Genomic DNA, 144,179 nt, shown 5'->3' with positions numbered 1-144,179 from the left:
AGAAAGAAAGAAAGAAAGAAAGAAAGAAAGAAGGAAGGAAGGAAAGAAAGAAAGAGGGAGGGAGGGAGGAAGAAAGGAGGAAAGAAAGAAAGAGAAAGAAAGAAAGAAAGGCTCAGATTAAAGAATATTATATTTGGTTATATACCAGCAAATCTCTTTACTATCAGATTAAATACTAAGATGGGTTCCTAAGGGAGACTGGGGAATCTCTAGTCATTCAATAACTATTGCTATCCCTGGGGAATCGTCCTAAAGAGAACAGAAGATTTCCTATGTTGGAGAATTCAGTTCTTTGCCTCCTTAAAGAAAGATAACTGAACAAACTTTCAGCGTTCTCCCTGGGTCTAGAATACTTCCAAAAACATGATTAAGGGAAGCTCAGCATTTTAGAAATAAACCATTCAGAGTTGTATATTGATTTGACTCCCATCTATAAACTTGCTTTCTAAACAAACAAAATAAAAAACAAAAGAACACAAAACAAGAGGTACCTGTATTTTATATAGGCCTTTCTTCTAATTTCAAGTTTGATTCTCAGAGGCTTATTGACCTCTGAGGCTAGCTGTGATGTGAAGAAATGGTTTCTGTTTTATACCAGCACTCCTCTCATTCACCACTCATGACAGCCATCTTTTTCTATCATTAAGCTCAGAATGAAGATTAAAGATAGAAATAATTCTTTCTAATTAGTGTATCAACCAAATCAAAATAGCCTGTCTTATAGTTGCTCAGACATGCCTTTGTGTACCAATGTTCTATCCCAGAATCTAAATTCCTTTTTCTCTCCTGCTTCTACCACATTGAATCTTGATTATGATCCTGAAGTATTCTGAATTCTAGAAATGTGAACCCTGTGATTGCATTCCTCGACCCAGAAGCCACAAAGAGAAAACTTTTGAGGAATGCCAAAGGAAATACATTCAGCAAAATGAGAGATGACTTACCTAGCAAAGCAAGACTGACATTTACTCTAACAGCAAAATCCCCATGTTCCAGATATGAGTTTCCCAATATAAATATAATGTGAACAACTTGTATTATTTTTAAAATTGCTGATAGCTACACTAAAAAAAGTAAAATATAATTTTAAAATATATTTTATTTAACCCAACATACACAATATTATTATTTCAACTTACAATCAATGCAAAACATTAATGAACTATATTACACTCCTCAAAATCTGTTTTGTATTTTGTACTGACAGAATATCTCAATTTGGACTAACTGCATTGCAAGAGTTCAACAGCCACATGGAGCTACTGGCTACTCCTATATACTGGACAGAGAAGTTCTAAGTCATATATCTAACTTTGGCTGCAAAGGAAAGAAAGGTTGAACCATCTCTGTGGTGTTTGCTAGCACTTCTCTAATTCTTTCCCTTCTTACCACATAGGAAAGAATACTTTGAGAGAGCATTAGACAGGGCATTGTCAAGTCTTTGCTTAAATGGCATTTTCTCAGTCCCACTTGATCATTCTGTATAGAATTACAACTTCTCCCCATCCTACATTCCTGATTATACCATAGCATTACAACCTCCTAATATACTGTATTATTCATTTATCATGTTAATTGTCTGTCTTTCACCCATATAGAATGTCAGAGAAAAAGAAGGCAGAAACATGTGTCTGTTGACATCACTAAGGTAACCTAAGTAACCGGAACAGTGCCTCACATATAGTAGGTCTTTTAAGAATAGCTGATGAGTTGTTGGAGGAATGAGTAGAACTCTAATGCTTGGAATGTTACAAATGAGAACACTGGAGCCTAGAGAAATAAACTACTTGTCAAGATCCAAGAGACTGGTCAGTGGCAGAGCCAGTCCCAAGACCCAAGTTTTTGAACCACTTGCCTAAACCTTGAGGTTTAGAAAAAAAAAGCAAAGCAAAAAAAAAAAAAATCGGTTATTAGATATGAAATACAAACTATGGTATTGACAGTGTAAGAAATTTTTGTTGGATTATGAGTTTCTAGATAACAGAGACTGTCTTATTCAGTTTTGAACTTTCTTTCCCACCCCCATAATTACAAAGAAAGTTTTATACTCTGTAGGTGTTAAATTAATAAAAGAATGGTCTGATACATGGCTTGCAATATAATGTGTGGTTTTTCTTTTACTGGGAAGACAGTGGAAAGGAGTTACTGTATTCACAAGATTATTAGCTTTTGATCATGGCTTGAAGAGGAAGTTAACATCTTCTGCTACTATTAGCAACTAGCCTCTGATACTCAAACACTAAAATCCAAGAAAAGAGAAGAATATTCTAGAGGTAGATTTTCACAACTGCCTAGTTTCTAATTCTCCTCAAAGTTCTGTTAGGGCCATCAGTATTGCTAGTTTGAATCAACTTTGATATATATGTTTCTGAGAAATTGAATCAACTTGATATTTATGTTTCTGAGAATCTGACTTTTCAAACTGATATCAATGTGGTGATGACAAAATGCAGCTGACTAAATGAGTAACAAAAACTGCTCATTGTATACACAATATAATAAAATTCATCTATTGCCATAATGTGATTATATTCATGAGATTTTTATGTAATAAAATGTAACCTCTATTTTAATAATGTTCACAATATCCTTAATCCTTTGATACCCCTGGGAGAATGGAAAGAGACAAGTGTTAGTTTCCTTCATTAGAAAAGGAAATGAAGATGGAGGAAGACATCTGTTGGTTATTCAGCAAGCTTGCAGCTTGCAGCCAGATCACAAATACATATCTCTGCATTTTAGGGACACCTAAGAAAGACTTCGGATAAGAGTCTAGTAATCTTTGATATCTGTTTAAACTAAGAGGTCATGTCTCGATCTAAAAGCAACACTAACCAGAACTCTGAGAAATCCTATTTGCATAGGAAATCTACAATCGAAAGTTTACAGAAACATACTATTGGCATCCTAGTAGCTTGCTCAGCTTGAACATATGCTATCTGATCCTTTTTTAGACTCATAAAAAAAAAACCAGTGCTGGAACTTTGGGTGCAGCTTAAAGTACAAACCTAGGACAACTAGGAGCAATGCCCCTAATGATTTAATATAAATTTGGAGAATTTCAGTAACTTTGAAAAACATCGTGAGCAACCCACAATCATTTTTTTTAAATGTTAAGTTTTAAGTTTTCTTTAAGGGATGAAAAGCTATTAAAATTAATTTTTCAGAATAATTTGGCTGGGTATGTCAAAATGTCTTCATTTGCCATGGCTAGGGTCCAGTATAAGGGAGACAGTCTTCAGAGGCTAATGTCCTGAGCTGGTAGTGTTTTATTATCAGGCAGACACCACAAATGTATTTTGGATTTCCATCTATGGATTTTATCCTGTATTAATCTGATTCTGAAGCCAGCAGTTGGGGTTAAGGAAAGAAAAGACTATCCTGAGGATCAGAAGAATAGGTTTAAATCTGCTCAATCACTTGCAGTACAACCTCAGGAAAATCATTAAACTTCTCTGAGCCTTGGCTTTTTCATCAAAAAAAAAAAAAGAGGGGGTGGGACGCCTGGGTGGCTCAGTGGGTTTAGCCTCTGCCTTCGGCTCGGGTCATGATCTCAGGGTCTTGGGATTGAGCCCCGCATCGGGCTCTCTGCTTGGCAGGGAACCTGCTTCCCCCTCTCTCTCTGCCTGCCTCTCTGCCTACTTGTGATCTCTCTCTCTGTCAAATAAATAAATAAAATCTTAAAAAAAAAAAGGGGGGGGAGAAAATTCTAGATGAAGAGAACCTTATGAACAGAGATGTAAGGGTAAGTGACAGAAGATCCTGGGCTTGACTAGGGCAGAGACAACATATAGGAAAAAAGGGGGGGAGTAGTATGGATAAAGTTAGATAAGTAGAGCCCGAATAAAGATGTGGACTTAATTCAGTGGGCCATTGGCAGTCAGAATAACATGAGAAGAGGGTGTGTAAAAGATTGGCCAAGGGTGGTAACAGAATGTATCAGAGAGAAAAATGCTTGGAATTGGGATGCCTCCCCAGAAGTGAGGTGCATTAATTTGTATGTGAGATGAGGAGATCTGAAATAGCATTATGGTGGAGGCAATAAAGAGAAGAAAATCAGTAGGACTTGGTGAGTCTTCTTCATGTTTATATATGAAAGGAAGAGAAGGATGAGTCAAAGATGACTGCAAGTTTTAAACCGGGGTGGTGGCAAAGACAATGATGTAATGCACAGAGAAAGAAGATGAGAGAGGAGAAAAGAAAGGGTTTCCAATATATTGAATTAGAAAGTGGTGATGGCAAGTCATCCATGGGGAAATATTGATTGAGCTTTTGGAATGTGAACCTGGTGGTGCGGACATATCCAAATTAAGTGTGATGGTGAAAGTTGAAGCCATTGAAACAGATGAGCTCCCCTGGTAAATAGAGAAAAGAGAAGCATAACTCAGGATTTAGGATGGAAACTTGGAGAATTAAATGTGAAAAAATATGTAAAATACTTAGCACAGTTGATGGCATATAGTAAGAGATCAATAAATGGCAGCTTTTACTATACTTCAGAACCCACATATTTGAAAGATAGGGCAAGCAAGGCACTTTTAAAGGAGAGAAGCTTGCATGGTGAGCCATACTAGCCTGGATTTATGATTGAAAGTAGTCTTCATGGTAAGGGAGCCAGGGCTCACTGCAAGTGTACTCCAAGGCTCCCAAGAATCATCTTCCACAAAACTCTTTACCAACTATAAAAGAGAATTGAATATTAATAGCTTTGTTAGTGGGTTGAATTCTGGTGAAGTATATTACTTGATGATTCAGACATTAGCTGGAAGTGATATAAAATACGACCTTCAGATCTATTCTTTTTTTTTTAAGCAAGAGTTTCTAAGAGTCTCCCACTACTCTTCTCCTAGTCAGTTAAGTATAGATCAAACTATTCTTGTTTGGGTTGAATCCATGGGCACTTAGCATCACCTGAAATGGACTTCCACTTTGTAGTATCTCTCAAACTTCATAGTCACTTGACTTCTGCTCTGTACACCTGGACAGCTCTCTAATCAAGCAGCTCTAACCTGAGGCCTCTTGAATACCATAGCACACATGGAAGATATTCCTAGAAAATCATCGATTTGTTGACTCTGATCCATGCACAATGTCACTTATATTCAAAAAAGGAGGTTCTAAAAAAGAGTAAGTCAATGAACAGATAGGGGAGTGGTCAAAAAATGAAAAGTGAGGGCTAAAGAGATATGGGCTGTTAATAAAATGCCACAAAGCATTTAACTCTTCACCAATCTTCATAAACTCTCTCTACTTTATAGCATAGAAGACAATTAGATGAGTAGGCTACTCAATCCTAATTTCTGAATTCAAGAAGAAATTAATGTTTCCCAAAAAAGAAGTTTTTCTACTTTTCTTATATCAATCCAGCATGAGCACAAATGTATCTCTGTTAAGGCTGGAGGAATAAAGGGAGGGAGAATATGATTACTGCCAGAGCAAGCTCAACAGACAGGAACAGAAAAGAATTTTACTGGCAGAAATTAGAAATTGTTCTTTCTCACTCCACCAACACATAAGTAATAAACGCAGAACTACCTTCTGCTGCCTTTATAAGCTGTGTTACAAAAATGATGCCTCAAGGGATACAAGTAGAATCTGCCATGTGATAGAACTGCACCACCCCTCCTAGCACACCTGAAACTATTCTAAAAATATTTAATTTTTGTTCATAATATTTTTTATGGACCCAATAGTCTAAGTTAGTTCACAAATGAGGATAAAACTTTTTGGCCATGGGCCTTTGCAACCTCTCTAGAACAGATTGAAATGTGTATGATGCAATCTTTAGAATAAAAACTGTCACACACACACACAAGTTAAGTGAGTATTTCATGCATGAGACATGTAATGTTTCAGAGGGTCCCAGACATGTGTAATGAGATGTTAAACTGAGACTCTGTCTGCCTTTGGCTAAAGCCACTAGGGTAATAAATGCCAACTATTTCTATATTCCAAAGTGAAGTGCTAGATCCCCTAAGTGGGACTTGCTGTTTTGTCACCATTAGTTGATCACCCATTTTCTGCCCAGAAAAATAAGTTTGAAGATGCTGAGACGGTTTTGGGGAGACTGAGAAAAGGATTTCTTCTAGAGTTAGTTGTAGAATTGTGGTAGCCTGCAACTGGTTAGACTAGTGCCCAGGAGGGTTTTCTATGAGGGACAAGACAACTTTCAGCAGAAGGAAGTTCAGAAATACCAGTGGGTATAGAAATTCTGGGAAGGTGCAGGGAGGGATTGTCAGCAGCCAGGAGAATGGGCTACAGCTCACTATCTACTAGGAGGGATCTCTGAAGAGGCAACAAAACACTAGTAGAGAGTGTGCTTGCATCTCTGCCCCAGCCAGAAGAAATTAAGACCACTATAGTGGTGCTAGTAAGACTTTTGCTGTTCCACATCTCTCCTGCTTCCCCACACTTCAGTAGTAAAGGAACCAGAGCAAGCCTAGTGAGTGGGGCAGAAGAAAAGGAAACAATCCACACCCACCTTCATAGCAAGCTTCCAGTTGAAGCAGATCCAAGTTAGGGGAAAGAAGTTGTAACTGAATGAAGTTTAGAATTTTTACTGTTACACTGGTCCTAGACATACTAATTACTAAATGAAGACAGTTTTAAAAATTCAAAAAACCAGAGGAAACAAGACTTTATTATCTAATTGTGAGTGTAAAAACTATGAGATCTGCCTAAGATTGCATTTGGGAACAGAGGAAGGTGTAACTGCACAGAGTATAGGCAGTGAAGGAAAAGTACAAAGTTGTTTTTTTATTTCACCCGAATTTTTTCTATATGTCCACAGCTCCTACTGAAAGGACAGGCCCTAGAGAGTCATGTTTTGCCCCTTGTGACTCCATTTCACTCCCAACTCCTGGCCATGGTTAATTACACCAGGGAAGGATATATATCTGATCAAACTGGGCCAAGAAATAGCTCATCCAGAAACCTGTGACATGCCTTTGAGCAAAAAGACAAGTCATGACAAATAGTTTCCTTGCATGGGAATATAAGAAAAAGAATAGTATGAATATACTTAATCATGCAAGTTGAAGCTAAAATAGCATTCATTCTTTCAACATATATTTAATAAGGGCACTAAATACTATGTTATGATAAAGAATAAGAAACATAAAGTCCTTGTTCTGAAGGACCTAATATTCTAGTGGAGAAGCAGAAAAAAAGCAGTTTAAAAAATTAGACAATTACAGATTATTTTGCCACAAAGAAAGTAAATAGGATATTTGAATAAGGAATAACAAGGGGAGAGAGATCTAGAGTAGGTCCCTAGATAAGGTAGTCTGAGAAGGCCTTGCTGGGTGTGTTATCTGAACCAAGACCTGAAAAATAATATAGATCCAGATTTGTGAAGAGTCAGGGAAAGTGTTCCAAACAGAGAAAAGCAAATACAAAGACCCTGAGGAAAAAAATTTCTTAACATGTTCCCAGGACAGACAAATGGCCAAGGCAACTAGATCAGAGTGAGCAAGAGGGAAAGAAGAGCTTAGGGCAGAAGATCAGGCTCAGACTATGCTGAGGTTGGGAGGCCATGATGAGTCAATGTGACCTGATGAGACAGAGTTGAGAACAATATTGGACTCATATGGGAAACAAAAGCAAAAGAAAAAAAATTTAGTTTTCTTACTGCCTGTAACCTATTGACAAGTCTTTGAGATAAGCAGAGTGACTCCTCTGAGAACTCAACTACCTGGATGTTAATACTTTGCTAAGAGCAAAAGGCAATCTTATCTTAACATTATCCCTATCCCCCAGGGTCCTGTAAGTCTACTTTAATATGTAAAAATTCCTTTGAAAACTTCCTTTATCTCTACCCCTAAGATGTATGTTGGCAATTAACCCCCAAGCATATACATACCCACCATTATACATCTGAAAGGTTCTCGTGACTAAGGTTTTATTAGACAATAATAAATGACCACTTCCTAATATCTAGCCCCCTGCAGGTTGGAAACCTTGCTTCCAAAATTCCTTAGAGACTTATGCTATCCCTAACACCCTTCCAACTTGAAAGTGGGTCACTCCTCATGACCCCAGTGCAGCTCTTCCAACCCACAGGTCCTATTCCTCTACTTTAATAAAACCACCTGTTTGTACTGAAGACATCTCAAGAATTCTTTCTTGGCCATCAGCTCAAACCCCAACCATGTTCCTACACCAAGGACTATGTGAAATGTACTTTTAAAAAACAACAGACACTTAACAGTAACTTTGAGCTACCTAGTAAAAATTATAGCTAATGATTATTGAGTTCTTTCATGCCTGACAATGTATTACATTAGAAATCCAAAAACTTCCTAAAAATAACTAGATAGTAAGTATTTGAAACTTTCCAGGCCATAAAGACTTGACCACACTACTCAACTCTGCTGTTTTAGTGCAAAAGCAGCCATAGATAATATGTAAATGAATTAGCATAACTATGTATCAATAAAACTTATTTATGGACACTGAAATTTGATTTTTCATACAATTTTTATGTGTCAGGAAATATCCTTTTGATTTTAAAAGTATTTAAAAATGTAAAAATCAGGGCACATGGGTGGCTCAGATGGTTAAGTGACTGCCTTTCACTCAGAACATGATCCCGGAGTCCCAGGATCAAGTTCCGCATCTGGCTCCCAGCTCCACAGGGAGTCTGCTTCTCGTTCTGCCCTTCTCCCCTCTCATGCTCTCTCTCACTCTCTCTCTATCAAATGGATAAATAAAATCTATTAAAAAAAATTTTTTTTAATGTAAAGATCAGGACGCCTGGGTGGCTCAGTTGGTTAAGCAGCTGCCTTCGGCTCAGGTCATGATCCTAGCATCCTGGGATCGAGTCCCGTGTTGGGCTTCTTGCTCGGCAGGGAGCCTGCTTTCCCTCTGCCTCTGCTGCCACTCTGCCTGCCTGTGCTCTCTCTCTCTCTCTCTCTCTCTCTGACAAATAAATAAATAAAATCTTTTTTTAAAAATGTAAAAATCATTCTTCACTTATGTACTCTGAAAAAAATTGTGAGCAGGATTGGCCTACAAGCCATAGGTTGCTGACCACTGTTCTACATGCTTTGCTTATGATTAACTCATATAATACTTTCAACAACCCTATGAGATAGGTTAATAGACTCACTTGATAGAAGAGGAAACTGAAGCAAATATTCTCAAAGAACTTAGAAATCTGGTTTCAGATTATATATTGTTAATTTTGCAAATAAATAATAAATTTAATATATTCACAAGAAGCACTTCTGGAATGGTGGAACAAAAATCCATTCCTCCATAAAATCAAAGAGAACACTAGCAAAAAAAAAAAAATAGTCAAAATCAAGTTTTTTAGAACTTTGGAAATTAACTGAAGACTTGCAACAATCTGAGAGGCATCTATTCAAGAAAAAGGGTCAAATCTTGTTAAGAATAGTGAGTTTTGTGGTGTTCTAACTTGCCTTATTCCTATCTCCTTCTTCGCAGTTTCTCAATAGTCTTGAAAATTAACAACCTTGCAAATACATTAGCTGTTAAAATCAGCAGCCTAACGGCCACTGGTAGGAGACAGAATTGGCTTTAGACACCCCCAAATCAAAATTATCATTATTTGACTTGTTCCACAGCTCCCTGGGAATTTCAACTCACAGTCTTTTATTTGATCTATCTTAAACTAATTCGGTGTATACAGCCATTCCCCAGGAACATTTGTCAAAAACAATTAGTGATAATTGCTTAATGTCACAACTGTTTGAAAGGGAGATAACTGTTGGGACCAAAAAAAAAAAAAAAAACCTTTAAAAAAAAAGCTGGAGAATGAAATACCCATAAGGTACTGTGAAAAAGTTCCAACATATTCCTAGAAATCTAGATAGCTACATACATGTGTAAGTCTGTATACATGCCCATGAAACATGTGAGAAGGCCCCAATCTCTTGACTCTGGCTCACATTGAGACTCTACATGAGCAGGAAGTGAAGGATAAGGCAGAACTGTAAATTGCCAGAAAGTTGAAGTTGTGCCCCAGTATGCATACAGAGCCTATCAGCAAAGGCTAGGAGACATATTGGTTCAAAGCATTTAAGAAAATCATCGTGCAGTCATTAGCTGACCACTAAGATATCAAAGGAGAGACTTCAGTGATTGATACATGACAAAGAACACAGAATTTACAGAATTAGTTCACAAACAGCAACAATAGCAATAAGGGCAAAAACATCAAAGCTTAAAAAAGGGGGGGGCAATCTAGTGGCCAGAGTTGCCCATTAGATTATTTAAAACACCTAGTTATCAACAAAAAAGTAAGATACATGCAAAGGGACAAGAAAAAACAAAGAGACAAGAGGCCCAGATATTGGACTTTCTAAACAAAGACTGAGTACCAACCATTACAAATATGTTCAAATGGGGGCACCTGGGTGGCTCAGTGGGTTAAAGCCTCTGCCTTCGGCTCAGGTCATGATCTTGGGGTCCTGGGATCAAGCCCCGCATCGGGCTCTCTGCTCACCGGGGAGCCTGCTTCCTCCCTTCTCTCTCTCTGCCTGCCTCTCTGCCTACTTGTGATCTGTCTGTCAAATAAATAAATAAAATCTTAAAAAAAAAATGTTCAAATATCTAAAGGAAATTTTGTCTAAAAAACTAAAGGAAAATATGAGAACACTGTCTTACCAAATAGAAAATATCAAGAGATAGAAATTATAATTTTTAAAAACAAAGATTATAGAGTTTAAAAGTACAATAACTAAAATGGATAATGTACTACTGTGGCTCAACAGCACATTTGACATAGCAGAAGAAATAAATCAATAAACTTGAAGGTAGGTCAATTAATATCATCCAGTTTACAGAACAGGAAGAAAACAGTATGAAATAAATGAACAGAGTATCAGAAACCTGTGGGATATCATCAGACATATCAACATATGCATAACTGGAGTCCCAGGATGAGGAAGATAGACAAAGGGCAGAAAGAATATTTGAAGAAATAATGGCTGAAATTTCCCAAATTTGGTGAAAAACATTGATGAACTCAATCTAAGAAACTAAAACAAAACAAAACAAAAACAAAAACAAAAACCCATGTAGGAGAAACACAAAGAATTCCACATTAAAACACAGTATAATCAAACTGCTGGAAACCTAAGACAAAGAATCTTGAAATCTGTAAGGCAAGCAACTCCTTATGTACATGAAGGCCACAATAAGACTAACAACTGATTTCTTATCAGAAACCATGGAGGACAGAAAACAGTGAGATGACGTCTTCAAAGTGCTAAAAGAAAACCAGTCAAAAGAATTCCATATCCAGTTTTCTTAAAAACAGAAATTAAGACATTCCCAGATAAACAAACTCTCAGAGAATGTATCACTAACAGATCTGCCTTATAAGAAATACTAAAGGGAGAGCTTTGAGTTAAAATAAAAGAAAGCTAGACAATAACTCAAATCCACATGGAAAAATAAAGAGAACCAGTAAGGTTAATTATTTAAATAAGTATGAAAAATGTGTTTTTAAACTTTAACTCTTTTCTTCTCCTATCTGACTTGAAAGACAACTGTATAAAGCAATAATTACAAAACTGCATCAACAAGCTTATAATGAATAAAGATAGAAGTTGTATGACAATAAGAGAAAAAAAGACAGAAGAGGGAAAAGAGCTACATAGGAGCAAATTTTTTTTTTATATTATTAAAATTAAATTAGTTTTAATCTGAGCTAGATTGTTATAAATTAAAATTTTAACAATAATGCCCAGGGTAACCATTAAGAAAATTAAAAATACAGTAAAATAAATGAGAAAAGAATTTAAGTTATATACCTAAAAACATTTAACACAAAAAGGCAATAATGGAGGAATGGAGAAATAAAAACTACATGAGACATAGAAAACAAATAATAAAATTGCTGACATAAATCCTGCGTTATTAACAATACGTTCCAATCAAAAGGCAGAGATTGGCAGATTGGATTTAAAAACAAAAAAATACAGGGGCACCTGGGTGGCTCAGTGGGTTAAAGACTCTGCCTTCGGCTCAGGTCGTGATCCCAGGGTCCTGGGATCGAGCCCCGCATTGGGCTCTCTGCTCAGTGGGGAGCCTGCTTCCTCCTCTCTCTGCCTGACTCTCTACCTACTTGTGATCCCTCTCTGTCAAATAAATAAAATCTTTAAAAAAAAATACAATCCAACTATATACTGTCCAAAAGAGACACTTCAGATTCAAAGACAAAAATTTATTTAAAATATAAGGTGTAAAGTAATATACCATGAAAACTATAACCAAAAGAGAGTTGAAGTGGTTATAACATTTTCAGACTATTTTGATTTTAAGATAAAATTTTATGCTAGATACAGAGAAAAGTATTTTAATTTTTTATTTTAATTCCAGTGTAGCTAACATACAGTGTTATATTAGCCTCAGGTGTACAATATACAATTCAACCATTTTGTATATTATTCAGTGCTCATCAGGGTAGGTGTACTCTTAATCCTCTTTACCTATTTCTCCCATCTCCCCATCCACCTCCCCCTCTGCTAACCATCTGTTTGTTCTCTATAGTTAAGAGCCAGTTTTATGGTTTGTCTCTTCTTTTGCTTTGGTTTTTTTTTGTTTGTTTGTTTGTTTCAAATAAAAATATTTTGTATGATAGAAGGTCAATCCATTGGGAAGATATAATAATTTAAAAAATAAATGCATCTAAGAATAAAGCCCCAAAATACATGAAACAAAAAACAGAATTGAAAGGGAAAATAGACAATTCAACAATAATAGTTGGAGACTTCAATAACCCATTTCCAATACTGGATAGAGACCTAGGCTGAAGTTCAACAAGGAAATAAAGACTTGAACAACATCATAAGCCAACTAGACCTAACAGACATTTAAATAATACACCACCCAACAACAGTAGAATACACATTTATTGCAAGGGCATATAAAGCATTCTCTAGGATAGACCATATATTTTGTCATAAAAAAGCCTCAATATAGTTTTTAAAAATTACTAATACACAAATTAAATTATGCTCTCTAGTTATAGCAAAATGAAATTAGAAATCAATAACAAAAAAATCAAAATTCATAAATGTGCAGATTTTTTTCAAAATTTTATTTAAATTCTAGTTAGTTAACATATAGTATAATGTGGTTTCAGGAGTAGAATTTAGTGATTCATCACTTACATGTAGCACCCAGTGCTCATCATAACAAATACCCTCCTTACTGTCCAGAGATAGATCTCACACAAACACACACACACACACACACACACACACACACACACATATATATATATATATATACACACACACACACACATACCACATCTTCTTTATCCATTCATCAGTTAATGGACATTTGGCTCTTTCTATAAATTGGCTATTGTTGACAATGTTACTATAAACATCTAGGTGCATGTACCCCTCTGAATCTGTATTTTTGTATCCTTTGGGTAAATACCTAGTAGTCCAATTGCTGGATCATAGGTAGTTCTTCTTTTTTTTTTTTCTTTCTTTTTAAGTGTTCCAAGATTCATTGTTTGTGCACCATACCCAGTGCCCCATGCAATACATGCCTTCCTTAATACCCATCACCAGGCTCACCTATCCCCCAACCCCCTCCCTTCCCAAACCCTCAGTTTGTTTCTCAGAGTCCACAGTTTCTCATGGTTTGTCTCCCTCTCCAATTTCCCCAATTCACTTTTTCTTTCCTTCTCCTAATGTCCTCCATGTTATTCCTTATGCTCCATAAGTAAGTGAAACCATATGATAATTGACTTTCTCTGCTTGACTTATTTCACTCAGCATAATCTCCTCCAGTCCTGTCCATGTTGATACAAAAGTTGGGTATTCATCCTTTCTGATGGCTATGTAATAGTCCATTGTATATATGGACCTTATCTTCTTTATCTGTTCATCTATTGAAGGGCATCTTGGCTCTTTCCAGTTTGGCAATTGTGGCCATTGCTGCTATGAACATTGGGGTACAGATGGCCCTTCTTTTCACTACATCTGTATCATTGGGGTAAATACCCAGTAGTGCAATTGCATGATCATAGAGTATCTTTAATTTTAATTTTTTGAGGAATCTCCACACTGTTTTCCAAACTGGCTGCACCAACTTGCATTCCCACTAATAGTGTAAGAGGGTTCACCTTTCTCCACAACCTCTCTAACACTTGTTGTTTCTTGTCCTGTTAATTTTTGCCATTCTAACTGATGTAAGATGGTATCTCAATGTGGTTTGGATTTGAATCTCCCTGATGACTAGTGATGATGAACATTTTTTCGTGTCTGTTAGCCATTTGTATGTCTTCTTTGGAGAAGTGTCTGTTCATGTCTTCTGCCCATTTTTTGACATGATTATCTGGTTTTGGGGTGTTGAGTTTGAGGAGTTCTTTATGGATCTTGGACATCATCCCTTTGTCTGCAGTGTCATTTGCAAATATCTTCTCCCATTCTGTGGGATGCCTCTCTGTTTTGTTGACTATTTCCTTTGCTGAGCAGAAGCTTTTGATCTTGATGAAGTCCCACAAGTTCATGTTCACTTTTGTTTCCTTTGCCTTTGGAGACATGTCTTGAAAGAAGTTGCTGTGAACGTTGTCAAAGAGGTTACTGCCTATGTTGTCCTTTAGGATTTTGATAGATTCCTGCCTCACATTGAGGTCTTTCATCCATTTCAAGTTATCTTTGTGTATGGTGTAAGAGAATGGTCGAGTTTCATTCCACATGGTCCTCTCAATTGATGCAGAAAAAGCATTTGACAAAATACAGCATCTCTTCCTGATTAAAACTCTTCAAAGTATAGGGATAGAGGGAACATTCCTGAACTTCATAAAATCTATCTATGAAATACCCACAGCAAATATCATCCTCAATGGGAAAAAGCTCACAGCCTTCCCGTTGAGATCTGGAACACGACAAGGATGCCCACTCTCACCACTCTTGTTCAACATAGTATTAGAAGTCCTAGCAATAGCAATCAGACAACAAAAAGAAGTAAAAGTTATTTAAATTGGCAAAGAAGAAGTCAAACTCTCTCTCTTCACAGATGACATGATACTTTTTATGGAAAACCCAAAAGATTCCACCCCCAAACTATTAGAACTCATAGAGCAATTTAGTAATGTGGCAGGATACAAAATCAATGCACAGAAATCAGTTGCTTTCTTATACATTAACAATGAAAATATAGAAAGGGAAATTAGAGAATCAATTCTATTTACTATAGCAACAAGAACCATAAGATACCTGGGGAATAAACCTAACCAAAGAGGTTAGGTTCCTGTACTCAAGGAACTACAGAACACTCATGAAAGAAATTGAAGAAGACACAAAAAGATGGAAAAGCATTCCATGCTCATGGATAAGAAGAATAAACATTGTTAAAATGTTTGTCTATACTGCCCAGAGCAATCTATACTTTCGATGCCATCCCAATTAAAATTCCACCGGTATTTTTCAAAGTGCTGGAACAAACAATCCTAAATTTTGAATGAACCAGAAAAGACCCTGAATTGCTAAGGAAATGTTGAAAAAGAAAAACAAAGCTGGGGCATCATGTTGCCTGATTTCAAGCTTTATTAAAAAGCTTTGATTACCAAGACAGCATGGTACTGGCACAAAAACAGACACATAGATCAATGGAATAGAGTAGAGAGTCCAGTTATGGACCCACAACTCTATGGTCAAATAATCTTCAACAAAGCAGGAAAAAATATCCACTGGAAAAAAGGCAATCTTTATTTTTATTTTATTTTACTTTACTTTATTTATTTGAGAAAGGGAAAGAGCACATGCACAAATGGGGGGAGGGGCAAAGTGAGAGGGAAAAGCAGATTCCCCACTGAATAGGGAGCCCAGTGTGAGGCTGGATCCTGGAACTCCAGGATCATGTCCTGAGCCAAAGGCAGCTACTTAACTGACTGAGCCACCCAGGTACCCCCTTAACTTTTTTTTAAGATTTCCTTATTTGAGAGAAAGGGATAAAGAGCATAGGGAGAGGGGTAGAGGGAGAGAATCTAAAGCTGACTTCCCACTGAGCACAGAGCCAATGTGGGGTTCGATATCATTACACATGAGATCATGACCTGAGCCAAAATTGAGTCAGATGCTTAACTGACTGAGCCACACAGGTGCCCATATTTTTAACTTTTTGAGGAACATCCATACTGTTTACCAGAGTGGCTGCTCCAGTTTTCATTCTCACCAACAGTGTAAGAGGGTTCCCCTTTCTCCACATCCTTGCCAATATCTGTTGTTTCTTGTATTCTTAATTTTAGCCATTCTGACAGGTGTGAGGTGGTATCTCATCATGGTTTTGATTTGCATTTCCCTAATGATGTGTGGTGTTAAGCATCTTTTCATGTGTCTGATAGCCATCTATATGTCTTTGAGAAAATGTCTATTTATGTCTTCTGCACAGTTTTTAACTGGGTTATTTGTTTTTTGGGTATTGCGTTTGAAAAGTTCTTTGCAGGTTTTGGATACTAAAAACCCTTTAACAGATATGCCATTTGCAAATATCTTCTCCCATTCCATAGGCTGACTTTTAGTTTTGTTGATTATTTCCCTTGCTATACAGAAGCTTTTTATCTTGATGAAGTCCCATAGTTCATTCTTGCTTTTGTTTCCCTTGCCTCTGGAGACATGTCTAATAAGAAGTTGCTATAGCCAAGCTCAAAGAGGTTGCTGCTTGTGTTCTCCCCTAGGATTTTGATGGTTTCCTGTCTCACATTTATGTCTTTCATCCCTTTTAAATTTATTTTTGTGTATGGTGTAAAAAATGGTCCGGTTTCATTCTTCTGCATGTTTTTGCCCAGTTTTCCCAACACAATTTGTTGAAGAGACTATATTTTTCCACCAAGTATTCTTTCCTCCTTTGTCAAAGATTAGTTGACCATATAGTTGTGGGTTAATTTTTAGGTTTTCTATTCTGTTCAATTGATAAAGGTGCAGAAATTAAATAACATGCTCATAAATACCTTGTAAATCAAAGGATAAATCACAAAGTATATTATTGGTACTTTGAGATAAACAAAATGGAAACTATATATACTAAAACTTATGGGATGCAGCTAAAGTAGTATTTAAGGCAAAATATATAGCTGTAAGTGTGTAGGTTAAAAAAGATAGGAGTGACATCACCCAGATAGTAACATAGGAGGTTCTTGAATTTTCTTCCTCCCATGGATGCACCAAATAGACAGTTATATAAGGATCAATTCTAAGAAAAATTGAGAAGCTAGATGAACAACTCCTACACATTAGGTGACTGAGAAAATACACACATCAAAATAGGTAGGAAATGCTGAGACACAATTTTGTCATAAATTGGTGTAATACCTTATAATCATGAGGGAATGTCTAAATACCTCATAATCATGAGGGAACGTCTAACTCTCAGTATCTCCCTGAGGAGTGAAGGGTTTGGACCACACATATTCCCTAACTTTTAAGTCACCCTCCCAAAGGGATGGGGCCCAAATCACCTATCTCTGGGACCCAATGAGGTTTGCATTCATAAGTTTAACAGGACAATAGCAAACAAAGAAGGAGTTATCAAAAAGGTGCATGAACTATCCTCAGGCTCAGCACAGAAGGAACAGACAAAAACACCCATTTCCCAGTTTTCCCCTGGGAGAGATTTGACTGCATAATTAACTGCTGCTACCTGAGAGTCTAGCCTCTAATAAGCCCACGTCGGGATGCTGACTGGAATCTTCTCTAGAGCCTGAAAGAGCCAGTTGGCATTCCCTCACCTTCTCCCTCTGGCTCATCCCAACAGCAAAAACCAGCATTAGCTGGAAAGGAGCTAGTCCACACATCTAGCATCCCAACTTTTATGGCTGCCAAGTGAAGGACAGACCTCCCCCCCCCACAAATTACCCCCACACACACAAATAATAGAGTTTGCATTTAGAGTCCCACAGGATAGATAATAGCAAATAAAGAAGAAGCTTTTAAACAGGCATATGAGCTCTCCCTGTGGCTTAATACTCAGGCTCAGCATAGAGAGAATAGGCAAAAATACCATCTCTGTTTCTCCTTAGAAAAGGTTTACTGCATACTTAATGAGCTGTTGCCCGAGGGTCTGGCTTCCAATCAGCTTGGATTGTCCTGGGAGCCCAAAAGAGCTGGTGATTATCCTACATTCTACCTCTGGCTCACTCCAACAATGGAACAAGTCTCCAGCTTCTCCCTGGAAGAAGTTTGTCCACATACTTAACATTCCAACTTTTGCATATCCCCACCATCCCCCAAAGGGATGGGCCGTCAAACCACCTAGCTCTTTCTGATAGCCAATGGAGTGTAGTATTCACAAGACCCATGGGACCAAATTAAACAAACAAACAAACAAAAGTACTTTTCAAATGGATGTACAGGCACTATGCCTTCACACACCCCCAGGCTCAGCACAGAGAGAACAGGCAAAAATGCCTATCTCCCAGTTTATCCCTGGAAGGCTTCTGACTTCATATTTTACCAGATGCTGTCTGAAATTCTGACTTCTAATCAGCCTGCATGTGGAAGCTAATTGGAATCCTTCCAGAAGCCTAAGTAGACATGTTTCCCATTGCCTCCCCTGTCTCACTCCAACTAACTGCCACCCAAAGGACTGACTTCCAAATCACCTAGCTGTAGGAGCTAACAGGGTTTTAATCACACAAAACAAAGAGGTGTTTCTACTTGGGCTCATAGACACTCCCAGCAACTATTCCCTCTGATTTAATACAGAATAAATATCAAAAACAAAAACCTGCTCCTGATTTCTCCCTGATAGGGGCTATATTACATATCAAATATCCTGATTTTTCAAGCCACTGCATGAATGAAGGTCAAGCTTCCAATTAGCCTGCATCATGTAGCTGGGTTGGGGGTGCAGGGGAGAAAGGAATAAGTAGTCTTCTGGGAATCAGAACAGGCATGCATGTGGGCATTTCCCATGCCATCAGACCACCAACAGGCCTCAGTGCAACCTCATCTACTGGGAACAAAAGAACAAAAATAGCAATGGACAAAGGCTTGATAGGCAATCAGGAATTTGGGCTGGGCTGATTGATGAGGTTCATCTCTTACATTAGAGCAATCTATCAAGGCTAAGAAAGGTGGCTTTTTTATTTAATGGGCAAAAAACAACACAGAGTTTCAAGTAAAATGAAGAAATAGAGGAAAATGTCCAAATAAAAGAATAAGATAAATCTCTAAAAACCAACCTTAATGAAATGGAGATAAGTGATTTACATGATCAAGAGCTAAAAATATTGATGAAGATGTTTACTGAGGTCAGGAAAAGAAATGAGAATTTCAGCAAACAGAATATATTTAAAGTACCAAACAGAAATCATAGAACTGAAGAATATAATAATTGAACTGAAAACTTAAGTAGAGGGGTTCAACAAAAGACCAGATCAAGTAGAAGAAAGAATTAGTGAATTTGAAGACAGGACAGTGGAGTTTATTCAATCAGAAGACCAAAAGAAAAAATAATGAAAAAGAGTAAAGATAGCTTAAGGGACTTATGGGACATCAAGGAGACCAATATATACATTTTAGGTGTCCCAGAGGGCATAATATTATAGATAGAAAACCCTAAAGACTCCACCAAAAAACTACTAGCACTGATAAATGAATTCAGTAAATGAATACAAAATTAAAACATACAGAAATCAATTATCTTTCTATACAGTAATAATGAAGTAACAACAAGAGAAATTAAAAACACAATCCCATTTACAATTGCAGCAAAAATAATGAAATACCTAGGAATAAACTTAACCAAAGAAGTGAAAGACTTGTACTCCAAAAACTATAAAACACTGATGAAATTGAAAATTATACAAACAAATGGGAAGATATTCTGTGTTCATGGATTGGAAGAATAAATATTGTTAAATATCCATTCTACACAAAGTGATCTCCAGATTTAATACAATCTTACCAAAATAGCAATGATGTTTTTCACAGTACTAGTACAAATAATCCTAAAATTTGTATGGAACCACAGAAGACCCCCAAATAGGTAAAGCAATCTTGAAAAAGAACAGCAAAACTAGAAATATCACAATCCGCAATTTCAAGATATACTACAAAGAGGTAGTAATCAAAATAGTATAGTACTGGCACAAAAATAGACACAAAGATCAATGGAACGGAATAAAGAGAGTCCAGAAATAAACCCATGCTTATGTGGTCATATAATCTATGACAAAGGAGGCAAGATCCCACAATGGGAAAAAGATTAGTCTCTTCAACAAGTGGTGTTGGGAAAACTGGACAGCTACATACAAAAGAATGAAACCACTTTCTTTCACAACACACAAAAATAAACTCAAAATGGATTAAAGACTTAAATGTGAGAGCTGAAACCAGAAAATCCCTGGAAGAAAACAAAGACAGTAATTTCTTTGACATCATCTATAGAAACATTTTTTCTAGATATGTCTTCTCTGACAAGGAAAACAAAATCAAATTAAACTATTAGTAGACTATCCCCAAATAAAAATCTTTTGCATAGTAAAGAAAGCCATCAAAAAGACATAAAGGCAACCTACTGAATGGGACAAGATATTTGGAATGATATATCCAATAAAGGGTTAATATCCAAAATATGTAAAGAATGTGTACAATTCAACACCAAAAAAACCCAACCAAATAATCCAATTAAAAAATGAACAGAAGACCTGAAACATATTTTTCCAAAATAGACATACAGATGGCCAACAGACATATGAAAAGGATGTTCAACATCACCAATCATCAGGGAAATGCAAATAAAAACCACAATGAGGTATCACTTTACACTTAACCAGAATGGCTAAAATTAAAACACAGATACACACACACACACACACACACACACACAAGAAACTAGTGTTGGCAAGGATGCAGAGAAAAGTGAACCCTTGTGTGCTGGGTTGGTGGGAATGCAACCTGGTGAAGCCATTCTAGGAAACAGTATGGAGTTTCCCAAAAAACTAAAAATAGAATTACCATACAATCCAGTAATTCCAATACTGGGTATTTACTCAAAGAAAATGAAAACACTAATTCAAAAAGATACATACACCCCTATGTTTATGGCAGTGTTATTAACAAAAACCAAGTTATGGAAGAAAACCAAGTGTCCATCAATAGGTGAATAGATAAAAAAAGATATGGTATATATATACACAATGGAATATTACACAGCTATAAAAAATAAAATATTATCATTTACAACAACATGAATGGACCTAGAGGGTATAATGCTAAGTGAAATAAGTCAGTCACAGAAAGAAAAATACCAAATGATTTCATTAATATGTGAAACTCAAGAAACAAAACAAAAAAGTAAAAAGACATAAGCAAAAAACCAGACTCTTACATACAGATAACAAATGGGTGGTTGCTAGGAGGGAGGTGGTGGAGGGGTGGGGAGAGTAAAATAGGTGAGGGGAATTAAGAGTATATTTATTGGGATAAGCACTGAAGAATGCATAGAATTGTTTAATCGTTATATTGTATTCCTGAAACTAACATTGTATGTTAATTATACTTGAATCTGAATCTAAAAAAAAAATAAAAAGACCAAATAAACAAATAAACTGATGGATGTGTTAATTAACTTGATTGTAGGAATTTTTTCACAATGTATACATATATCTGACCATCATGTTGTTTACATTAAATATAATACAATTCTACTTTCCAATTATACATCAATAAACCTGGGGGGAAAAGTTTTAAAAATCATAAATCAGTAATCTAATCTTCTACCTGATGAAATGAGAAAAAGTCTACCTAAATCAAACAGAAAGAAGAATATAATAAATATAATAGAAGAAATAAATGAAATAGAATATAGAAAAATATCAAGAAAATAAAAATTGATTCTTAAAAAAATTCACCAATTAATATATCCATTAGACTGACCAAGAAAAGAAAAAGAATATCCAAATTACTAAAGTCAAGAATAAAAGAGGGCATTATTAATGACCTCACAGAAATAAAAAGGTTACACAGAAATACTATGAACAACTGTATGCCAGGAAAATACATAATGTAGATGAAAATGGACAAATTCCTAGAAGGACACAAACTACCAAAATGACTTGAGAAGAAATATAAAATCTGACTACACCACTAACAAGAGTTGAATTATTTATTGACAAACTTTCTCCCCAAAAAGCCCAGCTTTTCAATATTTCACAAATTCTTCCAAAAAGGAAAAGGGGAGAAACAATTCCTAACTGATTCTATGAGGATATTAGTATCCTAATACAAAAATGAGACAAATAAATTCCAAGGGGGGGGAAAAAACTACAGACTATTATCACTTCTCGGTACAGACACAAAATTCCACAGCAGAACACCAGAAAATAGAATTATACAACCCAACCAACTGAGATTCATGCCAGGAATGCATTGGTAGTTTGACATAAAAAATAAATGAATGTGATACATCATATTAATAAACTAAAGGACAAGACCACATGTGGTAGTAGAGCATAATGGTAGTAGCATGAGTGCTGGGACCAAATATCCAGTTTTCTCTAGTAACTAGCCATTTGCTATGTGACCCAGGGCAAGTCAAAAAATAATTATGCCTTTTCCTTTGATTATTTTGAGGATTAATTTAGTAGAGTGTAAATGACTTAGAAGAGTGCTTAGGAGCTAGGAGCTAACAGGGTTTTAGTATTCATGAGTCTTCTGCTCACAACTAGTACATAGTGCTAGTAAGTTCTGGTCAAATATTTTCTGTTGTAATTATATGGCTAATTTAAATTTTTTTTTTTTTTTACTAAACTTCCTAAGGATCATAAAATTTTTGACTTATTTAACTCCAAATTGTATTTGTGGCTGTGCCACAAGTCTCGATTGACATGTTCAATTTTCTATCTTTAAATGCTATAGAAATAGTTCTCAAGGAACTAGAAAAAGATGGGCAAAGCTCAGAGGTAGTAGAAGTAAGGAAATAACAAAGATTAGAGCAGAAATAAATGAAATAGGTGCACCTAGGTGGCACAGTCAGCTAAGCTTTGAATACTGGTTTTGGTTGGTTTTGTAATCTCAGAGGGAGAGTGCTTGGAATTCTCTCTCTGTCCTTCTGCCCCTCCTGCTTGTGCTCCCTCACTCTCTAAAATAAATAATTAGATCTTGAAAAATAAATAAATGAAATAAAGACTAAAAAGACAAAGAAAAGATCAATGAAGCCAAGAACTGATTCTTTGAAACAAATAAACAAAATTGACAAACCTTTAGCTGGGCTCATCAAAAGGAAAAAAGGGAAAGGACCTAAATAAATAAAGTCAGAAATGTTACAACAGATAACAAAGGATCATAAGAAACTATATAAGTAATTTTATGCCAATAATTTGGACAACTTAGAAGAAGTTGATAAATTCCTAGAAACATACAGCCTACCAAGACTTTCATCTTTCTCATGATGAAAGAGAAAATATGAACAGACTGATTACTAGTAAGGAGATCAAATCAGTGATGATAATAAAAATTAACAAACAAAATTCTAGGACCAGATGACTTCACTGGTGAATTATACTGAACATTCAAAGAAGAATTAATACCAATCCTTCTCAAATTCTTCCCTCCCCCCCAAAAAAAGAGGAGGAGGAAAAGTTTCCAAACTCATTTTACAACACCAGCATTAACCCTGATTGATACCAAAACAGACAAGGATTTCACAAGAAAAGAAAATTACAGGCCAATAGCCATGAAGAACATAGATCTAAAAATCCTCAACAAAATAGTAGCAAAGCAAATCGAATTCAACAATATATTAAAAAGATCACACACCATTATAAAGTGGGACTTATTCCAGTGATGCAAGGATGGTTCAACATCCACAAAATCAGTTAATGTGATATATCATATTAACAAAATGAAACAAAAAATCATATGATCATCTTAATAGATATACAAAAGCATTTAACAAAACTCAACATACATTCATGATAAAAACTCTTAATAGAGTGGGTGTAGAGGGAGTATACCTCAACATAATAAAGGCTAGTATATAACAAGCCCACAGCTAACATTATACTTAATGGTGAAAAGCTGAAAGCCTTCACTCTAAGATCAGGAATAAGATAAGGATGCCACACTTGCTAATTTCATTCAAAATAATATTTGAAATCTACCCAGAGCAATTAGGCAAGATAAATAATACATACATACATGCATACATACTATTCAGAAGGGAGAAGTAAAATCATTACTATTTGCAGATAACATGATATTATATATAGAAAACTATAAAGATGGAATCAGAAGAAAACTGTTGGAACTAATAAAGGAATTCAGTAAAGTTGTAGGATACAAATTCATACATAAAAATCTGTTGTATTTATACATCCTAATAAAGGGCTATCAGAAAGAGAAATTAAGAAAACAATCTCATTTATAATTACATCAAAAAGAGTAAAAAAACACCTAGGAATAAATTTAACCAAAGACATGAAAGACCTATATATTCAAAACTACAAGACATTAGTGAAAGAAGTTGAAGAAGACACAAATAAATGGAAAACTATTCTACACTCATGAATTAAAAGAATTAATAATTTTAAAATGTCTATATTACAAAAAGCAATATAGAGATTCAGTGCAATCTCCATAAAAATTCTAATGTTAGGGGCACATGGGTGACTCATTTAGTTTAGCAACCAACTCTTGGTTTCAGCTCAGGTCATGATCTCAGGGTTGTGAGGTAGAGCCCTGCCCTGAGCTCCACAGTGGAAGTCTTCTCAAAATTCTTTCTCCCTCCTTCCCCCTCCCCCTTTGCTCCTCCCCCTGCTTGTACTCTCTCTCTCTCAAATAAATAAATAAATAAAATCTCTTTAAAAAAAAAAAAGATTTCTAATTTTAAAAAATTCTAATGATATTTTCCAAAAAACTAGAACAAATGATTCTATAATTTGTATGGATCATAAGAGACTCCAATTGCCAAAGCAATCCTGAGAAAAAAGAACAAAGTTGGAGGCATCATGCTTTCTGATTTCAAACTATATTTTAAAGCTACAGTACTTAAGCAGTGTGGTATTGGCATAAAAACAGACATATAAATCAATGGAACAGAATAGAGAGCCCAGAAATAAAACAACACATATCTGGTCAATTAATCTTCAACAAAAAAGACAAGAACCATATAATGGAGAAACATTATTAAGTGTTGCTGAGAAAATTAGCCATATGCAAAAGAATGAAGCTGGGCAACTATCTTACACCATGCACAAAAATTAACTCAAAATGGATTAAAGACTTGAACAAAAGACCTGAAAGCATAAAACTCCTAGAAGAAAACAGAGGCAGTAAGCACTTTGACAAGCATCTTAGCAATGATTTTTTTAATCTGACATCAAAAGTAAAAGCAAAACAAACAAGAGGGGCTACCTCAAACTAAAAAGCATCTCCACAGCAAAGGAAACCATTAACAGAATGAAAAAAATAGGAGAAAATATTTGGAAATGATATACATAATAAGAGGCTAATATCCAAAATATATAAAGGATTCCTACAACTCAATAGCAAAACAGTAACAACAAAATCCAATTAAAAATGGAAAGAATGTCTGAATAGACATTTTTCCAAAGAGGACATACAGATGGCCAACAGGTACATAAAAAGATGCTCTACATCATTAATCATCAGGGAAATGCAAATCAAAACCACAACGAGATACTATCTCATACCTGTTGGAATGGCTATTATCAAAAAGACTAGAAAAAACAAGTATTAGTGAGGATGTGGACAAAAGAGAACACTTGTGTGCTGTTGGTGAGAATGCAGAAGCAGGGGGTAGAGATAGGAGAAATGGGTGAATTGTTTTGTTTTTTTAGTTTAAATAATTTTTTTAAAAGGAATGTTATTGAGAATTAACAAATGCTTTCAGAAATTAAAATAAACTCATCAATATGAAAAAATTACTATAATCAAAATCTTGATATCCCCCTGCTTAAACCTACTCTTCCTCAAATATTTTCCTTCTTAGAAAATGACACCATAGAGTTTCTGAGGCCAAAAAGAATTTTAAGTTCTCTTTGATTTCTTTTTATTCTCCCTCATATTCAATGTTCAATGCACAAATTTTTCAAAAATCATCCCAATCCATCCACTTTCTGCCTCCTCAGCAGTAGCATGCTAGTCCAAGCTGTTCTCATCTTTGTTATTACTGTGCTAGCCTCCTGACTGGCTTCTCTGCTTTCACTCCAGCTCCCATACATGCTAGACTCCATATGACAGCCAGAATCACACTTTTAAGTTGTAAACCAGATCATGACTGTTTTTACCATGCCTTACCTCCATAATCTGGCCCCTGGATACTTTCCTGACTTCTAATATTAACTTTTCCTACTTTCAGCACTAAAGCCAAAGCTGATTTCTGTGTTAATCTTTTAACATGACATCATATTCTTGTTTTAGGGTCTTTGCATGTGCTGTTTCCTCTGCAGGAACACCTTTCCCTCATGGCTCCCTCTGTCAATTCACTCAAATCTGTACTCAAATGTTACTATCTCAGAGAGGATTTCTCTGACCAGTCTATCTAAAATAGGACCCTTCTACTCAATCTTGTTTATATTTCTTCATAACATTTACTGCTACTTGACATTGCACATTTATCACTTGTTTATTGTCTGTTTCTTCCCATTCAAGTTTAAACTCCATGATTTTGTTGTTTTGTTCATTGCTGCATTCTTGGTGCTGAGAGAATTAACCAGCACGTGGTAAGTAATCAACAAATACTTGGCAAATGAAGGAAGAAACAGCCAATCAGGAGATCGAAAGGAAAGTAGCAAAGACAATATTATTTAGAGAAGCCATATGTTTCTCAGAGAATTGGAGAAAGCAGCCAGTCTCCAGGACAGCTTTGGCTCCCGCCAGATTTCCAGACTCAATTATAGTCCAAGTATATCCTCAGGATAGCCACCCCTCTTCCTCATTTGTCTCTGTTCCTTACAATCAAAAGAACTTAACCTGAAATTATTGCTAGGATTGGGGTATCAAATATTAGGCATGAAGAAGTGTTACTCTGGATTACTGGCTCTGGATTACTACCAGGGTAAGGAACAGGGGCATCTCCCCACCTTAGTATGAGAAAGTGGAAGTGTGAAATCTGGGGAGGTAAATTTGTGAAATTTGGAAAGATAAGCCATGGGCCGGGCTATCTTGGGCCCCTGAAAGACAAATTTTTCAGGAACTTTGTGGTCACTGCCTTAGAGCATTTCTGGGGACTGAAAGTAAAGCATAGTAGTTTATTACTTTTCACTTTCTTAAGTAAAGTACAGCAGAAAAGGAGTAATCTTTGTTTCCAGGTTGCCTAGCTAGTTGCATATGGAGAAAAACGGGAGCAGTGTGTAATATTTTTGCCTCTGTCCTATATCTTACAAATCAACATGGTAGGGATCACCCACACCAATGCAAAGAAGAGACAAATTATTTTGCCCCATATGGGAGTATCAGGCAGAACAGGTCTGCACTGCAGGGTGTTCCCTTATAGGTAACTCCTGCAATATTGTGAGAATTCAGGCAGTATGACTGGTGTCCAAAGGACAAACTCCTCTCCAGATAATCGAGAGTATAAGCTGATACTTATGGGGACCTCTTGGTCCTTGTCATGTATTCTGTCATCCGTATAAAGATGGCCTTAGAGTGCAAGCTTGTGAGGAGGGAGCAGGCATTGCTGTAGATTGACAGCCTAGAGTGAAAGTAGGCAATGGATGAACTGTATATATACCCACAGGGTTTTTCCTAGAGGTACTGCTCTCTTCAAGCACCCTGATGTTGTAAATTTAACGTGGTTATAAAGCATAACCTTTGCCCTGTTGCTTTAACAATTGTTGCTGAGCGAACCAGGCAGGCTTCAGATCCCAGGATTGTTTAATATGTTAGTAAATGTTTCCCAGTTGCCTCTCTTTGTTATCTCAATTCATAAGAAGAAATGAAAGTTTACAAGCTATAGTACAAACTTCAATAAATTCAAATAGACACCTGCGTTCTCTTCTGCCACATTTAACAACTGTGAATTGTCAGCTATTTAAATATTAAAATGATCATTTTTTAAATAGTCTTTTTTAAAAATTACAATGAAACTCATCTTAGTCTTTGTTTCAGATATTTTTTTCTTATTCAAAATTTGAAACTCTGGATCTATTCATTAGGATTAGGTATGCCAGTCGGTAACAGTGACTTAAACAAGGTAGAACTTTATTTCTCTATCTGGTAAAAGTAAGGTGACCCGGGCTACTATGAGAATTAACAATCCTCAGGTATTAATTTTCTTTCCAGCTCACTGTTTTGACATTCTTCTGACAAAGTCTTTGTCTTCAAGGTCCAAGAGACTAGCTAGAGTTCAGTCATCACCTTATTTTTTTCAGATGGAATGATGGAGAAAGGGATGAAGATAAATGGGAGAAAACACTCAACAGATGCCTTTTAAGATGGTTTCTTAGAAGATGCTGCACAATATTTCTTTTTATTTCACATTAGCTAGGACTTAATCACTTAGCCATCTCAGCTACAAGGAGACCTGGAAATATCTGTACTCTGACCGGCTATATACATTGATAAATATTGGGAGTTATATTATTAACAAGAGAAAAGAATAAATATTGAGGTTAATAACCAACAGTCTATGCCACTCTTCAGGCTAGAGCTCCGGAAATTCTGTTTTCAGAGCACGTTAGCCACAGTTGTTGCTAAGGATGAGAAGATTAATCCATGTAATTATTAAGATATGCCTAGCTAGAGGTAGAATATAAGTGGAGGTGAACATTTAGGTTAGAAAGCAGGGATAGAATGTTTTGAGTTTAAAATATAAAAAAGAAATTACTAATAAAAAGTACAAATGGGAGTTGAAAAGGAGGGCTATGGTCTTAATGAATATTTCAACTGCTCTTCATGTTATAGAAGGGGGAGGTTAGCAGGGTTGAGAGAGGGTCATGTTAAAATGATGACTAAAAGCAGGGGTTGACAAACTGTGGTCCATGGACCAATTCCAGCTCACTGTTTTTGTAAATAAAGTTATTAGAACATAGCCACACTTGTCACTTACATCTTTTTTTATTATTTTTGTATTTTTTTGTTTAAGTATAATTAACACAGTGTTATATTAGTTTCAGATATACAGTATAATGATTCAACAATTCTATACATTATTAAGTTCATCACTTAATCACTTAATCATCCTTACCTATTTTACCCATCCCTCCATCAACCTTCCTCCTGCAACCACCAGTTTGTTATCTGTATTTAAGAGTCCGGTTTTCTGTCTCTTTTTTCCGTTGTTCATTTGTTTTGTTTCTTAAATTCCACATGAGTGAAATCATATAGTATTCATCTTTTTCTGACATATTTCACTTAGCATTATATCCTCTAGATCCATCCATATTGTTGTAAATGGTAAGATTTCACCTTTTTACAGCTTAATATTCCTGTGTGTGTGTATGTGTGTGTGTATTACATCTTTATCCATTCATCTATAAGTGGACACTTGGGTTGCTTCTATAGGTTGGTTATTGTAAATAATGCTTCAATAAACATAGGTGTGCATATATCTTTCTGAATTAATGTTTTTATTTTCTTTGCATAAATAAGCAGTAGAGGAATTACTGGATAATATGATAATTCTATTTTTAATTTTTTGAGGAAACCCCATACTGTTATCCCTAGTGACTGTACCAATTTATGTTCTATCAATGGTGCATGCAGGTTCCTTTTTCTCCACATCCTTGCCAACACTTGTTATTTCTTGTCTTTTTTATTCTAGCCATTCTGACAAGTGTAAGGTGATATCTCATTGTGGTTTTGACTTGCATTTCCCTGATGAGTAATGAGCATTTGAGTAATGAGTAATTGAGCACCTTTTATGTGTCTGTTGCTCATTTGTATGTCTATTACAAAATATAGAAAGAACTCTATTTGTAGAGTTCTACAAATAGAGTTCTTTCTATACTTTGTATATATATCTTATCAGATGTCATTTGCAAATATCTTCTGCCATTTAGTATGTTGCCTTTTTGTTTTCTTGATGGTTTCCTTGACTATACAAAAGCTTTTTTATTTTGGTATCTAGGCCAAATAGTTTATTCTTGTTTTTGTTTCCCTTGCCTGAGAATATATATCTAGAAAAAGGTATCTATGGTTGATGTCAAAGAAATTATTACCTATGTTTTCTTCCAGGAGGGTTAAGGTTTCAGGTCTCATACTGAGGTCTTTTAAGTCATTGTAAGGGGATTGTTTTTAAATTTCTCTTTCTGCTACTTCATTATTAGTGTATAGAAAGGTAACTGATTTCTGTATATTAATTTTATATCTACCAATTCTGGTAGCTTTTTTGGTAGAGTCTTTGGGGTTTTCTATGTACACTATCATATCTATAACTACAGAAAATTTTATTTCTTTCTTACCAATTTAGATGCCTTTTATTTCCTTTTCTTGTATGGTTGCTACAGTTAGTACTTCCAGTGCTATGTTAATAAAAGTGGTGAGAAAGTACATCTTTGTCTCGTTCCTGATCTTAAGGGAAAAGCACTCAATTTTTCACAATTGAGTATGATGTTGGCTGTGTGTTTTTCATATATAGCTTTCATTATGTTAAGGTGAGTTTCCTCTAAGCCCACTTTGTTGAGAGTTTTTATCATGAATTAATGGACCAATATAATGGTCAAATGTTTTTTCTGTATCTATTGAGATGATCATATGGTTTTTATCCTTTCTCTTGTTAATGTGATGTATCACTTGATTGATTTGCAAAGATTAACCACACTTTTATTCCTAGAGTAAATCCCACTTGGTTCTGGTAAATAACTTTTTAATGTATCATTTGATTTGCTTTGCTAATATTTTGCTAAGGATTTTTGCATCTGTGTTCATCAGAGATATTGGCCTGTAGTTTCTTAGTTTGGAGGGATTATGGGTTGTTTTTGGTAGTGTCTTTATTTGGTTTTGGTATCAGGGTAATGCTGGCCTCAAAGAATGAATTTGGAAGCTTTTCTCCCTCTTTTATTTTCTGGAATAGTTTGAGAAAAATAGGTTTTAACTCTTAAAATGTTCGGTAGAATTCACCTGTGAAGCCATCTGGTCCAGGACTTTTGTTTGTTGGGAGGTTTGGGTTTTTTTGGGTTTTATTTTTTATTGTTACTGATTGAATTTCATTGCTAGTAATCAGTCTTTTCAAATTTTCTATTTCTTTATGATTCAATTTTGGAAGATTTTATGTTCCTAGGAATTTATCTATTTCTTCTAGGTTGTTCAGTCTGTTGGTATATAATTTTTCATAATATTCTCTTATATTGCGTCATATTTCTGTCATGCTAGTTGTTATTTCTCCTTGCCTATGGCTGCTATATAAAGGCTGAGTTGGGTAGCTGCAGCAGAGACCATGTGGTCTGCAAAGCTGAAATGAAAGTATTTGCTATCAGGACCCTTACAGAAAAAGTTTGTTGACCACTGGTTAAAATACCTGAATGAGGCAGCTCAATCTTTGACCTTAATACTTGGTGTGTTTTTAAAGCAGTTTCAGTGGATTATAAATAAGATCTGAGCTATGATCACAAGGAGGCAATAGTTGTATATTATTGAAGAATGGGCAATATTTCTTTTCTTAAATAATGTGTTGTCATTTGCTCTGGAGAAGTTCCTATTTTGTATTGTAGCTTGTGTTCTCTCTGGACTGCACATTCTCTTGTTTCCATTAGATTCTTTGAATGGTTATTGGAACAACTGAATATGGACCAAGGCTCTTATATAATAATATCTATATATTATATAGATATATAATAATAATATCCCCAAGGAGTCATCACACATATTGTTGCTGCTGTTGCTTTAATATAAAATGGAGATATTTAATTTTCTTAAGTTAATAAATTTACCTAATAAGCAAAATATTAAATAAATAAATTTACCCAAATAAGCAAAAAATCAATGTGCAGAGCAAAATTAAAGAAAAGGAAATCATCTTTCAAATTCCAGATTAAATGTCACCTCCTCCATGAGGGTTTCATGATCTACTAGATGGAACTAATCTTAGCCTCCTCCATCTTCACTAGTATGCAGCTTGTACTTCTATTGAATCTGTCACATTATGCTTTGTTTTGATATTGTCAATCTATCTCCTTCTCTAGATGTGAATTCCTTAGTAGTTTAACTTTCATATTCTTAGCTTGAATGCCCAATGCCTCGTACAATGCCTGGCACCTAATAGGTGCTCAATAAATGTTGGTTGAGTTAAAATGTGAAAAGAGCCAATGATTAGCCTCTACCACATCTCTTCTCTTTCTTCCACATTGTAGAAGTTGTCAGATTTGCCTCCAGCCCATATTGTTTGGACCATTATATTCTTTTTCCCTTCTCATTTTATTGGCTCATTCATGGATCTACATAAACTATATATTGTGCGAAAATGTGTTTTTCACACAGAAATTTTGAAAATATGGCTTTTCTTCTAGCCCTAGAACTTTTCACTCTTTGATACTTTTCTTCTCTGGACAATATATTACCTCACCTCTTTCCATGTCCCGAAATTATATTCACCTTCGTGCACTCTGCCAAGCAGTGAAAACAGAAGAAAGAGAAGGGGCTTTATTTTCCTATATTCCCCACCTCCGTTCCTCTTGCTCTATCAATCCAAAATACTTGGACCTGTCTTGGCAAAAACTGACTGTGGTAAGAAGTACAGCATCTTCCCTGCCCTGAATTTTAAACTTCATAATAGAGAAAGCTTCTCTACTTACCTCCACTTCATCAAAACACTGCTTTTGCTACAAAGACATATGATTCCTAAGTTTTAAAAACAAACTTATGAAAAACTAATCATGATGAAAATGGGAATCCACAAGAATAGCTACTGCCATGATGCCTTCTGTAGGCCATGGAATGGCTCTGTCTTTATTAGCAAAGAGCCCATGACAAAGGCCAAAGAGTGGGTTCCTTTCTGGCTCTAGTCTACTGTCTGTGGGCCCTTTTGCCTTTTACTGGTGCTGCTGCCAGGGCTGTCTCTTAGTGTTACAGCTTCCTAGGCACCCACCAGATGCAGCTGCCAGGCTGAAAGGAAAGAAGAATTGATTTCTTTTTCCAACTTGAGAATGTCCTCACTGCTCTGACCTTGAACAGACTATTTCACTTTCTTGCCAGTCCTCAGTACATAGCCAGAGTTTTGCCATCAGCACTGTTTTGATGCATTTCCCCAGGATTTTTTTTCTTTGCTTCTTCTTTGTGGCCTCTCATCTTGGCTGGCCCTGTGCCCTGACCCTCTCCAAACCCAGCAGGTCCTTCTCACCAGCCAGGATAATAATGGGCACTAAGAGAGCTGCAGTACTGGCTCTTGGAAGGCTGACAGGCACCAGGGAGGACCAGTGGCTGGGAGAGAACCAGGGTTACCTGGTCCATCTCTCCTATTCTGAGAATTTCCTTGACCCTTGTAAACAAAGAGAAACTGGTCCTAATATCAAGGTGTTATGACCTTTGACAGGACCTATTTTTGCCTCCTTTCTTCATTTATGTATAAGATTAAAATAAGACCAGGAAAGCACAAATATTCACATAGATACAATCGATGTCAGAGTAGTAGCAAGAGCTCCTTGGAAAAAAGCGGGGATTGTTTGGGGCTAGAACTATTAAAGATTTGAGGATGTACTGCAGAAGCACTCAAATCGTGTCAGACTTTCCTGCAGTAAGGTCCAAACTGGATTAGGTAACTTTGTAGTCAAGTAATTATGCTTTTCTTTCCAGTGAGGGTATCTTATTTTCAGAAGTCAGGCTTATCTAGGAAATACTGATTCTTTCATAGTACTGCTATTCTAGAACATTTTATGCATCCCCACAGTCCATTCCTCTGCCCCTGGACCACATTCCATCAAAAGGTGGCAGGGTGACTCTCTGAAGCAAACTTTAGCCTTACTGCTAGGAAACAAAATGGAGATTCTTAGTTTCCTCTCCAAGCTGGAAGTCAGAAATAAAGAGACACACGATCTGGTACCAGTTCTATCTCAGCTACTTGGGCAAGATGCTTTACCTCTCTCAGTCTCAGTTTCTTTTCCCAACAAAGTAAAAAGACTAAATCTTTCTCTAAGTTGCCTTTTAGACTCTGCTGCAATAATTCATTCTTAGCTGCATCAAGTGTATCACAGCTCTGAGGGCAAGAGGAAGATGACTCTCAGATGCACTGATTTCTCTCCACAACACAAACAGAACCTTTACAGAGGACATTCCCAGGTAACCTTAGACATGGGGGGAAGGGAGATATGATTAAAGAAAGTTATACTCCAGAGTCATTGGACATTGATTCCTCTTAAGAATCTGTAGCGTTAACTCACTTTCCTCTACTGGTGTCTACAGAGGCAGCAAGAATCATCATCATCATCATCATCATCTTCTTTTTTTTTTTAAGATTCATCTTCCTTAAACATCATCCCTGCCCTCCACTGTTCCTCCAATTTAGTACACATGGAATGAGCACGTTATGTGCTGGGCACTATGAGAAATGCAAAAATTAATTAGGTAAGATGGCTTTTCAAATCAAGCTCATGATATACAGTAGGAACAAGGACCCAGCAAGGCAAAAACCTAAGGGTCCTGGTTGAAGAGTCATTCTGATACTCTTTTTCACATTGTCAGGAAGGGAATTAAGTAGAGGTACAGAAGGTCTTTGACATCACACACACACCTGGATTCAAATTTGAACAAATTAATCTCTGTCATTCAGTTTTCTCAATCTTCAAAATGACACAATAATAAAACCTCTCTCAAAGGATTAGTGAGATAATCCATGTAAAAGTTCTTACTGTCTCGCCACAAATGATTTTTGAAGGCTTTTATGTACTTTGGAAGATAACTAAGGATATAATTTTGAGTGGACAAGTGGCCTTCTCCCTCATGAATTTTCAGTGTGAGGCAAACACTCATTAGATACTATACAAATATATATGTTTAAATAGTGATAAGTGGTATGTATCATTTGAGTCCTCCAGGGAGCAGATGAGAAGACAGAATTAGAAGCATAAGAGATTTATTGGGGTTAATGCCTGAGAACCATTAAGAGCAGAAGAAGCAGAACTGGGCAGGAAGAGCTTCAGACTGCAATGCAGATCTGTCAAAGGCTTGGCTAGTTTGAGAGGGACTTAGAAGCACAATTGCCTATTTGAGGAATCCTACATTGCACAGAAATGACCAGGACCACCCACTAGGACCACCCACTGTGTCCAGTGGTTAGATTCGGGCTGCCCAGGAAGAATGTGGCCTTGGCTAGAAACCTGAGGCACGGCCAGAAGGCACTAAAAGAAGGCAGTCAGTCAACTGCACACTTTGCAGCTGAATAGCAAATTCTTGAAGGGAGATCCACTTGGTATACCTCCATGGATGCCCGTGCTATGAAGGAAAGCTATAAGAAAGGTTAATGTAGAACCTAACTTGGGCTTCCTTGACAGTGTTATTCAAATGGAGACATTTAGGACAGGCAATATTAGCCAGACCAAGAAGGGCAGGCAGCAGTTGTCTAGGGTAAAAAAGAAACCCTGTGAACCATGAAGCCAGGAGAAGAGACCAAAATAAGGGCACCTGGGTGGCTCAGTTGGTTAACCAGCCAACACTTGATTTTTGCTCAGATAATGATCTCAGGGTCCTGGAATTGAGCCCTGTAGTGAGTTCCCCATTGAGTCCCACATTAAGCTCCTCACTCAGCAGGGAGTCTGGTTTGAAGATTCTCTCCCTCCCTCCCCCAACTCATGTGTGTACACATGTTCTCTCTCCCAAATAAATAAATCTTTTTTTTTTCTTTTTTTAAAGTGACCAAAGAGAATAAGACTTGAAGCTTAAGAGGTTTGAGGAAGATCTGGCAGGACCTAGAAGGTCAAGTTAAGGATTTGGTCTTTATCATAAGAGCAAAGAAAAGCTGGTGAAGGATTTTAAGAAGGGTAAGGGAGGAGCCAATAACATGATCAGATTTGCATTTTTAAAAATTACTGTGCCTGCTATGTTGAGGAAAGAATTAGCAGAACAAGAGGAAATAGAGGGAGACCATTTAAGAGGTTCTTGCACAATGCCTTGTATATAGTAAGCCCTCAAAAAATAAGACTGATCATCATTGTTAATAATTATAAGTCTCAATGGCACAGCATTACTTTTGCTCCCTGCATTAAATCTAGACATTTTTACATTTTCTTTAAGTTCTCTACCAATTACCTTTGGCCTAGTCTTCATTCATCACAAATTGTACAATTTAATAACCTCACGTTTTATTGCTTTGTTTTAAACATTCTGCTTCGGAGGGAGGAGTCAAGATGGCGGAGAAGTAACAGGCTGAGACGACATCGGGTAGCAGGAGATCAGCTAGATAGCTTATCTAACCATTGTGAACACCTACAAATCCAACGGGAAATCGAAGAGAAGAAGAGCAACAATTCTAGAAACAGAAAATCGATCACTTTCTGAAAGGTAGGACCTGTGGAGAAGTGAATCCAAAGCGACGGGAAGATAGACCCCGGGGGGAGGGGCTGGCTCCCGGCAAGCGGCGGAGCAACGGAGCACAAAATCGGGACTTTTAAAAGTCTGCTCCACTGGGAGACATTGCTCCAGGGGCTAAACCGGGGGGAAACCCAGGTGGGGTCAGCATAACCCCAGGTCCTGCGGGGTCACAGAAGGACCAGGGGTGTCTGAGGGCCGTGGAGCTTGCAGGTATTGGAGCGGGGAAGCCGGCTACAGCGACAGAGCCAAGGACTGAGCTCTCAGCCCGGGGTTACCTTGTGCCAGTTGCAGGCTGGGTGGGCTCGGAGCGCGGCTGGAGGCCACAGAGACGGAAGTGACCGGGCGCTTTTCTACAGGTTCCAGCAATTGACTGCTTTCCTCAAGGCGCGACCGCAGGCCAGGGAGGCAGGGCGGTTGGGCGCTTTTCTCTGAGGGTGCACTGAGGAGCGGAACCCCAAGCTCTCGGCTCCTCTGGGCCGAGAGATTGGGAGGCCGCCATCCTCATTCCCGTCCTTCGGAACTCTACGGAAAGCGCTCAGGGAACAAAAGCTCCTGAAAGCAAACCTGAGCAGATTACTTAGCCCGGCCCCTGGCAAGGGCGGTGCAATTCCGCCTGCGGCAAAGACACTTGAGAATCACTACAAGAGGCCCCTCCCCCAGCAGATCAACAAGAAACCCATCCAAAACCAACTTCAGTCACCAAGAACAGCGGAATTCCACAGCAGGAGAAAGCAAATCTTATCTGGACAAAATGACAAGGCGGAAGAACTCACCTCAAAAAAAAGAACAAGAGGCCGTACCGAAGGCTGGAGACCTAATCAATACGGACATAGGTAACATGACAGATCTAGAGTTCAGAATGACAATTCTCAAGGTTCTAGCCGGGCTCAAAAAAGGCATAGAAGATATTAGAGAAACCCTCTCCGGAGAGATAAAAGCCCTTTCTGGAGAAATGAAAGAACTAAAATCTAACCAAGTTGAAATCAAAAAAGCTATTAATGAGGTACAATCAAAAATGGAAACTCTCACTGCTAGGATAAATGAGGCAGAAGAAAGAATTAGTGACATAGAAGCCCAAATGACAGAGAAAAAGAAGCTGAGCAAAAGAGAGACAAACAAATACTGGACCACAAGGAGAGTATGCGAGAGATAAGCGACACCATAAGATGACACAACATTAGAATAATTGGGATTCCAGAAGAAGAAGAAAGAGAGAGGGGAGCAGAAGTTATGTTGCAGACAATTATTGGAGAGAATTTCCCTAATATGGCAAAGGGAACAAACATCAAAATCCAGGAGATGCTAAGAACGCCCCTCAAAATCAATAAAAATAGGTCCACACCTCGTCACCTGATAGTAAAATTTACAAGTCTTAGTGACAAAGAGAAAATCCTGAAAGCAGCCCAGGAAAAGAAGTCTGTAACATACAAGGGTAAAAACATTAGATTGGCAGCAGACCTATCCACAGAGACCGGGAAGGCCAGAAAGAACTGGCATGATATATTCAGAGCACTAAACGAGAAAAACATGCAGCCAAGAATACTATATCCGGCTAGGCTATCATTGAAAATAGAAGGAGAGATAAAGAGCTTCCAGGACAAACAAAAGCTGAAAGAATTTGCAAACACCAAACCAGCTCTACAGGAAATATTGAAAGGGGTCCTCTAAGCAAAGAGAGACCCTAAAAGTAGTAGACCAGAAAGCAACAGAGACAATATACAGTACAAGTCACCTTATAGGCAATACAATGGCAATAAATTCATACCTCTCAATAGTTACCCTGAATGTTAATGGGCTAAATGCCCCAATCAAAAGACACAGGGTATCAGAATGGATAAAAAAACAAAACCCATCAATATGCTGCCTACAAGAAACTCATTTTAGACCCGAAGACACCTCCAGATTTAAAGTGAGGGGTTGGAAAACAATGTACCATGCTAATGGACATCAGAAAAAAGCTGGGGTGGCAATCCTTCTATCAGATCAATTAGATTTTAAGCCAAAGACTATAACAAGAGATGAGGAAGGACACTATATCATACTCAAAGGGTCTGTCCAACAAGAAGACCTAACAATCTTAAATATCTATGCCCCGAACATGGGAGCAGCCAACTATAGAAACCAATTAATAACAAAATCAAAGAAATACATCGACAGTAATACAATAATAGCAGGGGACTTTAACACTCCCCTCACTGAAATGGACAGATCATCTAAGCAAAAGATCAACAAGGAAATAAAGGCCTTAAATGACACACTGGACCAGATGGACATCACAGATATATTCAGAACATTCCATCCCAAAGCAACAGAATATACATTCTTCTCTAGTGCACATGGAACATTCTCCAGAATAGACCACATCCTGGGTCATAAATCAGGTCTCAATCGGTACCAAAAGATTGAGATCATTCCCTGCATATTTTCAGACCACAATGCTCTGAAGCTAGAACTCAATCACAAGAGGAAATTTGGAAAGAATGCAAATACATGGAGACTAAACAGCATCCTTCTAAAAATGAATGGGTCAACCAGGAAATTAAAGAAGAATTGAAAAAAATAATGGAAACAAATGATAATGAAAACACAATGGTTCAAAATCTGTGGGACACAACAAAGGCAGTCCTGAGAGGAAAATATATAGCGGTGCAAGCCTTTCTCAAGAAACAAGAAAGGTCTCAATTACACAACCTAACCCGACACCTAAAGGAGCTGGAGAAAGAACAACGAAGAAAGCCTAAACCCAGCAGGAGAAGAGAAATCATAAAGATCAGAGCAGAAATCAATGAAATAGAAACTAAAAAAACAATAGAACAAATCAACAAAACTAGGAGCTGGTTCTTTGAAAGAATTAATAAGATTGACAAACCCCTCGCCAGACTTATCAAAAAGAAAAGAGAAAGGAAGCACATAAATAAAATCATGAATGAAAGAGGAGAGATCACAACCAACACCAAAGAAATAAACATTCTGCTTCATTATAATGACCTTACTCTTGCCTTAAACAACTTATACATTTTTACTCCAAATCAGAGTTTAAGCCCATCTGAATGCGCTTCCCCATTCTCTGCCAAAAATTATTATTTTTTTCTCTTCCCAATTCTGATGAAGTCTTCCCAGTGCACTCTGCCTCGCTTGATATTCCTCCCATTGCACCATCCTTCTGGCACTAACAGAGCTCTCTGTGAAGCTATAGTACATGTATTACAATGCGTTCATTTCATACTATTTTCACTTCTTTTGAACTCCTAGGAACCAAAGACTTCAGGAGATTTTATGTACTTAGAATAAGAAAATGTAGAATATCTTATCTTTCCAGATGTTTATCATTTAAAAATTTTTTTAAAAAAAGGAAAGAATAGTTACAAACGGTTGATACAGATTGTTTGCGATAGAGAATAGGAGCAAATGGGAAATAAAAAACTGCCAGAAAAGGAAAAATAAATGTGACATGCCAGGAAGAAGTAGCTAATAATAATAGAAACAAATTGTATTTAGCACTTACCTTGTACCAGTCACTATTCTAAGAACTTATATATATCATCTCATTTAATTTCCCACAACTATTTGAAGCATGATTCTTGTTCCTATTTATAAGGTCAAATGATGAAGATCACCCAGTATCCTGAGCTCTGAAGAGAAAGAACATTTTCTTCAGCAAATTGTTATTGAGATTTAGTTGTACCATGTGGTGTGGAGGCGAGAGGGTCACTGCAAAAGCTGATGGAATCCAAATGACTTCAGAGATGAAGTTGAAGAGGGAAAGAAGGGTTGTAGGAAGCACAAGGAGAAGATGCAGATAAGAAGGAAGTAGGATTTGGAAAGGAGAAGAGTTCACAAGACATTTTATTTTTTTTTATTAAAGATTTTATTTATTTATTTGACAGACAGAGATCACAAGTAGGCAGAGAGGCAGGCAGAGAGAGACGGAGGAAGCAGGCTCCCCGCTGAGCAGAGAGCCCGATGTGGGGCTTGATCCCAGGACCCTGAGATCATGACCTGAGCCGAAGGCAGAGGCTTTAATCCACTGAGCCACCCAGGTGCCCCATCACAAGACATTTTAAAGATGTTTTGCCTATCTCTTCTTCAACTCCTTAGGAAACTTTAGGGAAGATCTACATTGACCTTTAGAATTTTCTGCCTCAGGTTTTCTTGAGTCTCTATGAATGTGCTGAGTCTGGCCTTGTTGAGAGCCTGATAGCCCAGCTCCTTCAGATATTGGGAGGTAAGGTCTCAAAGAATTTTGAGAAGGTGCGAATTAAAGAAATTAACTTGAGAGAGAGAGGCACCTCTTTCCCTGGATCTGTAGGGTTAGATGAGGAACTAAGGATGGGGAGCATTTTCTCTATGTCAGTAAAGGAAGATTTTGAAAGAGCAGTTTCATGGAATGACGTTAATGCCATGTGCTAAAAATGAAGGTGGAATCTTGGAGCAGAAACCTTAGAACCTCCAAGTTTATCAAAGCAGTCTGAAGGCTTAGGGAGACCAAAGAATAGAGGCGACACTGAGGCCACAGTGAAGGTGAAGAGCCTAAACTACCACTGAATGTGGGCTAATTCTGCACCGTTCTGCTTCCTCTTGCTTAACGTTCTGCTCATTGACTTTCCCCCCAACCCAGGAAACAGACTTCACCTCTTATCTTCAAGTTGCTGGCAAGAAGAATGAGCAAAGCTTTGCTCAAAGAAGAGCTACCGTAACTAAATAATCATAATTAGTGTGATAGTGCAGGGAGAGAAACTCCATTTCTTTTGTAGAATTCAGGACCTTATTTGCATTTGAAAAAATCTCATTAGAGCAATATATTATATTATAAGGTATTTTGCAGGAAGATATTTTGGAACAGCCACAGCAGTCTCTTGCATGTGCGCACATGCACACACACACACAGATGCACACTCTTCATTTTCCAATTAAAAGTACATACATACTTTCTCAATTAAAAAGCATTCAGAAAGTAAGATAAACTGATCACTGGATGTTCCTAAAGTTAAAGAGGGAAAGACTTGTGAGGGTTTAAAGAGAAATAGACTGGGAGTTAGAGGAAAAGACATTAGTGAATGCTATATGGCAAGGTTAAGAAACTTATAGAAATTAATGCTATTTAAAAATCATCCTGGCAACCACTTTGACAAACAGTGTGGAGGTTCCTCAAAAAACTGAAAATAGAGCTACCCTACGACCCAGCGATTGCACTACTGGGAATATATCCTAAAGACACAAACGTGGTGCTCCGAAGGGGCACGTGCACCCGAATGTTTATAGCAGCAATGTCCACAATAGCCAAACTGTGGAAAGAGCCTAGATGTCCATCAACAGATGAATGGACAAAGAAGATGTGGTATATATACACAATGGAATACTATGCAGCCATCAAAAGACATGAAATCTTGCCATTTGCGACGACGTGGATGGAACTAGAGGGTATCATGCTTAGCAAAATAAGTCAATCGGAGAAAGACAACTATCATATGATCCCTTTGATATGAGGAAGTGGAGATGCAAGGCGGGGGGGGGGTTGGGGGGAGGTAGGAAAAGAAAAAATGAAAAGATGGGATTGGGAGAGAGACAAACCATAAAAGACTCAATCTCAAGAAACAGACTGAGGGTTGCTGGGGGGAAGGGGGACGGGAGAGGGTGGTGGGGAAATGGACATTGGGGAGGGTATGTGCTATGATGAATGCTGTGAAATGTGTAAACCTGGCGATTCAGAGACCTGTACCCCTGGGGATAAAAATACATTATATGTTTATTTAAAAAAAAAAACTATTAAAAAAATCATCCTGTTAAACATATTTCTAAGGGAATTAGTCCATTTCATTGAGTAGGTGGTTGTAAAAGTAATTTCTTGTTTCAGACATTTTAATTGGGTGACCATTGTTCATGGGGATCCTCTCCTGGTGCTAGAGTTGCAATCAGCGTGTTCAATTCTTCAACAGGGTATGGTAAATCCCCCAATCCAAAGGGGTTCCATATAGCTACCATGCACCAAAAATCACCCCAAAGAGTTTTTACTCTAGGCTAAACCTCTTTCTATGTTAGGCTATTTACTTTGTTTTCATTCTCCCTTACCGTTACCTTGAAATATACTTCATAGTTTTCTCTTTGTTCAACAATCACAGAAAATCAAACTAGGATTGCCAAGAACAGTAATGGTCATCTTGTCCTATTCTCTCATTTTATAGGTAAGAAAATGAGAACAAAATAGGTTACTTTCCCTGGGATCATGCAGCTGGTTGAAGGGAGGGGTGGTGAAAGCCCTAGAACCAGGGTCCCCTCCCACAGGCCTCCTGCTATGCTAGCTGCTCCTCGGTAGCTTTCCTGGGGCAGTTCTCTCATCTAATTATCCCTCCTGGGGGCCTTTGCCAGCTCATTACGGCTCCCCTATGACACGGAACTCACCATGACTCATACACACAATATGTTTATGCAAGGGCAATCTCAAATGCCCTGATTTGTTTCCTAAACACATTTTGTGGCCTTTCGGCCTACTTTGCACATCGGGCATATGTCTCATTTTAAGTAGGCTGGGCCAAATGGCTTCCTTCTACTGCGAGTCTTAAAATAGGAAAAAGGAACTTAACAGAAAATCCTCTGTCTTTTAAAAGAAAATTTAAAATAAAACAAATGTACAACAGAACACTAGAAAAGTCATGATACTATTACTTTACTGTCCACTGTAAAGATCACTATGATGTACTTCCTCCAGGCTGTCCTCCTAAACATCACAGTACAATATCCTTGCACCTAATCTTCAACTTGATTTAGCTCACCCAAGTATTGAAAAAAACAGAATATAAACTATCTTTCTCTTCCTCAGTATAGTGAAAGGACATCCAGAGAACACCCATACATCTAGAGCCTTCACCCAACACATAATTGGGAGTTAAAATAATTTTTTTCTCTCATTTTATGGTTGGGGGGTTGTGGCAGAGAATGCTACTTCTTACTTAATATCCATATTTACCTTTTACCTTACACCAATTTTATTTAAGGCAACTAACTATCAAGCTTAAAAACTGTATTTCTACAGACTATCTTTCAATTAGGATAGGTCATATGAAACAGATTTGATGAAAATATGTCAGCAGAAATCACAGGGTATAATAATGCAGAGAATCCTCCTTAAAGGGGACATTGATAAATGCGTGTGTGCTCTCCCTTCTTCATCCTACCTGCATTGTAGATACGATGGCTGGAGCTGCAGAAATCGACTGTGAACACGAGGCAATCTTGAAGATGGAAGCTACAGGCTAAGGATGTTGGCATCTGAAAGAATAAGACTGGGACATCAATGACATTGTGGTGTTACTATACCAGCTCTGGACTACCAACTTCCCAACTTTATGTTATTTAAGAGAAAGTATATGTCCATCTGGCTTAAGTCACACTTTCATCAGATTTCTTTTTTCTTTCTTACCTTCTTTCTTTTTTTAACTTAAAGCTAAACATTACTAGCTGATACAGTGGGCAGGTGGAGGGGGGCGGTCAGCAGACAACCCTGGAATGTTCCGGGGAGAGTTTCCCTTTAAATGCCTTTTTTGGATGCCTTATTGGTTCTTCAAAGTCTGGATCTTTCGGTTACTTGGGATCTCCCAGTTCTCCCTTTGCATCCTTACCACCCACACTGGTGCCTTGGCAAGGCCAGACCCTCACACCTTGGACTCTTTGGACTTGACTCTCTGGACTTGCATGGGTGGATTCTTTCCCTCTTAACTTCACTATTTTAAGTTGCATTCCCAGAAAGGGTCTGGCTTTACCTGGAAAGCTGCTGTTCCCTCTAAACCCCACCTCCCCCTCACTCCTACCTTCTTCTCAATTTAGTTTGTGCACCTGCTACTGGTCATTCTGACCAGCTTTCCACTAAATGCTTAACAGAAGATTTACATGTAGCATTTCTTTGTAGGACATCCTATAAGGTCTTCTTAAATTTTATCTAGAATTTCCAGATTTTTCTTTTCCCTTCCTTACAGTCTCTATCAAACCGACTAATACCCAAATAATTCCAGCAAGGGGTAGTCATGGCTGATTAGACCCATCTGAAAATCTATCCATTGGTGGTTAATGAAGAAGCTTCTGGCTCTATGAAATTTCCCTCCGAAGGTTAGCCATAGAAATAAGGAGGTCCTTATTTCATTATTTTACCCCTTAATCTTTTTCATTGAGTTATGATTCTGATACCCCAGGATCTCAATCCTTGGGGTCCAGGTTTACTTAATGGATAGTGAGAACTTTCTTTAAAACCTGTGTCTATAAATAAACAATGTAAAGCAGAAAAGTAAACAGTAACATAGTTGCCTAGATTTTAGTGGTAAGTAAAATTCTTCCCTGGGCCATCACTCAGTAACATTAGCTTGTGATTATAAATTAGTCTGGTCAAGAATTTTCTCCTTGGATTTTCCACCCATAACCCAAGCCCTCAGGGAAGTGATCTTTCTGGTCCAGGTTTCCTACTAATAAAGCACTCACAGGAGTGCTTTATTAACTAATGTGATTTAAATTGGCTCATGTGTGTTCCCATTTCTATAAGAGCATGACTTGAGATAAGGAAATGAAGAAGAGACCTTGTTGGCTGCCCCTGGGGGGAATGAGTCAGAGAAGACTGAGTTGGAGGAGATGGAGAGCTAGAGCAGTGGCTCTCAGCACAGCTGTTTCAGGCTTGGCTCTCAAAAACTTATCATTGCATCATTGATCTCAATGAATTGAGAACTGGTGTAAAAGACATCACAAAGGTAGCACAAGGGCAGTTGTAGAACTTAGGGCCCTCTATGGCTTCCTTCTCTGTCTGTAACAGGGACTGCTCGGAAGATCTAATCCAGAAATTAAATAATTTCTTCCCTGGGGAATGTCATTTACCTCCCTGTATTATGCAGAGCAATTCTACACACACACACACACACACACACACACACACACACACACACAAACTTTTAACCCTACTACCCATCATGACTTGACAAGCAGAGAGCATTCTAGCTACCAGGACCCTCTCTCAGAATTATAAATAGTGGAACATTATTTTCTCTTACACACAGATTAAAAACATGATGAAAATAGCTCCAAATCAATTCAGGTGGTAGAATTATCAGTGGTTTCTTTTTTCTTTCATCTTTCTACTTTCAGTTTTCTCATACTTTCTTTGATTATATTAGATATTAATGAGCCCTAACATTTCCTGAGTACTGACTCTCCTGAGCCAGGCACTCTGCTAAGCACATTATATATTTTACTTTATTTATTCTTCTTTACAAATCTATGGGTTTACATGTAAAGAAACTAAAGAAATTAAGTAACTTATCAATGGGGAGCCTACACCTGAATTCAGGTTTATCTGATATTAAAGTCAAGTCTCTTAGCTCCTACACTATTACTTTTATAATGGAAAAAGTACATATTAAAAAAAGATTTTATTTAATTATTCATTTGAGAGAGAGGAAGAGTAAGAGAACACAAGCAGGGAGAGCTGCAGAGGGAGAAGGAGAAGCAGGTTCCTGGATGAGCAGGCAGCCCAATGTGGGGATCCAGCCCAGGACACTGGGTTCATGACCTGAGCCAAAAGCAGATGCTTAACCAATTGAGACAACCAGGCACCCCAAAAGTACACATTTTTAGAATGGTTACAAGATGTTGAAACTAGAAACTTAGTCATGGATTTATCTTCAGGTTTGATAGTGCGTATAGTATGGTGGTTAAGAGCATGGATTCTGGAGCCAGAACTCGTGAACTCCGGCTTCCCATCTTGCTAGCTCTGTGACCCTGAGCAAGTGACATAACTTCTCCATGCCATATTTTCTCCATATATTAAATGGTGGTAAAATAACACCTACCACAGTGTTATTGTGAAAGTTAAATGAATCATATTTGTAAAATGCTTAAATAGTTCCTGGCACATAGTAAGTGTTATGGAAATCATTTGTTATTGTTGTTGTTATTCTTGTTGTTGTTTATTATTATTGGTATTTTATTCCAAAAGATTTTGAAGCCAGGCTTGTATTCTTCTGAAAAGAAATTTGAGCTATAATTCTCCTAAGCTCCTAGATCAAGGCTTTTAAGAATGAGACTGCCTGCCTTTCCCTATGGGATAACTATAAGGTAAGGAATAATGGAGGATGGTGATCAATCTCTTTTGGGGCTGAACGGAAGCACTTTGCAGGAAGAAGACTCCTGGTATCACTTTAACTGCATTTTAACTGGTATCATTTAACTGAAACTTCCTGTTCATCTTTTTTTTTCCTTTGCGTAATACATTTAACTAGTATTGGAATTATCATATTACGGAAGGTTTATTCATCATTTTTAAAAGCAGGAAAGAAAGTTTCTAGGATTTACCAAATAAAACTCAAAGAAATTAAGGCCTAATTTGTGGAATAGTAAAAATATTTCTGCAACAAGAACAATAATTGCCTAATATAGGTTCAAAAATTAAAGTGAGTCTTTCCATTTTAAAGTAAATGTATGAGTACAAAAGCTTGAGTTTCACTAGGGGAGAATGGTTAAGGGGCTCATGCTTTCCAAAGGGGAGGTCCCTACTCAGAATGTCACAGGCCTTGAATCCTCAGGCCTGGTCCTCCAGCTGATGTCAGGAGCTTCTGTATTGAGGCCCAAGAAAAAATATGAAATATCAGGTGAAATCAGGGAAATGAATCCAACTGGGGGAAAGACAGAGGCAATGGTGGTTCCTTTGGTATAGGGAATATAAATTAAACAAATAATGCTTCCTCACCACTCACCTGGCCTCCATGCAGTAAGGTCTCCTCCCAGGTACCCTTAGCCAGAGTACTTCTAGAATCTGGGAGGTCCCTCTCTTTGGGACAATGTCTCAACTGTTGAAAAGCTCCTATGCTAAACTGACACTGTCTCTTTAAGTTTTAATCCTTGGTCTAGCTCTTCATCTTGACAGAGAAGAACAAATTTATCTTGCCTGTCACAGAAAAGCCTTTGAAATATTTGCAGACAATGATATGGTGTTTTGTAGGTTTTGGTTTTGTTGTTTTTTTTTTTTTAATTTGTTTTTTGTTGTCTTTTTGGTTAACTTTTTTTTCTGTCCACACTAACAGTGACCATTTCTATGAACTATCTCTGATTTCCTGACTCTCCTTATCCTATTTGCCTTACTCTGGATGGTCAATATCCCCCAAGAATTGTGGTCCCTACCACAGAAGCCAGTACTTGAGTGTGGTCTGACCACAGCCCACTGCAATAGGACCAGGGCTGCCTGTTATCTCTACTTCAGTTCCATTCATGCAGTCAAATATTGGGTTGTTTTCTTTCCCAAGAGACACATCATGGTTTTGGCAAATATTCAACTTGTGGTTAAAATTCCCAGTTCTTTCATATAAACACTGTCCAGGTAATCTCCTCCATCCTAATCCTAAAGAGCTGGTTTTCTTTTCTTTCTTTCTTTTTTTTTTTTTTTTTACTCTAAATATAAAATTCTGCAGTATTTCTGATACACTTTATCTTATTGAGATAGACAAACACTCCAGACTGTCTAGACAATTTTGAATTCTGCTTTAGTTCTGTTACTCTGCTTTCTAGCTTTGTGTCACTTGTAGGCTTGGTAAAAATGCTATAACCCATTGATGCATTGCAAAAGTAAAGCAAACTTTTCTGACATTATTGAAAGTGTAGGCTTGGGTACACTGTGCAGAAAGACTTCTAAATTAGCTTGAGCAATTTATAGACAGTCTTTTTCAATTCTCTCCAGCCCACCTGCATGACATATAATACAAGGCATACAAAGAAGAAAAAGAGGTCTTTTTAGTGTGGGTAGTGAGCAAGAAGAATAGGAAAGTAGTAGTGACACTACCTGTACTTTCCTCCCTATTCTCCTATTTTTGGTCTCAGGATTGGATACCCTTGTGGTCTGATCCAGGAATACTCCCCTGGAGGTAGATGGGGCCAATGATGAGTTCATAATTCCTCCTAGACCGTGGCTCATCCTAGCCACCCTATTTCCCTGTACAGGAAGATCAGAGGCAACAGGTTGGTATCAAGGCATCATTTGAAGAGAATGGACGTAAATGTCCTAGTTCCAATCTGTACAAGATTCAGCCCTCTAATTGGTCTCATCTTCCTGACAGCAATCATCACTCCTCCCTCTTCCCTTTACTTCCACAAGATTGGTACCAGACAGAAAAGGAATTTTTCCCTCATTGATTTATTTCTTCTTAACTAGACCCTGTCAGAGGAATTGGAGCCTCGCTTTTATTAGCTTAGTGCTAGGAAAACAAAGTGTACTAATAAAGTTAATGAACAGAGCGATTTTATGGCCAGGGACTGCTGACCAGTATGTTTTCTCTGATACTGTTGAAATGAGAACATACTCTGAACCTAAACATACTCAGTCTGACATTTACTCCCCTCGCAAAGAGAAATAATCATAACAATCATCTCTAGGAAGTTTCCTTACCTGAGCTGATATGGGCTCCTTTTTCCTCATATTCCAAAGTCAGTTGATCTCAAATGTCCTCCACATCAGAGTGGGAGCCATAAAACAACAGTGTACAGGGGACAGGATAATATTAGGGAGCTGGCCCCAGAATCAGGTCTGGATTTCAGTACCAGCTTCTCTATCAACTAGCTATGGGATACTGGGTAGATAAAAATACAGTTGATATGTTAAGACTTATTCGAAAGTTTGTAAATTAGTACAGTCCCTGGAATCTATGAAGTGCTTAATAAATATTAGTTATTTTCTTTTTTTTTAAGATTTTATTTTATTTATTTGACAGACAGAGATCACAAGTAGGCAGAGAGGTGGGTGTGGGGAAGGGGGGAAGCAGGCTCCCTGCTGAGCAGAGAGCCTGATGCAGGACCCTGGGATCATGACCTGAGCTGAAGGCAGACGATTTAACTCACTGAGCCACCCAGGTGCCCCAATATTAGTTATTTTCAAATAGTTTTCTAATATATATGTTCATTTCTTTTTTTTTTAAAGATTTATTTATTTATTTATTAGAGAGAGAGAGAGAGAGAGAGAGAGAGACCATGAACAAGAGAGGCAGAGGGAGAGGGAGAGAGAATCTTAAGTAGACTCTGTGCTGAGCACGAAGCCCAATGTGGGGCTCGATCTCACAACACCAGGATTATGACCTGAGCCGAAACCAAGTGTCAGAGGCTTAACTGACTGTACCACCGAGGCACCCCCAGCTTGCTCTTTTCTAGTATTTAGTTGCTATGCTTTCATCTAAAATAGTTAAGAAACACAGTAATAGTTGTCACCAGGTCCTTAGAATCCTAACATATTATTAGAGACCTAGTATGACCCTCCTTTTGCAGATGAAGAAATTGAGGCCCAGGTAGGAAAAAGGACTTTTTCAAAGCACACAGTCAGTGAATGGTAGAGCCAGGCCTCTAAACCAAGTATTCTGGTCCCTGACCCCCAATCCTATCCCCAGTTATAGACTCCTTTTTTTTTTTTTTCTTTTCAGGAAGGAGTAAGAATTAGCTGTATAACCAAATGCAGATTTAGATACTAGTATATATGATATATAATTATATATATATAATTCTGTATAGAGAAATTTAAAGTATTATCTACAATGCTTTAGCAAATGCATAGCACAGTGAAGCTTATGCTGAAAACTCTTACTTCAAAACCCTGTTCACTAAGCAATATGGAATCGTGGAAAGAACATAGAACTTGGAACTGAGTATGCTTAGATTCAAATCCCAATTCTACTACTTACTGCCTGCATGACCTTTAGTGATTTGTTCAACACCTTTGAATTTAATTTCTTCATCTAGAAAATGGGGATATTAACCCCAATCAATGGCTTTTGTGAATGTCAAGTACGGGGGCACAATCCCCACCATACATTGGCACCCCTCTTGATTCCCCTGATTTTGGTGCTCTGCGGGAAGCAAGACACTTTCAGGAGCTTGTGAGATGGGAACTATGTTTGAAAGGAAAGATAGTGATCTGTTTTCTTTGCCACTAGTGGAACGGGAACATGGTACTTGGAGTTTCCTCTCAAGTTTGCTTGTGAGCATAAAGTTGTTTTGTAGAAGACATCAGCTCAGGAAGTATGACAAGACCTGGGGTTACTTACCATGGGTATATTGTATCTAGATTGTTCAATGCTGGGCCTTGGTTTTATTGGCTGGACATAGAGCCACCTATGAACAAGGATTATATATATCCTAATCCTCACAACCTTCCCTTGGTAAACCTTCTTATGTATTAGGTATTTATAAATATTTACGGCAGGAAGAAAGAAGGAAGGGAGGAAGGAGGGAGGGAAGGAAAAGAGGAGATGAAGGAAAGAAGAAAGAAAGGTTGTTTCAAGGATGCAACAGTGACTGGCTCTTGAGAAGTAGGAAATAATATTTTGTTTTGAGAGTTAATCTATACAGTCAATCCATAATGGATCAGATCAGTATATGCAAAGTCATCTTAAAGAAATAGTATAGATTCTTAGACAAAACTTTTATAAAATCAGTTGTTCCCCAAGCTGGCTAATGATCCCTGTGAACATTCAGATTCCTAAACCCTTCCACAGACCCAATAAATTAGAATTTCTAGTAGATCCAAAAAGGTCTTTATTTCGTTATAAGTCTACAAGATGCTTTTGGGGCAATCAGCCCCACCCTGGCCAGCAGACTGGCTTTGGGAACTATAGTTCCACTGTAAGAAGTATGAAAATGAGAGGCACCTGGGTGGCTCAGTGGGTTAAGCCTCTGCCTTCAGCTCAGGTCATGATCTCAGGGTCCTGGGATTGAGCCCCACATCTGGCTCTCTGCTCAGCAGGGAGCCTGCTTCCCCCCTTCTCTCTCTCTGCCTGCCTCTCTGCCTACTGTGATCTCTCTGTCAAGTAAATAAAAATCTTAAAAAAAAAAAAGAAGTATCAAAATGATTAACACATATAAAGAGCAATGTGTAGGTAAGAAAAGGGTTTTTCAGCAAAGGAAATGAGGGGAAAGGGCACACTTGGCACACTCTAACTAAGGCAAGCAAGATCCTGGAATTTGATCCCCTGCCAGAAACATCTAGAACATCTGGAGGGTAGATTCCTGTTGAGGAGATGCAGAGATGAGCAGAGCCTGACATTATTGAACATTTGAATCATCTAAATCCCCTTGTCAAAGTTCCTTGCTCATTGAGGAATCTTCTGATGATCTCTCTTCCCTTGCAACTGGCTTATAGGGAGAAAAGGAGATCAGGTCAAATGTTTCCAACTGTAAATTAATAAACTTGTAGTCTGGTTATATATCAGTCTCTTGTGAGTTAGTATGAGTCAGCATCCCTGAGTCTGATCAACTCAGGAGCTCTGCCAAGATTGAGTTTCTGATGCTGCAAAGCTGAGAGCCTGAACTGGGACCCCAGTGGATTCACGAGTAAAAGTATCCCATTCAAGCCCCACGAAGCCAGCTGGTTAGCCCCTCCTGGGGAGAGGTGGTGGAAAGGAGCCCACTTCCCAGGGAAACACAAGATGAAGGACTTTCTTGATACTGCATGTGCTTTACTGGGTACATGAATTTGAAGGAAAGGGTTAGGTTCTTGTAATAAGAACCTATTTCTCGGAGATGAGGAGTCTGAGCATAGTCATTTACCTCAGACCAAAAATAAATGACACAGCTAGGACCAGAATCTGGGTCTTTTGACTCATATTTTCCTCACTTCCTCTCTCATTTAATAAAGAGAATACCCCAAACAGAACACTAAAGGAGCACTAGAAACACCTGAATAAGAGTGGGGCTGTGTTTACATGCGTGTATGGGGGCTGGGTTAAAGACACAGATATGCAGGGGCAAGTTGAGAGAAGAGTAGTAGAGAAATCAGACAAGTGGTGATAAGAAAGTGCATCAGAATTTTTTCTTATCCAAGAGGACTGAGAAATGATTTAATTTAATTGAACATATTATTTGTTGAGCACCTATTGTGTACAAGGCCTTTTGTGTTAGGTGCTACCAAGAGGAGCAGAACTCAGGAAAGAACACTTTTTAAACATGTGTTTTGGTGTGATGAAGATTGAACCCCAAATCTTTTTTCCTTCTTTATGATAGCGTCAAAGAGTGCAATCCACCCTGAGGGTGTTTAAAGGGAGGTGGGAGAGGGGAGACTGTGGTAGTTGAGAGGCTGACTGTAATGGGGACTCTGGCAGCCAAGATCATTTGGAAACGCGGGCTTGATAACATCTCATCAGGGTTGGATGCTTGTGTAAAATCCTTGGGCTGGAGCGGGTGGGGAAGATGCAGCTTCCTGAACACTTTCTCATCATTGTATTTTATCTTAGGTCTTTAAGTCCTTGGTAACTTCACCAGTGACAGTTCCCAAAATAAGTCCTGGTTTGTTTTTTTTTTTAATGCTTTTTATAATCACATGAAAACAAAATCTAGATTTTGGAGGCCCAGGAATTATGCAAGGGGCAAGTCTCTGGGCTCCTCTTTCTCCTGCACTGACACATGGTTCCACATGACCCACAGTTGGGACAAGGGGCTGCAGCCAGACCTCTTTTAATGAGCCCACAAACATTGCCCTGTGGCGTGCTTCAGTCCTCATATTTTGCTAACTGGTTGATCCATTTTTCTCTGTATAAATCTGTGCATTCTGGTGTGAGCAAACATTCTGGGGTGGCAAAGGGAGAGAAAGCTGCCTGTTCCCCACCCGATCGGTTCATGTCTGGCTGGATCAGCCTCCCACCTCTCTGGCTGATTCATCAGGCTCAGTCTATTCAAACAGATGGGACTTCTATTTAGGTATTTTAATAACATGTCTTTAAGATACCCTATTGAGAATCTGATCTTACAGGGGTTTGATGAAGTGTTGATGTGTTAGGCTTACTAGGCAAACAACTTCTCAAACCAGATAATTTAAATCAATTCAATCAAGTATGTAACTAAGGGCCTACTCTGTGTCAGTGTGTGCCCAGCATTGAGTTCATAGAGCCAGAAAAGAAATAGAATGCTAGCAGACAGGCCCTTGGGAGCTTCTTTCTCTGGGGAGAAATAGTGCATGCATGGTTGTCTTTGTAATTTTATGAACATTTTTGACTGCCTACAATGTGCAAGAGGTTTACACAAGTAAGCAGCTAAATAGGGTAGTGCCCACACCTCTTTTACCTCAAGGTTACATCAAACATTTCAAGGGGGGAAATGGTTTTTTTGTGTCATGATGAGAAAAGCACCTGAATTGAATGTTCTTCAATGCATCATGTTCCTTCTTAACACCATGCTGTTGCTTTTGCTGCGCTAACTTTAAGCGATATCCACTCTTTCACTTTGTTGTGCTTATCCAAATGTCATCTTTTTTTTTTTCTTTAGATCAGATCTGACCTTTTCTTTAGATCAGATCTGATCTCTTCTTTTCCAGAGAACTTCTTACTCCTAAATTTCAGGCAATAATGGTATCTCTTCTTCACAATCTTTATTGTTAGTAACATGCGTTTTAGGACTTCAATTTAGTACCTAATAGCTTATACTGTCTTATATTTGTCTCTAATCTTTCAGGTTTGTGAGACTTGGATAATCAATACTGTAAGCTCTTTGAGGGTAAAACTCAATTCGTACTTATTTAATCAATATTTCTTGAGCAACTACTTTGCCCGAGAAACAAATATAAATAAGAAAAGATTCTTGCTCTCAAGGAGCTCATATAGGTTGGCTAATGTGAAATGGAATCCGAATCTCCTTCTGTAAAGTACTTAGCCCTGTGTCAGATACATAGTAAGTCTACTAAAAATGGACACCATTATTACTTATTATTTCACTGAGGCTGGATGGGAGACCGGAAAGTAGAGATAAGAATGGAGATAGGAAGCTGTAACTGTTAGGTTTGGAGGTGTGTAACAGAAAACCCAAATCGAATGGCTTAGGCAGCAAAGGGAATTTATTGGCTTTTCTAACTGAGAAAGACCAGAGTTACAATAATGATTGCTTATGATTCAGTCAGGGCTTTGGCTTCATTTCTTTATGACTCCTTTTGGTACTATCCATGTGTTGGCTTTATCCTCAGTCTGGTTGCAAGATGACTGTAGTAATTCCAGGCTTCATATTTACACATTACATCCAGAGGAAGGGAGTATTCATCTCTTCTGGTGGCTCTCTTAAAAGTGAGGAAACTTCTTTCCTCAAGACCCCAGCAAATCTCCTTTCTTATCTCAGTGTACCAAGTGAGTCACAAGCCCCAACCAATTCCTTGACCAAGGAGTGTCATGGACTGCTTGGCTTAGGTTAGTTAGGTTCCTTGTGCAGAAAGGGTGAGATTACTGTGAGTTAGAATGACCTGCTTATACTGTAGTTAACAGCCAACTCCCAAATCTCAGTGGCTTAATACAGCAAAAATTTATTTCTTGTTCTCTACATGCCAGTGTAGGTCGGCAGGGGGAGCTCTACCATTATGGTCACTCTGGGACCCAGGCTGTTGGAGGCTTCATCTTGACAAATGATTTAGCATCACTGTAGCAGGGGGAAAGTGACCTGGTGAATCCTACACTGGCTCTTAAAAGTCTTCCACCTGGATATTATGTAGATCACTTCTATTCACATTTTATTGGCCAAAGCAAGTCACATGGCCACACCTAACTAGGAAATACAATCTTACTATGTGTCTAGGAGAACTAGAATATTTACAAATAGCCTGAATCATGACTACAAATACTCTTGGCTCAATCAGGACCGTCTGTATGTATGACTATAGAGTTAGCTTCTCCTTAAGTACATGTACTTCTTTGGAAAGGAGATCCCTTAGCAAAAATCAGGTACTACTAGGAAGGGAGCAATGGATGTTGAATAGGCAACCAGTAATGTTTATCATAGAGGTTATATGCAGGCAAACTGATCTCAGATATCAAAGAAATGGAGAAAGCAAGACAACGTATAGTTTGGCAAAGATCAAGAAGGAGAGAAGCAACCACTGTAGGAATGTAGCCATCTAGAGATCTGCACAGCTGGAAGGGCCCAGACGAAAATAAGCAGCACAGCCAGTAGGACATGAGTTAGTATCTTTGCTACCTCACTCCCCAGCCCAGGCATAGGAGCATAAAAATCATATCAGGAAGATATGCAGGGATGATGGATGATTTGAAGGGCTTTGTGGGAGATCTTCAGTTGTTAAAGAAGTGGGAGAACTGAAGAAGTCAAGGGGTTCTCAAATGGCCAATGGGGCCAAAGTTATAATGTAACCCAGAGCCAGTCACGTTCTGAAACTAGTTTGTCTTTGAGAAGTAACCTCTAACAGTAACAAAGATTTGTGGTACAGATGAAATGGAATCCAAATCATAGAAATGGAGAACAACCAACTGAGAGAGATACTGAAATAAAGATGAGGACTTCTCTACCACCGGGCCTACCCATAAAAAGAGGGTCTCCATGGGAGAGGAGAGTGTGATTTTACATTAGAGCCATGTTTCTACCCAGGGGAGGCAACAGAATATAAGAGAGAATTCTTCTAGATCCACAGTCAGGAAACTTGAGTTTGAGGTCCAACAGTGAATATAAATACAATATGGTCAAATCATTACAAATTTTTTCAACTTGTTTCCTTAACTGAAGAAAGAAGGTAGTTATCTCTCTTCTACCTTCCTGGGAGCTTTATGTGAAGATCAAATGAGATAGGAAAGTGACTTGGTAGACTATAAAGCCCTGGATGGATTGTGTTTATGGGACTATAACACTGATACGGATCAGTGGGAATAGTTAAGGAGGTTTAGGATTTAGGTGAAATGCTATCTCCAAGTGAATAAGACCCAAAGGGAAGTACAGAGTGAAGGTAGAGATTATCAGTGGGCTGACAGGCATTGTCTCAGACTTTTTTTCTTTCAAGATTTTATTTAAATGCAAGATAGTTCACATATAGTGCAGTATTCATTTCGGGGATAGAATTTAGTGATTCAGCATTTGCACATAACACCCAGTGCTCATTACATTAAGTGTCCTCCTTAATGCCCATAACCCAGATACCCCATCCCCCACACAACTCCCCTCCAACAACCCTGTTCCCTATATTTGAGTCTCTTATGATTTGCCTCCCTCTGTCTTTATCTTATTTTCCCTTCCCTTCCCCTATGTTTGTTTTGTTTCTTAAATTCCACATGAGTGAAATCATATGGTATTTGTCTTTCTCTGACTTATCTCACCTATCATAATACACTTTAGTTCCATCCACATCATTCAAATGGAAAGATCTGATTCTTTCTGAAATTTTATACACACACACACACACACATATATATATGTGAAATATTTTTTTAAAAGATTTTATTTATTTATTTGACAGAGAGAGCACAAGCAAGGAGAGCAGGAGAGGGAGAAGCAGAGCCCAGTGTGGGGCTCAATCCCAGGACCCTGTGATCATACCTGAGACGAAGGCAGCCACTTAACCAACTGAGCCAACCAGGCTCCCCTCCTATCTTTTTCCATTGATCAGCTGAAGGACATTTGGGCTCTCCATGTTTTGGTTATTGTGGATAGTGATGCTATAAACATTTGTGGTGCCTGTGCCCCTTCAAATCAGTATTTTTGTATCCTTTGGATAAATAAGTAGCAACGTAATTGCAGGGTAGTTCTATTTTTTAACTTTTTGAGGAACCTCCATACTCTTTTCCAGAGTGGCTGCACCAGTTTACATTCTTACCATATCCTTTCTCTGCATTCCTGCCAACATCTGTTATTTCCTGACTTAATAATTTTAGCCATTCTGACTGGTGTGAGGTGGCATCTCATTGTGGTTTTGATTTGTATTTCCCTGATGATGTGTGACTGAGCCAACAAATTAGGAAATCTGGAAGAAATGGATAAATTCCTAGAAACATATAAACTACCAAAACTGAAGCAGGAAGAAATAGAAAATCTAAACAGACCCATAGCCAACAAAGAAACTGAATCAGTAATCAAAAAATCTAAGACTAGCTAACTTTCCAGGGGAATTCTACCAAACATTTAAAGAGTTAATACCTATTCTTCTCAAACTGTTCCAAAAGAGAGAAATGGAAGTTAAACTTCCAAACTCATTCTATGAGGCCAGCATTACCTTGATTCTAAAATCACAAACCAATACCCCTGATGAACGTGGATGCAAAAATTCTTAATAAGATATTAGCTAATCAGAGCCAACAGTATATTAAAAAGTATTATTCACCACAACCAAGTAGAATTTATTCCTGGGCTGCAGGGATGGTTCAATATCTGCAAATCAATCAACATGATATACTACATTAATAAAAGAAAGGATAAGAACCATATGATCCTCTCAATAGATGCAGAGAAAGCATTTGATAAAATACAGCATCCACTCTTGAAAAAAACCTCAAGGAAGTAGGGACAGAGGAAACATACACATCAATGTCATAAAGGCCATATACAAAAGGCCCACAACTAATATCATTCTCAATGGGGAAAAACTGAGAGCTTTTCCCCTAAGGTCAGGAACAAGACAGGGATGGCCACTCTCACCACTGTTGTTCAACATAGTAGTAGAAGTCCTAGCCGCAGCAGTCAGACAACAAAAAGAAATAAAATGCATCCAAATAGGCAAGGAAGAAGTCCAACTTTCACTCTTCATAGACATGATACTTTATGTAGAAAACCCCCCCAAAAAACCCACTCAGAAATTGCCAGAACTGATAGACAAATTCAGCAAAGTCACAGGATTTCTACACACCAATAATGAAGCAGCAGAAAGAAATCAAGGACTCGATCCCATTTAAAATGGCACCAAAAACCATAAGATGCCTAGGAATAAGCCTAATTAAAGAGGCAAAAGATCTGTACTCTGAAAAGTACAGAACACTTCTGAAAGAAACTAAGGAAAACACAAAGAAATGGAAAAACATTCCATGCTCATGGATTGGAAGAACAAATATTGTTAACATGTCCATACTTCCCAAAGCAATCTACACGTTCAATGAAATCCCCATCAAAATAACACTAGCCTTTTTCAGAGTTCAAGCAAACAATTCTAAAATTTGTATGGAACCAGAAAACACCCCAAATAGCCAAAGTAATGTTGAATAAGCCAAGACTTTTAACTGCAAGGGATAGAACGCCAACTAAAATTGACCTGAGAATAAAATGTATCAACTCACATAACAATTACAAGAGTAAAATGGCTTTGAGTGTGGCAGGACTCAAGTGTTACCGTTAGAAGTCTTTCTCCATTTCTAGTGTCTGCCTTCATTTTCAGACAGGTTGTCCTCAATTGGTGACAAAGATTGTTGCTATCAACTACCAGTTAAGTAACTCTAGTAGAAAAAGAGAGTGCCTTTTTCTCATTTCAACAAAAATCCTGAGGTAACTGTCTGGCCTGATCATATGCTCCTCTCTGAATCAATCACTATGACTGGCATCAATCCCAGCTGAATCACATGGAAGGAGCATGGGGGAGTAAATGAAAACCACCCACTCCTATCATAGGAAATAGGCTAAAAGGCTTGTTCCAGAAGGGATGATTATGGAGACACAGGACAGAGGAAGGAAGAAAAACAAGGGAGAATTCAAGGCAGAGGGAAAAAGGCAAGTTTAATAACAGACTCACCCAGGGCACTTGGGGATGGGTACATGGTTTAATAAGATAGGGGCTGAAAAAGAGATGTGTCCACCAAAAGGACATATTTAAGAATTCCCAAAGTGGCCCATTGCACTCTTTGAGAAAAAGTACTCGAGGAGGCAAAAGTAGGCACTGTTAAAGACTTATAGTCAGTTCTTTGCTTAGTAGGTGCTTTTGTCCCTGTTAGGGGTGAGGGAGGGAGGCAGGGAAAAGATAGTGTCTGTCTTATGGGAGGTAAACTAATGCATGAGGCATGGCCATAGATGCCCATGAATGCCCATAACACTGCCATAACTTTGTAGCTCAGTAGGAGAAACAGCAAAGAAATTATCACTAAATTTACTAGAAGTTACAGCCTGTCAAAGAGATGTGAAATATGACTGACACACAAAGCACAGTAGGTCCTCTCCACCCACCCACAAAACATAAAGGCCCACCCTGTTGTGCCTTTTTCCCACCCTCCTACATACACATTACACCTGCGCACAGGCACGTAACAGCAGGGAAGGATTCTCTTGAAACACTATCAGAATCACTCTTTAGATCTCCCAGGTAGATCACTACCCTGAAATGAAAAGCTGCCAGCCTCCCATTTTTGAAGCCAGTGGAAGAGGGCTGATTAAAGCTGACTTCATACTGAGCAAATATTTGTGAAAGGCAATTTAGTTCTGGATCCCTCATCTGGATCTTAACAATTGTCCTCACCACCACCCCTGACTGGTACACTTCCAAGCATGTTCAACAGAAGGACCTCACTTCATGTTTAACCAAATGAAGACATTAGCCCACTTCTGACCCTGAACTTAAGGCTTAACTATGTGACAAAGAATAGGAGCAAAGAGATCACAGTTCCAAGTGAGGGTACTGGGAGGCCAGGATAAGTGTCTGTTATGACTTAGAGTCTGAATACCAGAAATGGATGTAAAGAGGAACTCAGAAGCTGATTTCTCCAGGAAAGAAAATTCATGACTCTTGAATTCTTACCTCATATGTAGCCCTTCTATTACTCTGTCCTCTGTAGCTGCTGCCAGGAAAGGCTGTCTGGTTAGAAACCCTAGGATTCTGGTATTCTCTGCTGACCCTCACATCCAAAACAGAAATCTGGGTTATAAGCCTTTCTATATTCCCCCAATGAATGACATTAATTATCACACACAGTTCTGGCAAATGTATCACTTTAAAAACAAATGGCACAGAAACACAGAACTATTATATGACCCAGCAATTTCACCCTAGGTATATAACCCCCAAACTGAAAACAGGTACTCAAATGCTTGTACACAAATATTCACAGCAGTATTATTCACAATAGATAAAATGTGGAAACAATCTAAATGTCCATCAACAGCTGAATGGATAAACAAATTGTGATATATATATATATATATATATATATATATATATATATATACATACACACAATGGAATATATTCAGCCATAGAAAGGGGTGAAGTACTGATACATGCATGCCACATGGATAAACCCTGAAAACATAATGCTGGAGAAGTGAAAGAAGCCAGACATAAAGATCACAAACTGTACAATTCCATTTATACAAAGTATCCAGAATAGGTAAATCCACAGACAGAAGATTGGCGGTTGCCAAGGACTGCGAGGAGGGGAGAATGGTGACCAATTGCTTAATGCGTACTGAGTTATCTTCTGGGATGATGAGAATGTTTGGAAACTAGGTTGAGATCATGGTTGTGATATATTGTGAAGGAACTAAATGCCAATGAATTGTACACTTTAAAATGGTTAATTTTATGTCATGTGTATTTTACCACAATAAAGACATCCCATAATAAGGAGGGAGGGATACTGATCAGTTGGCATATACCTTTATCCCCTTACTCCTTCCCTTCTTTCCACCTGAAGGTGTAGGTGGATCGGCCATTAGGTGCCCATGAAGCAACAAACATTTGCCAAGAATGGGTCTTTGATATCACGAAGAAAACCACAGTAAAATCAACTTTATTATGAGACAAATAAAACCCCCAATTGAAGAAATAGCACGTTCTTTGTTCTTACAAACTTCCTCTTTAAAAAATGACCTTAACACAGACTAAGTGAACAAATTCACACGTAAGCCTTAGGTTAGATTTATTTGTTATATGTACTTTTGGTTGGATGGTTTCACCAGTTGCTGGAAAAATGCCCTTTGCTACGCAGATCAGCACTCACCATCTGTAAGCATTCCAAAAGGGAGACAATAAATACAAAACAGCATCACAAACATTAGGTATACAAGTAACAACAGAAACTGAAAATAACTATCTTTTATATAAAGGCCACAGTTTACTCCTGGCCTGAACAAACATAATGTGTAGTCATTCAATATGTATTGATGACTACTTACTATGTGCCAGGCACTGAGTCAGAGATGGGAGCCAGAACACTACCATGAGCAAGAAAGATAAAGTCTCTGCCCTCACGGAGCTTACATTCTAGCAAGAAGGCGATGCAAACGATAAACACATAAATAATTTCGCATACACTATATATTAATACAATGCATAGGGAGAAACATAGTGGGCTTCCAAACCTCCTGATTTAGGACCAGCTCTTAGCTCCTCCATCTCTGGCACAGCTCTGCAGGGTCCTCAGTCCCCTCAGTCCCCTAGGAGTCAGCAGCACTTTCAACACCGCAGCCTTAGTCTCAAGTAGTCGAAAACATCTCAGTTCCTCACTACCACTGCTGACGTTATCCCCACATTTTATCCAACTTCAGGAAAAAAAAAACAAATAAAAAACCATGTCTCACCCCAACCAATCCCAAACCTAAAAGGTGAAAAATTAAACCCAAAGCAAAATCCATTCTTGTTCCCAAGGACAAAGAGCCCACAAACAAAACAAAGCCTATCTATCTGGTAGAAAGCCAGGGAGGAAAAGAGGGTGGACATAGCATTCAGGTCAAAAACTTGTATATGAGGAAAAATGCAAATAATAACTAAGTTTGAAAGATGTAACTCTAGCACCTGAAGAAAATGCCCTTGACCAGTGCTGTCCAATAGAAATATAATGCAAGATACAAATGAGAGTCATTTTTGCAATTTTAAATCTTCTAACAGCAACACAAAAGTAAAGAGAGGTAAATTATTTTCTATAGTGTATTTTCTCTAACCCAAATACCTACAGTATTATATTTTCAACATATAATCAATATAAACATTATTAATACGGTATTTTACATTCTGTATTCATTCCCATACTGAGCCTTCAAAATTTGGTATGTATTTTATATTTATATAAAGTTTATATATAGTACATCTCAATCTGGACTAGATACATTTCAAGTACTCAGAAGCCACATGTGGCTAGGGGCCACCTTATTGAACAGTGTAGCCCTAGGAAAAAAAAATCACCTTTTCATGAACATTAAAGCTAATGGTTCCCCAGAATTGAAGCTTTTAGCTGTCTTTTTGGCTGTTCCTAAGACGCTATATACTGGCACCCTCCATTCTTAGTCCTGGGGACATAGCCTTGGTACTGTGAATCACAAGTTAACATAATTAACTGATTAAGAGACTATACATATATTTGCAATTCAAGCGGGGAACAAAATGATCAGCCTTGGTGGGAAAAAGGATGTGTTCACCTTGCCCATTCATCTGTCTATCCATCCATTCAACATTTATTGTGCCTACAATATGCCAGAATTAATTCTATATGCTAGTATCCTGCCTGCAGGGAGTTTAGCCTTTTAGAGGAAAAGTTGAGAGACATAAATAATTAAATAATAAACAAGTTCATTTCAAATAGTAATTTTTCTAGGAAGAAAATAAAACTGGAAAATACCATCATGAATGGAAGAGGAGATTACTTTAACTAATAGGGCAGAGGCTTCCCTGAGAAGGTAGCATTTAACCCAAAAATAAATTAACAGGGGCATTGAGTGGAGAAGAGTGTTTTACGGAAAGAAAATAGGGCAAAGACCTAAGACAGAAAGAAGCTCGGTATATTTGCAAAACAGAGAGAACATCAATGTGGTAATAGAGTAGTTAACAAGGAGATAGCAGGAGGTCATAAAAGTAGCCAAAAGCCAGATCACTTAAGGCCTAAAGAAAAGGGTAAGGGCTTTAGACATTATTCTAAGAAAAAAATCAATGAAGGGTTATGAGGGCGGGGAGGGGGGGAATCATCTGACTTACATTTAAAACAAGACTGTTGGGGGGGGGGGAATAACCAAATCCCTGCATGTTTGGGGGATGGTTTAAGAGTAAAAGTGGGGAGACCAGTTGGCAGGCTGCTGCAGGAGCCAAGGAGAGGTGACGTGGCATGGAGTAGGCTGGTAGTGGTAGAAGTTGTGAGAAGTCAGATTTAGAATATCCTTTCAATTTACCAGCAGTTCCTGTCAGCTCTACCTTCAAAATTAGATTATATAGATTGTATTTTGAATCTACAGGGCATGCTGATGAATTACATGGTGGGATGAAAAAAGGAAAGGCTGGCTAACTATTAGAATTTTGCCTGGAGTATACAGTTGGCATGATGGTGCCACTTATGGAGATGGGGAGCTGAAACAGGAGCAAAACATGCCCCTCCTTCTGAATTTCCAATCTCGGTAAATGGAACCACCATCCAGACACCTGAGCTTCATCCAAGGTACTGCCCTATCCAGTCACCATTATCCACTAATTCTGTCTTCCCAGTTTCTCAAATCTGTCCCCTCCTTCCCGTCCCTGACTTGGTTCATTAGATCAAATTACCTACCAACACTACTGAAACTGCCTTAATAATCTACAGTTTTAAACTCCCAACTTAATTTCAATGCTACAAATTATTCCCCTGCTAACAATTCTCCAACAATCTTTATGAAAAGTAATTTGGCATTACCTATCAAAGTTTAAAACGGACATGCCCTCTGATTGGCTCTCCTTTATGATTCTATCCTATAGAAAAACTCAAAGAACAAAAATATGAGGGCACTTTAATAGTTGAAAACTAGATACTATCTAAATGCCTTTCAAAAAGGAAACTGTTACATAAACATCACACAACTATATTATAAAATTCTATTTAGTCCTTTATTTATGTATTTAAGTGGACTCCACACTGGGTGGAGCTTGAACTCCCACCAACCCTGAGATCAAAACCAGAGCTGAGATCAAGAGTCTCATGCCCAACTGACTGAACCATCCAGATGCCCCTAGTCCTTATTTTTTAAAATGAAGCAGATCTAAATATATTGATATAAGAAGATATCCAAGATACTTGAAAAGCAAATGGCAATGTATATGTGGTTGCATTTATTGAAAAAGCACCACAGTGCATCTAGAAGTACGGTGTGTATGTTGTTTCTAAAGGCCTAGAGAAGGTCTGGGATGACACACATCAAATTATCAATAATGGTTTACCTCGGGGTAGTGAGATGGGGATGGGTTCAGGTGGGGGTTCTTTTTTAAAAACTATATATAACTATCATTGGATGGATTTTTAAATAAAATATTTATATAACAGCAACAAAACTGTACAACCATCCTGTATGCCCTAACGTGATTCAAGGCACTTTAGGACCTCGCACTAGCCTTCTCTTCAGACTAGTTTCTCAGACTTATTTACATTAGGTAGGCGAGAGTATGCTTTTGTGTGATGGGAAATGTGGGTTGATTGTTGAAACTGGGTTGTGTACTAGGTCTATCTGCTTTGCAACTGGAAGAAGAAAGGCATCCTCTAGTACTCAGGATGGAAATCTCTTTCTAAAGAGAACTTAAGGGGTGCCTGGGTGGCTCAGTGGGTTAAAGCCTCTGCCTTCAGCTCAGGTCATGATCCCAGGGTCTTGGGATGAAGCCCCACATCCCGGCTCTCTGCTCAGTAGGGAGCCTACTCCCCCCCTCCCCCCGCATACTTGTGATAGCTATCTGTCAAATAAATGAATAAAATCTTTTTAAAAAAATAAAATAAAATAAAGAGAAGTTAAGGTACTCATTTCTCTCCTTGAAGGCACAGCAGAATCAGTTCATTCCTTTAGTTCTTCAAAGGAAGAAATAAAACTTCATGACTCTTTTCTCAACCCATTTGCCTTTACGTGGTCTAAGAATACCTGTACTTACCTTGTTCAGTTTGCTTCTTTCATAATATAAAAGGGCAACAGAATAGACAGTAAATTGACCATAACACCAGTTCCTTTCTGAAAATATTCATTTCCCCAAGAGATTTTTCGGTAATTAAAGAAAAACAAACTGATAGCATTCCAGCTAGTGATCCGGTAGAGATAACACATGTGAAATAGCTTTGGTGGAAACAAAAAATGCTAAACAAATAGAAGGTGGAATTAGACCAATTTCTAAATTCTAAAGAGTTTCATATTTGTTTTTTGATTTCCACTTCTTACTTTTTTTAGACTTGGGAATAAAGAGAACAGGAAAATATATATTTAAGTCTTTCTATTGTTGTCCTGGCTGGGAATCTAGCCATAGAACCAACTGGTAGAAAGAAAAGGAACTGCTCTTCCCAATCTTGTTCCCATTCAGTGTCCAAATCTCTCAAAACAGTACCAAAAAGAGTTATGAAATATTCAATTATTTCTTCCTCAGTCATTCAGATAGAAATGAAGCACCTTGGCAAGATAGGGAAAGAGAAACCTAAATAGCAATTGTTTAGGATGAAGTTTGCTGCCTTATAATCCTAAACCTAAACCTATAAATAATCCTAAACCTAAACCTATAAACCTAAACCACCTACAGCAGTCCCTCAAATGAAATATCCTTCACCTGGTTTGAATTGCTATTGCACATCGGAAAACTTGTCGGCTGTGTTGTTATTCAGCCGCATTTACCTCCATAAGACATCAGAGCAGAAAGGAATCACTGTGATTCTAGCATAATCCTCTCCTTATTGACAGCTGAGAAACTGGCCCAGAAAGACTGTATCAAGTGTCATCCTGCAAGTGTCTATTTAACTTGGAGCTGGGACCAGAACCTAGTCTCCTGAGCTGGAGGCATGCCAAACTGGATAATTTCTTTTTTTAATCATCTAAACTTAACACTCCTTAAGTAGTGGAAATACTCTCTAAGTAATATTTTGGAAAAAAGGGGCAACTAAATGAGAAAAAGGCTTCCACTTCAAGGGCAGATAGAATGAAAGCAGTTCTCCACCAAATATAAGGTTATATGGATCACCTAAAGGCCTAGACTGTTTATTCATCACCTTACTTTTGGCAAAGGATAATGAATAATATTATTTAGTGACATGGAAGAAAAAAAAATTCCTTTTAAAGTCAGTTAACCTCTCATGCTGACCCTTTCGAGTGGGAAAATGGCTCTTTGGTTAGGGAAACATCTTGGATAGGCCACTTTGGACATAAGAGCTTTCAAGGTACTACCTGAAATAGAAATAAATAAAGAAATGTTCTTTCCTCTAGTACATTTATAACTTTCCAAGGTCTTTGGGGAAAAAAGGGTGATGAAGAGAAGGAAACAGGAAGCTGAAGCTGAAATTTTAGCAAGATTTGAAAGCAGGACTCTACTTGGGATGAAACATGAGGATGGTAGAACAGAAACTCTTTAAGAACAAGGATCTATATGATCTACTATATGATCTATACATCTACTTGGGATGAAACATGAGGATGGTAGAACAGAAACCCTTTAAGAACAAGGATCTATATGATCTACTATATGATCTATACATCTACTTGGGATGAAACATGAGGATGGTAGAACAGAAACTCTTTAAGAACAAGGATCTATATGATCTACTCTTGTATTTCTTGACTCTGCAATGCCTAGACAAGATGGCCCATCGCTGCCCACCTCCTCCCCACTACTGTAAAAACTTCAGTGAGTATCTGCTACATGGGCCATGAGAGTTGCAATAGGGGGTATGGAAGAGGTAGAGAAGCCAATGACGCAAGTACGCAGAGTAGAAGGAGCCCTTTCCACAACTCGCCCCACCAAAGAAAAGAGAAACGAAACTGGAAGAAGTATCCCATGATATGAAAAGTGTTCTATTTAAATCTTACAGGGGAGTGAAAGGTTGGGACACCTGGGCGGCTGATAGTTGAATAATAATAATATAGCCAACTTCAGAGATGAGTTCCTGGCCATCCCTTATTACAGGCTGAAGGTAGTAACAATTCCAGCCACCCTGAGATCCACAGACACTGTGAGTACATCTACTGACTAACCTCCTGTGTGAGCTTGCCCTTACTAGAGCTTCAGAGGCTGACAATTGGCAGGGTTCCCATTTCTAGTCATTTTTGTCACCGACTGGCTTTTCTCACCAGATTATAGTGCCATTCAGTAGCCATAAATCTGTCTGATGAAGTAATTTCAAACTCTATTGAGTCCTTAGGTATGTTGTTGAAGTCCAAAATTTTACATACTGAATTATATTTTCCTATTAATTTTGAAAATCAGAGATCTTTCTCTAAGGAAATGATGAACCCAGAATTTTAAAAAAATAAGTCACACCTACAAGCCCTAGTATTAATATAAAAAGTTTGCTTTTGTTACCCTATTTCTTTAATTCTACTGCACATTTTCTACATGAACTTCTTTAAGTATCTATTGGATCCTTTTTCTAAAATGGGAGTATCTTTTCCATTATAACACATTAAGACTGTAATTGTCATCTCTAATTATATATATCTTTAAATACAAATATCTACCTCACAGGTTTGCTTATACAGGATTAAATGAGTCAATATATGTAAAGACACACAGTAAGTACTATTAGAAACTTTCTTCTTTACACACACACACACACACATAGAAAAACAATTCTTCTACACTTAACACATAATGGATATCTTTTCCCATCAATATATTCTTTTTAATAGCTACAGGACTACATGGGAACATAGTTTAATTCCTGATCAATACATATTTAGTACATCCATGTATCTATATCCCATTTCAAATACTGTTGCAATAAATACTTATTCATACTTGTATCTTCACTCACGACATTCTTCTGTAGCACAAATTCCATACACATACACACACACACACACACAGAGAACAAACCATGCCTTGAGGTATGCTCATACATATAGCAGAGGAAGAAATAAAGCCTGAATACTGAGAAGGAATAGCCAATGGAGTAAGGAGAACCAAGACAGCATAATGGCTAGGATACCAAATGAAAACGTTTCAAGGAGAAAGCATGGATTGATAGCATCAAAAACTGAAAAACAGCCAAAAAGACTGAGGAGTAAAGGTTTGTTACGTAGGACACTTACGACTGGAGAAAGCCATTTCAGTGTAGTAATCGGGCAAGACACAAACCGCAAACACAGAGGAAAGAAATATGCAACTGTTTATATGATTCTCTGAGAAGCTGGTAGATAAGAGAAAAAGAAAAACTAGAACAGTAGCTCTAGGAAGTAGAACATGTAAGTTGTCAGACTCCGGAAAAAATATCAAGAAACATTTATTGACTAAAATAAAGAGCTTAGAGTTCTCTTACAACTACATTTTTTTTTTTCTTTTTTAGGATTACTTATTTGAGAGAGTGAGCAAGCAAGCGGGGGGAGGGGCAGAGGGAGAGATGGAATCCTGATCAGACTCCCCACTGAGTGCAGAGCCCAACGTAGGGCTCAATCCCATGACCCTGAGATCATGACCCAAGGTGAAATCAAGAGTCAGAAGCTGAACTGACCTAGCCACCTAGGTGCCCCTGATACTATGTTTTTAAACACCTGATTCATGTTTCATTTAAATGAAGTTCTTTCTAGAACTATGAAAGTTTAAAAACAATGTTTCAAATTGAATAGGCCCATACAAACAAGACACATACATAAAGTCTTAAGGCAGCTTATTGCCAGAAAAAATTTACACCATGTAACAACTGCATCTGTTATTTGAAACATGACTATTAGGAGAAAGAAGTCTGAAACATTGCTTTAATGGGAAGAGTATTCATTTTAATTATGCTTCAAGATGTTACAGAGCTAGAAATTAACAAATTTCAGTCAGTATAAAATAGATTTATTGTCAATATTCAGTCATGAATACAACCTAAGTAAATGAAACAATCACTTCATACAAGGCTCAGATACTCTAAAATCTATCTTCACACATGTACTATAAAATGATAAATACTTAAAAATGACAACGCAAGGAAAAAATATTACAAAAAATACAATTGCTATAGCCCCTTGCATGAAAGTTCTTTATTTTTAAAGTTCTGCTTTAGGGGATAATACCATGCTACAGATCAGAACCAAAAATAAACTATGTTCCTTGAGGTTACAATGTTCAACAATGTACTGGATGCACTCTAAAACACCATGTCTGACAAGAATCAAAAAGAGAGACAAAGAAGGACTTCAATGATGTTGAGAGAAAAGAGAGAAGTCATCAATTGTTATATGCTGATTTCTGCTGGAATGGCCTCATTATACAATTTATAGCACTGTAGAAGACAGGAGAAGGAAAGGGACCAGTCTTAGCTTTCCATAAAGGATTTACGAATCAGCACAAACTCAGGCACTGTTCCCAATGCTCTCCACTCTTCAACCCTGTAGGAACTCCTTGTTCCTATATCCATGTTTTTTCCCTAATTTCTTCATAAGGGTTTACCAAGTATACTTTCTGTTTTCTGCCATCCAACATCCAAACCAAAAGGCATTAAGCAAAACAACAGACTCTGTCAGTCAAGTCAGTTCGAAAGACATAAATTTTGGTTTAGATATTAATCAAGAGATTTAGGCATACCTATCCCTCTTCCTCCCCTCACATATTGACTCCAATCCTCAACCATGTGGCAATATGCAGTTTTAAGATTTTTTTTGTCTCTCATCAATAATTTGTCTGTTGCCAAGCTGCCTGGCAAAAATACTGGGACTTGTTTAGAATGCTTGGTCAGAACAGATTTTTAAAAGGATGTTATCAGTGAATTAGTGATCATAGTGGGCTTCTATAGGCAGACAGGAAGAATTTACCTCACAGATCTCCTGCACTCATTTCAGAAGGGAGAAAAATGGGTCTCAAAAAGGAAAAAGATTAGGGTAAATATGAAATACAGTAAGATATTAATACTGTAGTAATAGCAGGGAAGGAAATGCTTATATAGCCAACCTACCTGTGGGGAAGCTTCTGGCATAAAAATCAAACCTTGTCTCCCATTACTGTTTAGCTGCTTTACTTTGAGAAGGGCAGAATGCCACTTAAACACTTTCCTTCAAGAAGAAGGAATTTCTTTTTGAAATGAGCATTAGAGAAAGGAAGAAAAGGTAGGGAAAGCTCACTCAAAAAGGTCCTCAAACATGCGTTGTCCCATTGCTATGTATGCTTCCTTCTCCTCTGGTGTCATCTGGGCCACCAGCTCTGGCCGCTGGCTCACTTCACTGTAGGAGAACGGACGGCCAGCCACCATAACAATGGGGTCATCTGCTACTTCCTCAAACTCATCATCATCCTCCTCCTCATCCTCGTCCCGATGATGCGCTGCCACAGCTGCTGGTCGAGGTGGGGAGTCATCGTCTGACTCACTGGTCTCACTTTCTGAGTCACTGCCATTGGCAGTGTTCACAGGAGCAGCTGCCCCCACTGAGCCTGTTGTGGCTGAGGGGGTCTTCTTCTCATGAATGAGTAGTGCTCTCATGACCTCTTCATTATCATCTGGCCCTGCACGGCCCTCCTCACGCTCCTGAAATGCGTCTATATCTATACCACCTGGAAAGAAAAAACCAGAATGTCAATTTCCTTAAGTAGAAAAGGCATTTCTTTAAAACTAGTAGACTTCACTAGTTCTAGTTTTTGAGGAACTGTCCATAAGATATTAAAAATTTTTCTCACAAACTGGAACTTAAGTAGCATGGTTTAAACATATGTGTTTTAAGAATAAAATAGCCTGAATTTGAACCCGGGTCCTTTCAGATGTAAGCTGAACTACTTTGGGCGAGTTTTTAGTCTGTGGATTTCAGTACCTTTTCCCATAAAAAGGAGTGATAAGAACATCTACCTTACAGAGCTCTGGATAAGAACATAAGTAATTATGTCTAAGAAGGACCAAGTACTGTAGCTGGTAAAACAGGAAATCAAAACATGGCTCCTCATGTAAAGCCAAAAAGCTTTATAATGGCTTAGAGTCCTGTAATATTTGGGACCCCTCCTGCTCACATGCTCACCTTACCTACCTCTGCTCTTTCCCTTTGCTTATTCTTCTCTAGTGACAGTAGTCCCATGGTATTCCCTATATATATATGTAACATTCACTCCGACCTTAAGGCCTTTGTACTCCCTGTTTCCTCTACCTGGGATATTTTTCCTCTGTTACATAGCTAACTCCCTCACATCCTTTATGTTTTTATTCAAATGTCACCTTCTTATAATTCACCCCACCCTATACTCCCAATGCTCTATTTTTTTCCCCATAGCACTTACTTTCTAACATAATAATTCTTGTCTACAGTCTCTGTCACCTCCTTTTCCAAGAGGTACGTTCTCCACAAGCAGATATTTCTCTTTTTTATTCAATGATATATCCCATGTACCCAAAATAGTGCCTACCACTTATTAGGCACCAAATGAATACATGAGTGAATAAATGCAATTTTATTTTCCTTAAACAAACTATGCATACTTTGAACTCTTTATAAAAAGGAATCTAGTATCAGGAATGAAGGTTCTCTCACTGCACATCTCCTATCATTTTGCGTATGTATCACGCCTGAAAAATTACAGATGAAAAATTTAAGAAAAACACTTATATTCTATATTCTGAGTACCAAGTATACTGCTATTTAAAACATGTAAGAGGATTAAAAAGGTTGTTTGGAACCTAACTCCTTGATTCAAATCCTGATTCTAACACCTATTAACTATGATTTTGGCCAGGTTACTTCATTTTTCTGCTTCAATTTTCTCAAGTACAAAAAAGGGGAAAAATGAGTACATATGTCACTGGATAATTGTGGGGATTAAGTGAATATCTGTGAAGTGTTTAGAATGAGCCTGGCACTTAGCTTAGTGTTATCTATCATCAACATCATCACCAAGAAAAGGCTCAGAAATGACCAATTCCAGCCATGAATGAAGTGAGAGCATCTTCTCATTCACATATTAGAATGGATTAGTGTAACCTTGCACAATTTAGAAAGTGTAGAACTCCTGAGATATGAGATTGGGCAGCTTAAGAGACAGAAAGGAAACAGGAATTAAGAAGTTAAAAGTTCAAGTCAGAGAATATAGGCTTTTGATAACACGGATGTAAAAATGAGAATTAAAATCAAACTTTACTACTTTAAAACACTGCTAAAGGCTGAGGCTCCTTTCAAGAGTCCTTACTGCCAATGCAGTATTGCAACAGGGGGAAAAAAAAAAGGAATTGTCTCTAAGGCAATCATCACTCTTGTAAGAATTTTCCAATAAGCTTAATATTATCAACATAGTACTTTGATTAATGTTTAAAGTAAACATAAAATTAGGGGAAAAGCAATTTAGTTTTGTAAACTAAATCATCATATCTAAAAGATTTATGACAAAGGTCTTGAGAGGTTTGGGGAAAAAGGAACTGCTCTGTTACAGATGAAGACAGACAACAAAAAATGAGGATAAATGAGCAAATATCTGGATGGTAAAATAGAAACACTAGTTCTAGGAACAGTCTTATTTAAGTTATAAGTTACAAAAAAGACATACATAATGGGAAACTGTCAAGTTCACTGATGATGCTAAGCAATTCTGGATGCTTAAATAAGGCCAAGCGGGTGGCAAAAAAAAAAAAAAAAAAAAAATACACAGGAAGAGCTGAGAGTGGGCAGAAAACTGGCGGATTTATTTCTATACTGGCAAGAGTAAGAAAATCTGCCTATAGAAAAACAATCTAAAACACATTGAAAGACCTGGTCCAAGTTATCTGATACAGGGCAAGGAAGGATCTTTAAAAATCCCTATACATGGTTCCAAAGTTGTTAGTCTTAAAATATTGCTTCTTGACCCAAAGTAACAAAGCATCAGATAAAAACCAGAAGGATATTTTAAGTAAAACTCAAATCATTTATGACGGATCCATGCATAAACATGTATTGTTCTGGTTACTAGATCTAAAGTAAAGTATATTATGGTTGGAGAAGGTCCAGAAAAACAATTTAAATAAAACCAAAAAATGTCGATGTAGGTGACTTCAGGAAAGAGGACTATTTGTAAGGAAAGTAGAGGGAAAGAGAATTAGAATAGATCACTATGCTTTCAGTATAGTAAATGAGCACATGATTAAGGTCTATAAAATTCTAAAAATATTAAAATAACTTGAAGTCTGAGGAAAATTAAGTGTAGGACTAACAAGACTCTCTTCACACATTCACTAGAGCCTATTCTATCATAAAACTTAATTAATACAAATTTAGACATGAGAGTATACTATTCTATTTTATACAGAAAGAAAATATTCACAAATCAGAATTGGGTAGACTTGATAACTTTTTAAGGGCCCTTATGATTCAAATTCTATCATTCTAGGAATTGTAAACATTGAATGTTAAGCTTATAAGCCTAACTGCATATAACATGGGCTAACAATAGTTTCATTTAATTCAATTTTGTTTCTAAGTTCAAAGAAAAGGTTTGGTAGCTTTAAGAATAGGCAAGAAGCGGGGCGCCTGGGTGGCTCAGTGGGTTAAAGCCTCTGCCTTCGGCTCGGGTCATGATCCCAGAGTCCTGGGATCGAGCCATGCGTCGGGCTCTCTGCTCAGCAGGGAGCCTGCTTCCTCCTTTCTCTGCCTGCCTCTCTGCCTACTTGTGATCTCTGTCTGTCAAATGAATAAATAAAATCTTTAAAGAAAAAAAAAAAGTTAAAAAAAAAAAAGAATAGGCAAGAAGCCAAATTGGGGAAAACAAGCCTCCTAAATAGTTGACACTATCACTCCTATATAAAGTAAAACAATTTGAATCAAATATAACTAAACATCATAGCCAAGCTTTTCAGTGCTAAGGAGGGTAGGTAAAGTATGATTGCCAAAGAAAATTTTTTTTCTGATTGAAATCAAAACACCAAGAAGAATCATATTAGAGGTATTACCTGATTTTATTATCACTACCCAACTCCATACTACTACTTAATTCTTAGGATGCATAGTTAAAGAAATGTTAATATAAAGGGGGAAGAGGTTAGGAAAAATAACCAAAAAACAGGTAGCTTTCAGTTTCAGGGATTAAAGAACCACACTCAGGTGATATCTTAGAAATGATACCTAACCTGGGCGTAGGGCCATGTAGATTCTACTGCTGACAAAACCTAACCAGAAGTACTAACTCCCTTTCATCTCTGCTTCCCAGTTTCTGAGCAATCTCTGTCCAGTCTGAGCCTCACATTTTCTACTTTTTTACTCCCATACATCACCACCCAAAAGTCTTTGAATCCAGTAACTTTACAGGTTTAAAAAGTAAATCGCTGCAGTGCTCAAACTGCTGGTTACTATGTAATTCTTAAGTCTTTGGGGGATCACTGAGAGTTCTAAAATCTTCTAGTATGGAGTTCTGTCAATCTTCTTGGATGATAAGAATCCTTAATCCTTTAACCAGGTGGCTCCTTTTTATATATTTCAGGTAGCACAAACACAATTGGTATTTATGAGCAGACAATATAAACAAGTTCGGACTGTATATAGTTTTGCTTCCCAATTCAGAGAAATAAAAAGGAATGTAAGTTAGGGTAACAGAAGAATAAAGAAGAGGTGAATTTGGCCACTTTGAACATAACAGGACTTTTCCATGAAATTAAGACAAAGAAATGGTAATTCCTTAATTCTAAAAATGGAGATTTAAAATTTACTTGTTATTTCAGCGAAGTTGAAGGATAATACAAGTATATATTGGTTAGTTTTAATGCTTATTAATTTCTTACTTCCTGGCATAACACAACTGTTTTGTAAAACAGATATAATGAATTACCAATAAAACTAAGAATTGCCCACTAAGTCCATTTTCCACTGAACCCAAAATATATTCATTTTAATGACTTCTACTCTTACCTTCCTTCATCTCTTCAGAACTATATGCTCCTTGGACAGTGCTCTCTCTCAGCCAAATGGGTCTCTCTTTGGCAGATTTCCCCTCCAGTGAGGCTCGATGATCTTCTTGGTCATCCATGTTAATGACAACATTCTGAGTGTATAGGTCCTCATAGGAGGGACCTTTGGTGGCCCATGCTTCCCGGTGGTGCCCACCTGGCAGGCCAGCAGCTCCTGCAGTAGTTGCTGCCCGGTCCTTGCTATAAAAAAGATGAGAAGAGGGCAAGAAGAAGAAAAAGTAAAGTCTTGGTGTTGGAAAAGAAGCACAGCTGGGGAGGTGGTTACTGAAGAAAGAAATGCTATCTAGCAATCATATACACACGCTTTAGCAATTCTGAGAAATCGCTTATAACACAGGCTATCATATTTGTATTTAAGTTCCTCAAACACTGGGTCCACTGGCACGTATATAAATGAATGAGGTTTCATCATTTAAGATGTCTCAATAAATCTACTTAAAAGGGGAGAATGATAAAGGTGACATAATCCACTTAAAGACACTAGCTGGCAAAAATCTCTCAGTCACACCTTTCATGAGTATTCTGACGTTACCTTTTTAAAAACCTCTCATCTCAACCAAGGATTCAGAGTGGTTCTGTGTGCTTTTTTCTCTTTGTGTGCTGAGAAGCTAAAAAAGTATTCTAAAAAACCAGGCCTCAATTTAGAATTAATGTTTCCCTCCTGCTATTCACCAAATAAGGTATATCGTTATGCACAATTAATCTCTTTTTTACTGAGTTGTATCATCCCATTTCTGTACCTGCGCTGACGCTGGTATCTATCCCCAACCATTATTTCCACCCTGCGGTAACCATGATCTATTTCTCAGTCTATTTTGCTTTGCTTTTTATCTCTACCACCCGTGATCTTCTTGCCTATTCCAGGCCTGATCATTCCTTATCTTTCCCTAGTTACTTATGTTTCCTCATCTCTGTTAGTTAAGTCAAGTTTTCAGTCTTTGGGCAGCTCTGTGTCTTATCTGCTTGTTCCACTTTCAATCTGTTCTTCTTTTTTTTTTTTTTTAAAGATTTTATTATTTATTTGAGAGAGAAGACAGTGCACTAGAAAGAGAGAGAGAGAGAGAGCAAGCACAAGCAGGGGAGGCGGGGGGTAGGAAGCAGTCTCTGACTGAGCAGGGAGCCCACCATGCGGCTCCATCGTAGGATCCTGGAATCGTGACCTGAGCTGAAGGCCTTGTCTTTCTCTGCCTGCTACTGATGTGTTCTCTACATATACTTCTATGCATAACTCTCCCTTGATCTCTATGTTTTATCCCATAAACTATCTCCATGTTTCATGAACTACCTGCTTACTTAGTGCCCGCTCTGTGTCTTTCTTGATACCTTTTGTTATATTCCTTTAAGTGTCTACTAACTCTCTTGGCCCACTTCTCCTTTACTTCTCTTCCATTTTTCTCTGAATCTCTTCCATGGATCCTAGACTATCTTCTGCACGGAGACCTGTCTCATTGTGCCTAATGAATAAATACTCATTTGGCTTTATGCCCTGTCCAACTCCACTCTCAGAAATCATTCACTATTTTCCCTTTTCTTTGGTCCTACTTCATCTCTGCTTACTCCATTGCTCTTCATTTCTTCCTGGGCCCACTGTATCTACTTGAGTTTTTGGTCTCATGCTTGGTTGAGGTTTCTCTGAGTACATCTCTGTCCATGTATCTGACAGGCCCATTACATCTCTCCCTGAGAATACTGTGTCTGGTCATCCTCTTGCGGTAATCAAGGGCTTATCCTATCGCTCCTGTTCTTCCTCTGGACATTTACAAGCCCACTCCCACTTCTGCTATTTTAAAAAAAAAAAAAAAAAAAAAAAAAAAAAGTGCTCTTTCCAGTCATCCAAACCACAGTGATCCATGCCTCTAGTGGTACCTAGAGCTGCTCTGTAAACCATTCTTTCCCATAGCCTTTGTATCATGCCAACTCCTGCCTCTAGCGGTACCCAGGGCTGCTTTGTAAACCATTCTGTCACATAGCTTTTGTACCAGTTATTTATTCTCCCATTCTGAGTCTAGGCCTACTAGGCATCTCTCCATATCCCATCTATCTATTTGCACATTATAATTTTTAAAAGTCTTATGTTACAGATGCAAATAACTGGTTTCTCTCTACCTCTTCTTTCTTTCTACATTCATCTAATGTTACTTTTTGCCCTATTACTGTGTCTGTCTCAATTTAATCCCTATCTGTTCCTAGTCACTTTCTATCTCTATCCTGTTCCATGTTGTCTTCTAAAAGGCTGTGTCACTGCCTTCACTAGAATCTTACTGTTTGCTTTGGTATAAGTTAGCTTTTTGAATTCAGGTCTCCCCTGAGCATTCACTTTTCTTTCTCTTCCTTTCTCTCTCAACCTGATCTGTGTTTGTTTCTGTGCTCACTCAACATTCTGACCCTCTCCTTTCTTACCCAGTTTCCCTGACTCCTTTTCATGTCTCTTCCATCCTTAGTCAGCATCCTTATCTTGCTGCATTGAGCCTGTCTGCCCCAAACGTGTCTCCCTGAGCTAGCCTTAAGCCTTTTCGGTCTCTCTACACCCACTCAATGTTTCTCTAGCTCTGATCTGGCCAACTACATCTATCCTTATCTTTCTCTCCTTCATCCAGACTCTTAAATGATTTCCTTACTCTTTCTGAAGCTACTGTCTTTCTCTCTATATAACCTAGAACACACAGTTTTCACCTATGCTCTATCTTTAGCAATAAATCTGAAAACTATCTTCTGAAGGTCAACAAGTATTCAGTACTTGAGTAGAGAACAAGAAGAGTAAAGAAAAAGAACAGGACATTTAAAATAAATGTTAACATGGGATTACTTTTAAAAGTCTTTGTTTTCAGTACTCCATTATGGAAAATCAAGATCAGTTTTACTCCAGTTTGAAGCAGGAGGGATTTCACCCCAAGTCAAACAAATAAAGTTTTCTTAAGATTTGTTTACTTATTTTAGATGGGGGAGGGCAGAAGGAGAGGGAAACAGAGAATCCCAAGCAGACTCCCCGCTGAGCACAGAGGCGGACACAGGGCTCGATCCCATTACCCTGAGATTACCACCTGAGCTGAAATCAAGAGTTAGATGCTCAACTGACTGACCCAGGTGCCCCCCCCAAAATCTTTAAATTTGGAAGAACTTTTTTAAAAGATAATCCAGATATCAACCCTCAACTCTATGGTCAAATAATCTTTGACAAAGCAGGAAAAAATATCCAGTAGAAAAAAAAGAACAGTCTCTTCAATAAATGGTATTGGGAAAATTGGACAGCTATGTATAGAAGAATGAAAGTCAACCATTCCCTTACACCATACACAAAGATAAACTCGAAATGGATGAAAAACCTCAATGTGAGGCAGGAATCTATCAAAATCCTAGAAGAGAACATAGGCAGTAACTTCTTCGATATCGGCCACAGCAACTTCTTTCAAGACATGTCTCCAAAGGAAAAGGAAACAAAAGCAAAAATGAACTTGTGGGACTTCATCAAGATCAAAAGCTTCTGCACAGCAAAGGAAACAGTCAACAAAACAAAGAGGCAACCCACAGAATGGGAGAAGATATTCGCAAATGACACTACAGACAAACGGCTAATATCCAAGATCCATAAAGAACTCCTCAAACTCAACACCCCAAAAACATATAATCATGTCAAAATATGGGCAGAAGACACAAAGAGACACTTCACCAAAGTGTATATCTTCACCAAAGAAGATATACAAATGGCTAACAACACATGAAAAAATGTTCATCATCATTAGCCACCAGGGAAAGTCAAATAAAAACCACACTGAGATACCACCTTACACAAATGGCAAAAATTAACAGGAGAGGAAACAAGTGTTGGAGAGGTTGTGGAGAAAGGGGAACCCTCTTACACTGTTGGTAGGAATGCAAGTTGGTGCAGCCCCTTTGGAAAACACTGTGGAGATTCCTCAAAAAATTAAAAATAGAGCTACCCTATGTCCCTGCAATTGCACTACTGGATATTTACCCCAACAATATAGATGTAGTGAAAAGAAGGGCCATCTGTACCCCAATGTTCATAGCAGCAATGGCCACAATCACCAAACTGTGGAAAGAACCAAGGTGCCCTTCAACAGATGAATAGATAAAGAAGATATGGTCCATATATACAATGGACTATTACACAGCCTTCAGAAAGGATAAATACCCAACTTTGTATCAACATGGACGGGACTGGAGGAGAGTATGCTGAGTGAAATAAGTCAAGCAGACAAAGTCAATTATCATATGGTTTCACTTACTTGTGGAGCATAGGGAGTAACATGGAGGACATTAGGAGAAGGAAAGGAAAAGTGAACTGGGGGAAATTAGAGGGGGAGACAAACCACGAGAGACTGTGGACTCTCAGAAACAAACTGAGGGTTTTGGAGGGAAGTAGGGTGGGAGATGGGTGAGCCTGGTGGTGGCTATGAAGGAGGGCACGTTTTGCATGGAGCAGTAGGTGTGGTGCATAAACAATGAATCTTGGAACTGAAAAAATAAAAAATAAAATTAAAAATAAATAAGTAAAAATAAATAAAAGGTACTTTTAACTATGGACAGTTGAGTGCACAGATTTTATTTCTACCTTTTCAACGGTTACAGACAAATCTAATAGCAAATGTGACACTAAAGATAATCAAGATGAGAGACAGGTAGGTTAACTCCTTCTGCATATTTAAATTTCTTCTATGGAAAGAATGTACACATTCTACTTAAAGATGACAAAAGTGACAATTTAGTTTTGAATTTTTTTACATTATTTAAGAAATTTTAGAACTTTTAAGACCTATAACTCACTCAGGGGTGAGGGAGGAATATTTCAAAACTAAAATTTTAAAGATCTTTAAGGTGAGAGTTAGGTAAGAGATGACAAAAAAGGAGAGATTGCTGACAAAAAAAATTCCATTTAAGAGAAAGACTTTTTAAATATCACCAATGGGTTGACTTGCTGAAAGGCTGGAACTATCCATCAGCTCTTGAGTTAAGACTACAGAGAGTTCTGCAGAGGCAGCCTCTGGTTTCTAATCTAGGAATAAGCTAGAATTTAATTGGTTACAGATCAGTAACCCAAGTAACAATGAAGCCACTTGTTTTTTTTTTTTAATCAATTAATTACTATCATCTCTGAGCTCTCATGCCATCCTATTTGATGTTTTTCTTCTTATACCGGGAGCAAGACAGCTATTATACAACTCTTACGCTCTGAAGCAGATCCTACAGTGCAGAAAGGCTAAATCAATACCATTTCCAGGATGTCATATTCAAGCAGTGGAGCTTGTCAAATGCTTGGTGAGGCCATCTCAGCCAAGGTAACACCTTCTAACCTAGTTCCAATGGTCCTTCTCCTAACCACATGAAAGCAACTGGACTTACTTCTGGCTGGCAGCTCCAGCTATCTAGCTCTCTTGCCTGCCTCCATTTCTGCCTTTCTTCCCTAGTGACCAACCTGTCAGCCTTTCCTGATCAGTCTGTTTCCTCTGTTTCCTGATTCTTCTTCGTCCCTGGAGTAACCATCATTCCTAATGAGAAACCAGGTGACTAGATGCAGAGCTACTATCATGCCTCCCACATTGCTGTACCACCAAGACTTGTCTCTGGCATGGAGTGAGGGATATTTTTATAAATACAGATCCTTGAATGGGAGATGAACTGTGTAAGGAGGAGAATATTAGAGATGGGATATCGGTGGTGTGCTGAATGAATGCTATTGTAATGGGAAAGCATCTTTATAAACAGAAAAATAACTATATTTAGAGGAGGAAACACAAGAATAATTCACAGATACTATTACATTGTGTAGAAAACAATCAGAGAATGTTGAAGCATATTTCAACATGAAATAACCCACAGGTTTGGAAAATTATATGTTTTTATACAATCAATTTCCTCATAGGCTTCTATGTCAGGGTTATGGTATTACTTAAGCCAACAGAAAAAGATATAAAAAATACTTCTTGATAAGAAACCAAATGACCAGTACAAAAATTAGAAGGTATCTGTGATGTGGATGATATTAGTTGCCTACCAATTGCGGTTTCTTTCTTTCTTTGCTTATTGATCTTATTCAAATACCAATGGCTATTTGCTCCAAAGGACTCAGGGATCTTCTCTAGCCCTAAGAGGTAAACCCTCACTAGTCTAAGCAGCAACCATGTGATCTCACTTCCTTTGCCAGATGCTGGTTTAGAAATAAACATATGCAGCAATTCTGGCTGGTGAGACAATGGGGGATAGAGTAGGATGAAGGCTGTCCTCTGGGAAAGCCTTCTTCAATCTTAAAAGAGGACAACAGGAAGAAGCTGTTCCCTTTTCTACATTTGGACATTTTCTTCGACTTGCAGAAAGAAAGACACAGCCATCTTAGGCTAGCCCCTCTTGTGGTCCCAAGAGGAAAACCAATGGGCTGAGTTCATCAGAGCATAAACATGGAACAAATCTAGATCCTTGAGTATGTAACTGAGCTGTGAAATTACTTCTGAACTATATACTACATCAGCATTTCTGGTGACAGCAGGCAGGTTTTTCTTACTATTTAAGCCACCTCTGGTTTGGTTTTCTGTTATCACAGATAAAGGCATCCTAACTAATCCACGACACTAGGCTAGAAAATTCATAACAACTTACATAGACATAAAACTTTCTATACAATTGGATGGTTTTTAACCATCCAAAAGAAACTCAAGTTGCTCAGGACTGCCCAGAATTGGCTCTTCTATAACATCAGTACCACAGCATATACCATACTGAGAGTGCTCCTGAAAACCATAGTTACAACACTGGGTTCTATGGAAAGGTATAAACTGTAAGCCTCAATGTGGCACCAGAAAAGGGGCAGAGCAGAACATTCCCTGACCCAATTCACATTTATGTTTTCCAAAAAAGAATATAAACAACTTTCTATGGCACACCAAAAGCAAGGTTACCTTTGTAATTCAAACTTTAAGGCACACTAATAAAAACAGGGAGCCACAGTAAAAAGTATTAACCCATACGTAATACCTACTATACTTTACTTTCAAAGAAGTTGCACTAAAAACTAAGACAAGAAATGTACAGTTAAAGCTTCAAAGTAAAGAAAAAAGAGAGAGAGAGAGCACACAAATGCTATATTCCTCAAAGAACTTCGTCCTTCAGGACTTGGCTAGGAAAATTCAAATATCCCCAAGAGGCACTTCCAGTTTAGGATTAGCTAACAATTGGCTGATTTGCAGTGGGTCCAAGCAGACTGAGTTCTTGAAGTCAAACTTGACTATTTAAAGATTTTTGCCCAAGGCCCACACCATTCTGCTTTCAGGACAAACAAATTTCATCACAGGCACAAGTTAATAAGACAAATGTGGTAAAACTGAGAAACTCTGTAACACCCGCTTTTAGTGTCATGGGTATATTATTTACTCACTCCTGCTCTCAAAAGTACTGGGAGTTAAAACAAGGGCCAGCTTAAAAGTATTCTTGGTGAGAGCACAGGTCAACACTAACCTTTGTTTCAAAGCTGGTATTTCTGTGGGTTCTGGCTCAAGTATCTCATAGGCCAAGTTCACATCCTCTGTTTCCCGAAGCAAAGCATAAATGGGCTCAATTTGTTCATTAAATCTTGCCAAAAGTGTGCGTGCATCTTTTTTGGGCATTGCTGATTCATCTTCTTCTACCTCTGTATGGCAAAAAGTACAGCGGAAAGTTCCTACAGAGGAAACAAAAGTCTCAGGTCAGGCAAGAGAAATTCTCAAGACTAGCTTTTACCAAAGAGTTGTATCTCTATCCTCCTCTAACATGTTATTATTGAAACTTTCAAATGCAGAAAAGTTCAAAGAATTTTGAACATCAATGTGCCCGCCAATGAGATTCTACAATCAATATTTATCACATACCTGTCCATCTATCATTTTTAATGCATTTCAAGGTAATTTCACTTCTACCTGCAGCACAGCAAAGTTTTTCATCATTTTCTAACATATTTATACTTAAATATACTTAAAACCAAATTTTTTACAACTTACCACTGAAACCTATACCCTTCTCCAACTGCCTTGCTTTTTGCACATTGCAAATTGGGGCCTGCATTATAAGGAAAGCCAAACAATACCTAAAGCCAAGTCCCTAGGCATCCTATACGAGGCAGTTTTTTCAAACTTATTAACCATTTATACCTAAACATACTTAACCAATCCATCTCCAAAGTTCAAGTTCAAGAAGTCGTTATTGTTCTTACTTCTATATCCCTCACACTCAACTCGTAACTAAATTGTAGTAATTCCTTAGAAACATCTCAGATTTTTCATGTCTATTGTCCTTTCACTAATCCAGGCCACCATTACTTAGCCTGAAACAGCTGCCTCAATCTGATCTTTGAACCCCTAGGTTCTCCCTCTCCAATTCCAATTTCCTATGCCACCACTTTTGTCCTCTCATTCCCCCGCTCCTAAGTCTATCTGGTAGGTGAATTTATTTTTTTCTTTAAGATTTTATTTATTCATTTGACAGAGAGAGAGAAAGAGAGAGAGCAAGAGAGCACACACTGCAGGGAGAGTAGCAGGCAGAGGAAGATGGAGAAGTAAGCTTCCTGCTGAGCAGGGAGCTCAACATGGGGCTCGATCCCAGGACCCTGGGATCATGACCTGAGCCAAAGGCAGAGGCTTAACCAACCGAGCCACCCAGGCACCTCTGGTGGCTGAATTCCTTAAGTCAACAACATTAAATCTAAATTTCTCATCCTAATACTCGATAATTTGGCCCAAAAACATCATAACCCAACCACAGTCCTTTACCTGTCAAGTAAATTCAAATACTTGAAAGATAATATCCTAGATATTATATTTATTTTATTTGTATAGTGCTTTCTGTTTATAAAATACTTCCATGTATACTTTTTGATCCTTATACCAAACCTATAAAGCGACATCAGAACTGAGGCTCTAAGGAGTTTTGTGACTGGTCCAAAGTCACAGAGCCAATAAAAGCAGTTATAGCAGCTATTGTATATCTTGTACTTACTAAGTTATCACCAACCCTCTGAGGTTGGTATAAATACAGAAGTCCTAAGGGGATAAGTAAATTGCTTAAGATCATACACCTACTAATTGTTGGTAGGGAGGAGTCAAACCGAAACTCACACTCTTTTTTTTTTTTTTTAATTTTTTTATTTTAATAAACATATAATGTATTTTTATCCCCAGGGGTACAGGTCTGTGAATCGTCTGGTTTACACATTTCACAGCACTCATCATAGCCCATACCCTCCCCAATGTCCATTTCCCCACCACCCTCTCCCCTCCCCCTTCCCCCCCGCAACCCTCAGTCTGTTTCTTGAGATTGAGTCTTTTATGGTTTGTCTCCCTCCCAATCCCATCTTTTCATTTTTTCTTTTCCTACCTCCCCCCAAACCCCCCCCACCTTGCATCTCCCCTTCCTCATATCAATGAGATCATATGATAGTTATATTTCTCCGATTGACTTATTTCGCTAAGCATGATACCCTCTAGTTCCATCCACGTCGTCACAAATGGCAAGATTTCATGTCTTTTGATGGCTGCATAGTATTCCATTGTGTATATATACCACATCTTCTTTATCCATTCATCTGTTGATGGACATCTAGGCTCTTTCCACAGTTTGGCTATTGTGGACATTGCTGCTATAAACATTCGGGTGCACGTGCCCCTTCGGAGCACCACGTTTGTATCTTTAGGATATATACCCAGTAGTGCAATTGCTGGGTCGTAGGGTAGCTCTATTTTCAGTTTTTTGAGGAACCTCCACACTGTTTTCCAGAGTGGTTGCACCAGTTTGCATTCCCACCAACAGTGTAGGAGGGTTCCCATCTCTCCGCATCCTTGCCAGCATCTGTCATTTCTTGACTTGTTAATTTTAGCCATTCTGACTGGTGTGAGGTGGTATCTCATTGTGGTTTTGATTTGTATTTCCCTGATGCCGAGTGATGTGGAGCATTTTTTCATGTGTCTGTTGGCCATCTGGATGTCTTCCTTGCAGAAATGTCTGTTCATGTCCTCTGCCCATTTCTTGACTGGATTATTTGTTCTTTGGGTATTGAGTTTGATAAGCTCTTTATAGATTTTGGATACGAGCCCTTTATCTGATATGTCGTTTGCAAATATCTTCTCCCATTCTGTCAGTTGTCTTTTGGTTTTGTTCACTGTTTCCTTTGCTGTGCAAAAGCTTTTGATCTTGATGAAATCCCAATAGTTCATTTTTGCCCTTGCTTCTGTTGCCTTTGGCGATGTTCCTAGGAAGAAGTTGCTGCGGTTGAGGTCAAAGAGGTTGCTGCCTGCATTGTCCTCAAGGATTTTGATAGATTCCTTTCGCACATTGAGGTCCTTCATCCACTTTGAGTCTATTTTCGTGTGTGGTGTAAGGAAATAGTCCAATTTCATTTTTCTGCATGTGGCTGTCCAATTTTCCCAGCACCATTTGTTGAAGAGGCTGTCTTTTTTCCATTGGATATTCTTTCCTGCTTTGTCGAAGATTAGTTGACCATACAGTTGAGGGTCTATTTCTGGGCTCTCTATTCTGTTCCATTGATCTATATGTCTGTTTTTGTGCCAGTACCATACTGTCTTGTTGATGACAGCTTTGTAATAGAGCTTGAAGTCTGGAATTGTGATGCCACCGACTTTGGCTTTCTTTTTCAATATTCCTTTGGCTATTCGAGGTCTTTTCTGGTTCCATATAAATTTTAGGATTATTTGTTCTATTTCTTTAAAAAAAATGGATGGGATTTTGATAGGGATTGCATTAAATGTGTAGATTGCTTTAGGTAGAATAGACATTTTCACAATATTTGTTCTTCCAATCCATGAGCATGGAATATTTTTCCATTTCTTTGTGTCTTCCTCAATTTCTTTCATGAGTACTTTATAGTTTTCTGAGTATAGATTCTTTGCCTCTTTGGTTAGATTTATTCCTAGGTATCTTATGGTTTTGGGTACGATTGTAAATGGGACTGACTCCTCAATTTCTCTTTCTTCTGTCTTGTTGTTAGTGTAAAGAAATGCGACTGATTTCTGTGCATTGACTTTATATCCTGACACTTTACTGAATTCCTGTATAAGTTCTAGCAGTTTTGGAGTGGAGCCTTTTGGGTTTTCCACATATAGTATCATATCATCTGCAAAGAGTGATAGTTTGACTTCTTCTTTGCCGATTTGGATGCCTTTAATTTCTTTTTGTTGTCTGATTGCTGAGGCTAGGACTTCTAGTACTATATTGAACAGCAGTGGTGATAACGGACATCCCTGCCGTGTTCCTGACCTTAGCGGAAAAGCTTTCAGTTTTTCTCCATTGAGAATGATATTTGCGGTGGGTTTTTCATAGATGGCTTTGATAATATTGAGGTATGTGCCTTCTATCCCTACACTTTGAAGAGTTTTAATCAGGAAGGGATGCTGCACTTTGTCAAACGCTTTTTCAGCATCTATTGAGAGTATCATATGGTTCTTACTCTTTCTTTTATTAATGTATTGTATCACACTGATGGATTTGCGGATGTTGAACCAACCTTGCAGCCCTGGAATAAATCCCACTTGGTCATGGTGAATAATCCTTTTAATGTACTGTTGGATCCTATTGGCCAGTATTTTGGTGAGAATTTTCGCATCTGTGTTCATCAAGGATATTGGTCTGTAATTCTCTTTTTTGGTGGGATCCTTGTCTGGTTTTGGGATCAAGGTGATGCTGGCCTCATAGAATGAGTTTGGAAGTTTTCCTTCCATTTCTATTTTTTGGAACAGTTTCAGGAGAATAGGAATTAATTCTTCTTTAAATGCCAAACTCACACTCTTAAACATTACTTAATAGTCCATACCAGTAGCCCCACTTGGATTTCCAGTTTGGTTCCTAATGCCAGAGATATGCACCTTTCATTTCTAACCCAATCTAACTGAGGGATTAAAAAGATAATTTACGTTACTTAGTGCCTGGCCCACATTAAGCATGCAAACATTTAGCTTTAAAAAGCTCTATATGTGATTGATACATATGGATTGAGACAATGCTCTAAACCCCTCTTTTCCTGGTAAGGAGTAAACAGACTAGGCATCTCTAACTCAAAGTAACACTAGATCCTATTGATACATTTCAAGTAGAGTAAGTTTCACTGCCACTTCTCACATAAATAGCCAATATCATGCAAATTCTTTGCTCATATACCCTGTCTAAAATACTCTTCATTCATCTTCCTGCTGCCAAAATGGTACCTGACCTTTTATATCTATTCCAAATAAGTGAGAAAGAGAGAAAAGCAGCCCCTTACAGCAAGAAGGTGGCCCAGCACTCATAGCTAGGCTGCAGTGTTTTCCTGTCGGACAGAATCTCACAGGTTACCAACATCAGCTGAAGTCTTCTGTGTCCATGATGGAAGTGAGGCAAAACCAAGCCTGTCTGAGTCTGAGTCTGACAGAGTACAAGCGAAAGCAAGGTCTCTGAGTAATCACACAAAAAAATCCCACCTGCCATGAGTGACTGTTGCTTCTTTACCAATTACAGTCCTAGTCTCACCCTGTCCTCATCCCCTAGATAAGGTTTATTAAGACACCCAAATCCTAGAATTATCCCCATTCCTGACAGTACCCAATACAAAGCAAACCACCATTTCCCTGAATTCTCTCCAAATTACCTATCAAAGCCCAAATTCTCTAAGTCTGTAAAGCATGGTCTTCCCAAGAAACTCCATGGTACTCCATGTGGCTTCCTTTGCTGCAGAAAGCATCAATAAATGCAACTTTGTTTACCTATGGATACAAAGTACCTAATGGTCTTTAACTACTGGACATCAACATAAAGACTCAAGCTTAACCAACTAGACAAGGATATCATTTACCAAAATAGAGAAAGAACAAGTTCTTTTTGCTTTGCAGAGAAAAGATGCAAAGTTGCTTTAGATATCTGAATCCATATTGCCCACTGGCCATCAAAATGGATATGTTAGAAGCCAATTCTTATAACCACTTAGAGTTCAAGAACAGGGTTTAGACAGAAATTCTGATGGAGAATCAACAACATAGAGGTAACTAAAGCCAAAAAGTAAGTCAGAGTATCTAAAAAGGTAAGAAGAGTGAATAGTACAGGCAATCAAGATATAAACCCAAAAAAGAGGAAGACTTGAGATAAAAGGTACAACCAGAAGGATAGGATGTCTCAAGGAGAAAATGGTATGGTGTTAATTTTCAAGGTCAACAAGAAGTGAAAACCAGCTTTTACATTTAGTAACAAAGGATAATTAGAGAGGTTTTAGTGGTATGCTCTCTTATTCTCTAACAATTCCAGGCTGCCTCAGCCTCTTCAACAAAAACATAAAGAATATAATCCACACAAAAGTGAAAAAATAAATCACATGAAGTCTAAATCAGAGTTCAAACACCTGCTGAATTAAAACAAAACAAAACAAAAACACCACACTGATGTGGGACTTAGGTTCACTATTGAAAGATGGATGGGCACTTTCAGAGATCATCAATGAAAACTAGAGAATAAGACAGAAAAGTTATCTAATTTAGTAGTTTTCAAAATTATTTTTAAAGGAAAAAATCCCCTTCCTCAAATGAAATACCTAACCGATAAACAAAATAAAAAGCAAATGTTCTCTTGAGGCACACAGAAAGACAGCTAAGACAAATGGTAACACTATAATCCTCTGAACATAACGTCTTCATAGCATTACAGCCCAGCCTCCTCAATGTCTTGCACCACACAGAGACTTTGCATCAGAGCCTTTGTACTTACTATTCATTCTGCTCAGAATGTTTTCCCTTCAGACAGTCAAATGGCTAGTCTCCTAACTTACTTCAATTCCTCACTCAAACGTCACCTCAGTTAGGCTTCCTTAGCCAATAATATCTAAAATTTCAGCATTGTTGTCTTCCCTTTATCCCCCTTAACATTTGTCACCATCCAACATATTATTTCATTTATCTAATTTATCAGGTTATCTATCATTAAAATTGTCATGTTACAACCAAATAAAAAAAAATCTTCTCAAATATCCCATTTCTCTTTTGAAGACAGCATACATTCCAAACTTCAGCTAAGTAAACAAATCAACATGCTTGCTTGTCAGTGTAGTTCCTCCATATAAAATAGCAATGCTTTTATTTTGGAAAAAGAGAGAAAAAAAAGGAGATTACAGTTAACATCATCATTTCACAGAAGGAAATCTCAGAATAACAGTCCTTTAACTTGACTCGATCTGATTTTGCGGAAAATAAAAGAGAAGAGAAGATAGTATGTAGTCATAAGGAATTCTAGCCTAATCCCAGTGAGCTTCCAGAGACCCAGGCTTACTTTAGATTTAAGATTTAACAAGTTATTTACAGCAAGGCCTATTTTGCCGTTCTGAGAAGAGTAGCTTTTATATTACTGTCAAGAACTGTGGAAGATCTGAGATTTTTATCCTACTTGTAAGTTAACAAATTATCCTTGCAGTTTCATGGATGCTAGAGAAAGACATAGGACCCCTAGGTCAGAAATAAAGAACTTTATTACTCATGGCAATAGCAGTAGCCAGCGTCAGCTTTTGTGCCAGTTCTCTGAGCCCCGATTCCCACTGAGTAATGCAAAGAGGGCTGGGTGACAACTGTACCTGCAGTGGGTTATGTTACAGGGGACCCTGAAGTTAAGGAACCCAACTTTCTTATAAAGAGCATAAACATGCCTATCTTTGCTCTAGAAGGTAATGTTGTCTTTACGATACCGGACACTAAGAAAACGTGCTCTGGAAGGAAACTCTATTTTTATTATACTGAACAATAAGCAAACTTGCCCTTTGCTCTAGAGAGAATATATCTTCTGAGGCTCCTCACTAAATAAACACCCATGAAAAAGAATAGTCCAGAAAAAAGGCAGTCACTACCTCTGCTTGCAAGACATTCATAACATGTGACAAAATCATGAAGTACTGTCTGTCAACAATCATCATGTCTGGGTAACATTATAAAAGGAAAAGACAGCCTGACATCTTAATTCTATGTTTATCACAAAAACACAAATTGTAAATAAGAACCATCCTGTCAAAAGACAGGTCTGATATCCAAGAAGAAAAATAAGAAATTCTACATTTTACAGAAAAAGACTTAAGATGACCTTAATAAACCAGAGCATTTTTTTTTTTTTAAGTTTCAGTGAACACTAAAAAAGGAAAATCAGTTTGGGGTGCTTGGGTGGCTCAGTTAGGCATCTGACTCTTGATTTTGGCTCAGGTTATGATCTCAGGGTTGTGAGATTAAGCCCAGTATTGGGCTCTGTGCTGGGTGCAGTGCCTGCTTAGGATTCTCCCTCCCTCTCTGGGAAAAAAAAAAAAAAGGTTTAAAAAATGCAAATAACCTTTCTCAAAATAAGAGGTGGCAGTGGAGGGGGGGGCTTAGCACACACTATGTACTAAGTTCCCTTCTACTGAGTAGGTGGTGGTAGAACACACAAGACACAAAATCTATCAGCAAGAAGCTTAAAGCTTAGTAGAGATGAAAGGTATCTAGAGTCTAATGTGAGATCAGTCCAAAAATAAAGTATGTTAAGTGTTCGGGAGTTCAAAGAAGGAATACGACTTCTAGCTGAAAGCAATTGTTGTAGAGCTCAAGGAAAGGGAGAGAATAGAACATTCTAGACCATCATAAGAAAACTAGTTGAAAATAATGCTTAACTGCAGTTTTGGTGTAGTAGGAATAGAGTTATCAAAAAGAATCATAGTTAAAAGGATAAACTAGGGTGGTCACGGTGAGTCTTCAATGCCAAGCCTCATTTTGATTTTGATTTTTGAGTAAAAGAAAAGTGATTGAAGGATTCTGGGAAAAAACATGAGGCCATCAAAACTACCATTTGTAAATATTGATCTACCTTAGTGGCTTGAGATAGTCTTCCAACAAGCCAGTTCTTCACTAAGTGTAAACATAAAAATTACTAGTGGAATTTTTAAATAATACACAGGCTCCCCTCCAGAGATGCTAATTCAATAGGTCTAGAGTGGGGCTCAGGAATGTAAATTTTGAAAATTCCGCAAGGAATTTTAACACATACTTCTGGTGGAGAGCTGCTGTTAAATAATCAATATGATAAATATCCCAACTTTTCTTGTTACTGGACCACTCTGTACTATGTAGTGTGCATTGATTATACTACTTAAGTATGAGAGAAGAAACAAGTTGAAACTCAGAGGTCTGTAACATCTTTCCTTTCAAGATTAAGAAGGCAAAAACCGTAAACAGTGACCAAGCCACCCAGAGTGGAACATGCAAATTAGATGTAAGAATGTGGCAGCAGGGAGAAAAGGAGTCTACAAAGACTCTTAGACAAAGCAGGACAAATGATGGGATTAGGAGAAAAAAGAGTCCAAAGATAACACATTTGTTTGATTTGTTTGACAAGGAAACCACAAAAGAACTAAGAAAGCTATTCACAAATATTCCCATGTGTTCTTCACAGCCAAGTCTGTACCAACTGTATTAGGTTTACCAGGTCATAACTTAAAAACAAAAATCAATAAGGTTGGATGCAAATATGAATCTTTCTGACTCAAAAACTAAATGTACTTCACTACCCTGAGTTACACATTCTCTCCCAACCTATCGTCCCTGCCAGCTACAATTTAGCAAACTTCCCCCATGTATATACACAGGTTCTAATTTCTTAAAATATAAAACAGGAGAGAGGATTTGTAACAAGCATTAAGTGCCTATTACATGCCCAGCATTTATTCAGCTGAGTCTTAATGCATCAGGTTCACCAGAAGATCAAAATACATCCAATTGTAGATAACTAATAGGTATTGAAAGTAGGGAGAAAAAAGATCTCTTACAAAGAGGTATTTCAAACTATATTTTAGGGTTGTCCTTTCAATAGTATATGAATGCCCCAACTCTATGACTTGGGACTCTTCTAATGAAGGTAAGTTATCACTCCAAAATGAGAAAAGAAATGGAGACCTAATTGTTGGCATGAGAGTGCGGAGGAGGAAAGAAGTGGTTTATACAATTTTAACTTTCTCCCAAAATTAAAAAAAATGTAAAAACAAAAATGAAACTGAGGGCAGGGGGATGGAGTGGGGAGGGGAGAGAAGGGCTAGGAACAAAAGAATAAAAAAATAAGAAAAGTTCAACAAAATTCAAACGTTTTGCTTTTGCTTAACACAGAAGGAGAAAATTTATTATGCGGGCCAAAGTATTCCACTTCACTCTTTCTAACATGCTACTCATTTTAGCAAACATCACACTTATTTTAATTATCTGCATATTCAGTCAAGGAACAATAAATATAAATAAAACTAAAGTGAAAAAAGGTTTATCTTCCTTACTTTGAAAAAAGGAAAATGTTTTGGAAGTTTATCATAATTGAGGAAAAGGGCGGAAGGTATGAGTCAACTCCCTAAACAATTAGACATTATTTAAAATTATATTTTTTCCCTTTCCACTCCAGTACATGCAATGAATAGGTCATCAGCTAATGCCCAGAATTCACTGTCAAAGATTTGCAAACAGTATTAATTGCAACTGGATTACTCAGACATTTTCCTAACCCCCCCCTGCCAAAAATCAAAATAGGCCCAATTGCTTTGATATGCCAGAGGTGCTGTAGTACTGAAGCTAGAGCCATGCTGCAGCCCAAATCCTCAAGGCTAGCCCAGGAAACAGCGAAAGGTAAATGTCTGCTACCACACAGCCTCACCCTAGTGTAAGGGCCTATTTAAGAGTGATTTCACCTCGGTTGAACAGCCATTTTGTTGTTTATGCAGTAAAACTTAAACTGACCCTGCCACCCCCCCACCTCACCCCTCCCCCCGCAGAGGAACTTACTTAGAAACAAGTCTGGGAAACCAGTAAAATATGGCCAACCAGCCCCTGATAAAAGAGCCCATATACCAGGACGTGTCAGGTCAGGGAGAGATAACAGAGCCCAGATGCAAGGACGAGTTAGGCCAGGTGGAGACATCCAATCAGTAAAGCGCACATACTATCTCCCTGACTAACAAAGAATGTGGGCCCGCCTTTTGGGCGCCAATTCTAACCAAGGTGATAGGCTAGTTCAAATAGCTACTATGGGGTGAATTATAATTCAGTTGGCCACACATGTGTGACCTAGCATGACTGTGCAGCTTTCTCTGTGTGTTACAATCTCATTGGCCAGCTGTGTGTGGCCAGGCTCAACCACATGGCCTTTGCTCTATAAAAGTTAGTCTGTGAGGCTGGGAGGGGTCGCCCTCTCTGTAGGAGGCGGCCCCAGCCGGTCGGTTTGGTTCTTGATGCTTGGCGGGAAATAAAGCTCTGCTTTACCTTCACTTTGTATCGGTCTCATCCTTTTGTCCACGGACCCTTCACTAGCACAGTGCGATTGATGTCCTAGAATTTCCCACCTTCTACGTCTAACCCATCATCTTCTGAGCTGTTTTTGTAGAGCTCACATTCTAGTGGGAATTAGTCAAGACAAAAAAATAATACCAGGTGTTGATAAGTATAATACAGAAAAAGAGGATAAAGGAAAAGAAGCACAATGGAAAGGGGTATGCTCTATGGCACAAGAAACTTGGGGAAGGCCCCTCTGATAAAGCAAGTGAGCAGAGACTTGAAAGCTATAATGGAGTCAGATATTTGGCAAGAAGACAAGGCATGTAAAAAGGCAAGTAAGTGAAGATATGCTTGGTGTGGGCAAGGCAAAAATAAGATGGCCAGTACAATGGTTGTGGAGAGAACATGAGAGAGAGAGAGAGAGAGAGAGTCTCCAAAATTGGGGGGTAAGAGGGGCAGATAAAAGACTTTATAGGTTCTGTTAAAGACTTTGACTTTTTGAATGATGGGAGAGGCCTCTGGAGGGTTTTGAACAGAAGAGTGAAAGAGTCTAATGTGCTTTTTAAGAAGGGTCAGTGGCTACTGTGACAAACAGTCCATATGGGCAGCAAGAGTAAAAGCACGGAGGCTAGTTAAGAGAACAGATCTTCCCTATGACCCTGCAATTGCACTGCTGGGTATTTACCCCAAAGATACAGATGTAGTGAAAAGAAGGGCCATCTGTACCCCAATGTTTATAGCAGCAATGGCCACGGTCGCCAAACTGTGGAAAGAACCAAGATGCCCTTCAACGGATGAATGGATAAGGAAGATGTGGTCCATATACACTATGGAGTATTATGCCTCCATCAGAAAGGACGAATACCCAACTTTTGTAGCAACATGGACAGGACTGGAAGAGATTATGCTGAGTGAAATAAGTCAAACAGAGAAAGTCAAGTATCATATGGTTTCACTTATTGGTGGAGCATAACAAATAATATAGAGGACAAGGGTAGATGGAGAGGAGAAGGGAGTTGAGGGAAATTGGAAGGGGAGGTGAACCATGAGAGACTATGGACTCTGAAAAACAACCTGAGGGTTTTGAAGGGGCGGGGGTGGGAGGGTGGGGGAACCAGGTGGTGGGTATTAGGGAGGGCACAGATTGCATGGAGCACTGGGTGTGGTGAAAAAACAATGAATACTGTTACGCTGAAAATAAATAAAAAATTTAAAAAAAAAAAAAAAAAGAGAACAGTGCAAAATCTAAGCAAGAGATAAAGGCTAAAATAACTTACCTGGACAATCCTGTGAAAAAACTGAACAAACTCCCCTCACTCAAAAACTTCCAGGAAAAACAAAATAAAACAAAAGACAATTGACAGTTCCATGTTAAAACCAAATAACTAGGACTAGAACTCTGAGGATTTTAAAGAGATAAAGAGGAAACTATAAAACTTCAAGACATATCACTAACATATGGGATTAATTTTACCATACTGTATAAATCCAACCACCATATATACCTTAGGAAGCATATTTGGACATTGTTTCCCTTCTCACTGAATATTTCATGCGTTACATATACATGGGGAAAGGGAGTGAACTGGAATCTTGGGAAAATAAAGCTGACAAAAAATTGTAAATATTATTCTCCATTATGCCACAAAGTGTTTCTGAAGATGGCCTAATTAAAGAGCATACTTCCTACATAAATACTACTACAACCAAGAGTTTCAATTCCTAACCAAGGCTTTCAAATTAACCCCAAAGACTAACATCATCTTCTAAAAGCAGTGATAAAACCCTAGCCTAAAATACCTACTATTTCCCAAAAACAAAGGGTGCTCTGAAATTAGAGTTGAGAGAAACCGTATATAGTATAGAACAGACTGAACTTATCATTTTACACATGCTAAAAAAAGACCTAGAATGATTATAGGATTCACCCAAGGTGATAATTACTAACATAACCCAAGACTAAAAGTCAAGACTCTGGAATCCTAATACACTGTCACTTTACTGTCGTAGCTATTGCTTAAAGAAACAAAACAAAACAAAACTTCTGAAAATGACATGTCCACTGAACACACTAATTATGCAAAAGGACTCAATTGTAGTTAAGTACCCTAAAAACCCCTGACAATACTATCAGAATTAATCAAAATTTAATATTTAAAGCTGATATAGCAACAACATATTTAATGACAAATCACTTTGCTTTCTTAGACTTCAAAAGGGCTTGGAGGCAGTGAGGTGGGTTTGGAGATGTAAGATAGAAGAACTGGAAGAATAACCACAAAACAATAGCTGTTAATACAATGAAAGGCCGTGAGAACGGGAACTAGGTTGAGTGGGAGAGCACAGAGCAGAAAAACTAGGTTTGCCATTTGAGTCCTTAATACATCTACCTTAATATATTAGTTATGTATTTTTAGCAGAAAGAAAACAAATGTTAATTTGAATCCTCCAAAATCACTCAACTCTCTCTTAACTAATATGCAGAAGTCACACAGTCATTCTTAGGCTATTCTTTGAAAGCATCATCCTGTTCTTTGTTATAACTTTTATAACTCAAAATATTCAGGGGCTTATATATTAAAATGCTAGTCTCAAAGTCACTTTTTATTCTAATTTCCAAACTATATTTCATAAAGCAAATTTCTTCAGTTTAATTGGGCAAGGGGAAACGTATGGGAAAAGGAACTGTTATTATAAAATATCAACAGACATGACAAGAACATAGTAATGTATTTCCTATAATTATTTCACTATAATAAAAACTCTTTTAACAATTTGCTGAAGAACACCTAAGACTGTAAAATATTCATCTGTTTGCATGCAAAAAAAAAAGCAGCTTTTATGAATTTTTCAACTTAGAAGAGCTCAAATATATTTGTGAATGACACACTCTAAAACTCAACTTAAATGAAATTGGCTTCTGTCCTCCCTTAACTGGACACATCTGTATTTGGTATAATCATACAACATTCCCAGATTCTGGAACTCACTATAAAGGGGAAGAAATGTACTATGACTGGGAGGCAAAACCACAAACTGAAGTGTAGTACTTATGTAAAAATTAAAGCCTGCAGTAAGTTCTCTAAATTAGGCCTAAATTGAATCCATTTCAACATATACTGCGCAGGCAAAAAAAAAAAAAAAAGAAAACAAACAAACAAACAAAAAAAAACCTGTGGCTTTGATGTAACTATTTGAAAGACAATAATCAAAAGAATACTGTATGCCAGCATCAAACTAAAAAGCAACCTTTCACAAATTAGCTTCTATGTAATCAACATCAAAATATAAAAAGGATTAAACACACAAAAAAAATTTTTTAAAAAGTCCTCAAATCCTCAAGATTAAAGCAACAATATTTTTTAAAACACCAGACCTAAAGATTTTAGACAGGTAAAAGAGGGAAGGCTCTTGTCCCTTACAATCTTTCCCTAACTTCTTTTTATTTTTATTTTTTAATTTATTCTAATGAGCACCTCCCCCCCCAAAAAACATATCCACACCTCTGAGCTTTCTAGTATGATGTTCTAATGAATCCATTCTGGGCAAGATTCCAAATCAGCAAAATAAGCAAAATAATCCTAGAAAGATTTTTGTGTGTGTGGTTGTGTTGTCAGCATTTCAGGAACTGAAAATACTGCTTATGAGACATCTCCTGTCCTAAGTAGAAAGAGATGAAGACATGAAAAAGGAGTGTGATATGTGAATGTAAATATTAACAAGTCTTTAAGAGTCTCACAAACACAGGACCCTAACAGTTTAAAAATATCAGGTTAAGGAAATTGAGGAATTTTCATGATATGGGGATCAAGAAACTGACCTTATAAACCAAAAAGCTTCACCTGCAGTCACAAAGCAAGAAAGGACTCCTATGATTTAACCCCAAATTTATATATGAATATCCCAAGTAGATAGGGAGTTCACATGAAATTTCCAAGTGACTCAGAACTAAGCAGTGGAAGAGTTACAACATTGTGGATCTTTTTAAGAGTTATTTATGGGGGCACCTGGGTGGCTCAGTCAATTAGGCATCTGCCTTCAGCTTGGGTCATGATCCCAGGGTTCTGGGATCAAGCCCCACATCGGGCTGCCTGCTCAGTGGGGAGCCTGCTTCTCCTTCTCCCCCCCCCACCCCCGCTCATGCTCACACTTGCTCTCTCTCTCAAATAAATAAATAATTAAATCTTTAAAAAAAGAAGAGTTATTTATGAGACACTTATTTTCTTTTGCAGTAAGTTATTAAAGACTTCTTTTATACTAATCCTAAAATCTGTCTCTAAGTCTTTTCCATGGAGCCAAACAAAACAAGCTGAATATTCTTTCTTAATATTCAATCGTAAACATCCTAGAAATCTATATAGCCCTAGCTTCATTACTTTGTAGGATCCTCCAAACCCTAGAGCAAAATACAGGTATGTGTAAGTGTACCTAACCAGACATCAGTTGATGAATTAAACTAGATAAAACAATCTCTAAATTCCTAAGATCTTATTAAATACATAGTTAAAAGACTCTTTTTTTTTTTAATTTAACTTATTTAAAGGTTTATTTAAAATGGGATTCTCGGGGACGCCTGGGTAACTTGGTTAAGCATCTGCCTTCAGTTCAGGTCATGATCCCAGGGTCCTGGGATCAAGTCCCACATTAGACTCCCCACTTTGTGGGGAGTCTGCTTCTTCCTCTCCTTCTGCCTAATGCTTCCCCTGCTTACGAGCTTGCTAATAAATAAATAAAATCTTAAAAAAAATAAAATAAAATAAAATGTGATTCTTGGGTCTCTAGGTAAACTCAGTAATAGGGGCTCCCAAACTATTTCAAAATCAAACACCTAATAATTTATCTCCCCCACAGCCCTGGATGAAACTACAGTATCATATATGCCTTTAAAGAAATATAAAACTATATTCTTTCATCCACTATTCCCACTGCTGAGAATTCTTAAGGAAAAACTTAAGCAGGAACAAAATGCTATATACACAGAAGTGTTCAAAGCATCATTATCTATACCAACAAAAAACAGATAAAATCCCAGTGCTCAAAAAGGGTAGAAAGGAAAACTAAGGGGGGGAAAAAAACCACCACACACCTATTAAAACATATTTTGAACACTAGATAAAAGCAGGAAAGTTTGGTACATTAAGGAACCAAGAGATCACAAACTATCTTTGGCTATGACTGTAATTACAGGTAATATGCAAAAGGACAAGGGTTCTGTGGGTAATTTTTTTTCTCTTCAAAATTTTCTCTGGCATTATGGCTGCATAATTTTTAAATGAAAAATATAAAGCTATTTCTATATCATCTAACCTTGACATCTAAAAAAGAATATGAACTTCCCCTTCCTTTTGGGGAAGCATGTTGCTGAATTTAACTTACAAGTGCCATTAACTAAATCACCCACAGTTAAGACCAAAGTAGAAGCAGAAATACTAAGTCTACCTACATGGTCACAAAGCATGCTAAATCTAAAACATGCATTTATGAACCACAAGATGCTATTTTGCTGATCTGAGACATTTCATGTCATGTGGTCTTTGTTTTATTTACATAAAACTCCCATTTGTCATTAAAACAGGTTTTGCTGACCACCAAATGTGTGGCGATTTTAGCCCCCGCAATTCCCTGTGACACCAGCTGGGTGTCCTAACGTCCAACTTAGTTATGACTACTTGTAGATAGCATCAGACTCCACAAGGGCTTGAGGGCTTGGTCCCACAAGACTGCCCCACCCCGCCCCTGCAACCAGTCACAAGCCCAGGTTATCATGCGTGCTTCTGACCAACAAGCTATAGATGGGAGGTTCCGAAGACCTTCTCCTTGGATTCAGCTGATTTGCTAGAGCAGCTCACAGAACTCAGGAATATACTTAATTAACGTTTACCAGTTTAATAAAGGATATGATAAAGGATACAGATGAATACCCAAATGGAAGAGATGTGTAGGGCCAACTATTTAGGAAGGGGTACAGAGCTTCCATGTCCTCTCCAAGTGTACAGCTTCCCCTGAACCTCCACATGTTCACCAACCTGGAAGCTCCCTGAATCCCATACTATTGGGATTTTTATGGAAGCTTTCTCAAATAGGCATGATCACTCAACTCCACTTTCAGCCCTTCTCCCTTCTCAAGAGAATAGGACGTGGGCTGAAAATTCTAAGCTTGGTCTTGGCGTAGTCTTTCGGGTGACCAGCCTTCATCTAGGAGCCATCCAGGAACCCACCCAGAGTGACCTCATTAAAACAGAAGACACTCTTCTCACAAGGGTTTCAGAAGCCAGGGTCAAAGACCAAATATTAGAATAAAAGAGGTTATGAGTGCTCTTATCACTTAGGAAACTATAAGAGTTTTAGGGGCTCTGTGCAAGGAACTGGGGGCGGAGACCAATATGTTTTTCTATTATCACACACTTACCAACCATCAAACATTTGGAGAGAGTTCAACCCAAGAACAGCAATGGCAAAATCTAAATGGAAAGTATGGAAAGAATCCACAATCTTTAGGGAAAAAAAAGAGATGGGGTAGGGAAAAGCTACAAACTAAAGTAGAAAAATCACTGGCTTCTGTCAATTAATGCTGTTAAAACAATTCTTGCTGAACTCAGAATTTCCTGAGCCCAGAATTTCTGGACACTCATCTAAGACTCAATACCCTTTGTCCAGTGGCAGAAAGCTGCCCATATGCTTGAGTTAAAAACTTTTTATCAGGTTAACAGTAAAGCCTAGAAAGCTTTAAATCTAATTCCTGAATGCCCACTAACTACTAAGATAAACCACAGTTCAACTTAGTAATTGTTGGAAATGGAAATGGAGATAGATGCCCATCAAATGCCCCCATCATTTTGTCAGAAATATCATCAATCTCCAGTAACAACCAGGAAGTAGAATAGCTTTGTACAAGACTGGGCTTAGAATGAAAACTATAATTCTGTCGATTTAAAGACAGCATAAAGATTATAGCAGAAAAAGTTCCCTCCTTCTCCTCTGATACACATACCAAATGTGTTTTTCCCATCTTCTTTAAAATAGCAGGGGAGGGCACAGTAAGGGAACAGAGAGAAAAAGACCAAGATTTCTAAAGGGAATGTATAACCGAGGGATGGCGTTCAAGGCATTAATAATGAAAACACAAAAACACCAGAACTGACACACAGACTGGGGCCTAATATCACTGAATCAGCACATTCTCTCCTTAAGGGCAAAGTCCAAGTAAAAAGCCAAATTATAATCAAAGGCAGGTATATCCCCAGAACAAAGTTTCCCAATGACTAAGAATATTCAATCATGATGCCATAGGCTTCACTGTATGCAGAGAAATTACAGTTAAGTTGACTATTAGTGTTGGCTGATCAGTGATTCAAAAACCTTGATTCAAATAATCTTGACTATATTTCAGCCTTAGACCACTTCCTACACAGGCCAACTGTTGATGACAACTAGTTTCATTCAGACAATAACCCTACGTAAAACACAAAGAGCTTTATGGATCCATCTCCTAAATACTGATATATTAGTGGAAATATCTCCCTTTAGAAAGTCGCATGAGGGGCACCTGGGTGGCTCAGTGGGTTAAAGCCACTGCCTTCGGCTCAGGTCATGATCCCAGCGTCCTGGGATCAAGCCCCACATCGGGCTCTCTGCTCAGCGGGGAGCCTGCTTCCTCCCTTCTCTCTCTGCCTGCCTCTCTGCCTACTTGTGATCTGTCTGTCAAATAAATAAAATCTTTAAAAAAAAAAAAAAAAAGAAAGTCTCATGAAATTAAGTAAGAATCAAATGAATAAATGTAGTAGAAGCACATTACTTTAGGTTACGCTCTCTGAGAGACTGAATTACAGTCTCTACTGTAGTCAAGAGTGACGAAGACAACCACTGTAATACCAACATCTGCAGAGAATCAGAAAACCAAAACCCAGAGCTCCTTTAAGAAATCTGTTACAGTGAATGGCAAAATGACGATACTTTTCTAGTCTATTCTCCAGATATATTCTACAACATTCCACTATACCAAACTCAAGCAATTCTTCTACTTAGGATGGTTAAAATTTTCTTACAACCAAGATCTCTTCCTAGTTAAGCCCTTTTAAGGTGAACAGTGAGGTTCTGACAAATTAAACATTTAATATAGATGTGAATTCTTTAAATTACCTTTCATCCAAAATGACTCTTCACAATAAATAAGAATCACAGGCTTTTCTAGCTCTTTAGGTCAGTAACTTTAATTGGTATTGGGATTATTTCCCATTAAAAAATAATTGTAAAATTCTTTAAAATATACAATACATAACATATACAAAGATTAGAAAGTTCTACATACATAAATCTTTAACTTTTTTTGCAATAAAACATTTCGTGTGTCAAAGTTTAAATTACATTTTTCAGATAGTTTTTTAAAAGGCAGATCTATGAATTACAAAGTTCACTCGAATTCTGCCATAACGAGGGGCCAATCTAACTTTATAATATTGGCTCTCTCCAAAGATTTCTGCCTCTAGAAAATATTACAAAATTGATACAACTGAGTCATTAGCAAAATTGTAGTCTCTTTTACAGTTTACAAATGACAAAACAACTAAACAGCCTAGCACTTTAAAGTTTCTGTTAATATTAGACATATTGCACTTTTAGAAAATGCATGTTTTACAATCCTGTGTTGATAAGAAAAAAAATCCTTAAAACTGAAGCATTGAATTAAACGAAGCAATTACAGATGATGTTGAAAATTATCTTCCACTAATGAATGGCTAAGAGACTAAATATCTACTTGTTAACTTGGAAAAGTCGTCCATCTTATTTCATGTGGCTAACTCCTATCTTTTAGCTTTCAGCGTTACTTAACTTCTTCCAGAGGCCTTCTCCAAAGGCAGATTAGATGCCCTAGTTACATATTACCAGTAACACTTTGTACTTCCACTAACAAAGTGTTTAAATACACTGCATTGTACCTTTCTGGCAGTGACTGGCACAAGCAGGCATTCAAATAACTGTTGAATAAAGAAGTTAAAAGTAAACATGTCAGAATGACTTCAAAGTGGTAGAGAAGTCAACCTTTCATATCAGGCTGTGGCTGCAAATAAAGGGTGGGAATGGGAGCAGAGGTAGGAGGGTCATGGGTGGGAGGGTACACTCCTTTGTGAATGAGAAAGGCTGTGAAAAAGCTTCTAACTGTCAAACATGACAGTAAGACTAAGAATGACCATAGGTGGACTTATACTAATCCATTCACTTTTATAATTATCTACATGATTGGTTTAAAAATTAGATGAATCAACTTAAGAAAAACAATACATATTTTATTTTTAAGTTACTTGAAAGACTCAAAAATTGGAAAAAAATCTCACCTGTCATGGGATCAAAGAGCTGATTAGCTTCTAAGTCTGTAAAAGTACTACTACAGACAGGACATTTGAAGGAAGCCCGGTTGGTGGAATCTCTCTCATCAGTTTCAATCCTCCGTCTCATGTGGTCCAATTTATATTTTACCACATTAACAAGAGTGCGATAATTAATAAAGTAGTAGTTATGGCGAGTGGTTTTCCCATCTGCAGCAGTCTCTACCCTCATTCTGCATTTGATGAACTTGTCTCCCTTTAAATTATTCAAAACTGATCGAAGTTGCTTCCGATCAAACTTGAGCAGCTCCAGCATATCCTCCTCTTTGACACAGGGGTTCCGGATCAAGATGTCCAAGGCCAAAGCATGCTCAATGCCATAAAACCCCCGGATCACATACTTAGCTAACCTCTTCAATGCTGCGGGAACCTCGGTGAGGACATCAGGATCTGCCATCTTTAGCAGCAAACTTCAACCTTAAATAAACCAAATTCAGAAAAAAAGAGATTAGTTAGGCATAAGGACATAGTAATCATTTTAAATCTAGAATAATCAACCCATTAGGTAGCTGGCAGCTACCACCCTTGAAATGCCAAAAAGGTACTCAAAACATTGTTTTAAAAGACTCACAATGCCTAAGTGTTTAAACAGAGAGTAAGACTTTTCTCTGGAGTACAAGGATTACACTTAAAAAGCTTGACGTATTTCTTAAATGTTAATTTTTATATCTACAGTGCTTGATTCTAAAAAGTAACTTACTACTTATAGCAATGGTATATTGTATCAAGCCCACTTTATTTCAGAAAGAGGAAAAAAAAAGATAAATGAGGTCTCACTACCGTTAATGCTATAGATCTTCGGGAATGTGGTGAACCCCTGACAAACTTAGCAGATAGCATATCCTTTAAGCATCTTTATTTCTTGAGTAAAATTTTTCTATCAAAATCTATTCAGGGTCTTTTACATAGTCATGCTCTCACAATAAAATCACAAAAAGCCAATAAACACATAAATAACCCCTGGATGAGTGTTTAGCAAAATTACTGTTATAAATCTGAAAGAAATTAACACTTAGATCCAGATAGCTTTACCAACCTTGCAAAGTTAAACCTGATGACCAATTAAGTAAACAGTCCTTCAATTTAAAAAAAAAAAAAAAAAAAAAGCCCAAGATACCCTTAAGTACTGGATACCTTCGTGCAAGACAAAGCAGAGGCTAACTGTATCCAATTCTCATGTCATGACCCAGAAGACTGTCTTCTACAAGTCCAAACTGGCATGGGCTAGACTCACGTGGCTGTTTAAAAAAAGCCTGTGCTTTGGAATTCAATTAGCCTGCATCTTAGCAGCTGTGTGATCCTGAGCAAATCCCTTAAACAACTTTACATTTTACTCTGAGAAATAAGGATAATATCAATTACCTAAATGAGGCTACTGTGGCGAATAAATGAGAATATTAACAAATATGCTTATTAGAAGTACTTGTTGATAAAGATAGCTTCCATGTTGATTTAGTATGTCCCACACTAGAAACGACTAGGCTACCTACACATACTACATCTAGTGAAATTTCCCTACACTATAGGGAAATTCTTAACAGAGACATCCCACTGAACTGTTTCAGTGGAGAATTATATTGTTATTACCACTAGGTTCTATCAAAACTTTTATTTATAATCAGTGGTTATCAATGAAATCAGATTTAATAGCTTTTTTAGAATATTTTTAGATCCACAGTACTGTATTATCAAGATATTCCTAAACAACCCATCTATTTTGGGGGAGAAATACAATGTCCTATGTGTAATAAAGGAAAAGGAAAGTCAATTATAATATTTCAGATTGTAAATAATCAAGCGTGGCTATATACAGGAAATAGAGCAACACCTAGATCCAAACCTGAGGTCCTAGAACCTTCCTGTCATCCCAACACTTAAGTACCTGGGTTCAGCACCGGAATAGCATCATAGCAACTGGGTACATTTTGTTCTTCTTTCCAATTTGACCTATACATTGTACTTAATCCCAGTTTTTTGTTTGCTTGTTTTACATGTCAACAGTTGGCAGAACACAACACATAACCTCTGAAATATCCAAAAGACCAAATATGGCAGACAAATGTCAAAACAAATTACTTTTTCAGTATTATTTCCTACAGTTATATTGGCCTCCCTGGCCTCCCACCCCATACATTCCATTTTCTAGACCAGTGATTTTCAACCCCGGCTGTAAAGCAGAATCATCTGGGGAGCATTTAAAAATACCTATCCTGGGCCCCATTCCCAGAGATTCTGTTTCAGCTGGTCTGGGAGAGCCAGACTAGGCATCGTTATTATTTTTCTTAAGATTTTATTTATTTATTTGACAGACAGAGATCACAAGTAGGCAGAGAGGCAGGCAGAGAGAGAGGAAGGGAAGCAGGCTCCCCGCCAAGCAGAGCGCCCAATGCGGGGCTCGATCCCAGGACCCTGGGATCATGACCTGAGCCGAAGGCAGAGGCTTTAACCCACCGAGCCACCCAGGTGCCCCGGCATCATGTTATTTTAAAAGCTCTTTAGGTGACTCCAATACACAGAAAAGTCTCTGTTTCAGACAAATTTGGTGGGTCGCTATTACGTGTCCTGCCAATGCACATTATCATTTCGCCTGTTTCCTTTGCCTGAAACACCTGAGGGAGCCCTAAAGATTTGAGCAAGGGAGTGTTATGAGGCACTCTGCAGGACAATAGTTCTGGGTTTTGAATCCCAGTTCCACCATTTCCTAGACTGTGACCCTAGAAAATTCTCAGTTTCCTCATATACAAAAGTGACTGACAGCACCTTCCTCATAGATTTGAAGTATGGATTAAATGAGATAATTCAGGTAAAGTGTTCTGCTTTCAGGGCTGGAATCATAAGAGTACCATTAAATACTGGCATCGATAATAACACCCTCTATTAGGAAAGTGATTCTTAGAACAGTAAGAGGAATGAACTGAAATACTGAAGGTGGAGGCACTGAAAGAAGTATTAGGAGCCAAAGTAACCAAACCTAAACTAAGGAAGATAGGGCAGGATGAATGAAATTTATTATAGAAACAAAATTAAAAGAATCTGATAATATGTTGGAAATGGAGTAACAGAGTAGGAAAATTTTAAGAAGTAAATTGGGTTTTTTCTTTTTTTACTGTATTTTTTATTGGTAAAATACAAATAACGTATAATTTATCAATTAACCATTTTTAAGTACACAGTTCAGTAGTATTAAATACAATCATAATGCTGTACAATCACCACCACCCATCTCCACAACTCTTTTCATCCTGTAAAAGTGAAACACTACACCCATTAAACAATGACATATTTAATATTATTAAATAATAACATATAGCTATTTGCTTTGAGCCAGTGTAGCTAGGAAGAGAATACTGCTACTGTGAAAAATGGGCTAACACCCGAAAAAGGAAGAGGTTTGTAAGAAATGAGGCATTCACTTTTAGATGCTTGTGTCTCTGAGGAAATAGAAGAGAATAGTCCATAAGGATGTCCAGCAGGTAGCTGAACAAAAGAAAGTGAAGCTCAAAGAAGGCAGCTGTTCAGCTTATCTCTAAATTCTAAAATCAACCTTCCTGACCATTTTGTTCTCTCCTCTACAGACCTCTACTTCCCCACTTACAATGAATCTCCTACTCTGTCTTTGGATTTGTTATGTTACTTAAGTAAGAGGTCTCAAACTGGCAGCTTCTGTCACATTGTTTGACCCAAAGAACATTTTGAAAATTTTCTGAATTAGTTGTCAACATTGAAAAATTGTTAAATTTCACATAAATTTCCATTTTAAGCTTGAAAACTGGAAATATCTAAGGAAAAAAGTGAGACCGCGTTCCCACAGGAAACAATAACCTGAAGCTGAAGAGAGCAGTTGACAGCTTTAAACACGGAAGGAGACTGGATGGTCTCTGCAGACTTTTGGAAGTATGACCTTATAGCACCAACTTCTGCTGCTTCTTTTTAGACTCAGAGTCCATCAGTCAACTCCTAGCCTCACTCACCTCCCTACCCATCCAAATCCCCAAAGGCAAGTTGGTTTTGTTTTTGAACCACGTTTTCTCATCATACAAAAATTTAGCCAGGCACAGGCACAGAGTTGGAGAAACAAAGTTGAAATGAATGCTTTCTCTGCACTGTTTATCCTTGTCAGCCTCATCTCCAGGCACACTGTTATTCTCTCAATTCCATGAGCCACGCATGGTTTCTCCATCACCAGGCCTGGAAGAAACAGCACATGCTGTTCTTTATGCCCACAAAGCTAAGCTCAAACTCCCTTCTAATCATCCTTCACATATAAAATGACATTTCTCAGAGAGACCTTCCCAGATTCCCCTTAGTAAGCTTAAAATGTTCCCCTTTCACACAGAGCTCTTCCCCTTTCTTCCTTGAAGTGAGTAGATTTGTACTTTCTTCATGTCTCTCTCTTGTTCACCACTTTGCAACATCCAGCCAAGCTAATTAAGCACTTTCATAAAACTTTCCCTAAGTCTCCTAAACACGTGTTCATTCACTATGCCCACCCCGCCAGCTTCCGCCCTACCCCCATACCCAGTTCACTTCCTCCACTGCTGCTTCCAGAGTAGAAAAAGACAGGCTACTGAAAACCCTCACCTTAAACTTCAAATGGCTTTAAACAGGAGGTGACAGGCTCAAATTCGCTATTTTAAAAGATTATGCTGACTATAGGATGTGAAATAAAGAAAAAAGGAGTAGATGCGGGAATCCAGTTAGATTATTTCAGTATACCACTATTCCAGTTCTAGAAGAACTTGGATCCTATACGACTAACTGTGATTTTTTTCAGTTACCATGTTTCATGGTATTCTCCACACCTTCACACATAAAGCGGCATATCACCGCAAAACCTGTGGACCAGATGCCCTCCAAGAACTCGGTTCAGTAATGTTCTCTCCTCCCCACTGACAGACCCCGAGCCCCTAAATTCCCTCGGAATGTGCCAGGTGAGTCCTGGGGCCACACTCGGCACATCCAAGCCCGTCCTACCCGAGGTCGCACACTGGCCGCTCCGGGGTCAATGGTTCTTTGGAGGACCAAATCAAGAGAGTAGCTAAGGGGAGGCGGGTAGCTAAGGAGAAAGAGGGGGAAAGAGAGGAAAATCCTGAAATGCGACGCAGACTAGGGAATCGAGAACAAGGAACAGGTAACAAGGTTTACCAAAACGAATCCTCGAACACTCCCACTACAGCTTCCCTCAGCGCCTCAACTACCGGCTTAAACGAGCCACGCCACTTGTGCGACAAAGAAAACGCCTGAATCCTGCGACCGGTTTGGAACCCACCCACCACTTTTTTAACCACGTTGGCCAATCAGCACAGTGAGGCCTTCAATCAAGACAGTCGCGCCCTGACTAGCCAATGAAATTGAAGGTTTTCCCTTCCATACCCAGCTCTGGTTGGCCTACCATCCCGGAACGGGCGTTAACTCCAGGCTGTAGCAAGATGGCGTCCCTGGATCGGGTGAAAGTACTGGTATTGGGAGACTCAGGTGAGCGATTTAATCCACCTTTAGGGCTCCCGATACTTTTTGAGTTATCCGATAACCCTCTTCCTTCACTACTTTTCCGCTCCCGCAACAATCTGGCTCCGGCCGCGGCTGAAAGCCCTCTCAAGGTCTAAAAACTACACTTCCCAGAGGACTTCTGTGTATTTGAGGAAGGTGGCGTTGCGCGGGGGGGGGGCGCGGAGCCCGGTCTTTTCTCCGCCTTCGTAGCTTTCCCAGTCGGTCTCCCTGGCGACCACAGCCTAGCTTGTATTGTCAGTTCCTTTGTTTTAAAAAATATGCGGACACTGAGTACTGTATCAGGCGCTGTGAAGTTGGGGCCCTGCCTTCAAGAGATTTTGATCACTAAGGAATTCAAACATGCACTAAGAAGAATGATACTGTTCCAAATGCTTTACATATATCAATTCTTTTAACCTGATAGCAGCCCTATTAACCCCATTTTACAGATGAAAAAAGTGAAGAGGAGAGAGGTAAATGACAGAACCTGCCCACGCACTTAAAACACTAAGCCATATTATGAAATGAAATATTGGGTGGTAGTCCTATTTTACTCTCAACTGGGTTTCTTGATTTCTTTGTTCTCTGTAATCCTAATTGGAAACCTATTATGTGCTAGGTTGTAAAAAAAAAAAAAGCAATTAAGATAAAGCCGTATTATGAAACAGCTGGGATTTAATGCTGAGCTCAGTTTAATCCTAGTGTTAAAATTCTTCTTTTGACACCTTGGACTTTTGAGAACTAAAATTGAAGTCTGCATTTCCTCCTCCTGCCTGTCAACCCTCCTCTTTTTTTTTTTTTTTTTAACCATAACTTTCACTTCTGTGCTCTTTAAGAACTTGGAATAAATGCTAACCTTGCATTTCGTAGATGTGATTTTCTGGAGTTGACCTGTGAATGTGTTCTGTGAGCAGAGACATTGTACCAGATGCTTGGAGGTGGAGAGAATATACCCCAAACAGCTTGAAAACTAGCCTTACAGACTGTATACAATTGTGGAGAGGAGGAGGTTAAGAAAATTTCCACATTGCCTGAAGATTATTTGCATTGTAAAATATTTTATAGATAGCATTATTTAATATTCCGTTAAGAAAGCTGCATTATGAAATTCTATGAATATAATCCAATCTGTCAACTCCAGTTCTTTAGCTTGAAGTGGTGTTGAAATTTTTTTAATGAAGTCACTCAGTTTTATATAAATGAATAAAGTAATGATGATCTAAAGGGACTTGGCAAGAGTATCACCAAGTAAAATTCGAGACTGGAATCCAGAGCTAACATGGTTCATGATACCTGAAGTGGTGTTCCTTCTCACTTCTAATTCGCTTTTCTATTGCGTCTAACAAGCCCTTGATGTTACATATTGTTGGAACTAGTCGACTTTTTCTTTTTCACAAAAATACTTAAGTACCTGCTACACAGCAGGCACTATAGTAAGTGCTGAGGCTGTGGAATCAATGCATTACATAACAGGGTTGAATTGACTGCTGCATTAAATGTGGAAAAGTGATCAGGCAATTAGTAAGCTTTTCTTTTTCCTTATAGTTTAGTTGTAAAATAGAAGACATAGTCATGCCCATTTGATTGAGCTTGTCACACATTCATGGATGTTAGGTATGTGTGCTGTCGGTTATTACCTTTTTATCAGTTCCTTTTTAACATTAATTTACTGACAGGTAAGGATATACTTTTTACACTTCATCTGCCTTTGTATTTAAACTTCGAAGTTGACTTTTGAATAAAGGCTTATTTCCCCTGTGAAATTTTGAGGAGTTCATAAATATATAAAAAATTGACTTGAGGGGCGCCTGGGTGGCTCAGTGGTTAAGCTTCTGCCTTCAGCTCAGGTCATGGTCTCAGGGTCCTAGGATTGAGCCCCACATCCGGCTCTCTGTTCAGCAGGGAGCCTGCTTCCCCCTCTCTGTCTGCCTCTCTGCCTACTTGTGATCTCTCTGTGTCAAATAAATAAATAAAATCTTAAAAAAAAAAAGAATGACTTGAAATTTAGAGATATATTTAGATATATTTAGAAATATTTGATAATTTAGTAAGGAATCCTGAAAGTCTCACTAATACACATATATTTTTTTCCTCTTTGTTCTTTCGGAGATAAGGGATGAGCTTAGCACATTACCAACAACTATATTTGAAGCTGGTATTTATTTAATTATTTTGGACCTTTTTCCCCATGCAAATCAAGTGCATTCTTTTGATCTAATTTGGTTGTATGGTGAAGACAGAATTAGTACCTCCCAAAATTTTTAAAGAAATGAATAGTTAGCCAATTTTCCTGGCACTTCCGTTGTTCTTACTCTTGACAGTCTATCCAGTGTCAGTCAATTCTTACCATTCACAGCAGTTAATTCGTGGAAAACCGTACAGTATTACTGCATAGATCCATTTACTGACACGGTTATGCTTAACTGGAAGTTCAAGCCTTGCATCAGACTGATAAGTAAGTTCTTAGATACATGCCTCCATCATAAACAGCCTATATGCAAACACGGAAATCAACAGTGTGTCCTAAGGTCACAGATATTAGATGCAGTGCAGTAGATACAAAGAGCCAAATTTGAATACTCAAAAATCTTAAATGTCGGTATTGAAAAATATAAAAAGAATTAAAGGGAAACCTGGGAAAATACTGTCAATTACATGAGACAGCTAATATAGAAAGAAGCTATGTAAATTGATAACACCAAAAGCCATTAGGTAAATGGGCAGAGAACATCAACAGATAATTCATAAGAGAAGAAATATAACTGATTAACAAAAATAGTTGTAATGTAGATCTTTACCAGAAGGTAAAGACATGCAGACTAAAGCAAGATGTCACTTTTTTCTTTTATCAAATTAACACAGTTGAAAAAGCAACTACATACATACTGTTGAGGTGCAACAGGACCTGCAGGCTTATGGCTGGTAACAGAGTAACCAGATGAAAGTTGTCAACATATATCAAGAAGTTGAAGTGTTCATTTCCTTTTACATACTAATTTTGCTTCTGGGAAGGTATACTAAGGAAATAATTTGAATTTGAAACGAAAATTGAAACAGTCCTCTCAGCGTAACAAAAAGTTTAAAACACGCTAAATATCTAATAATGAGAGGGAATGGTTATATAAATTGTTGTCTACTCTCTGAACTACTGTGGAGACATTAAAAATGTTTATGAAGATTCTGTAATAACATGGAAAATTTTAGCTACTAAATAAATACTAATTAAGGTCCTGTTCTGAATACTGGAGATAAAAACGATGAGTAAAACCCAGTCCCAACCCTGAAAGAACTTAAAGAGAGTGGATAAAACCTTAAACAAAGAAGTGTAATAATGTGTTTTCAGTGCTTTGTAGAAAAATGTACAGGGTACAGTGGAGACCCAGAGGATGGTGGATGGTATCCTTAGTTGTATCTCTGTGGAATTCAAAAGGACTTTATAACTAGAAAGTTGCTGAGTCTTGAAAGATTAATTCACCAGGCCAATGAGGAAGGGGAAATGAAGGGGGAGGATGGGGAGGATATTCCAGATAGATCCAGCTATTCAAGTAAAGGCGTAAATTGTATTGTTTTTAAGTACCATGTGCATATTCATAGTAACAATGTGCTTTTGGCGAAATCCTGCTTGTGGTATTAAATAAACTTACATGTTCCTCACAGGGCTCTTAAGGCAATTTTTTCTTTTTTAAAAAAATTCTTCCCAGATTGTCTCTAAATACAACTTTTTATAATAAACATAACTTGTATGTTCGTACACAGTAATGCACACAAAGAGATGGTCTAAATTTTTGATACAACTAGTATTGCATAAAGAATCACCAACTATGCTTGTTATCATGGCACCCCAAAATGCTGTTAATTGATTAAATGACTCTACATACAGATATATGGAAGAACTCATTCTCTTCCCTATTCACACAGATGTCCTAATGCTATATCTGCATTAGTAACTGCATTACCGTGAGCCTAAGGGATCTACAAGAAAATAGGGTGCTGCCTTAGAGGAGGGACTGGAGTGTTTCTCTTTTTCCAAATGGTTAAGTCTGAGCCAAGTTGTTGGTTGTCTTTTAAAAATCAGTATATAAGAAAACTAGATTGTCTGTAGAATTGTGAAATGGTGACTCCCTGTCACTGACTGTATTCAAGCACAATTTGAGAGAACCACTGTCCTTAATCATCTTTTATCATTAAAGTTATTAAATGGTTGGTACAGTGTAACCATCCTTTAAACAACCGTACTTTATATATCACTATTACTGACATATGTTCAGACTTACTTTTGTCATAATAAATATTTCAGCATATCTCTTGTATGACTAGAGTTCTTTTATCTTTTCCAGGTGTTGGGAAATCTTCACTAGTTCATCTTCTGTGTCAAAATCAAGTACTGGGAAATCCGTCATGGACTGTGGGCTGCTCAGTAGATGTCAGAGTATGTGTTTCTGATATTTTAGTTTTTCTGTAGTCGTATTAAAGATACATCCTTCAAACTACATGATCAAATTACAGTACTGTAGTCAAAATTAATAATAATAGCTGGGCTTTATTAACTACCTTCTCTGTTCTAGATACTATGCCAAATGCCTTATGTGTCTTTTCTAACTTAATCTTTTTAAACTCTGAGGTATAGCTGTAGAAACTAAGGCATAGAGAAATGAAGTACTTCAATCAAATTGACTCAGTGCAAAAAAAGCAAAATCAAGATTTCATCTCAAGTAGTCTTAATCCAGTCTACAGCCGGTATGGACCCGGGTATACACCCTGAATGGACCCGATCTTGTCTAAATAGTGTTAATCCAGAGAGTTCAGTTTTCACTGCTGTGCTCTATATCTAGAGTTCACTTAACACACTCCCTAAATAATTCTATTTAATTCTTTGGCACCAAGACAGACAACTTTTGGCTAGAAATATATGTGAAGGCAAAAGCTTCTGGAGCCTTAGGTCTAGGTCTTCTGTTCCACTTCACATTTAGGAAACTCGGGTGCAGTGTCCACCAAATTAACCATCTTTGCAGATACTGTTGGTCTTTGCTAATCCCAGCTAGTCCTTTTCGAATGTCTCTTCTGCTAGCATACATCTCTCCATTGAATTAAGAAATAAATAGGGAAGGAATGGTAATTAGCTCGATTGACAATTAGTTTCTTTTAGTACTTTGAAGCTCTTCCACAGATTGTGACTTACATTGCTGCTGACTGGAAATCTTTTGTCAGCCTAGTTACTCCTTTTGAAGGTAATTTCTTCTATTTGCTTTTAAAATATTTTTTTGGATGTTCTGTGGTTTTACTAATATATGTCTAGATATGGGTTTGTTTTTAGTCATCCAGTCAGAAGGTTGTGCCTCTCAACAACTGTCTTCATTTTTCAGAATTTTTAGCCATTATCTATTGTCTTCCCTCATTCCCTTTATCCCCTCCTTTTAGATTTTTGTCCTGTATATCTTAATTGTACTTCATGTTTTCTGTTCTTTATTTATCCTTTGTGTATTCTGGATCATGTGCTCATATCTGCCTTCCAGTTACTTAAGAATCTCTTCAACTATGTCTAATCTGCTTTTTAATATATGCACTAAGCTTTTCATCTTTGTAACTTTAATTTTTTATTTCTAGATACTCCTTTTGGTTCTTTTTCAAATGTCAAGATTTTTCACAATATCCTGATCTTTAATTATGGCTTTACTTTTTATTTTAATCACTTTCAACATACTATTTTATGGTTTCTTTTGGATTTTTTTTTTCTGAGTGAGTCTAGATATTCTAACGTGCTGTGTATGCCAACCATGTTTCTTGAAAAATGTGTCTCTTTGTATGGTTTATAATTCTTTGAAGATGATCACTTCAGCAGAATTTTTTTTCCCGCTTCTCTATAGAAGTTCTGTGTGCTGTGTCGTGGAAGTATGGTACTTTTTCATTTCTGTTGGTTCTGGAGCCCTAGGGATTTCAGTGGTACTTGAAATTTCAAAGCCAGGAGTTTCCATTCCATCTAGATAATGTATATTCTCCAAATACTTGATTAGAGTACAGGCCTGTGGTTTCCATTTTTTTGTGGACCCTTTATTCTGTACCTTTATTCTGTACCAATTCTGTCAGGGTCCCTGACAGAAAGTTTTTCCTGCTTTCCTGAGCCAGTGAATGGTTTTTCCTATTCTCTTTCACTGCCTGGACCAGATTTCTTGACGGGAACTATCATCTGGTCTTTCTCACTCACCTATGTATATTCTTGCCTTAAAAGCCAGAAAACAGATCTCTATTCCTGGATGGTCACTAAAACTCCAGGAACTGGCCCCTGAAGCTATCTCTGAATCTAGGTCAGTTCCTACTTCTCACTCTGTTTTTAAGTTCTTTTCTAGCATCTGAGTATTTTCCTTTCTTTTTCTTGAGCTTGTCCTCTTTATTTTTAAAAAACATTTTTATGGCATTTCTATGAATTTGAAGTCAGAATGCCTGTGAATGTCTGTGTCATTTCAGCCTGCCATCTCCCCAAATTTTTAGCTGTAGAAGAAAACAAATACTAGATAATAAATTCAGTTGGCTACTTGTCAATAGCAAGTTCTGGACAAAATTTCCTTATGGACTTTCCTAAATCCCTTTCTGTGAAAGAGCACAACATTGAAAGGAAGAGAGACATGAAAAGACATTTCTCCAAAGAATATATACAAATGGCCAACAGACACTTGAAAAATCCTCAACATCACTCAGCCTCAGAGAAATCAAAATCAGCACCACTATGAGATACCACCTCACACCAGTCAGAATGGCTAAAATTAACAACTCAGGAAACAACAGATGTTGGTGAGGCCTTGCATAAAGGAGAACCTTCATACAGTGTTGGTGGAAATGCAAACTGGTGCAACCATTCTGGAAATCAGTATGGAGGCTCCTCAAAGAGTTAAAAATAGGGGCACCTGGGTGACTCAGTGGGTTAAGCCTCTGCCTTCAGCTCAGGTCATGGTCTCAGGGTCCTGGGATCGAGTTCCGCATCGGGCTCTCTGCTCAGCGGGGTGTCTGCTTCCCCCGCTCTCTGCCTTTCTCTCTGCCTACTTGTGATCTATCGCTCGCGCGCGCGCTCTCTCTCTCTCTGTTAAATAAATAAATAAAATATTAAAAAAAAAAATAGAGCAACCCTACAACCCAGCAATTGCACTACTAGGTATTTATCCAAAGGATACAAACATAGTGATTTGAAGGGGTGCAGGCACTCCAATGTTTATAGAAATGATGTCCACAATACCCAAAATATGGAAAGAGCCCAGATGTCCATCAACACATGAACAAATAAAGAAGATGTGTTTTATATATATACGTGTGTATATGTGTGTGTATTTATGTGCATATGTATATATGTGTGTGTGTATATGTGTGTGTGTGTCTATATATGTGTGTATACACGCACACACATACACACAATGGAATATACTCAGTCATCCAAAAGAATGAAATCTTGCCATTTGCAATGACATAAATGAAACTAGAGAGTATCTGTCATGTTAAGTGAAAAAAGTTGAAAAAGACATGATTTCACTCATACATGGAATTTGCGGAACAAAATATTTAAACATAGAGGAAAGGAAGGAAAAATAAAATAAGATGAAGAGAGAGGGAGGCAATCCATAAGAGACTCTTAACTTTAGAAACAAACTGAGGGTTGCTGGAAGGGAGGTGAGTGAGAAGAAGGGGTAATTGGGTTATAGGCATTAGGGAGGGCACTTGATATTATGAACACTGGGTGTTATATGCAATTGATGAGTCATTAAATTCTACTCTGGTAACTGATAAAACAATATATGTTAAGTAAATTGAATGTAAATAAAGAATTTTTAAAAAAGAAACTCAGAGTTAAACTCCCACTTCCTGGGGCAGTTCCCATATTGCCTTTTGCTTCCTCAAGAGTGACCTTAGACTAATCAGTTTACTTCTCTGAACCTTAGTATATCTTCTGCAAAATAGGGGTAAATTATATCTGCTTTAGCTAGCCTACAGGTTTGTAGGTGATGTTATACTGTGACTGATTTTACCAGAATGAGTATGGCACTCACTGATTCCTGTAAAGCCAGCTGGCCTGAATTGCGTTATTGTCAAAGAATGGGGCATATGGAGGTGAAAGTTACCTTGCTTTTGTTAACTTTTCACTATATCTTGGGCTTGTTGGTCTCTGTCCTCCATCTTTGAGAAGAATGCATTTCTCGAATGACGACATGAATAAAAGGCATTTTTAAATGATAATCTTAAGGAATGTTTCCATAGACATGTAAATTGTTTTAACTATTGCTATAATAAAGTGAACAGTTCTTTTCTCTAGCAAGAATGATTAAATCTGATAAAACCATTACGTAAATAGCTTGGAAGAACACTTTCTTCTGTAGCAGCTTTAAATTGCAGTTACAGCTTTTGTGTTATTGAAACCTGAGAGAAGATATCTCCAGAATCCTTGTAGATCCATGAATACGCTCTCTTCAAAACTCTTAGGAACAATTGCCCCATTTAGCTCATTTCACATCTAAAAGCCAACTAAAAATAGAGCTGATAAAGGTGATAATGTAATTGTTTAATCTGAAGTACTGGGTGAACTAATGAGCTTAATGTATATACTCAGTAATTACTAACATTTTGGGTTTAGTATGTAGTGGAGAGGTGTTCATACTGAATTGAAGGGAAAAGAGAAAAGTTTTATTTTGCAGTATTCCTTATTCATTACTCTTCTAATTTTGTTGCCCCAAGTCTAATGGGACTAATATAAATGCATGGCTACCCTTAATTATAAAAATAAGACTTACAGAAACTAATCTTTTCACAAATTATAAATAAGGAAATTGACTTGTCATTTCTAGTTCACTTTAATGGGATTTTAACTTTCTAATTTACACATTGCATACAATCAATATTTATTGACTTTCTCTTTGGGCAGCATAATAATGTGCAAGCACTGAGGAGAAATTAAGAAAGAAAAGATCTCTATCCTCGCTAAGAATGTGAAGTAAGGTCTAGTAGGTGGGGTAAGGTTTATATATATGAATGATTTTAGAAATGATAATACGAATGATGGCTAATATTTCTTAGTGCTTACTTTGGCTAGGCACCCATTTTACATACTAGTTCATGTAATTCCCACAACAACCCTTCAAGGGAGGTACTAATATTGCCCCTATTTGATACATGAAGCAGTGGTGGTACGGACAGAGGTGTTAAATGTCTTATTCAAGGTCACGTCGCTAGTAAGTGATAGGGTTGGGATTCAAACTCAGTCAGTCTGGTTAAAGAGCCTATGCTCTTGGGCACTGCTCTGTACTGCCTCTTGTTCCAGAGTGGTATTAAGAAAAAAGTTTTCCACTGCTATTACATACAATAACCACTAGAGTAATGTAGCAATTTAAATTTAAATTAACTGAAATGAAAAATTTAGCTCCTCAGTTGAACTAACCACATTTGAACTGCCCAACAGTCACATGTTGCCAGTGGTTACTATACTGGACATTTCTATCATTACAGAAGGTCCTGAGATAGCACTGATAGAGAATATAAGTGTTACAGCAGCTCAAGAGAAAAAGTGATGTGCTTATAAAGAATGGAAAATTATAGGGACACCTAGGTGGCTCAGTGGGTTGGGCTTCTGCCTTTGGCTCAGGTCATGGTATCAGGATCCTGGGATCAAGCCCCACATCGGGCTCTCTGCTCGGCGGGGAGCCTGCTTCCCCCCTCTCACTCTGCCTGCTTGCTGTGATTTCTCTCTCTCTGTCAAATAAATATATAAAATCTTTTTAAAAAAAAGAATGGAAAATTATATTGGGTGTTAGTGACTGAATTCCTCAAGAACAGGGATATATATATTATAGGTAAAGAAGAAGGAAATGATAATAAATTTAGTTCTGGACATGATGAAGGGAAAGATCTATGAGCTATCCAACTGAAACTGTCCAGAAGGCATTCAGAGATGAGATAGGGAAGCTCAAGAGAGAATTATGAGTTGGAATCATCTGCGTGGTAATAATCCCAGACCTTGAGAGTTGATGCGTTTTTCCAGAAAGCAAATTTAGAAGGAGAAGAGTTGAAGGAAAACCTTGGGGTATATTTGGAGAGTTGTAGATGGGAAGAGGGGTCAGAGAAAGATTGGTCAAAGAGGTAAGAGGTGATGAAATACCAGAAGAGCAAAGGGAGATGAGAATTTTATGAAGGAAGGATTGAGTTTTTTTTTTTTTTTAAAGATTTTATTCATTTATTTGACAGACAGAGGTCACAAGTAGGCAGAGAGGCAGGCACAGAGAGAGAGGGGGGAGGAAGCAGGCTCCCTGCTGAGCAGAGAGCCCGATGTGGGGCTCGATCCCAGGACCCTGAGATCATGACCTGAGCCGAAGGCAGAGGCTTAACCCTCTGAGCCACCCAGGTGCCCCAGGAAGGATTGAGTTTTGATAATGAAATGCTATAGACATATAAGGAGTGAGAGAGAAAAAAGAACTGGTAGTAACGAAGTCATTGCTCACCTTTGAAATGTGATGGAATATAAGTAGCAGAAACCAAATGATGTGAATAAGCCGTGAGGAAATAGAGACAGGTTTAAATCAATTTTGCACAAAGTAGAGGTTAAATAAAGGAGTGAATGGGTACAGAATACAAGAGAAAAGTAACTTTTAAAAAAATAGGGGACATGAGTTTGGCTAAAAGCAGAGTAAACTTACTGGGAAGGAAGAGGCAATCAGCAGTAACTGTTGTATTATTCATTCATTCATTCGTTTGTTTAGTACGTATATTGCCTACCTGCTAGGTATCAGACACAGCAAGGAATTGGAGGTATAGCAGCAAATTAGACAAGTTCAATTCGTACTCCTCTAGTACACTCTCCTAGTTGCTTTTTTTTATTCTTGTTTCTTTTCTCCCAACTCTCTCCTAAGACCTCCTGCCTTCCTTCAGGCATACATACTAAAACCATACTATTAGAGAGCATCTACAGCATCCAGTGTTCTTTCTGGATGTGTATCATTTTCTTTACTAAATTTCTTTCTGCTTTTTATTTACTTATTTTGGGAAGGGGTACAGTATACTTTATTGATGTTACATGACCCTTCTTTAAGGGGTCTGGGATGGAAATTGTAAAGAGGTCAGGAGATTCTCCATGTGTTGGGGGATGAGGTAGGACAAGGACTCCTCATCACCTGAGGGCCTCTCTCTTCCTGTTGCTGTCACTGGGTCTGGTGGTCCAGAGAGCTCTTATTCCTTAGAGGCCATATGGACCATAACGTCCACCACCCCACTGCTATAGCCAAATTCATTGTCATACCAGGAAATGAGCTTGCTAACGTGGTCATAGAGGGCAATGCCAGCTCCAACTGTGATACATAGTATGAAAGGTGTTAAGGATCACTCTTAAGGTGTTGGCCCTTTAAGTAATTGGAAGGATGAAATTGCCTTTTACTAGGAGAAAAACAGGCTTAAGGGGAAGATCGGGAAATTATTTTCAGGTATGTTTACTTTGAGATGCCTATTAGACATCCAAATTGTAGTCTGGTGAATATGGTAGCCTGAAGTTCAAGGGACTAGTCCCGTCAGGATATAAATTTGGAATTCATCAACATAATGATCACATTTAAAATCATAAGATTAGATGACATTGTCAAGCGAGTCAGTAATAAAAGAGAAGAAAAGAGATCCAAGAACTCAACCTTGGATTACAATTTAGAGGTCAGAGAGGTAACAACAACCCAATGGAGACTGAAAAGGATTAGCCAGTGAAATGGGAAGAAAACCAGGAGAGTGTGATAACGTGGAAGCTAAGTGAAAAAAGTACTGCAAGGCATAGGAGTGGTTAGTTGTATCAGATGGGATAGTAAGATGAAAACTGCTCATTGATCACTGGATTTAGTAACGTGGAAGCCATTGGTGACCTCAATAAGGAATGTTTTAGTGGATGATTGGGGCACAAGTGTGATAACAATGAGTTCAAAAGAGAATGTAAGGGAAAGAATTTGAGATTGTTGAGAATAGACAGCTCTCTAGAGGACTTTTGCTGTAAAAAGGAATAGAGAAGTGCTATGATAGCTGGAAGAGGACATGAGGTCAAGAGAAGGTTATTTTAAGATGGGAAAAAATATGTTTGTATATTGGTGGAAGTCCTTCAACAGAATGGGAAACTTTGATGATAAAAAGGAGAATTGATAGAACTACACCTTTGATAAGAAAAAGGTGATGGGATCTCGTGCATAAGAAGAGGGTTTGGCCATGGGGACACAGTTTATCTGTAATGGCTGAAGGGAAAGCAGATTATATGGGCACAGATGCAGGGAGGTGGATAGATACATGAAGAGCAGGTTGTAGAAATTCTCTTCTGATTGTTTCTGTCTCAGAAAGCAAGGTTCTTAGTCATTCTTAAGGATGAGGAAGAGATATAGGAAATTTGAAAAAAAAAAAGAGAAGAAAATATGAAATCGTTATGTAGGAGAGGAAAAGAGGAAATGGACTATGAAACTGATTAAAGGGCAGTTCCAAAGGGAGACTTGAATTTAAAATGAATCTGGTTAGCTTAAATACATATTTTTCTGAGTTTCTCATCCAGCTAGCTGGTTTACAGACCTGGAATTGGGGAAAAGGTGGATATAGTCAAAGTTGGAATTTTGTCAGTTGAATACAGCATGACAGAAGGGCAAAGGAGTGACTAAAATGATGAATCATAGCATTTATACTTAGGAAGGAAGTGAGGATCTGGAAGTGGAAGGGGAACTGTAAATAGTGGTAGGATTAGTATAGAGAGTTGGAGTATTGGAAGGAGGAAGCTTGAAAGACAGGAGACGATCAGAGTCAGAGGTAGTGTGGGAATGATATGAAAGAGTCACACAGATATGGAATGTCCAGTGCTCTAAACTAGAATGAGGGTGCTACCAGTGTTCTTAGTGGCCAAAATAATTATTTTGATGGATTGATTTGTTAGGTTCATGACTACAAAGAAGGAACCCCAGAAGAGAAGACCTACTATATAGAATTATGGGATGTTGGTGGCTCTGTGGGCAGTGCCAGCAGTGTGAAAAGCACCAGAGCAGTGTTCTACAACTCTGTAAATGGTAAAGCATTTTTTATTTCTACCATATATTAATGGCCTAGGAGTATAGATAATCTCATATAGAATGCTGTGGGACACTAGCCACATCTTATTTTAAGAAGGCTCTAATATACACACAACTCTTAATTTAATGCATATCACATTTGAATTTGTGTTTCTAGATTCTAACCATGTTATTCAGAACATTAAATATTTTCTTTATCTAGGTGTTCGTATTGATATTATTGTCATAAACTAAATAAAATTTTGACATAAAACCTGGAACTTTCAAAACACTGTCTGCCGGGAGTGCCATTTCTCCAGTCAGTGGAGTACATCCAATAAAAGGAACCATTAGGAGTCCCATTGTCTAAGCCAGATGTCACAGAGATAGAGGGATTTCTTTCATCTGCTCCTTACAGAGAATCCTATGTAATTATAAAGAGCTGCCTAAGAGTGTTATTAGGGGTGCAGATAATCAGATACCTGGAGCAGACTTCCAGATGGAGGTGTGTAATAGAGGACGTAATTGGGATTCACAGAGTTCCAGGGACTAAAGCACTGATACCTGTAATTTGCCTATAGAGGATTTTTTTGTCTTCTGCCCCTTTTTGAGTTCATTTTTTAAATGCCTTTTTTTTTTAACTGTGTAATGTAATTTCAACTTGTCTCTGATTGATGTCCAAGATTTGGCACCTCACCCTTTTCCTTCTGGTAGATGCTTAGCTCTTAATTGCACCTCATTTACACTATGCTTAGATCACACTCACTGTCAGATAAACATTGCAGTTACTCAGTGCCTTCTTCATTCCTTGTATTCCTCTTTCAATATCCTATCTTCCCATATCATGAGGTGTTGTGGATACTACAAAATGAAGCAGAGAAGGTACTTGGCATTGGATACATACTATAAAATACAGTGTGAGTTATATTAGTTCAGACCTGTGCCCCATTTAGCTCGGAATTCTACCTGAATGTGTCACAATCAGCTTGAAGAAACAAAACATTCATAAGTGAAACAAAACACAGTTATAAGATGGTGACACTAATATATGACATTGTCATGCAAGAAAGTACATGATGAATGGCATATATTAATAGAATGTATATAAATGAGAAAAACAGTAAGACTGGTATAATGTTAGGTGACTTCTTAGAGAATAGGAAAGAAAGAAATGAAGCCTGGTTTAGATCTAGAATCAAGTGATAAACTTGGATTATATCAGTCAAATGACTTGTCAAATCCGTTATCAATCCAATCTGACAGAGAAGTTTGTACATATAACACTTTTGCTATTTAGATCTTTTTGAGAAAGAGTTCAGATAAAAATTATAAATAAATAATAAACTTAGCACTGAAGGTTCTTTACTCCATCTACCATCTTTAGTTTCCTAAGAAATGGAGCATAAGGATCACACCATTCAAATGTGCAGACTTTATTCTTAGCAGTAACTTTCTTCTCTTAATACCCTACCTTCCTTCCTCCCACTGTGATGAGAAAGGCTGGCAGTCCCTAAAGGAAACCTGTGAAGTGTCTCTACCTCTTTCTAAGGTCAGAACATACTCTGATCAACCGTCACACTGACTTCTTTCCTTTGGGCCCCACTATGGCCCTTCTAGCCCATAGTCTACAAAGCAAAAACTCTCAGCCCAAATGAAAGTGGGAAAATAAGGGAAAAGGGTGCTCAGATGCCCTTAAAAGCTCAAAAGCCTTAAATAGAGATCCTCAAAAAATAAACTCCTCCCTATCCAGCCACTAGCTCATCTAGGCCTTTGTAATCCTTTAATCCCCCACCCAAAATTCTCACCCATAGTTTTTTGATATTTATGTCTGGAAAGTAAAGGAGAGGAGAAAATATCTACCACTTTTTGGCCTTAATGTGACTTATTCTGCTTTCCCCCAATCTTTTACTGTCAGATTACATGAATTCAAATTCTGGCTACCTCACTTACCATGTGACTTCAGGCAAGTGACTCAATCTCACTGAGCCTTAGTTTCCACATACGTAAAAATGAAGATGCTAATTCTTTCTCATAAAACTGTTCTGAAAAGCAAATTAGATAACACATGTAAGGCCTAATATATAGCACCTAAGTGCTGAATAGATATTAGCTGTATTCTTGAATGGTAGCTCTTTATTCCTTTTTTAAATCTGTCCTGTATCTTGTATCCTTATTGCCTAATAGAAGCCCTTCCTGTGGAAGGTAGAGGGAGTACAGTTGACTGTGGGGCAAGTAGCAGATCTCTATTTCTCTGTCCCAGATGCCAGGGGGGATACAGATTTATCTGAGCTAGCTAGACAAGACAGCTGTAACTTGCACAAGCACCTTATTTGCACAAATGTCTCTTAAAACCAGAGGAGCCAAGTAATTTTAACTCTTACGCCCTTCTTTTTCGAATTGATGTATCTCACATTTTTTTTTTTTTAAGATTTTACTCACTTATTTGACAGAAAGAGACACAGTGAGAGAGGGAACACAAGCAGGCAGAGTGGGAGAGGGAGAAGCGGGCTTCCCGCTGAGTAGGCAGCCTGATGTGGGGCTTAGTCCCAGGACCCTGGGATTATGACCTGAGCTGAAGGCAGATACTTAACGACTGAGCTATCCAGGCCTCCCACATATCTCACATCTTGAAGGTAGAAGAATCCTCAGTTTCACATCCTCTCATCACAGTAGAATCTAGATAATATAGGGAAAGGTTAGGGGTTTGAAAATCTGTAGTCTTTTGACTGCAAGCTAATACTCTAAATTCTACTAGGCATTAAAGCTTTTCCTCTTTTGTCTATAATATTATAATAGTTATCTGCTTTGTTTGTCTGCTATCTTATTTGATTCTATTAATTGTATTTCTGACCCTCATTACATTTTGTTATTTTTCTCAATCTCTCAAAAGTCCATATATTTTCCACCATTCATACTTTCTGACTATCTTTTCCTACCCTCTTCTAGTGACATATTTCTTTTGCTTTATTGACTAAGGTATTGAGCTTTTTATAGCTAGCCATTAATTCAAAGAACTAAAAAATTTAGATTTTTGAGTTGATTAGGCTCAGGTGATTTGTCAGCTGAACAATGAGCAATTATATCAAATCAATATCTTTTTAATAAATTTTTATGATTTAATATTTTATTGAACATAAGTAATAGTGTATGTGTGATATCTATGACAGTACTATGCACAGTGGAGAAACAATTAACTTTGGTAGGAATATAATTTCTTATATACTTAATTCCTTTTATTGATGAGGTAGTTCAGTTAGGACCAAGCAGAGCAGGCACTCATTAAGTGTTGAATGGAGGAAGAAAAGACAGTCTAAAATGACATTTGTCAGCCCTTGTAGAATTAAAGAGTTATATAACTGACAAAGAAAATTCTGTTATTGATTATTTGTAGGAATTTGTAGAGGAAATTTTAAATTCATTGTGTGAGTTATTGATACTTAAATGCTAGGTTTATTCAGCATCCTAACACTTGTATTCATTCACTAAGCTTCCCTTTGCCAGTGTGAAGTGAAGAGGAATTGTTCCAGTACTGACATTATTTTCTTTGATTGCTTTAGGTATTATTTTAGTACATGACTTAACAAATAAGAAGTCATCCCAAAACTTGTATCGTTGGTCATTGGAAGCTCTCAACAGGGACTTGGTGCCAACTGGAGTATTGGTAACAAATGGGTAAGCCCAGATTTCTTCACTTGCAGTGTGAAATGGTACAACAGTCTTGGGAATGTACCCTCCAGAATAACACTTTGTAACACTTTGTAAGAATAACACCTTGTTTGATTTATGAATTTTTTCTCCCAGTCTGTAGATCATCTTTTCATTCTCTTAACCGTCATCTCTCAAGCATTAGTTTTTCGTCGTGATGCAGAGTTATTGTGCTTTTGGTATCAACTCTGCCTAATCTCAGATCATGTAGGTTTTCTCCTTTGTTTCTTTTAGAAATTTTATTGTTGAAGGTTTACTTTTAGATCTGTGATCTGTTTTGAGTTAATCATAATGTGTGAGGTTTTGATTGAGGTTGACTTTCGTGTATGAATGTCCAGTTGTTCTAATACCATTTTTTTAAAAGATGATCCTTTCTCCATTGAATTGCTTTTACTCCTTTGCCAAAAATCAGTTGAGCATATTTACATGTTTCTGTTTTGAGACTATAATTCTGTACAGTTGATCTGTGTCTATACCTTGACCAATATGACACTGTCTTTATTATTGCAGCATTATTGTAAGTCTTGAAATGAGGCAAGGTGCTTCCTTCCTTTTCAAAATTGTTTAGCAATTCTAGTTCATTTGCTTTTCCATATAAATTTGAAATCAACTTGTCTATATTGACAAAAAGTCGGCTTGGATTTTGATTGAATTGCATTAAGTCTGTAGATCAAATTGGGGAGAATTTTTGTTGCATCTTCCAATCCATGAACACAGTTTGTCTCTCCATTTATTTTTTAAAGCAAATACTAGACAGTTGTATCATTTCATCTATATATATTTCTGTGTATTTTTATTAAAGATAATTGTATCTTTGTATCTGTGTAATATTTGTTACACATATTTTATCTATATATATTTCTGTGTATTTTTATTTTAAGATAATTGTATCTTTGTATCTGTGTAATATTTGTTACACATATTTTATCTGTGTAATTTAATTAAGGATAACTGTATCATTTCATTTATATATATTTCTGTGTTTAACTTTATATGGTAAGGACTTTTTAATATAACCAAAATATAATTGTCACACTTAAGATTTGCTAATAATTCTTCAGTATCAAATATTATTTTAATTTCCCAAATGTCTTATAAATGTTGGTTTGTTCAAAATAGTATATAGATGTGGTCTACTCATTGTATTTAGTTTGTTAAGTTTCTTTTTAATCTTACTTCCCCCTCCCTTTTTTTGTTTTTTTCTTTTACTCTCTGGCAGTTTGTGAAAGATGGCTTGCTTGTCCTACTAGTTTCTTATATTCTGGATTTTGCTGACTGTATCCTTGTAATGAGTGTCTGCTTAACTTGTTTCTCTGAATCCTAAATTTTCCCTAAAATGGTAGTCAAATATAAAAAGAAGGTCTAAAAAATGCAGGGTTTTGGTTTTTGTTCTTGCCAAGGCAGTATTGTACTTATAATTACAATACCTGGTTGTCTGTCTCTTTGTGATGTTATCATGTCACCAGCCTTATTATCCATGATAAAATTCACCATCAGTTTTTCACCTGTTGGTTTAAAAAAAAAAAAAAGGATTTTGAGATCAAAATTCAAATTGAATGTAAGATTAATGAAAAAGTGAATAAAAAGGAAAGCTAAAAAGATAAGTGAACAAATTAAATATATATGGCAATATAGATACGTTACATGTGTAATAATATATATGTTGATATGCAACATATATATCATGTGCCATGTCTGTATCTTATATATACGGTACCTATATTTATTAACATATGAGAGATTACACAGGACTACAAGTGACAGAGATAAATGTCTATCAAAGATGATGGTTGATAAAATATATACAAAAACTTGTATGTGTGCCAGAGTTAGTGAGTATATAGGAAAAGGAAATATTCCTAAAGGCGGACACTCTCAAAACTTTATTCTCTAATAAGGCAAATTTCAATTTTAGACAATGTCTCCTAAATTAGTGTTGATATTGGTAAACAGAATCAAAGGCCTTGAACTCACGCTGTCATTGACTTTAATGCAATAAATAGAATGATAATATTTTTAAGAAATGGGGGTTTAAAAAAAAAAGAAATGGGGGTTACATAGTTCAAAACACCTGTGTTCCAAGGCTCAACAATAACTGAGGCTCTGTAAGATCATTGTGAAGGGCAAAAAGATTTGGTAATTTTGCACACACCCACTTACATACCCCAAGTTTAGATTATTCAAAGAGAAAGAAAAATAATGTCAAAGGAAGAAGAAAAGCTAGCTCGACTGGATTTTATTGACTGTATTGTGCAATATTGATTTACTGTCATAAGGTGTTTGCAGCCGGATTTTGCTGACTATTGTAAATTGAGCTTGTAACATGCCAGAAATCCAAATGTGTTTTATTTCTCATATGTGAATAGAATTTAAATTAATTGATCAATATTGGGCTCTGTATTTCTTTCAGTAATAGAAGGAACACCGCTGTGTCCTTTAGTTAAAAACAGGGAGAGGAAAAAAAAAGATTGTAGTAGCCAGTGACCCAAGGCCCCTAACTGTAAGTGATTCATATCTCCTGTCCTCTGTCTCCCAAGGCTCTTGTGTTAGGATAAACAATTATTTGGCACTTAATTCTTTCCTTTTACTATTCATTTTGCATTTCAGCCACTTCTTTTCCTTTCCATTTGTTGAATCCACCTTTCCCCAGGCTATAGCATCATCTGTGGTTGATTTTTCTGGCCTTCAGCCTCCTTGTTTCTTAATTTCCTAAAATGATCTATTTTTCTTTATTATTCATAGGCAGAAATGTAGGTTTAGAACTTATGCATACCCCAGAAGCTTGCAATTTTTCTCTCTGGCAAGAGGTGTGAGTGCCATGCCAGGTTTTTATGTTTTTGCTCCACCGAGGTTTGAATCCAGACTCTCTATCTACCTAAAAAAATTCCTGAGCTGTTAGCCTCCGAAGACAGAGCTTTAGGAGAAGTCAAGTCAACCTACTTTCAGATACCTATTGGGCATTCATTTATTCAAATAGTCTATAGACTCAGGAAAATAAAATTTGAGTAGTTAGATGAATAGTTGGAACTCCGTAGATGGCGAGAATGGGTTGATAAATGAACAAGTAGATGGAAGAAATTGGGACAAAAGTAAGTTTATAGGTGGTTCATGAGCAAGAGTCAGTAAAGTATCAGTAAAATAGTATAAGCTTCCTGCATTTAAACATTATGCATCTATATCAAAGTAAATTCTATTCAGCTGTTTTGTTTTTAAAGATTTTATTTATTTATTTGTCAAGAGAGAAAGAGAGAGAGAGAGAGAGCACAAGCAGGGGGAGCAGCAGGCAGAAGGAGAAGCAGGCTCCCCATTGAGCAAGGAGCCCAATGTGGGACTCCATCCCAAGATCCTGATATCATGATGCTTAACCAACTGAGCCACCAGACGTCCCTTATTCACCTCTTCATTATTATTTATCACAGGGATTATGACCGGGAACAGTTTGCTGATAACCAGATCCCACTGTTGGTAATAGGGACTAAACTGGATCAGATTCATGAAACCAAGCGCCACGAAGTTTTAACTAGAACTGCTTTCCTGGCTGAGGATTTCAATGCAGAAGAAATTAATTTGGTATGTGTTCTCACTAATGTATATTTGTGTTATCATTAGATAAAGGCAAAACTAAAGACTTAACGAGTCACAAATTCTTTTTTTTTTTAAGATTTTTTAAAATTTATTTATCTGACAGAGATCATAAGTAGGCAGAGAGACACGCAGAGATTGGGGGTGGGGGGGATGGGAAGCAGGCTTCCTGCTGAGCAGAGAACCCGATGCAGGGCTCTATCCCAGGACCCCAGGATCATGACCTGAGCCAAAGGCAGAGGCTTTAACCCACTGAGCCACAGATGCTTTATACTAAAATCAGGCATTTGGGTTCTGGTCCAAAATGTAATGAAGATTAGAATCAACATAGACTGTCAGATGGGGACAGTCAGTTTAACTTCATTGTATGCTGGTCTGTTGGGATGTTCAAACTTTGTCCTATGAATAATATAAATCTTGGGCTTTTTCTTAAAAAGATTTTTTAAGATCACACCAAAATAATTAAATTAGGGTAACAAAGAAGGGTCACTGACACCTTAATTATTCTTGCTTTAGAAAAGCCTCTTAGTTTCTTAAGCTACAGAATTTAACTTAAAGGGCAAACAAATAGATAAATGAGAAAACTACAAATTGTAAACTAGGAGTGCTTCATGAGCATAGAGTTTCTTCCTGAGATATGTAGCTCAGTTTGAACCGAACACTAAAAAGGCTAAGAAAAGTTCTCACATAAGCCAGATAGTGTTGTCCAGAGAAGGATCCCAGCCAACAGCCTCGGTCACCGTTTAAATGTCATTGTTCACAAGTTGGATTTCTGCGACATATTCAGTACCCTGGCAATTCCAGACATATGGTGGTAGTGGCTGTTTCATGATACTAGTGACTATCTTATACTGAACACTTAATTTGTGCCACACACTGTTCTAGTGCTTTATGTACATTATCTCATACTTGTCTTCACATCAACACTATAAGGTAGGTGCTGTAAGTATTTCCATTTTAAAGATGAAGATTAGAACCAGGAAGAGGTAAGTAGGCCATGGTTATACTGGTCAAACCAGGCACTCTGACTCCCGAGCCAGTGCTCTACAATTAAGCCTAATTTTCCATTTAATTATTGTCCAACTAACATTTAGAATCTCAGAGTTGAAAGAACTCTTAGAAATCATCTAGATCACTAATTACCCAAACCTGACTACATACTCATGTTATCAATGTCGCTGTGAAAAAATTTGAATAAGTGTCCCACAGCTGGAGCTTTTCATTTATAAGGTCTGACAAGAGGACCAGGACTGTAATTTTAACTAATGACTCAGGTAATTTTGATGCCCTTAACCCTGTACACCAACATTTGTGAACACTGCTTGCTTCAGACCAACCTCTCCCCCATAACTGCATCAACTTCTGCCTGCCATTCCATTGTTTTTTATATTCTGCATTGCCATGGCGGGGGGTACCTGATTTTTCTCATGGGCCACCATGGAATATTCAGTGTAAATGGCCTGGCTGGTTGCACTGGACCATAGTCTTCCAGAGGACTCCTGTTAACATAGAGTATATCATATCTTTGTTGAAGCAGTGCTGAAGTTACTTTGTTTGAACATTATCTGCAGTGGGAAATTACCATTGAATACACTTAATTTGTTCCAGAAATTACTTTCAGTGTATTTTGGAGTATATCTATTTGTAATACTTGTGGGTTTTTGTGACCATCACCTAGGTATGTATTTTTCCTATTTTCCTTGCAAAGGGAGGGCCATCTTTTAATTGTTAACAAGATATAAAGGTACTCAGGTGGTACTTTGGCACACATGGTTTCCACAGAGTTCACATACAACATACTTTTGGCCTGTTATCAGTGTACAGATTCAAGAACACAGCAGAAACAACAGGAGGGTTTTGAGGATGCAGGGGAAGAAAAAATGAGGAGGAAAATTTGATACGAGTTTCAAAAAGAAATAGCAGTCAGAAAGACTCAGCAAGTAAGTATAAAGCCTCCAGTAAAAATGTAATGTGACAATATTAGTGCTAGCATCTTTGGTTACTATATGAATTTACTTAAAACTATTTTAAAAAAACATAAGAATCAACATAAATGTATATATCAAAGATGGAATCAAAGTTACCATCTTATGCCTAAAAAACAAGTTGGTTTAAATTATAAATAGGGAGATGATTACTTGTTTTTTAAAATCCTGTTAGGCTTATTGTGTCTAGGACAGATTTTTCTCTGTTTACTTCAAAGTGATTATATTGAAGCATCTTCCCTAGTTAATATTCCTTTCGCAAGCTTAGATAAGCTATTTAAAGCTATTAATCTTCAGTCTTTGCCCTCAGCCATGATCAGTGGCAGATGGCTCTTTAAACTCTAAAATTCTCATCCTAAGATCATAGGGTTTCTCTGGCCTGGTCAACCTGTAACTGGAGCCCTAGAATTAAGTTTTGGGAGCTTCTGCTTGTTTGCTGTTTGATTTGGTTTTTATATTTAGCACTGTAGCTCTATTTGGAGTCATCTCTGAAGTGTTGACATTGTGATGACTAATCAATATGCATTTTGTAAAACATGTCTAACACAAGTCTACCTCAGGTTTGTCTCTTATGTGCCCTAGTTGCCGTGTAAATGTGTTCAGACGTTATTTCAAGTACAACAGTTTACACAATGATGTTCAGTCTATTTGATCCATACATGGAATTAACTTTTATTATGTTAGGCGCTTTTGTGCCTGAAAATTCATTTTCTTAGCATTTCTTTTCATTTTCTTAGCATGAAAAGAGAAGGGAACTAATATTTCAGTATCTGCTATGTATGTGCCAGACATGCATTATCTTACTTAATTTTCACAAAAATCCTGTGGGATAAGTATTACATTATCCTCATAACACAAATGAGTAAGCCCAAATCTAAAGGCATAGTAATCTAACCAGTGTCACATAATGTAGAGATACTATGACAGATATTCAGATTCAAAACTTGCTGGCTTCAAAGACCTAATTTTTCTAGTACTCTGATGATTTTTGTTAAGTTTGTTGTAGTATCTTTTTTTGTGTGGTTTTGGAAAATGTATTCCAGCTTCCAGCCCAAAATTAAAAATGTGAGCCTCAAAATATTATATGTGGATATAATAGGTGATTATTAGAAAATTTACTAGAAAAGAATCATGTGGGCTTAAGAGATTACCAAACAGAATAAATGCAATAGCAGTGATTTCAGTAATTGCCCAAGGGACACAGACCATCTGCAACTGAAAGACAAATACCATCTTTGTAAAGGAGCCTACACTATATCTTCAGAGTTTGGTCTTAGGTGGCATTTAAAGTAAAATTCAAAGTACTCAATCTCTTAAGGTGGCAAGTTAATTATTACAAGCAAAAGCAACTTAACATTGAAATTCCAGGAAAGGATAATAAACCCTTTGAGATCTTTACTGATCATTGTAATTTACTAGTTATCTCATTTTAATGTTCCAGATTGTTTGGTCTCTTCTGGGCCCCATTTTTTTCCCTATTTTTCAAAATCCTATTTAATAGTAATATATCTATCATTCATTATTATTTATCATTAAAAATAATACTTAATGATATTTAATAATAAACTTACTGTTTATTGTTTATTACTATCAAAAAATATATCATTCATTATTATCTTTATGGCCTACCAAATGGTATAGTACTTTGCATTCAATGAGTGAGAAATCCCTGGCAGCTGTTTTGTGTGTTCTTTGCTCCTCTAATTCCTTATTTTCATGATTCCTGCTCTTCATATGAACTGCATAGTACTTAATTAGATGATGCTAGTGGGTAACTAGTACTAAAAAATTAAGTGTTAACAGTTTTTAATGGCTCTTTTTCTGCTTTTAGGGTAAATTTAGGTGAGTCACATGATTAGTGTCTTGGTTTTGTTATTAGTAAGATTAGCAATCCTGTCTTCCTTTATGAATTATTTGATGATGAATTCATTGGTTCAGTATCTTTTAAAATTCAATAAATAGCAAAAAGTGGCCTTACCTTCCTTTAGCACTTTGCTTTGTGCGTCATAACTTGAAAATTACTTGAATATTTTATGAGAGTGTTATGCCTAACATTTTATTATAGAAATATGCAACAGGAACAGTAATGACTAACAAAGAGCTTATGTTTCTTAACTTTTAATGGCGCATCTTCTGTTTTATCTTCTAGGATTGCACGAATCCACGGTACTTAGCTGCAGGTTCTTCCAATGCTGTCAAGCTCAGTAGGTTTTTTGATAAGGTAATAGCTTCAATTAAGTTATTTTTAAACTTAATTTATATATTATGAGAGTTTAAATTCTTTGTAGAATGCTTTGTCCTTTTATTCCTTCATCCTGAACTTCATAGCCTGAATACTTGTTTTGCTCTCTCTTATCTGTTGGTATAATTGCTCAAGTCCTGCTGACGTATTTATTTTATCACCAGTGTTCTCTAAGCAAAGGATGAAAGCTACTAGATTTAAATGAGTTATTTTAAAAGTTACCTGATTTCCCTCCTTAAAACAGATTATATTTTCCTATTTTCCAGCTCTTTTTGTACTTACTCACATCCCCTCAACCCCCACAAACCCAGGAGATTCTGCTTAGTTGAAGCCCTGAGTTCTTTTTCCTCTCTCAGCTATTACTCTCCACATAAATGTTACCTTTATTTTTAAGGTTATGTCATCTCCTGGATTCCCTAATTTTCCTTATCAGAAAGCTTGTGTTCCAAATATTGACTCTTGCTAGCATCATCTTATGGCCTGAACTGGAATGAAAATGTTGAATGACTCAGCATACCGGTGATTTTTGAGCACTGTTTGTCTTTCCTTCACAAGGCCGTGTGGCTGCATCACACATAGTATTGACCAAGTTTAAGGTGTTTGCCTAATGTTGACATGACATAGTAAAGTGAAAGAGAAATTATTTCTGTATGTAGTATTGAAAAAGATTAATTTCTGTAGTACATTTCCTTTTTACAAGAAAAACACAGCCCTTCTCATAACTCTTCTTTATGAATCATTTTTCTTTTACCATTTAGGGATCTCATATTTCGCCCTTTTGTCCATTATGTCATGATAAGATAAGCCCCACACCCCTTAGACCACTGGGAAATTTTGCTTCATTGCACAACTTCCCAACTGGAGTGTGGCAGAGACGGTACAGGTGTGCCGTCATAGTCCCTCTGTTCAAGCAGCCAGAGTCCCCCGGGCTGAGTGATCGGCAACCCCCTTCATTTAACCCAGTGTGCTGTACAAATATTAGTATTTTCTAAATGTGCCATGATGTGAAAAATGTTGGGAAGCACTGCAAGGGATCAGATTTTCTCTCCACATTTTTTTCAAACTTCAAACATAAGAACTTCTGTTTCGTTTAGACCCGTGTCCCCATCTGATAGACTCTTCTGTGCCCTGAGAACAACAGCTTACAGATCTTTGTCTGACTTAGAAAGATTCCACAATATATTGCTTAAATTTGTTAATAATTAGTTAATTTGGAAGTTGGTGAAGGGAATAAAAAGGTACATACTTTCAGTTATAAAATATATGTCACAGGAATGAAAAGTACAGCATAGAGAATATACTCAGTAATATTATAGTAACTTTGGTAACAGATGGTAATGGCATTTACTGCATTTTGTAATATATGTAATTGTTAAATTACTATGTTGTAATAACAGGAATCTAATATAATATTGTATGCCAACTATACTTCAATAAAAAACAAATTCTTTAAAATATGTAGTGGTGGGGCGCCTGGGTAGCTCAGTGGGTTAAGCAACTGCCTTCAGCTCAGATCATGATCCTGGAGTCCTGGGATCGAGTCCCGCATTGGGCTGCCTGCTTAGTGGGGAGTTTGCTTCTCCCTCTGACCCTCCCCCTCTCATGCTCACTCTCTCTCACTCTCATTGTCTCTCAAATAAATAAATAAAATTAAAAAAAAAAAAAACAAACAAACATAGTAAGTTAGATCCTAGAAAAACAGTGGTTTATAGACTCGGGTTGTGACCCGAGTTGTTCAGCAAGACTTGATTTAAAAAAAATCAGAGGGAGCTTGGTTAGTTTTAAGTTTTAAGAAGAGAGCAAGATTTGGTAAGAGAAAGACACGGCAAGTTGAAAGTAGGGAATTATGAGCAACAACAAAAAGGTACCTTCTCTCTTCTTCACCTAAATCTCAGTGAAAGGTATGTGGATTAGGAAGTTGGCCAGACCTCCAGACTAAGGTGGTTGCCTAAAACCACAGGACCCAACAACTAAATTTTGCTCAGTTTTCTATTTTAGTATAAAGATTTATTTTCCAAGAGGGAACCTAGCTCCTCCTCCAGATTCCCGTTAGGAGTGATTCCTCCCTCCTTTAGAATGTTAGGATTTTCCTGGCGTATTTGGAGGGAAAGAAAATCAGCCTCTTCTTGGTTTTTGTGGGATCGAGCATTTTGCGATCTGGGCATCATAAACCAGCTTTTCTACCTTTGGGACCAGCGAATGCAACCAACCCTCGGTCTCCGGGGGCTAAAAGTAACCCAGCCATAGTCTCAAAGAGAGAAAGAATCCAGATGATTTGGCCATCAAGCTAGTGAAAGCAAGGTGGCACAGCCCTGGAAGAAGATGCCATGCTCTTATTTACGGGAATTCTTAGCTTTGTAATTCTGGATTCCAATGTCTTAGATTTAATCTGCACCTAATGGCTTTTCTTAGCCACAACAATTCTGTGTAAAGAAAATCATACTGCGTCTGCAAACATGACAGTTTCTCCAGTGTTAGAACAGAATTCATCATTTTTTAAAAGATTTATTTATTTGAGGGAGAGAGCAGGCATGCGAAGCCAGGGGGATGGGCAGAGGAAGAGGGAAAGAAGCAGACCCCCCATTGAGCAGGCTCCTGTCACCACCCTAAGATCATGACCTGAGCTGAGACCAAGACTTAGATGCTTAACTGACTGAGCCACCCAGGGACCCCTCATTATTTTTTTAAAATTATTTTCTATCATCTGAATTTTAAACTCTAAACACATTTTAAACTCATTATATTAGGGCATATATTCTGAGAGCATTTTTTCAATAGTGGTGATGGATTTGTGCAGATACATCCACTGCTTTACCTCATTTCTCCTGCTGACCAAATACAGACAGTTGTGAAACTACTGAATCAAGGGTGCGGATTCAGACCATGGAAAGAAGCTCACTGAATGCTTTTGATCTCCATTGAGGACCTAGTGAATTTATCACTGTGTTTACCCTGAGGATGTGGCAGTTCACTATATTATACAAACTCCTCTGTAAGGAATAGCTAGCTGGACTATTGTAGTAGTAAAAGTGCTCTGCTTTTATCTTGTTTATCTTGATTCTGTTTTGTATATCTGGGCTGACTGCTGGGAAATTTGAGCCAGATTTGCTTCCATACACTGAGAACTGCACGAGTTATTATTATGTCATTCTCTGATTATTTAGTCATTTTTGTGTGTTCATTTATTTTTTGATCTATTATTAATGCTTTGGGGAAAGAGGCAAGCTTTTATGGAAATATGCCCACAATCCTGATCTTATTAGCTCTAGATGTAACTCATTGTACTAAATGTCCGTAACTATTGAAAAGACTCTTAATTTAGATATATGCCTTTTAGTCCCATTAATGGCAACTGCAGTGAACCACTTTTCCAGGGATGGTTGTTAAGCCCTTAAGTCTTTATTTGTTTCTCACAGGTCATAGAGAAGAGATACTTTCTGAGAGAAGGTAATCAGGTCTGTATCTGTTCTTAATAAAATGGGTTATTAAACTCGGGGAGAGGTGATTTCCAAATTTAGTTTCAGAAGTGGTTGAAAAAGGAGGGGGGAATCTTTTGTAGGCACAAGCATTTTCTTCTGTCCTCAGCACAAAAGGAAAAAAAAATCAGATCAAGGGAAAATAAGGTTCCAAGAAACAAAAAGAATGCTGGGATAAGGTTATATTATGATATAATAGAAGGAAATCATTTGCTTAAGACTCCGGAAGTATATATGCAGAACCCATCACAATGCAGGCAATTCTGATAAAAGTGCAATTGGTGGGTGTTATGAGATTGACCTTCATCTCCCCTGATTTAGATGACACTACCACCAATTTGTTGGCAAATGTTTTCCATTTCGGTAGAATTGATTTTACTATTTGATCAGGGTAAAACCTCAGAGAGACGGTTCTTTAAGGAACAACAACAGGCCAACATACAGACACAGAAAATAAGGGAGAAAATGGCAAAAGCTATTAGCATTTGAACTCCGCATGCTGACTTAACGTGATTGATTCTCTTTCTTGCCGACAGATTCCCGGCTTTCCTGATCGGAAAAGGTTTGGGGGAGGAACATTAAAGAGCCTTCATTACGACTGAATCGCACTCATCGTCTGGAAGAGTGAGCAAGCCGTAGCAATCGTGCACAGCTTCCTTCTTGCCGTGTTGATGATTAATGTTGCAGCCTTTTCGCAGAATCATCTTGAAAGGCCACCCTTCAGCCCCACCTTTTAATGGAAAGCTGAAAGAAAGTCCCCGTCCTTTCTGTTCCTCACCTTTCTGTCCCTGTTTCTAGATTATGTAAAAGCCCTGTGGAAATAGGAGATGTTGTCAAAGTGATGCAGTAAATGAGCAGTGACAGAGTGCTGCAGAGAAAATTTACTCTTCCCAGAACTGGAAGGTTTTTATGGGTCTGTAATTTTCCCCACACTCCTTGCTGGAGGCTTAATTAAGTACTTCAAAAATGTGTCTCTGTTGTTTGACCCTCTTGAGGGGAAAGGTTATGTTAACCAGCCCTGGGTCGTGCAACCCAAATAGTCTCTGTCATTTTCAAAGAAGCAAAATGGTGTTATTTAATTGTATCCCCTCTCATCGCACACGGGGATGCCTAAGAATAGCAGCCCTCGTCTCCCACTCCTTTGCTTTGCAAGTGGTTTGGTGGCTAGAAGAGGCAGACTCAGAGCTGGAGTTAAATATAAATAGATTAATAATACATAGAGAATGGCAGTACCAGAAAAGAAGAATTCTCCGAGAGATGGACAGCTCACTAAATCCTTCACTCTAGGTTCCAGATGTCTGCACTGTCTTACTTGTTCTATTTGGAAATAGGTGGGGTGAGATCTCAGACCTGCATGAGGGCACAAAAGAGGGAATTACGGCCTTTTTGGTTTCTGTGTTGTTTTTTTTGTTTAAGGAAAGTCAGCTCCTGAAATGCCTCTTAACTGTAGTCAGTAAACTAAGAATTTTATTCTCTGTGTCAACAATGTATTTATGGAGAGAAGTAAAAATAAGTTCCACAGCAACACATTTACATGAATTATGGACTAGGATTCTTAGATTTCATAATCCAACGTTTTTTGAGGGTGGTGGTGTATATGTGCGTATGCATAATTGTTCATCGTTACTTTTTTTAACCCATCTTTTCTGCTTGTTTAATTCTCTCTGCCCTGGTTCTTTAATATATAGACCTCGTTTCCAAAAACTGCAATTTGCTGCCTTATTCAACACCCATTTTCCTGCTTTGGCTCTGCAGCAGGTCAAAAATCACTCCTGATTTTGTTTCTTATTAAAAAATAATAATAAGCACACAATTTCAGCTTTGCATTTTAAAACTAGGCAAAAAACACTAAATTCACCTTCTCTTGCATTTTAATTAAATTTCAGAAGTCCTTTGGAAATCCAGGTATGCTAAAAAGAGGCACTTAGAATAAGAACATTAGGCAGTGCTTTTAGAAAAGCAGTTGTAGGAATTTGGAAAAGGATTTTTAAAGCACTTTTCGTCAGCTAGAATATTCTCCAGTCTTTCTTCGCCTCCTCGGCCACAAGACTTAGCCCTGATTTTTTCCCAACAAAAGGGAGCTATGCAAATCAGGCTCTGTATGTGGAGTTTGGCACAAGCCTGTTGTGACAGAGACTGTGCAGGTAGGAAGCAGGAAGTCAATGCATAGACAAAGACCTGAGCCAACTAAAGCTCTTTGTATTCCTCTTTTAAGAAATAAATTTTTAAAAATTAGGTTATGAAAAAATAAAATACAACAACACAAAAACAAAAATTACTATATAACCTTTTCCTCCTCTCTTTCTTCCTCTTTCTTGCCCTTCATTAAAAGAAAAAAAAAATCTCAGTTTCTTTATTTTCTCCCTTATTAAAAAATAAAAGTAACCCATCAGTGATGGCTTCAGGGTCTCCTTGAAAACAGAACAGTACTCCTCAACTCCATTTCTTCTTGCTGTCAGGCTTGACTCCCTGGATTGTAGTTTTCTGGGAAAAAAATGATTTTTAATCTAAGGTGAATTTGCTGCAAGTGTTAGTAACAGCAAAACAAGGCTGTTTGCCAAAATGAATGTTGTTACGTTATTAGCCAAAGTTCTTCAAAAAGAAACATTTTTCCTAAGATTTCCTGAGACCTGCTCATCAGAATTGCTTTTGGATAATCAACCAATGTAAATACTGAAATACTTCCTGAAAAGTGTTAATTAAATCTTTAATTTTCTTGATGAAACAAGTGACTGACAATAGAGAAAGTTTGGTGGTTTTTTTTTTTTTTCCTGTTGTGATTTAGATGTCTAACAAATGTTACTTATGGTGGAGGCAACCAGAAGTGAAGGCATATGGTCACTCCTCTGTCCCTGAGGTGGCAGGGCCCTCTGTTGGAGTCCAAGTAAAGATTGGATTGGCCTCTCCACATCCATGCTCTGAAAAGAATTGCTGCTCCCAAAGGGGTCAGTCCATATCAGCTATATCTCCGGTTCTCAGAACTCCCTAGAAATTGAGGCATCCATGGTGGATTCCGAGTGCCTTGACACTGCTGTTGATCTGTCCATTCTGAAAATGGACTGTGTGGAACTGATCTGCTGGGCCATCAGACTGAGATGAAGAGGTCCTAACTGCTGCCATGACCAGAGCTTTTGCGTGTCCATTTCAACAGTGTATGCCGGAGCACCCAGCCTAGGGAGGATCTTCTATGGGTTTTTAATAAATGTTGGTTTAATTGAAATTTTTAAAGCATGAGTAGCATCTATTTTAAAAAGTTTGAAGATCTAAAAGGATGTCTGCATTGACTTAATATCTGTTAAAATTCCAAGGAGGATACTGTTTGGGGGAAAGAGGAGAAGGAAATTAAAAATTTATTCTTCTGTAGTCCCCAGACTGAGTTAAATCACTCTGGTAGGAGAGGAAAGTTTCTGGGAGATCTAGCCCTGAGAGAACCCCGAGCCCCTCAAATATTCCCTGGTATGTTTTCCTGAGGCAAAATTTGAACTGGAGCCTACCAGGGCTGCTCAGTAAAGTACGAAAGGGGTCCGACTTTCAGTTACTATACTATTGGCATCTCCATTAAAGGGCTCAGAGCAATGGCTTTTAAACTCAAATGTGCATTAAATTCCTCTGAAGTTTTTAAAATGCAAATCTTGGGATTTCATCTCTCCCACTTGCCAAATTCTGTGTACATAGGACAGAGTCAAGGTTTTATATTTTTCACAGACAAACCAGGTGATTCTGATGCAGATAGTTCAGGAGCCACACTTTGGGAAAGATGATAAACTCCTATCACAAAGCAGAGAATACCTCAATGTAGGCTCTCTACTTAATGACACTTTTACAGTTCATCAAAATTCACCTTGGGCTTCCTTTCCGTGATCTCACCTTAATGAACTGAGCTACTTGTTTGTCAGGGTTATACATGCCACAGCAATCATGAAATGACGGTCACATCCTCTATTGGCAAAACAGGAAATGATTGTTTCTGATGTACTGCTACCATTTTTATTATTACCATGTTCTACAGAAGTTCCAGGTGTATCTATTTCTAGTAAGATGCCCTCCCATCTTATCTGCAGTCCCTTTCTTGTACCACATTTGTTTTCTCAGCTGGCTAATCACTAAGCTTTACCAAGGTCATCAGTAAGTACTGGTCAAAGACGAAACCCCTGAACTCCCAACAAATATGTAAAATCTTGCTCAGTACACCTATCAGGGCCATCTGTTTCTTAGAGACCCTCTAACTATAACTCCTCTAAGTCCATCCTGGAGTGATTGCTCTGCAGGCTTGTCACACTCCTTCACATTGCCCTATAATAATCCTCAGCTCCCAGGATGTAATGTTTTCCATTTTCTTGGTGTGGATCAGTGGTCATCCAACTGGGATGGGTATAAATGTCCACCCCCCCCAAGACTTTCAGTACCCCCAAGAGGTACATGGGCCTAGATAAGTTTAGGGTAATCATTTTCCAAGGTATCAATCTGCACATGTATGCTAAAGTTGATTAGCTTGTGAACACAGCTCAATGCCACTTGTGCGTGCTTTCACAATCGTCCTTTTCCCACAACAAAAAAGATACCTCTTACGTGGGAATATGATGTATTGCCCCAGGGAGTATATGTCTTAGGATGCCAACAAAAGGACAATTCTAAATATTTTATTTAAGGGCTTTATTCCACTCACACAATTACTATTAAAGAAAAGTACAGACCTCTCAAGGAAGTGTTCCTGAGAGCAAAGCAAAGAATTTTTGTAAGAAACATCCAAGGCTGGGGCGCCTGGGTGGCTCAGTGGGTTAAGCCTCTGTCTTGGGCTCAGGTCATGATCTCAGGGTCCTGGGATAGAGCCCCGCATCGGGCTCTCTGCTCAGCAGGGAGCCTGCTTCCCCCTCTCTCTCTGCCTGTCTCTCAGCCTACTTGTGATCTCTCTCTCTCTCTCTCTGTGTCAAATACATAAAATCTTAAAATAAAAAAAATAATTCTTTCATGGCAAGCCTTCTTGCTTGATCTATCAAAATATCAAAATAACATTTTTGTGAAAAATAATTATACAGCCAAAGGAGTATAAAATTAATGTATTTTCCTAACTCTTTCTGAGTAAATGAGTTAGAAAAGGCCCATCCAAGTGAAAGGATAACATTTAAAGTCAGTGATTCCAATAGGTGGGTAACCAAGCCTCTTCCAAGCAGGTTTCCAATTATGTCCTTGCAACAAAATTAGAGGAGAACCTAAGTCAGTTGTTGATAGGTCATTAAAAATTATGTTTAATGATAGATCACTATTTGATTTTTGATATTTAATTCAGAAGGAGCAGTGATACTGTAACAAAATTCCTTATTTATGATGAATTTTTTAACTCATCTGTAAAACCAAAAAATAAGATTAAATGATGCTGAATCCTGTCTTATTCCAGAAATAAGAATTAAAGTGAGAATTATTAATTCCATGGATATATGAACTACTGGGGGAGGCATCCACCTTATTAAAAGAAACATTTCCAGAAAAAATTTGCCTTTTATATTTATTATTTATCAAAATACATAATATGTCTGAGTTACTGTCCTAGAGAAGACTCTTCCAGTTTCCTGGCTGGAGGTTAAAATACTTCCTGATAGCATTCTCTTGAAGTGCAATGAAAGAAGGGGCCTGGAGTTTTAGTCAACCACTTCTTACACTTGGTTTGGGACCTACTCTCCACTCTCTGGCACTTACGAGTCTGGAAGTTCTCTGACTTTTCTTCTGGAGCTTTTGTAGAGCATAAGCAATTTGTACTAGAATCTGGGAGAAGCAGGTATCTGGTTTCTCTGATTCCTGGTCCTTTTCAAATTCTCCACCTCACAGGTTCCCGGTATCAGTTCACTGACTCTATCCTCCTCTGCCTGGTTTTAGCATCTTTGTTCTTGTTGCTCACAACTTTGATACTGTGACTCTCTCTGGTTCAGGATTTGTTTGTCTTGTCCTACACAATGTGCTCTCTCCACTGGGTGTCTTTTGAATGCTAAAAACTACACCCTGCCCAGAAGGCAGGCCTCTTCCCCAGCTCCAGTTGTCTGCCAAAACTCTCCCCTTCCAGGTCTTTCACGCACTAGACACCTCCATTCTGCCCTGAACACGGTTCTTTAAAGACACGGCCCTTCCTTTTCTCCATGTTTGCACACACTCTTTCCTCTGTTCATGCCTTATCCAATTCATTCTATGCGACTTGGCTCAGATATCATCTACTTTGGGAAGCCTTCCCTGCCCTCCTATTCGGGACTACGTGCCCCTCAATCCCTCTAATGGCACTCGTGCCCTTCCCTGTCACAGCAAGTATGGTTCTGTTATAAAAGCCTGTTTGGGGGCGCCTGGGTGGCTCAGTGGGTTGGGGCCTCTGCCTTCGGCTCAGGTCGTGATCCCAGAGTCCTGGGATTGAGCCCCACATCGGGCTCTCTGCTCAGCGGGGAGCCTGCTTCCCTCCCCCCCCCCCACCGCCTGCCTCTCTGCCTACTTGTGATCTCTGTCTGCCAAATAAATGAATAAAATCTTTTAAAAAAATAAATAAATAAAAAAATAAAAGCCTGTTTGTTTTAGTCTTCTCCAGCATGTGCTCTAGTGAGAACAGGACTACGTTAGTCATCCTTGTATCCTCTACCTCTCAAAAGGTCTGGCACATAGCAGGTCCTCAAAAATTGTAAAATAAAGCAATGAGTGTGTGATTGCATTAATTAAGATGGAAAATCATCGGGCATAAAATCAAATAATTCCTGAGTTTTATTTATTCTCATATCCCCTGTGTATATAGCACAGTGCGTGGCACATAGTAGTTACACAAAAACATGTTTTATTGCGTCACAATCATAAGAACAGAAAAAGGAAATACAGTTAAGCCAGTTGGGAGAAATCCATAAAGTTCAGGGATAGGTTATTCAATTTTCAAATATCTTCAAGCCCCTCAAAGTAATTTTCATCCGGTCAGGGATCTGTGACCACTTTCTTACGTTTTTGGAAATCTCCTGCACCTTAGGAAAGAACTTAGACGCTTCTTAAATCTGCTTTCACAACTGATTCAGTGGAAAGAACATAAGAATTTATGGAAAAATAAAGCAGTAATGCTTTTTTCCCTTGCCTTTTATTGACTCTCATCTTTTTTTCCCTAACCATCAAAGATGAATTTCCAGGATCGATAGATTTAAGATCCAAAGAACTCATAAACTCAGATGTAAGAAATATTTTTTCTTGAATTCATTTTTGATTTTGAGTTTGCATACTGCAGTAATAACAAAAACAGACTCAGTAAAACTAGGGCCTCCCTCAACACACACCACTTCCTCCCAGGTGTGTATATAAATTCCGGGGAAGCTTGCATAATAACAGAGAGTCATCTGTCTATGCTGACATATGCTGAGATGTCCTATAACTGCCTGGAACTTGGGCTTCAAGCCACACAGTGTGCTACCAACCTGTCATTTATTGCTTTAGTCTGGCCCCCTCCCTGCTAACGCCTCATACACAGGCAAATCATTCTGCTGCTACTGCAGTATCTGGAGCCTGGGGACCTCTGGAGGGAACTTAGACCCATTTATGTGGGGCAGAGGGTCTAAACTGGCAGCCCATATTTTCAAACCTACATGCATGTTTTTTACATCATTGTATCTGTTATCTCCCACTGCTTAACAAACCACCCCAAAACTTAATAGCATAAAACACACCATTCTGTTTGCTTACAATTCTATGAGTCAGTAATTTGGACAAGGCTTTGCTAGTGGTTCTCCTGCTGTTCTCACCTGGGATCATTCCTATATCTGTCATTATCTGGCAGACCGATTGCTTCATTCACATGTCCAGCAGTTAGTGCTGACTAACCTGCCCAAACCTCTCTCTTTGTGTGGTTTCTCTTTCTCAAGGAGACTAACCCAGCTTCTTGGCATGGTAATCTCAAGAAGTGGACAAATCCCGAGGCACAAGTACTTTTCAAGCCCCTGCTTGTGTTGTGTTTGCTCTTAACCAAAATTTAAGATTTAAGGAGTCAAGAAAAAGATCACTCTCACTGGGGAGAGCAGCAAAGTCAACATTACAAAAGAGCATGCATACCAGGATGGAAGAAAATTGTGGACATTTTTGCAATCTACCACAATGGTTTTATTCATTCATTCATTCATTCATTCATTTGTTTCTGGTTGCCAGTGTTT

At 37.8% G+C, this 144,179-nt stretch overlaps 2 protein-coding genes and 1 long non-coding RNA gene across 3 annotated transcripts; 2 read left to right on the top strand and 1 right to left on the bottom strand.

Moving 5' to 3' along the window:
- The first annotated feature begins 35,022 nt into the window (after positions 1 to 35,022).
- LOC308348603 lies at positions 35,023 to 43,797 on the top strand. The gene is made up of 2 exons (XR_013967360.1): positions 35,023 to 36,386; positions 43,600 to 43,797. It is a non-coding gene; the product is annotated as an uncharacterized lncRNA (long non-coding RNA).
- Positions 43,798 to 68,336: 24,539 nt separating this feature from the next.
- Positions 68,337 to 107,759, bottom strand: GTF2E1 (general transcription factor IIE subunit 1). Its single transcript, XM_080821077.1, has 5 exons — positions 107,676 to 107,759; positions 102,480 to 102,947; positions 82,346 to 82,547; positions 74,820 to 75,058; positions 68,337 to 70,521 (listed from the first exon to the last, which is right to left on the bottom strand). The coding sequence occupies exons 2-5, from the start codon at positions 102,925 to 102,927 to the stop codon at positions 70,091 to 70,093; spliced, it is 1,320 nt and encodes a 439-aa protein (XP_080677203.1). The 5' UTR covers positions 102,928 to 102,947; positions 107,676 to 107,759; the 3' UTR covers positions 68,337 to 70,090.
- Positions 107,760 to 107,939: 180 nt separating this feature from the next.
- RABL3 (RAB, member of RAS oncogene family like 3) lies at positions 107,940 to 139,246 on the top strand. Its single transcript, XM_080824365.1, has 8 exons — positions 107,940 to 108,005; positions 112,358 to 112,449; positions 120,928 to 121,057; positions 124,597 to 124,711; positions 128,164 to 128,314; positions 132,461 to 132,532; positions 135,970 to 136,008; positions 136,566 to 139,246. Exons 1-8 carry the CDS (start codon positions 107,960 to 107,962, stop codon positions 136,629 to 136,631), a joined length of 711 nt encoding a protein of 236 aa, XP_080680491.1. The 5' UTR covers positions 107,940 to 107,959; the 3' UTR covers positions 136,632 to 139,246.
- Positions 139,247 to 144,179: the final 4,933 nt, after the last annotated feature.

This window comes from Martes martes, assembly GCF_963455335.1.
Source record: "Martes martes genome assembly, chromosome: 1".
NCBI classification, from domain to species: Eukaryota; Metazoa; Chordata; class Mammalia; order Carnivora; family Mustelidae; genus Martes; species Martes martes.
The sequence above is the reverse complement of the archived record's forward strand: the minus strand, read 5'-3'. Positions and strand labels throughout refer to the sequence as shown.

What these genes read in the sequence shown, in the direction of transcription:
- RABL3 (XM_080824365.1), top strand. Translation starts at nt 107,960, where the DNA reads ATGGCGTCCCTGGATCGGGTGAAAGTACTGGTATTGGGAGACTCAG. An exon ending in GCTGCTCAGTAGATGTCAGA is followed by an intron (nt 112,450 to 120,927) that starts GTATGTGTTTCT and finishes TTGATTTGTTAG; the next exon opens with GTTCATGACTACAAAGAAGG. An exon ending in ATGCAGAAGAAATTAATTTG is followed by an intron (nt 128,315 to 132,460) that starts GTATGTGTTCTC and finishes TTTATCTTCTAG; the next exon opens with GATTGCACGAATCCACGGTA.
- GTF2E1 (XM_080821077.1), bottom strand. Translation starts at nt 102,927, where the DNA reads ATGGCAGATCCTGATGTCCTCACCGAGGTTCCCGCAGCATTGAAGAGG. An exon ending in GCTCTTTGATCCCATGACAG is followed by an intron (nt 82,548 to 102,479) that starts GTGAGATTTTTT and finishes TTTCCTCTGTAG; the next exon opens with GAACTTTCCGCTGTACTTTT. An exon ending in TTCTGAAGAGATGAAGGAAG is followed by an intron (nt 70,522 to 74,819) that starts GTAAGAGTAGAA and finishes TTTTCTTTCCAG; the next exon opens with GTGGTATAGATATAGACGCA.